Here is a 135,457-nt window from a genome sequence, read left to right as displayed (position 1 = left end):
GGGGTCTTCCGAAGTATCTTGGGATGTGGTAGATTCTGTCCAGGCAGATACGAAAAAGAAGGCGCGCATCTCGAAGATTCTTATCTTGAATCCGTCGCACCATGCTGGTGACAATCATTCGGCCTCATTTAAGCTTCTTGGTGATCACATCCGCATCGGAGTTATGGCCTGGAATGGTACCATGTCTACTGCTGGAGAGGCCATTTTTGATGAGTTTTATTGGGAATGGCTCGAAGATGTCTTAAGCTGATCTAAGGATGTGCTTACTAAGGTGGGCTTTTACCACGCTGTGTACGCATCTTTATTTAGTTATGATTGCCATCCTCCCGTTATTCGTGCGTTCTTAGAGCGTTGGTGTTCAGCGACCAACACACTTCACACAGCGCAAGGGGAAATGTCAAATTTCACTTTGGGATCTTCACAGGATAGGAGGCTTGCCGATCCAAGGCAAGTTTTACAACGAGGTCGTTCCCAGTGCGGATGAGCTTTCTCTTTGTAATAGCCGAGGATTGCCCGCAAGCTGCCGCTATTTGTTTTGGGCGTATCACAGGCTTTTCCAGGATGCTCAAGGTAGATCAGGAGTAAGGATTTCCTCATGGATCCAATTCTAGAATTGGGAGGCCATGAGGTATAAGAAGCCTTTAAAGAAAGTTGGTCGTAACAAGACCACTAGGCCAAAGGGAGACTCAGACCCATCTGGTGTTATCGGCTCAACCAGGCGTCGCTCTTCTGACGAGTTGAAAGCATTTGAGGATCTTGGCATAGCATCAGAGCATGTGGAGGAGTCTTACCTGGCTGCTTTCTTAGCTTGTTGGCTTTGTAAGTTTGTTTTCCCAGCAGGCGATGTCAACTTAGTTCGTCCTGGAGTTTTCAAAGTTGCTAGCAAGATGGCCGCGGGTGAGTCTTTTAGCCTTGCTATCCCGGTATTAGCCAACATTTACAATGGCTTGAGCATTGTTTCAGACTCGGCAGCACTGAGATCGTTGCTGCGGTGCTTCCTTACCACTATGTGTATGGTTGGTTGGGTGAATATTTTAGCACTCACTTTTCTTTGTCAACTCTAGATAAGTCAAGGCCTTCTTCATCGACCGGAGCCAAGCTAGGGCCTTTAATGACGAAGTATTCTGGTGTGCTCTCCGCGAAGAGTTTTGATGATTTGCAAGCGCGAGCACTATTTAAAAGTTGTGCAGTTTTGAAGATGGACCCCTTAGCGAGGGTTGGCTCGGTGCGGCGAGGCATCGTAGACAATTCGCATATCCGCTCCTCAGACTTGTCTTATCTTCTAAGTCTTCGCTCGGGGTTTGTTTCTCTGCGGCAAGAAGACCGATGCATTGTTCAATCATATAGTCCCCACCGTTTCAGTAGGCAATTTGGTTTTGTCCAAAACGTGCCAGGCAGGTTGAAGGAAAAGAGCCCATCGGCATCCTTGCAAGCCGTGTACATGCATTGGGAGTCTTGTACCCGTTCATGCACAAATGTTGTTATCACGCTGCCGACCAAGGATGAGTTCAAGAGTAATCAAGTGACCCGTGTTTACGCACGTTGGTGGTTAAAGACACATTATACGCACTTGGGGATGACAAGTGGTACCAATTCTTCTCTCTTAGGCGATGGTATGTCGAGAGAGGGTTGTCCTGTGGTTTCTATGCGACTGGTACCCCTTGATTGCGCGAGTGCAGCTCCCTTACCAGATAGACCTGTAGCTTTAGCTCATCAACGCCCGCACTCGTCTCCTCGACATCCGGATGCTTCTGAAGAGGTGGGAGATGAAGTTGACTCGCATGAAGACGGATTTATTCTACAGCAGCGTCAACAAGTTTCAAACAAGCGACCACTTGAGGATGCTCAGGTCGACAGGGATGTCAATTTTCGCCATAGGAGGAAGGAAGTCTTTAGATCTCCTCAATTTGATGACCGCGCGCCATTTGAGAGAGATGTATGTACTTTCCCTTTTTTTTCTTTTTTTTTTCTTTTTTTTTTATTCCTTCTGCTTTCATTGTTTTGGCTTTCGTTTCTAACGCCTTCCTTTGTCTCCTTTAGGTTGGGCCTTCTTGTCATCCTGATTTGGCAACTGCAGATATCTATTCCTACACGGAGATGCTATTTGCAGGTGACCTACCTACAGATAGGGAGATCGGGGATCCGCCTGGTACAGAGCTTGTTCCGAATCTGCCAAACTTCCCGAGTTTGCCATGTGTAGGTGAAGGTATGCCAGAACTTGTCATGCACCCAACACCTTTGCCAACTAGCTCTGAGATCTCTTTGAAAGGGCCGAACTTTAGCGGTACTGAGCGACTTATCCACCGCATCAGTCTTGGTGCGGCGATGGAGATCAAGGGTCATATCGAGGAGAGGATTTCTAAGTGACCGCTGGAAGACCTTATGTTGCTCAATGAGGATTTGTCGAGGTTTGTTTCCGTGATCGACAACCTTAACGTTGATTCCTCATCCTTGAAGATCAAGATTGCCGAACTTATGGCTGCCTCGACTGAGTATTCTTCCTTGCGTGCTATTTCCTTGGAGAAGCTGAGTCCAGATGTTAGAGCTCATCAGCTAGCAGCGGTAAACTCGTCACTGGCTCAAGTCCGGTCTTTTCAGCAAGCTACTTCAGGAGATTATCAAGTCACGAAGGTTGCTTTAACTTCTGTCCAGGGGCGTCTATATGCATTGACGCGAGAGCGGGAGCAGTTGGTAATCAAAGCATCGCAACTTGAAAGTGTTCTTGCGGAGCAGGGAACTGCACTTTCTCAGTACTAAGAGGAGATTTCGCGCCTAGAACGAGAGGAAGGCATGACTATGGAGTTACCCATCTTGTCCCCCGCCGAGGTAGAGACTCTGAAGACTTTGGAAGGCTCGCTTGAAGATCGCCTTCGTAGTTTTAGGGACATAGTTTTCAAGTAGTATCTTCTTGTAATAAGGCCTTGGAGCCAACTTCTTCTTTCAAAGAAATAAAGCATTTATGTTCTTGAATTTGCTCTTCAATCTTCAAAGTGTTATTTGTTATTATTATTATTATTTCTTTTAGATGGTGTGACTGTACTTGAAGTTTTGACACTTCGAGTTGCCTACGTACCCTTTGTCGAGGAGGGATCAAGTCATAACGTAGTTCAAAATACATTTTTTTTTTTTGGTGCCATACGCAGTTTATGCTCTTGCGGGCCAAGAGCTTTAGTTCATGCAGTTTAGGCTCGTGCGAATAAAGAGCGGGAATTTGTTGCCTTTCAGGGGTAGTAGCGCTTCAAGAATCTGCCGTTGATAGGGCCGATCTTCAAGCCGTCTTCCGCCATGATTAAGTAGGCGCCATTGGTGTAGACTTCTTGTACTACGTATGGTCTATCCCATTTTGATGTGAACTTGCTCTTTGTCTTGTGAGTTGTGATGATAGGCCTACGCAATGAAAGGACGAGATCTCCCATTTGAAAAGACCGAGGGAGAACTTTCTTGTTGAAGGCTTTAGAAAGTCGCGCTTGATAACACTCCAAGTGTTGCTGGGCTTCGAGTCTTTTCTCATCCAGCGCTTCCAGTTCTTGAAGACGCAACTTTGCATTCTCTTCGTCAGTCAAGCCTTCTTGTATAGCCATCCTTAGCGAGGGGATTTGACTTTCGAGCGGTAGAACAGCTTCCACGCCATATACAAGAGAATAAGGTGTGGCTTGGGTAGGCGTTCTATATGTTGTCCTTTATGCCCACAGTGCTTCGCCTATTCTTTCATGCCAGTCTTTCTTTGTTCTACCGATTACCTTCTTCAGGAGGTTGCACAATGTCTTGTTGAATGCTTCTGCAAGACCATTGGCCGGAGCATGATACATGGAGGATTTGTGCTGCTTGAACTTGTATTTCTCGCAGAGCTCGTCCATGAGTCGGTTTGAGAACTGCTTTCCGTTATCGGTGACAATGTAGCGAGGCACCCCATATCGGTGGATGATATGTCCCTTGATGAAACGGACGACAGTTTCCTTCTTGACTTCCTTCAGGGGTATGGCCTCAGCCCACTTAGAGAAGTAATCTGTTGCAGCCAGGATGTAAGCCTCTCCTGTAGATGACTTTGGCGCAATTGGTCCTACGACATCCAATCCCCATGCATCGAACGGCCATGAAGTAGCTGTGGGGTGTAATGGTTCAGGCGGTTGATGTATGAAGTTGGCGTGAAATTGGTAGGCTTGGCACCTTTTGGCGTATTCTAGGCAGTCCTTTACCATGCTTGGCCAGTAATAACCCATTCTTTTGAGCTGGAAATGAAGCTTTGGTCCGGACTGGTGCGCTCCACATATTCCTGAGTGTGCTTCTTCCATGGCTTGATTGGCTTCTTCCTCGCCTAGACATCTCAGAAGTACTCATTCAAAAGATCGCCGGTAGAGTGTCCCTTTGTAATAAAGGAAGCGATGTGCTCGTCGACGTACTTCAGAGCGGTGTTTTGGATCATCTGGAAGTATTCCATGCTCCAAGTAGTTGATCAGAGGCTGTCTCCATTCTTCAACGTTGACCGAAAGTATTGAAATAACGTTTGTATCACTTAGCACTATTTCAGTGACAAGCGGGATTACCCATCTTTGGCAGACTGGCACGTTTGTAGCTTCGTCTTCTCCTAATGTCATGCTCAAGGCTAGGTTGGCGAGAGCGTCTGCCATTTGATTCTCTTTTCTTGGCACGTGTTTTAGTGTTACGGCCTCAAACCTTTGTAGCAACTGCGTTGCCAGCCGGAAGTATGGGACGAGGTCATCTTTCCTCACCTCATATTCAGTCAGGAGTTGATTGATTATGAGCTTGGAGTCGCCGTATATCTCAAGGGCTGCGATTTCCATGTTGATTGCCATCTGGAGCCCGAGGATCAGTGCTTGGTACTTAGCGACGTTGTTGGAGCATAATTCGCTAAGCTGGAATGAATAAGGTAGTATTTACCTTTGTGGCGACATGAATATTATTCCTGCCCCCGCTCCGTCTGCTCGTGCAGATCCGTCGAAGAACATCGTCCATGTCGGGAATATGTCGATGTAGAACACCTCTTCGTCAGGCAAGTCGTCTGAGATTTTCCAATCGGCTGGGATTGGATGGTCGGCAAGGAAGTCTGCTAGCGCTTGTCCTTTGACGGCTTTAGCTAGGACGTAGATGATCTCGTATTGATTGAGAAGTAATGCCCATTTAGCTAGTCGCCCTGTCAAAACTGGCTTAGACATGACGTATTTGACCGGGTCAGCTTTAGCAACCAAGTGGATGGTGTAAGCATGCATGTAATGTCTGAGCTTCTGGATGGCAAACATCAAGGCCATGCACATTTTTTCTATTGGGGAGTAGTTCAATTCAGCGCCGGTAAGCGTTCGACTAAGGTAGTAGAGCGCTCCTTCTTTCTGGGACTCGTTTTCCTGTGCCAAGAGTGCTCCAACTGAACTTTCCTGAGCAGCAATGTACAATATGAGCGGTTTCCCTGGTACAAGTGCCCCCAGGACAGGTGGACTTGATAAATACTTCTTTATGCTTTCAAAAGCATTGTTGCATGCTTTGTCCCATACGAACGGAACATCTTTCTTCATGAGTCGACTGAACGGTTGACAACTCCCTGCAAGGTTGGAGATGAAGCGTCTGATGAAGGCTAGCCGTCCTTGTAGACTTTTCAACTCGTGCAGGTTTCTTGGCTCGGGCATGCTTTGAATGGCCTTGATCTTTGATTGGTCTACTTCAATGCCACGATGCTTGACAATGAAGCCAAGGAACTTTCCAGATGTGACGCCAAATGCACACTTTAACGGGTTCATCTTGAGGTTGTATTTTCGCAACCTTTCGAACACTACTCGCAAATCCTTCAAGTGATTTGATCTTTTCTTTGTCTTGACCACCACATCGTCTACATAGCATTCTACGTTCTTGTGTAGCATGTCATTGAAGATCTTCTGCATTGCGCGTTGATATGTAGCTCCAGCATTCTTCAGACCAAAGGGCATCACCTTGTAGCAGTAAATACCTTTTGGGGTGCGGAAGGCTGTTAGTTCCTCATCTTCAAGAGCCATACGAATTTGATTGTATCCAGAAGAGCCGTCCATGAATGATAGTGCCTCATGGCCAGTGGTTGCGTCCACCATGATTTCAATGATTGGCAATGGGAAGTCATCCTTTGGGCAAGCATTATTGAGGTCTCGGAAGTCCACGCAAACACGTATTTGTCCAGATTTCTTAAGGACTATGACGATGTTGGAGATCCATTTGGGGTATTGCACCTCTCGAATGAAGCCTGCTTCGATCAACTTGTCAATCTCGGCCTCGATTTGTGGGATGAGCTCGGATCGATAGCGTCTTTGAGTTTGCTTTATTGGTCGCGTTCCAGGCTTGACTGCAAGATGATGCACAGCAATGATAGGGTCGAGGCCGGGCATTTCCTTGTAGGTCCAAACAAAGACGTCATTGTACTCTAATAGCAGCTGGTAATACTTCTCTATCTCATCTGCACTTAGTAATGCACTCACGAAGATAGGTTTTGGTTCCTCACTTGTGCCTAAGTTGAGTTCTTTGAGATTGTCAACTGTGGCTTGCCCCCCATCTTCGAGTTGTGACGGTGCTGCAATGATATCTTCCTCGAGGGTTTCATCTTCTTCACCTTCTTGGATTGTGATGTGGAAGACGTCTTGGGCTTCTTCTTCGGTGTTAACCTCTCGAGCTTGTTGGCATGAAGATTGTCCAATGTGAATGATGGTGCGCCTTTTCACTTTCAGTGATCCAACTGTGTTAACCTCCAAAATTGCTTGGCGCCTCATTCTTGAAGGAACGGAACTTCGAACGTCATCCTTTTCTGCCAGGCGATCGATCTCTTCTGCTTCTGGTGTCATCTTTCTCCTTTTGGAAGGCTCTTTGGCTTCTCCAAGTCTTTCCATAACTGACTGTCGTGGAGGGAAGCTAGTCGTATTGCTTTGCTTCTTAGGTTTCGATAACCTTTTGAAAACAGAGCCTCGAGATACTAACGTGTTAAGCCTTTTGAAGACGGAAGTTTTGTTTTGACCGCCAATGAGTTTAGGTGCCGAAACTCTGGGCTTTGAACAATTCATTCTATCGAATACTGATGTCCGGGGGGCAAGTTGAGGCTCCTCTTTATCTTGTATAATGCTTACGCTGATGTGTTGAGCGCTAGCATTTTTTGCCTTGCTGGAGATCTTCACCGGTGCATTTGGTGTGAAGCCAAGTCCAGCTTTGTTGTTGCTAACCCCGTAACCATGCTTCTCCAACTTCTTCTGAGTTTTAGTGAGATCACGTTCATTGTCTTTGACGGTGTTCAAATCATTCTTTCCCAAATTTACATAGGAGGTGAAGTTGTACCCAGCTTTCGACATAAGTTTGTAGGCGTTTGGATCAAAACCTTCTTCGGTCCTTTTGGTTGGGAGAAAGCTTGGTTCTACTCCCTTTGGCAAGCCTTTTATGAAGCCTTGTGATGGTTTTGCAACCTTAGTGTCGCCTAGCTGTGTCAGAGGCAAAACCGCTTTCGTTTTGAGCAACTTTACGTTATCTATGTGCCGCCGTGCATCGGCCTCGCTTGCTGCAGTTTCGAACGGGGATTGACCATTCTTTCTTCTCGACGTCGGGATGTATCGGAAGACGGGTATGCTTGGTCCATTTGAGGCCGTCCTACTTCCTCTGGGTATTGCAGGTTTAGAAAGCTCATCGTCGTTTTTGCTTGAAGATGGCATAGCTTCTTCTTCTTGCTTCTTGGGCATAGCTTGCCACTCCTGTTTTTTAGGTGCTGCTTTGCTCATGGATTTAATCTCTTTTGGAAGAGTTTCGGGCACCATGTCTTCATCCATGTAGAACTTGGCGTCTGCGAAATGTGATTCGGCTTCAGTGAATGGCTTGGTGTCGCCATAGATCACCTTCATTCGTTCTCGGTAAAATTTTAAACATTGGTGAAGGGTGGACGGTACTACTCCATTTGCATGGATCCAAGGCCTTTCTAAGAGCAAACCGTAGGAAGTTCTTGCATCAATCACGTGGAACATTACGCTTGACTTGAGTTCACCAATGGTCATCTCCACTCGGATCATGCCCATCGCTCTTTTTCCTCCTTGGTTAAAACCATGGATTAGTAGACGGCTTAGGGATAGTTCATCCACCTTGATGCCGATTGCGGTCATTGTTGACTTTGGCATGATATTTATGGCTGACCCGCCGTCCACAAGCATGCGGCTGACTTTGTGCTCCCTTACGTACCCAGAGACGAAGAGAGGTCGGTTGTGAGGCTTGGATCCTAGCAACAAGTCTTCGTCGGCGAAATGGATTGTGTCCTCGGCTGCACAGCATGTGGCACACTCGTGTGGCCGAGGCCTCAAGCCTTCGTTCTTGCTTTCTTGCACTTCGTGGTCGTTTGGACTCGCTAAAACCGTTGCCAATGCCCTTCGTATCTTCTTTGGCAATTGTAGCGCTTCCTCGATGCTAAAGTGTATTGGCAAACCTTCTTCAGGTGTCAGAGTATTTTCTCCCTCAGCGGTGACAATTTTGTCTTTTGAGGGTTCTTCCATTTCTACTTCGACCATGTGACATGCGGTGATAGTGCAATGTTGGAAGAAGTCCTCCGGGAAGTACTCGTGCAAGGAGACGGGAATGCGTGGCTTTTGCTCCGCAGGTTCCCCAACATATATTGGCTTAGCAGCTCTTATGTTTCTTTTAGGCTTTCTATTGCCGCGACGGCGGTGCTTTCTCCCTTGTTCCCCCTTTGGCTTTATAGTTTGCGGTTTCGGTTTCCTCGTCTTCTTATAGGTCACCAATGTCCATCCTTTGTCATCATTAGTAGGTGCGTCCTGGTTGCTTGCCTCCAGTGACGGTGGTGCAGAATGTGCAGTGTGGTTTAAACATTACTGAGCATGGTCAGGCATTTCTTGAAGAAACACGGGATCAAAGGATCCGAACACGACCGTAGTGGTGTGCGTCGCAGCTGTGTCTTCTAGGTCGAGCTCAATCCGTCCTTGTTGTGCCAACTTCATGATGAGTTCTTTTAGGATGAAACACTTGCCCACATGATGGCCCACGATGCAATGGTACTTGCAGTACTTGGGATCATTGATGCGATTCATTTCTTCAGGGCGTTTGCATTCGGGTAACTCAATCACCTTCTTCTCCAGCAGGTCGTCCAGCATTGCGTCCATGTCGTAGTCCGAAAAAGGGTATACCTTCTGCTCCAATTCCCTCAAGGTGTTTTTGTACCTATCTTGGGTGTGGGAAGGCTCACTTCTTTTCATCTCCCTTGCTTTATTGAAAGAGATTTTGACGGGCGCGGACGAGGTATTGATAGGGGCGGTATTGGTGGTAAAAGCTTCATTGGCGGGCTTTTTTCCATGATTGTCTGCTCTTCAAGTAAACACCTTATCCCTTTTGAAATCGGTGATTGGCTCCTTCTTTCCATGGTGGGCGATGCTTAACTCCATGTCGTGGGCACGGGTGGCTAATTCTTCAAAAGTTCGTGGCTTGATACCTTGAAGGATGTATTGTAAACCCCATTGCATGCCCTGGATGCACATCTCAATTGAAGAAATCTCGGAGAGTCTGTCCTTACAGTCGAGGCTTAGATTACGCCATCGGTTGATGTAGTCCATAACTGGTTCTTCCTTCCATTGCTTCATGCTCGTCAGCTCTAGCATGCTCACAGTGCGGCGGGTACTGTAGAAGCGGTTGAGGAATTCCCTTTCCAACTGTTCCCAACTGTTGATGGACTCGGGCTCCAGGTCCGTGTACCACTCAAAGGCGTTTCCTTTTAACGATCGCACAAACTGCTTAGCGAGGTAATCTCCCTCCGTCCCTGCATTGTTGCAGGTTTCGACGAAATGTGCAACATGTTGCTTTGGGTTTCCCTTTCCGTCAAATTGCATAAACTTTGGCGGTTGATAGCCCATCGGCATCCTTAAGGCGTCGATCTTCCTGGAGTAAGGCTTTGAGTACAACGTGGAGGCATGGGAGCTCCCTTCGTACCGTGCCTTGATGGTGTTGGTGATCATCTCTTGCAGCTGCTGGATAGAGAGAGATCCCATGAGCGCCGGTGCTTGGTCTGGTTTCGGCTTCCCATCGATTTTCTTCACCGGAGGTTCTTCATCTCCGACAGCTCCTCCCTTTAGTGGATCATCCTCTGGGTCGGGTTTCTCGCTGTCCTGCGTCTCCAATCGGTTGACTAATGCTGCGATTTGCAAGTCTTTTTCTTCCACAGTTCGAGTTAGCCTTGCGATTGCTTCATTCATTTGAGCAAGTTGTTCATCGATTGAAGTTGCTCCAGTGGTCATGACTTGCATGGCTGAACTGCCACTTGAATCGGCATCGGAGAGCATGGATTCGGAGTATTCCCTTGGTCTTTCCCCCCTTGGTGCCCTTAGTGAGGCTAAGGTGACCACATGCTCGTGCCTTGGGTACTCTCGTTCCCTTGGCAGAGTTGATGCAGAGGTGAAAGAGGTGGCAGAAGTAGCTTTTGCTTTGCTTCGAGTCATGATGCCCAAAGTGACACCACTTGCGACGAGGGCGCCTTTGTTCTTTGCGCCGGTTATGGGAACAGCTTGAGCCTTCCTTGATGTCATTGATTTTGGAAGTGTGCTTATATTTCTTGAACGGAGGAAGAAATGAGAGGTAGAGACGGTCCCACTGGGCGTGCCAATTTGTGAACACGAAAAATTCCTGAAACGAAAGAGACAAGAACAACGTGCACAAACAAATATTTGTATTTGATGATTTTGGGTTACAATCTCTCTTAAATTTGATCCTCTGATTCAATCTCCGTAAGGTGTTGATTTGTGGATGTGCGATTGATCCAAAGGGCCGTTGGGCTTGATCTAAGGATGAACGTTCTTCAAGAGCCGTGGACTTGATCTTGAAGGTGGATTTGAGCGGATCTTCAAAGGGGCTTTTGGGCTTGATCTTTGAAAAATAGTGATGAACGGATCTCCAAGGGCTTTTGGGCTTGATCTTGAAGAACGGTTGGACGTGTGGATTTGTTGATGTTGTTGATCCAAGGGGCCGTCGGGGCTTGATCTTAGAATAACAGTGATGAACGGATCTCCAAGGGCTTTTGGGCTTGATCTTGAAGAACGGTTGGACGTGTGGATTTGTTGATGTTGTTGATCCAAGGGGGCCGTCGGGGCTTGATCTTAGAAGAACGATGAACGAAGAACGAAGAACACTTTCTTCAAGGGCCGTCGGGGCTTGATCTTGAAGGAGGATTTGATGAAGAACGAAAAAGGGCTTTCTTGATCCTTCGGGATTTGCTTAAGAGCTTCGGAGTTTCAGAGCTTCAGAGCTTCCAGGTGTAATATGAATTCCCCCCTTAAATGAATGAATTAGCCTTCTATTTATAGAATTTTCCGAGGCCTAATTTTGAATATAATATTCCAGATGAAATAAGTCGTTTCTGCTAGGTGTTGACACGTGTCCTGTTTGATGACTTTTCCAACTTATTTCGATTTTTTGTTTAGACACACGCTACGTGTAAAATTTATGTAATACATGAGCGTTGAAACTTTGATTTATCGGTCAACATTTATTTACCGAAATTTCGATGTCTACACTGTGCCACAAATTTTAATTAAAAACCAAGCTGATCAATGAAAAATGTCCAAATTCAAAGACAACATATAATAACAATCGCACAAAACTGATGTGTATTTAATCCGAGATGAAGGGATTACTGAAAACAACAAAAGAAAGAACACATGAAAGTAAAATGTCGGTTTCTTGAAATGCTAACTTTTATGTGTTATATTGATATATTCTACGGCCAAAAATATTTGTAAAGAAATTATACTTTTATACAATATGATATCTGAATGTCTATGCATATAGTAGCCCACCATATTTGAATAATGGTCAGCCAACCACAGTGGACCATTTTAAAGAACAGTTGGACTGTAACCTGGTCATCAATTAAATTATATTGAAAAATCATATATTTTTCTCTATAATCTCCTCCAGGGACCATGGTTTGACTAGTGAGATATGTATAAGTTGAATTTTTGTTTTTTTAGAAGGTTTCAAAATTATTATAATAATAGAAGAGAAAAAAGAGTTTCGAACCCGATAGAAATATAACACCATATTTATTAAAATATTAGATTAAATACGAATAATTTTTCGATTTTTGAGGATAACACGTATAAATCAATAAACAATTCGCATTTAGATATATTCACTTAGTGTTAATTAAACCAATGATAACTGCTCTAATTTATATTAGAGAACCTGAATTACACATGTTATGCACCCTCCTCTCCTGGTTTCTGCTATGCAGATGTTTGAGCTGCTGTTAAATCAATTTTAACATAAACTCGCGTCGTTAACAAAAATAGGAAAGCTATTATGACAAAAATATGAATATGAGAATATACACTAGAAAAAGAAAAGGAATATATTGTTAACAATGTACGAGTAGACGTTGACGTCGTGTTAGAAGATGAACAAGGAAGCCCAATCAACTGTACACCTCGGGTGTCCAGACTCACAGCATTTGACATTATTCAGTGAAACTGAGATAAAACTAAATTCGAGGTGAGGTAAGAATCTTCTGAAAATCATTATCAATTTTTTTTTTAATAAACGATATTATTTATACTAAGAGAGGAGAGTGAGCATAATCTCACAATGAGTTAGCAATAATGTGATTCAAATTCGCCTTTGACGAGAATCAAACCTAAAACAACTCATTTACAAGTGAAGAGGAGTACCACTAGACTATAATACTAAGTGACAATTCCATTTAATCTTTAAATAAAGTTAAAACTACATGTAAGTATTCTATTTTTAGGGGTGATTTCAAATTAGTCGCAAGATTTTAAAGCAAGGATCTAAATAACTACTCGTACTGGATGTTTTGAAAATTAGAAATACGTTAAGTCACCATTATTAAGTGATGATGTAGACAAGTGTTGAAGTTGTCTTCATTATCACATCATCTATGTGACATGAATTCCAAAATTGACTCTTTTCGGTTAAGTAAATTTAAAATTTAACTTGGCTAAGAGGAGTCAATTTGGAGATTCATTACTTTATAGACGACCAACTTTTGGTATTTAAAACTAATGACGTCATCATTAGAGTGACATAAAATGTCTAATTTTTAACACGTTAGGTAGCTATTTAAAATGCATTAAAAGTATACTAGAATTAATTAGAATCACCCTTCAAAGTCGAATGGTTATTCTTACTGAACTATAAAAATATTTAGTTCGTAAATTATATGAGCTGCAGAGATTATACAAGGTTTGAAAAGATACCCTGTTAGTTTGAATTCTAAAATGACAGAGGTGGGTGGAAAAGCGTGGCCTCCACATGGACGGACGACGAGGGTAGTGTGCGCAGGTCGGTAAACTATTTGTCAACCCATAGAGAGAAGGAGTGAGGAGACTGGGGACTCACAAGGCAGCCAATATTCGTTTCATTTGTTTGACTCCTTAAACACGACTTGCACGGGTTAAATGTCATTTGAAGCTTTCATAGTGCCTTCCGCTTGCCCCGAATATATTATAATCATTCACCTCTAATAATATAGTAATTATTAGCCGGCCTAATAGAATGACTATTTATTGGCGTGCACTTTTTTTTATTTTGTCAGTATAAACATCAAAAATCAAGAGCGTGTAACACACTTGCATGCGAAATTAGGAAACAAATAAATTAAGAGTAATTTGCCAAAATCTTCCCTAAACTTGTAACTCGTTGCTAATTTGTTCCTTAAACTTTGATTTTACCTAATTACACCCCAAACTTTACTTATGGCTAAATTCCCATGTCTTTAAAGAACAGAGAAAATATTGCGATTTTATTTTGAAAATTACGATTTTGCCCACTGAACCATCGATGTAGACTACAAATTTAGGAGGGAATTTATCATATGACTCATAAGGTATAAGGTCGGTACAGTTGTACTCAAACATACATGAAACAACAAACCCTAGCATAGGTATACCTATATTGATTCTCTGACTTGTTTGGTATATAAAACAAAAAAGATAGAAAATAGGATAAAACATGTTGACACATTAAATTAGGAAATATATACGCTCCCTACGGAACTTTTAATTTAATTTATATTTGTATTTCAGATGATATATTTGTTGATGATTAGATTATTACTTAATATTTATCATGCTTATTTCTTATTAGTTACACATCACATAATTTACTAATATGATCTAAAAACTGATCTGCATAACATTACTTGTACACATTCATATAGGTGTGCAATTGGGACTGGACTTGTTCTTGTTCCTGTTGGCACATAACAAAACAAATTTATAATAATAATTGGCGGTGTGACTTCACATTCATCGTCATGCGCCAATACCCTTTACCCAGCTCACCAAAATATAATTCAACAAGTAAGAGCCAGCTTAATTTGACTTTGATATAGTCACTCCCCCACACTCTCTCTCCTCTCTCCCTCCACCCCATTTACACATTACAGAAAATCTGCCTATATAAACGGCTCACAACACATCCACCTCCATCAAACAAACAAACTCAAAGCACGTCAACAAAATGGAGCACTTCTATCTGACCCTCCTTTTAGGGTTTGTCTCCTTCATCACTCTTTCTCTCTCCGTACTCTTTTACCGGCACAGAGCGCAGTTCGTCGGCACCAACCTGCCGCCTGGCAAAGTTGGCTACCCGGTGATCGGTGAGACCTACCAGTTCCTGGCCACAGGATGGAAAGGTCACCCAGAGAAGTTCATCTTCGACCGCATGACCAAGTACTCTTCCGAAGTGTTCAAGACCTCCCTCATGGGCGAGAAGGCCGCCATCTTCTGCGGCGCAGCCTGCAACAAGTTCTTGTTCTCCAACGAGAACAAGCTCGTCACTGCATGGTGGCCCAGCTCCGTCAACAAGGTCTTCCCTTCTTCTATGGAGACTTCCGCCAAGGAGGAGGCCAAGAAGATGAGAAAGATGCTTCCCAACTTCATGAAGCCCGAAGCTCTCCAGCGATACATCGGCATCATGGACACCGTCGCCCGACGCCACTTCGCCGACGGCTGGGAAAACAAGAAGGAAGTTGAAGTTTTCCCCCTCGCCAAGAAGTAAGTCTTCGTCTAGTATTTTATTATTAGAAAGTGATTTATGTTAACAATCTGATAACATAACAATAACATAATGTATCACTATGTAATATTAATATCTGATCATGGATGTTATGCATGTTTGAACAAACAGCTACACCTTTTGGCTTGCTGCACGGTTGTTTGTGAGCCTGGACGACTCGGTTGAAATCGCCAAGCTAGGCGACCCGTTCGCAGTTTTGGCCTCTGGAATCATATCGATGCCTCTGGATTTCCCGGGAACTCCGTTTTACAAAGCGATCAAGGCATCCAACTTCATCAGGGAGGAGCTGACGAAGATCATCAAGCAGAGGAAGATAGACTTGGCGGAGGGCAAGGCGTCGCCGACGCAAGACATATTGTCACACATGTTGTTGTTGTGCGACGAGCACGGAAGTCACATGAAGGAACACGATATCGCCGATAAGATTTTGGGGCTGCTGATTGGTGGGCATGACACAGCCAGCGCTACCTGCACTTTTATTGTCAAGTATCTTGCCGAACTTCCTCATATTTATGACGAAGTCTACAAGGGTGGGAAATAGATCCTTTTAAACTATATTTTATAAATTATATGATGTACTCTCTCTCTCTCTCTCTCTCCCTCTCTATACATATACATATACATATATATATATATATATATTCTATTTTCTTTGAACTTTGGTTGAGTCGGCACGGCAGGTAGGCAGGCAGAGGCTAATACACTTGGTAGTAAAAAAAGATCAGCCGGGCTGGCCTTGCTGATTCTTCTCCTGCAATTACATATTTAACTTTATCTGGCACTGATTGATTACTTACGATAATATTAATTAATATAATGAACAGAGCAAATGGAGGTCCTAAGCGCAAAAGCTCCAGGGGAGTTGTTGAATTGGGATGACCTACAGAAGATGAAATACTCATGGAACGTAGCTCAGGAAGTTCTCAGATTGGCTCCACCTCTTCAAGGAGCTTTCAGGGAAGCCTTGTCTGACTTCGTCTTCAATGGTTTCACCATTCCAAAGGGCTGGAAGGTACATATACACACAACACACATATATACCATATAATAACCTCTCTTTTTTTTTTCTTTTTTTCTAATTCAACAACTTTCGTATGTGAGATTTGAGCTGGAATTTAATATTTAATTTTGTGTGGTATATTGCAGTTATATTGGAGCGCAAACTCAACACACAAGAACGCAGCTTACTTCCCGGAACCATTCAAATTCGACCCTTCAAGATTCGAAGGAAAAGGTCCAGCACCATACACGTTTGTGCCCTTTGGAGGAGGTCCTAGGATGTGCCCCGGCAAAGAGTACGCCCGATTGGAGATCCTAGTGTTCATGCACAACTTGGTGAAGAGGTTCAAATGGGAGAAAGTCCTTCCCAACGAGCAGATCGTAGTTGACCCACTCCCCATGCCCGCCAAGGGACTCCCTGTCCGCCTTTTTCCTCACCCTAAGACCGCCGCAGCTTAATTATCTAGCTAAGCTTATACTTGAAAGTAAAAAACCATCAAACGTTCTTCAAGTTCTCTGTACGTCCTTTTTTTTTTTTAATGCAATCACTTCTTCTGTAACAAAATCTTGTACCGTTGTACGTGGCCACTTGATGATCATGTTTCAAGAAATGAAAATGTATAATGGAAATCTCAATCAAATAATATATTGTTAGCGCAGCTTCCTAATGCCTCTTCCTTGATATTTCACTGTACGCTTGGATATTATATATGGTCACTTCGTCCCCTCAGTACATATTATACCATGAGATATTTTTTATATATATCTGAAACACAAGCAGATACATCACGTGTTATAATTTAAATAAAAAGAATTTTTATTTGTTAGAATTAAATTTGTGCATATTCGCAGACTAAGGTAGTATTGATCAAAATCAAGATGATCTCCGGTGAGGGATGAATGGGGTTGATTGAGGAGTGTGATTAAATCCATGATCAGGCTCAGTGGCAAAGCCACATGAGGGCGAGGAGTGGCAGCAGCCACTCCCCTCGCCGGAAATGAAGCCCTGTTTTTTGTTGCAGCTGCACAAACGCTGCACGCACAGTGGCAAGCCACAGAGACGCAAGTAGGTGTGGTCGCACCTCCAGTCATCGGAAATAGACTCTAAGAGCGATAAGCCGCCCCTCTGGACTGGACGTCATTTCTCTAAACTTGCACTAAAACAGTGAAATTTTCACACATCTTCTCGCGAGGAAGAAGAACTGTAGCATATTTCAGTTTATTGGCTTTAAGAGGAACAGTGCCGTTACGTTTATTGGCTTTAAGAGGAACTGTGCTATTATGTTTATTGGCTTTAATGGAACGGTGTTGTTATGAGTATAAGCTTTTGACTTAGTTTTATCTACAACCCACATGAAACTGGTTCGGCCCAATTTTTGGGCTCTTTTTCATTTTTTTTATTTCATTTAATATTTTATTTAAAATGAAGGCATTTTGGTGCCGTGATTATCCCTTGATTCATTTTTTTAGTTGTTTTAATTTTGTCAAGTTGCCACTTAGTACTATGGTCTAATGGTATTCCTCTTCACTTGTAAGTGATAGATCTTAGGTTAAATTCACACCAATGGTGAATTTGAACCATATTATTGCAAACTCATTGTGAGGCTTAGTCCACTCCCCCACCCCTTAATGATAATATTGTTTGTTCAAAAAAAAATTGTCAAGTTGGTTATTGTGTCTTTTGTTAGACATCTCTAATCTACTTTATGAATTTAATGATAGTATATAATTCATTTAAGAACCATAATTTTGAGAATGTTAATCAAATGAATATATTAATTAGTACTCACATCGTCGATATACATTCCACTAAAAGTGTACATGTTAACTTTTTATCAAAATACCACACTTAACAAAAATGATATTCTTTTCATCTACTTGTACCATCTCTTTAATAGAGATGAGACTCACATGTATTGGTGGACTCTACCTCTATTAAAGAGTTTCCCTTAAACACCAACACACTGCCCCTATCAACTCGCATGACCAACACCACACCGCAACTAACATGGCCACCATCACTCACAAACGGATCGCCTGCTAGGACACATCTAAAATTGGCTAATTGCATTCATATTCATATTTGGATGAGAATTTTCTAAGTTCCAAGGGAATGATGCCAAATTATTAGGGAAAGTACCACAAAATATGAACGACATTGTAACTTGTTTATATTGACAAATTATGAACGACATTAATATTATTTACTATCTAAAATGATGTGGGTGTCGATATTTTTTTGGACCCTTTACCTTTTGAAATTTCGCCCCTCCCCCCGAAAATTCCTAGCTTCGCCACTAATCAGGCTGCCTACATATCTCTGAATTTGGAAAATCAAGTCACATGTGTAGTTCTAGAGAATGAGTGATGTGATAACATCATGAACCATCCATGTCTACTCGTAGACGGTGTGTAGAGAATATATGTGTTGATTAGATGATCTAAGAGAAGTAATCGGAGATCCCATAGATATTTGTCCCGAGATAAATACCCATACTAGAGTTAGTAGTCCACATTTAATTGGAAACTATCTAGAAGGGAATCCAGAATAAGATATTCAATTCTCATATGATTATGATTACGTTGTCTAATCTCCAAGAGATCTTAATTTCACATGAATTAGAGTTTCCTTATTTGGTAGACAAGTAATATTGTTTAAGCCTAGCTTGTCGGACTATGGTTGTCTGATCATGCATTTCGGCTAGTCAGTCCATCAGAATAACTTATTCAAATTATAACTGGGAAACCTGACTAGTTCAATCGCCTAAGCACTATTGGCTATAGACATTTCGATCATTCTCGCAGCTCAAAGTGCCACGTATTTGTTGACCCTAAAAACTACCAAACCTACGTGGTGCGCATGCCAAGTAACTAATGAGCTAACTACGTCATTCGGTTGATGCGGGGCGTGCTAACTCGTCGGCCGAGCTCGACCGAGGAGTAAAATGTGTTGATGTTACATTGAGCGCGCGGCTGACTTCTTGATCTTGCGACTACGGCCGAGGAAGGAACACGTCTCGGCCTTTGGGTTCTAGAGCCTAAAGACAAGGCTGCTAATTCTGCGAAGTTCATAAATCGTCGGCACCAGATTTGGTCACAGTGATTATATTTATAAGGGTATAAGCACGCCGAATCGACGCTAGAGTATAGGGGAACAGATACTTAAAACATATATATGTCTTGATGGTAAATGTGGTTCGGTCGTCAGAATGCCGAACTCTAAATCCAACATGTGAGTATCTAATCATAAAACAACTCGGCGTTCAATGTGCCGAGCCCTAATAAACTGTAACACCTCACTTCGCTAAAAAAGCTAATGAGATGACATCTGCTAATAAAGACCCGAAAGTTTTTCTCGACCGAGATTTGGATAGATAACTAGTCGGCCTCGACGCAGTGCTGTTTATCCAAACTGAAGGTGTTCCGCGGTCGGCTGGTTCTACGACGATAATGTTGTTTATCCAAACTAAATGTATCACTGGTTGCCTTCACAGTGCTATTTATCCAAACTGAAGATGTGTTGGCAGAAAAAGAAAATAAAAATCTCAAGGTTGTTGAGAGAGTTTGTTCAAGGCAATTTGTGTGTTGAATTGGAGGGAGCTTTGAATGATGTACCCCTCCCTCTATTTATTGTAGCAAACCTTCTTCTGATCGAATCAAACCTATACTCGGATTAGGACTCCTTACCCCGATCCAATCTTATCTCGGCCAGTTCTACTCCTATTAAGACTTTGAACTCAACCCCTTATCAGACCGTATTCATTCCCAAGTTTCAGCATCCTCATCCTGCCGAGACTCCTTATTGTATCAGGATTCAACTACCCCATTCTGATAGGACAAGGCCTGCCCCTGAGCAACGCTTCCGGGCCGAGAACGATTCTAAACTCGGCCCAAACCAGCATTTTAGGCCCAAACAATATCAGAAGTCCAAAATCTATTTAATCAACTTGTGTTTCGAATCAATTAAAAAACTTCTCATTATATAAAAATGTGCACGACTAATCAATCCTAAAATTAAACATAACATTTCAATGAATTAAATATGATAAACAATTCAACAAACGAATTACGTCAATCGTTTTCATATAGTGTGCTACATAACCAATTTGGAGGTAATCAAAAGATATGTCAAATCATCAACATATATATATTATATACACATGGTGGTAGGTGTACTCGCTTAACGTGAGCGTAACCAGGTCAAAGTCGGTGTGCTGCGGAATACAATAATCAATCGATAATATTTAGGCAGTGGTAAGTGAATATTTTACAGGTAGCTTTAATAAGAAATTTCTGATTTTATTTATTTTAACGAAAAATTATATTTTTATATTAAAAAATTAATTATGATACTATTCACGTTACCATTTACTTTGTTTTTATCATTAAAACTCAAATTTTTTAAGCTATTTTCATTAGTTTTCCTTATTTTATAAACTCACATTCAAACCATTTAAAAGATGTCACATATTTATTACTTTTTAAAGTCTAAAAAAATTAATTGACATGCTTATTTTTTTTTAAACAAAAATATATGTGTTAAAATCTTATTGAGTCAAAATAAAAAGTGTATATATATATATATAATACTTAGTAATAAGTACTTAAGTATTATTCATAATAAATCATTGTTAAGGACAAGTTAAAAGATCAAGGAGAAAATGGTAACGTAAATGTCCTAAATCACGAGGGGAAGAAGGCTATACCTCTTTGGAGCCTCAAAACTTTCGAAAATCACGTCGGGAAACTTCACCAAAACCGGCCACCTTTGAACTAGGGTGTCCCGACGTCCAAAACTTCCAAACGAACGTCCCCGAGCTTCGTGGGAACTTCCTAGAGTTCACTATGAGCTTGGATTGTCCTAAAAACCAACCATTACAAAGTTCATGAATAGTACTCAATTCGGACCTTGAGTTTTCAACGTGAAAACGAAGGGTTTCTTACCTGAAAATGGTACCTTTGAGTTCGTAGGGCACTCACAAACACAATGGTGCTAATCTCCACTTCGATCCATGAAGTTTCAAGGGTTTTTGGGTCAGTCCGTACAGTTTCGAGAGGGAGAGAGTGAGAGTGACAGAGAAGGAGGAGAGAGAGAGAGGGCACGGGGTGAGGGTATCCCGTGTGTGTGTGTGGTCCATCCCAAAACAAGTTCAACTTCTTTCCCTAACCGTACAAAACACATACAACCTTTAATCAAAATTCAAACTTTCCAAAACTTAGGGAAAATGCATTGATCAATAATATATCACACACCTACCTTAGCACCCGTCAAGGATAATTTCGTCATTTCACAACCTCGATAAAAAGAATCACGGGACGGGCTGTGATAAGTAACGTATTGATAACATGTTTATTTATAAAGAAATAAATGTACAAAGATAGACTAGATAGTGCATCATTTTTATTTCATTACAAAAAAAATAAAAATAAAAAAATAAAAAAATAAAAACACAAATTGCTATTATTATTAAGGAGAAATTAGGTTCACATCCTTCTTTTTGCTACTCCATTTATTAACATCCTATTCATTTTCAATTTTTGATCAAGGTTCTTGGATATTAATAACATCATTAATTATTTCAATAATAAAATATTTTTATTTTTAAATATATTCCTCTAGTGTTAAAAATGTTACAATTAGTATATTTATATTTATGGCTAAATTTTTTATCATATATTTTTATTTTTAGTTTGTACCAATTTTTTTTTCATTTTTAATTTGTACCCGTATATTAGTTTCTTTTTGTGCCCATATTTTTTAAAGTTTGATTTGTGTTTGTACCCATATGTATACCGTCACGTGACATTGTATATTTAATCAATGATAGAAAAATTACATATGGTATATTTATGTTTTATGCCTAAACTTTGTATCATATATTTATATTTTTAGTTTGTACCCACTTTTAATTTGCAACATTTTTTTAAATTTGTAGTATTTTCTTTTTAGTTTTATTTTGTACCCATGTATTAATTTCTTTTAGTGCCTATATTTTTTAAAAATTCATTTGTACTCATAATTTTTTAATCTTTTATTTGTATCCTAATTTATTTATAATGTACCAATTCTTTTTTATTAATGTACCACTTTGTTATATGTAAAATGTATCGATTTTTTTAACACTTTTAACACTATGGATACATTCTTTTGCCATTTATTATTTCTTATTTTTACATAGTTTTTATCCATTTTTTTATTGTAACTGTTTCTAATAGTATTATAATGAGGGATTTAAAATTTATAGGATTATAAATCTCATAAAATATCAAACAATTAATGTCAAAACTATAAAAATATAAGTATTAATTGTAATATAATGAGGTGTACAAAGTCAAGGAACTTTGATCAAACTTTGAATAGCATTAAGGTTTTAGTCAAATAATGTTAAGGATTAGAGACCTCATCCAAAGTATCAATAATGTACAAATTGAGATGAACAAAGTTCTATCGGTAGCTACAACTAATGTGAGTAGAATTCTCTCATCTCCTATTACCATCCACTTCCATCCCCTCCTCTAACACTCTTCTTTTTATTTTATTCTCTATATAAAAAATTCAAAACAAGATGTAAACGTGACGTAATCGCAACCGTTTGAATAGGAAGGGATGAAAGGGGAGAAAATTCTACTCTAACTAATGACGCACTGATAAGACTTCACCTCACTTCGTTTTGTATAATATTTATAACTTGTCAACTTTTTTTTTGCAATGTATCATCCGTTTGCTAACGAATGAATTAAAAATTAAGTAGATCGCATATTAGAATACCTGAAAACAAAACTCATGAATGAAAGAGAATTTTTTATTTCATATTATTCATTTTCGTCCTCACTGTTAATGCACGGTCCTTTTTAACCCTCAAAATAGCACAAGGCTGGAATAAAGATCGAGAAATGCCCAAAGAGGGGAAGGAAATCCCGGGCCCAGTAGAAATGGAGAGGAGCATTTTCGAGCGCTGAGGCCGATTGCCCACTAATCGAGTTCAATTGAGCAACATAAAGTACTCTTCGACGCCAAGGACACGTGAGGAGATCAAGAACTTTATGGCACGAGAATTTATGAGCTGGCATGCTCAGACACCAATTAGGCCACGTATCAATCACCATTCAAAAGCAGGAGTCTAACATGGGACATAAAGATAGTCGGGCAATTGTTCGGGAGTGACATCATTGACTAATCAGGGCTGAGCCGATTGCTCAGCACACATTAATCTTGAAGGACATGCAATTCTGACTGAGAAAATGTCACTTTATCGTCAAATACCAACTAATGATGAAAAAGATTTTCAACACGCTAGTCTAAGTAAGTGACGCATTAAATGCCAGAAAAGTAAAAGCAGGCGAGCCTTAGGATTGTTGTGTTCACTGAGTGCCTAAATAAAGAGGTGGGAACCCCTCTTTAGGGGGTTGGATGACTGGAACAAGAGTGAATTCTTATTTTAGCTGAGCTTTATGTGTAACATTTGAAATCAATATATTCCGAGCAACACATTGGATGTAGTCCAATACTGATGAGTGAACCGCTTAAATCCTGAGTCTATTTTATTATAGTTTCAATTCCAAGCCCCTAAAGGGCTAATTGTTTTAGTTTGTTAACCTGCAAATTTTGAGCGTTTATACTCATTTCCTTTCATATTCATTCATGACTTTCTGATCTAATTTTTTTTCCTTAGAAATAATTAGTGTGGTAAATTTAACTAAAGGTACCTTCGCAAATCCAATTCAATTTCTATTCTAAGAGCATTTCCAAGAGATGGTTTAAAACAACCAAAACTCTATTTTAAAAAGTCAGAACTCAAAAAATTCATCTCCAAGAGATGCAGTAAGAGAAGTCTCTACTATAGCAAAATGAACAGTCATTTTAAATTTAGAGAGCAACTATTCACTTGCTAAACATTAAACAAATAATTAAACTCAACCTTAGAACCTTGAGCAAGGAGAAAAGGAAGAGAGAGAAGGTTATTCTAAAAAATAAGTGGGTTGGATTTGAATTGTTAATAATAAAATATTCAAAATTTGTTAATATAGTGAGTGCTGTTGAAAATGAAAAACTAAACTAAGTAACCAAAATAATTTTTTGATATTGTTTACTTGCTGCTTAAGCAAAAATTTAGAGTGTCTCTTGGAGATACTCAATAGCATTTGTTCCTTACAATCTTTCAGTCAAAACAAGTTTTGCATGGACTTCAAAACTAGCCTGAGCATTCACTTAAGAAGTGATTAGAACATCTCTGGGAGACTCCTTAAATCTCTTGAAATGCTAGTTTAAAGGGAGCTAAATATTAAAAAACTATTAAAACTCACACTCTATCCCTTAAAAGACGGGTTGAATAATAAATATTCAAAGAGATTGAATGGTTAAAGAAAAAAAATACTTAAAGATCGTTAAAATATGGAGTGTTGTTGGAAATAAATTAAATGGGCTAGCTAAAATAACTTTTTGATGCTGTTCACTAGCTAAACTAATTTTTTTTTTTAAAGTAACTCTTAGAGATGCTATTAGAGCTTAACGTACGTGAAACAAAGTTCATTATTTGGGGTATACAATAACTCCTTAACTTAGATTTTGGGATCCCAAATTTAAGTCTTAAAATCTACGATCTAAGCAATTAACGGATTCGTGACTTAGAACTCTCAATGTGACGAGCTGTCTCTAATTTTTTATGTAATTTTCTTCCCGAGTGTTTAAAATGACGTTTATGCTCTTTTTGGCAGAAGTGGAACCTGACGTGGATGTAGTTATTCGGCTTTTAAATTATTTTTTTCGATATTGTAATTAATTAGTACTCGTTGTTACGAATGCATGAGCGCGAGTTAGATCCGAATCAGATTTGTAACGAAGAAATTACGCTTAGTTAAAGTGTGTTAACAACGGGTAGAATTGTACGCGCGTGTGCTAATTATTCAGTGTTGGAAACACTGTTTTAGATGGGGTGAGTTAGATTTTTCAGATTCTATGTACATTTTATATTGTACAAAATCTGAACCCTTTTGTCTTTAAAAATCGGTCCCATGACCTTTACTCACTCACCAATCAACTTTAGCCCTCATTTCCCTCACCAATTAGACAGTCCCTCCCTCTCTCTAGTCCAATCAAACTCATTATCTCTCTTTTTTTCTTCTTCTTCTCTCCCTCACCTGTATCTCTCTCCTCTCTGCAACAACCATACACCATCATCAACACTCATAGATCGAACCTCCAACCTCCAACCTCCACCATCACACTCTTCTCAAACCCACGAACCCATCCGTATGAACCGATCATGAAATGATCAAGTTTTGAACCTCCAACTTAGAGCTCCAACTCGGGTGTGGATTCTCCGACGATTTCCAGTTCGAGTTACAAGTTTTTGGGAAGCTTAGAAGCCACTACACAACTCCCCGTGGCCACTAACCTAAGTTGGGAGATGAGCCAACGTTGAAACACGCAGTTTTAAGGAGTTGAAAATAGGTCCGAGACTTTCGAGCTTTTTCAGTCTAATTCCGTCCACTTTTTGGACTTTTAAAAGGTATAGGCTTGTTATACTCTTTATAAGGTTCATTTTCATATAAAGTGCGTCAAAAATGGTTGAGAAATGAAGAAGATATGAAGTTTTAAATTTTTTCCAGAATTCGGTGAAAATTCTCCAGTTTCCGGCAAACCAGATGGCGAACGGTGGCGACAGCTGTGAAGGTCCACCCGAGAAGAAGATAGAATATTCCGTTAAAGTTAACGGAATATTCTGACACCGTTAAAGGTAATTGAAGTCGTTACTGTTTAGCGGAATATTCTGTCAAATCTAATGGAATATTCCCTAGGGTTTTTGTCAGTTTGTCAGTTGCGTGGCCTACACGTGTTGCCACGACCTGGAGACACATGGCGGCGCGTGAAGGTGTGTCCGGCCTCCGGGCGGCGCATGTTTGACGTGTACGGGTCTATGACATCGAGTAGAATGTTTTCGTATACTTAAACCATCCGTTTGAGCAAACTATTGGGGATTTTCCTAACCTTTTAGCGTATGTCCTAATTAATTAATTAGTAAAGTTATTTCACATATAGGTGATACTTACCCCGAGGAGGTACGAGGACAAACAACGCTAGGAGGCTACGATCCATCGACGTATCAGTAAGTGGGCATTTGTGTGTGTATATATATATTATAAAGATTTATAATATAAATATATACATTTATAATATATAAATATAAATATATATATATATATATATATTATAAAGCTTTATAGTTTCCACAAATGCTTTAAGATTTATATTATGCTGATATGCCATGATTTATTTAATTTAAAAAAAAATGCTATTATGACGTTGAGATTTATATATTGTCATGGCATGTTCACATACATTATACTTGCTCATCATGCATGCTTGCATCGGTGTAGTACTCGCCCGTGCTAGGGCCAGGCTTGACGTGTATGTTCACATTGCACCGCACGTTCACCTTGGATCCACTGTAGGTGCCAGTCCTGTCGTACAGGTTGCAATAGGCAACTCCAACTCATATGTGATGCGCCTAGTGCTAGTCTTCACGTGATTGTAGTACTAGAGCGTATATTATGATTACACCATGTCTTGTTCATGGCAAAACTTATCTGCATGAGCTCATGTGTTAGCATAGGTTGATGAGCACTTGATTTTACTTATGCTACGATTGAGATATTATGATTGGCGTATTTCTGGATTTATTGTTGATTTACAGTTGATTACATACTTATATGTAGTATGATTTTTTGGAAACTATACATGTTTTACGGCGAGGGGTTAGTATGTTCAGAAATAAATGTGTTTTATAAACCTTTGTTTTTTGCCCACTCACCCTTATGTTTTTCACCCTTCCATGACTTACATAGTTGAACTCGCTATGGCATACGAGGAATCTCCGGTTATTCTGACATTTCCATAGATAAATGTAGGGGCTTTTTTTTTCCTGGTTGTGTATTAAGTACTTTAATTAGTTTCGACTGCACTACTTTTGTCGTACTATCATCTATGCTCTGAACATTTGTGTTTTATAGGTTCTTCCCACTACCGTGCACTTGCTACTTTAGATTAAATAAATGTTAGTTTTGGTTTAAATTTATCCATATTTTTATGCTTCACTTTCCTTTTTGGTTACGTCACCTTCGAGTGTCGACCAGCATACCTTGACTCTGATTGGGGTGTGTCACTCAATTTGAAAATGACGATTCTACACCGTAAATAATCAACAATGTCAATAAATAATTAAATTAAAGAGTAAACTTGATATAAGTCCAATTTGTGAGTCATTATTCTGTTTAGTTGACTTTGTTGGGTTAAGTCTATCTACTGATTATCCACATAAGCTTTTTTATTATTTATTTTATTAAATTGTGATAACTGTCATATCTTATTTATAGGTTATCTTTTACTCAATTTTAGGATTAAATATAAGAATTAAATATTGTTTCTCCTTTTTCCCACTCCTAATTAGCATCTTAAATTTTCATGGGAAATTTTATTTGAACCCATGTAACCTTACTCTACACCCAACTTAAACTTTAAATGTGAATTGTCATCCTTGCCCTAATGTATAATTACCATCAAGTACAAAATAAAATTAACAATAAAACTAAAATTTATTAATAAACCCACACTAATAATTGAATTCTTACCATTACGCAATCTTTCCCTTATGTTTTGTTCTAGCTAAAACCCTAAGACACTCACATAGACAGAACCAAGCTATTTTTTTCGGATGGACAAGGATTTTGAAGTTTTAGAACCTTCAACTAAGGTATGAATCGATTTATGTGAGTTTTTTGTTTGATTTTAATTATTTTTGTTTAGGATTTACAAGTGTATTGCTTGCAAAAAGTTCAATCACATTCATATATAAATCTACAGCTCGAATATAAAATCATCACTAGCATCAACTTTTCTTACGCCATCTTCTTTGCATTGTGGACATGTTTTATTTTTAACAAGGTGACTAGTACTACTTGCACTTAGTGCACCTGCATCATTGCCCGGTTACCCTGCACCCCTGGGACAATCCTTTCAGAAAGGAATCATCAGGCCACTAGCTAAATTTTCTCAAAGGCACCAGCAACTTTGGGATGCTCAACCGTGTTGGATTTCTAAGATTTCATTCCATCAATCAAATAAACACTTCACATGAAGTGATTGTTGGCTTTGTCTTCTTGGTCAGGTCCAGTATATGTACACTCATCCTCATATACTTCACATTGGCTATTAATAGAAAAGTTTGACAAACCATGGACGGAATAGAGCATAGAATAGTGTAGACAGGCATATGATCGAAACGAAACGTATTCACTCTCTTCGATTTTATTTTTCTTGATAGTTGTACTGCTGGGGATAACTACTCAATTTATGATCCTCCATGTTGCACTCTCAATCTTCGTATAACAGGTTTTCATTTAATCAATTTAGTTTTGTTTTGAATGAGTGTAAAGAAATTTATATTTTGAATTAGGGTAGTTCAGGTAGTAAATTTGGGTTTAAAAAGATTTTGATAGTTTAATTATTTTTAATATGGGTGTGAAAAGTAAGTTGGGTGTAGAAAGAGGGTTATATGAGCATATACAATAATATGAATTTATCTATGTTAACTGTGTTAACTTATCTATGCTATAGGTACTATATATATATATATATATATATATATATATATATATATATTAGCATATACAATAATATGAATTTATAATTGTGGAAGATCAAATTTCTTTGAATTATTTTTATGCAGTAACCTCCATCTTTCGATCCGTCTTAGCCTTTATATGTCTGCAAATTAAATTAGTCTCTCTATGGCTTGAAACAAGCCCCTAGAGCATGTTATGACAAGCTATTTCATATTTTACTCTCACTTGGTTCTTAAACTCTCAATCTGATTGCTCATTGCTTGTGAAATCTGAACCATCTCTTGTGATAGTATTGGTATATGTTAATGATATATTGGTTATTGATCATAATGCTTCTTTTTGCCAAGATTTTATCAAAACACTCAGTGAATTGTTTCCTGTCAACGATTTAGGTCCTCTACATTATTTCCTTAGCTTAGAATTTCAAAGAACCACATATGGCATTTTCCTATCTCAGAGTATATATGCACTGGATCTTTTTGTTAAAATCCACATGGAAGGCTGTTAACCTTGCGTCACTCATCTTGTTACTTAGAAGTTAGATCACACATGAACCTTGTTGTCCAATCCAAAGGAATACAAGTCCATAGTAGGAACTCTTCAATTTCTTACATGGACTAGACCAAATATCTATTTTGCTGCCAATCAAGTCTATCAATTCCTACATTGTCCTAGGGATACCCATTTTCAAGCTGTGAAGAGAATTTTAAGATTTTTGAAAGGTTATGTGGATCAAGGCTTATGGTTCAAACAAGGCCCTCTACATCTCACTGCCTTTTTTTTATGTAGATTGAACAGACTGTGTTTTTTTATATAAGGTTCACCAGTGGATATTGTGTATATTTAGGCACAAATCTTATCAGTTGTAGTGCCAACACATTGTTGCTCGTTTATCCACAAAGGCTGAATATAGGTCTCTTGCCCACACTACTATAGAACTAACACGGATATGCAAGATTTTCATAGACATTGCTTTCCCACTTAATCAAATTCCTAAGCTATGGTGTGACAATGTTTCTGCAATATCATTGGCATCTAATCCAGTGTTTCATGCTAGGACCATTATTGATGCACAAAACCGGAGGTCTTGGAACAACGTAAATCCGATCGTGAATATGCAAGAAATGTAAATAACACAAGATGTATCGTGGTTCACCCCAAGGTTTGGGCTACATCCACATTGATATTGTATTTTTGAGAGATGTTGAAGAGGGAGAGAGGGAGACAGAGCTTCCTTCTATGAGGAAGAGCTTCTCTCAATATGAGAGGGGATGTGAGACCTCCCTAATTGTGAGGGTGAGGGGTCCTTTTATAGAATAAAGGCTCCTCACTTATTACATATTTGCCCCTTCCTTTATTACATAATTACATTTGAGTCCCCCAAGTATTTATACGAGATCTAAATACGGAGGCCCTAAGTATGGTACAAATAGTAGTCCCCCAAGTCTTCAGTCAAGAAAGTCTTTTGGCTGGAGACTTGAAATTCAATCCATGTGTGGGTCGAAGTAACTAGATGTCGTCTAGAACTGATACTCGATATGAGGTGGTGCCCAAAGTGAAATGATGCTCAACTAAAAGTAGCACATGTTGCGAGGCTGCTTTGCTTGTGGCTTATGTTACCTTGGTTGGCTCGGCTTATGGCGTTGATGGTGAGGGAGTCCCTTTTATAGAATAAGGGATCGCTCCTCAATACATAGGTGATGGGTTAAGAGTGATGCTCACAATGAGGCGGTTGCTCAGTAGACGGCGATGCTATCTAATGATGGTGAGGGAGTCTCTTTTATAGAATAAGGGCTCGCTCATCAATACAAAAAATGATGGGCTAGAGTTGATGCTCGCGGCTAGGCAGTTGCTCAACTGGCGGCGATACTCTCTAATGAATGTGAGAGAGTCCATTTTATAAAATAAGGGCTTGCTCCTCAGTACATGAATAATGGGTGCTCTCTAATGAAAGTGATGGAGTCCCTTTTATAGAATAAGGGCTCGTTCATTAGTACATAAATAATGGGCTAAGTCCCCCAAGTATTTTTCATGAGGCCCAGTTGAGGCCCAATATATGGTACATAATGTAGTCCCCCAAGTCTTCGGTCAATAGAGTCTGTTGGCTAAAGACTTTAAATTGAATCCATGTATGGGCCGAAGTGGCGGTTGTTCGGATGTGGTATTTGTATATCCTGTACTGAAGCTTTGTAGGTGAAACTTTGAAGCTAGAGTTCTGTAAATGAAGCTTTTGAAGCTAGAGCGCTATAAATGAAGCTTTTGAAGCTAGAGCTCTGTAAATGAAGCTTTCGAAGCTGGAGTTCTATAAATGAAACTTTCGAAGCTAGAACTCTGTAAATGAAGCTTTCGAAGCTAGAACTCTGTAAATGAAGCTTTCGAAGCTAGAACTCTGTAAATGAAGCTTTCGAAGCTGATTGACATGAGTGATGCTCATGAATGTTTATGTTGATTAACATGAGTGATGCTCATGGATGTTGACATGAGTGATGCTTATGAATGTTAACATGAGTGATGTTCATGAATGTTTATGTATGATTGATATGAGTGATGCTCATGAATGTTTATGTATGATTGACATGAGTAGTGCTCATGTATAATTTTGAGTACTGGGCGTACTTTTGATCACCTGGTTAGTGGTAATAGCGGCAGGTTACCGAATAATTTTGGAGTATTGGGCGTACTTTTGGTTACCTGGTTAGTGCTATTTTGGGCTTATGGGCCTTTGCCCTCCACATAACATTCTAGCCCATTTATTTTGGGCTTTGCCTTTTTTATTTTTTTTAATTTTTATTACCCTCTGATGGGGTTTACACAGATGTCTCAAAAAGATAAGAAAAATAAATTACATTATTCTGGTGGGGTGTTTATTCCTTACTTTTGCTTTCTGCTTTTTCTTTTCCACCACACCTCTCTGTCTGTCTCTGTCTTTGCGCTGCTGTCATGCATGTGCTCAGTCAAATCCTAATCTCTTATATTTTATTCTCTTCTCTACTTTTGCTTTCTGCTTTGCATGTTTATAGCATGGGTGAGCAGTGACTGTAAACCCATTTTCTCCTCGGCTTTTCTCATCTCCAGACATCATTTTTTAGAAGTGGAATCTTATCTTGTTCTGTGCTTGCCATTTCTGTATGCTGGTATACCAAATCCACTGCTCTGGGACATGTCATAGATCTCACCCTTGATAGCCATGAGTCTTGTACTGGACCAGAGTCTTGGTGACGGAGGATGAGCTTCTACTGCAGCAGCTGGAAATGCTCTTCCTTTTCTTCCTCACCTCAGATTTCTTGAGTATGGGACAGAACGTTGCCACGAGAGTGTGAGCGAGAGCGGCGCCGGTGACACCTGCACCGACGATGACTTCTTGCCCTTGGTCCCCCCTGTAATTACCTCAAATTCCATGGCGGTGGTTTTAAAGACCTTGTAATTACAATGAACGATAACTTTATCTGGAAGTGTTTTAACAAATTGCTCCACCCCAAACTTCCAATCTGCAACAGTTCTCATAATTTCATGGACCATGATGACAAGATGATCAGCGGAGGAAGATTCAGACTCTTTCGAGCTCCAGACGTCGCGATTCCCATTAGCCGACTCCGAGAGGCAGACTACGTTCTCTGTGATGCCGTTTTTCATAAATGCTACTGACCGCCGTTCGGCTACGGGCATTGACTGAGACGAATGGTGGCGGGAAGTAGAAAACGGGAAACGATTTGGGGAGATTGGATAAGACCAACCCAACAAACGGCACATGCTCAGGATAAAGCTAACTCAATAAACTACACACTCCCTGCAGCTGGACAACAACAAAAAAGAGGGGCGTTTTATCCTTTTTAGGTTCAATATGAACAAGGTGGTAAGCATGGTGAGCGGGGCGAAAAGAGAAGAGAGCTCGGTTAGCAAATATGTGGCGCCACTTTTTTAAGAGGGTGAACGAGACAGTTACGTAATAAAGATGACGAGGAAGAATCTTATCTGGGATTTAGCTGGTTCTTAAGAGAGAGATAGAGAGTAGCGAGTCAGAGATTAGAAGAAAAGAAAGTACTTCATTCTTCCTCTTAAGTTCGCGGTTGGACCCACAAGTGATCTGACTGAAGCAGCAGAAGAAGTCTGGGGAACGGATACTGAAGCAACAACAACATCTGGGTTTGTTCTTGCTTTTCGCCTTGAACTTTCGTAAGGCCCCGTGCTACTAACAGTCATATTCTTCCATTTTCCCGACAAGAAGATGACCGACAAGCGGAGGACCGACATTTTTTACTCCTTCAATAACATTTTCTCTCGCCATTGTCAGCGGCGTGTGGACGCGGTTCCTTGATCTCGGCGATCTCCTTGGAGACTGGGGGGATTGAGCCGGAGCTGTGCTTCACGCACATCTTGCGTTTTCGGGAGACTCGAGTTATGCGAAGGCAGAGGAAGATGAGAAGGGTGGCTGTGATGAGGCAGAGGACTAGGATGGCGAAAACAATGTAGAGTTTGAGGTTGAATAATAGGGTTTTGGTGGTGATTTTGTGGGAGATGGAGTGTCTTGAGAGATTTAGTGGGTTTGTTTCTCATACTTCAGTTCTCTGAATTTCTGCCAAAAAGTAGAGATTGAGAGAGAGAGAGTTGAGAAGTGTTTGAGATTTGGATATTTTCTGTCTCTAGGTATTTTGTGATTTTGCAGATTCACGGTGGAGGTGAAAAAATGAAAGAGAACTGACATAGTTTTGCATGTCGTTTTCCACATACGGCGCTAAATGTTGATGCACAAAACCAGAGGTCTTGGAACAACGTAAATCCGACCGTGAATCTGCAAGAAATGTAAATAACACAAGATGTATCGTGGTTCACCCCAAGGTTTGGGCTACGTCCACACTGATATTGTATTTCTGAGAGATGTTGAAGAAGGAAAGAGGGAGAGAGAGCTTCTTTCTATGAGGATGAGCTTCTCTCAATATGAGAGGGGATGTGAGGCCTTCCTAATTGTGAGGGTGAGGGTGAAGGGTCCTTTTATAGAATAAGGGTTCCTTACTTATTACATATTTGCCCATTCCTTTATTACATAATTACATTTGAGTCCTCTGAGTATTTATACGAGATCTAAATACGGAGGCCCTAAGTATGGTACAAACAACCATAATATATTTTGAAATAGATTACCACTACATCATAGAGCTTGTCCTTTCTAATTTACTCAAGGTTCAATATGTCAACACTCAGCTTCAACTGGCAAACATTCATACAAAGTCACTGTCCAAAGCTAGATTTCAGTATCTTCAATCCAGGCTGTCACTTAGTCCTTCACCGTTCAACTAGAGAGGTGTAAAGGAACAACTCATACTTAGATGTTTAATAGTTTGTTTGTGCAATTGTAGGTTTATTATAACAATTTTGTAACTAATCCTAGTTTAGTGAGTTCATTAGGTTTCATTAGTCATTAAGCTTTATTTTGACAAGTGTATAAATACTGTTTTGTAGTTTCTTATTCATTAATTAAGAAAGAAATACAACTGTTTCTTCCTTTTAGTTAAATGATTTTAATATATGGTCTATATCACAGCCTGTTTTGGGATAATTTTATCGATGGTGTGAAAAGACAGTTTTACCCTTAAACGTGGGTAGTAGTGTGCGTACATAACTTAGGTTTAGGTCCAAGTTATTTTCCTAAGTATGTGGAACTAATTGGAATTAAGTTGTTTTGTTGTTTTGGTTGGTTGGAGTGGGCAACTTTGTACGAACGAATGCCAAACTCACATTTCACGCACAAATCGATGTCAAGAAGGTAAGATTCGAACTCCTTGCAAATCCCTGAGTTCATATATGCCATTTTTTAAATCGTGAAACCCTAAAAAACCTGAGAAACCATCACCCCCGATTTGAGTATTGTTCATGTGGTCGTAATTATAGATGTTTTAGGGGATTTTAAGCTCATAGGAAGCTTTAGGACGTTTGTATGAAGCTCAGAGAAGAAAAACCAAGCAAATTGGACGTCGGGAAGTCGAGTTTGGAGAGTTTGAAATTTGGCAGGAATTATCGAGCTCTCTCCAACGAGTTTTCGTGGATTTCAAGCCTTGAAATTGTTAAGGATGTGTTCTTCTAGTTATAAGCTTTAAATTGAGACCAATTTCATAAGTTTTGGTTAAGAAACGACAGAGATATAAGGATTCTAAGATTTTCCCAGTTTTTGGCGACGGCGACGGTTGCCGGAGTTTGAAGGTAGGGGATGACGGAATATTCCTAACGGTGTTGGTTAGTTTAATGGATTCCGTTACTATTGAACGGAATATTCCTAACGGGGTTAAGGGATTCCGTTAGGGTCCCTGTGCATGGCCGTGCGTAGGGCCGTGCCCTTGCCGGTGCGTGAAGGCTCCAAAAATTATTTAAAAATATAAGGATGTTCGTGGGGTTGTGTAGGTCACGATGGTATATTCATATACCTCAATTGAGCAATGTATGAGAAGTTATTAGCTAGTGTTGGTTATGTGCTTTAAATTAACGTTTTTATAGTTGTTTCGCAAATATGGAGACTTATCCCGATGACGAGTGCAGTCAAGGGCGACTCGGGGGTTACGACCGTTCGACATACCAGTGAGTGAGCTTTTGGTTTTCAGTATATATTCATATACTTGATATTTTCCCAGAAAATGCGTTTAAATGAAAGTATGCTTTGAAATGCCATGCATATAAATTTATATTCAAAATATGAAATAGTATATGATGCATAATATATAATTGTGGTGCTGTGGACGCTCAGGTAAGCCCAGGTGAGTTTATGAATTGTGAATGTGATCAATGGTTGTGATTAATTGAGAAGCATAGAGCTCGTAAACCTGCACCTCAAGTGATTGTGAATTACTAAAGATAGAGTACATGCCTGTTTATAATGTCACCTCTCGCACCATATGCTCACATTGGATCCAATTTAGGTGCACAGTCTTGTCGTACAGACCATCATAGGTGGTTCTGACTCGTAAGTGACTAGCGATTTATCGCCCAGCTATCATGAGAGCATAGCATTGAGCATAATTATATTACACCCAATCTTGTCGTACAGACCCTTTTAGTGGTTCCGACTTGTGTGCAGTGTAGTGCCGTATAGGTCATTTGCAGTGACTCTGGCTAGATTGACTAATGAGCTATGATTTCAGCCGTACAGACTTCTGCAGGGGTTCCGACTAATATGTTATTTTCTATGAATTTATTCTCACCTGAGTTACTTATTCTATTTTATGTTTTGGCATGGCATACTTATGAATATAGTTATGTGAAGCATGATTTGATTTTAGATATATATATATATATATTCATTTATGCATATGTTTATATTCTATTTATGGAAAAATTATACATGTTTTACGGCGAGGGGTTAGAGCGTTTGATAAATGAAATGGTTTTGAAAAGCTTTGTTTTTGCCCACTCACATTTTCTGTTTTGCGCCCTTCCAGGTTTTAGGTAGACTTGCTGTTGGTGGCGTACGAGGATCTCGGCGATTCTGACAGAATAAAATATTTGTAGAACATCTTCTGGTACTGTATAACTAGTACTTGTCCTACTGAACTGCACCTAAACTTTCTATGCTCTGATTATGAGTATTTACACTTGTATCTCACTCCTAGCACTTCCTGTTTATTAGTGCACATTGGTAGCTTTTGGTTTTTATTTATTCGTATATTTCTTTTTCTTATTGCTTCCGCACTGTGCACATGGCTACGTCATCCTCACGTGACGGCCATCATGCCTCGATCTCGGTCGAGGTGTGTCAGTCTAAGTATCATATATGATGACATATAAATTTTCTTTTAACTATTTTTCAATAAAGTGGTTAGATTTTCATATTTAAATATTCAAGTTAAAAATTTAAGTAAAAATGTACAAACCAAGAAATTTAATTAAAGTTGAAAAATAAGAAAACTGGATGAAATCAACAATAGCTCAAATTTTTAGACCTCGATCAAAATACCGGTAAATTAAATTAATGAGATTAGAGCTAAACAAAGTCGAACATAAGTCATGTCTTTTCAACTCTTAATCCTAAACCCTAAAATAGGAGAGATTTTTCAGTGGGTTGCCTGCTATATCAAGTGTAATAATAAAATTGTTTGGAAATTTAAAAAAAAAAATTCTAACCAATTATATTATGACACTTAGTGTACCATGTTCCCGGCATACTATAAAATTTCTCCTAAAATAGATGTAAAGCAATTTTTTTACACATGCAGAATAATGCATCGGCAACGAAACCACGTCTATGATGTGCATATCTATACGCGCAAAGGGACTCAAGGCTTGAGTTCAATTTTCAAGCCTGGTGACTCGTTTAAAATTACAAATAATAATAATTTACATAATATGGGTACATTGTTAATAACATTCCGTGCCAAAATACATGTAAATTTTTTTTGTTCAAATATCCTTATTTATTTATATAAAACGCCACATAACGATGTAGTTATATTATATAAGTAGTTCTCCTCACAAACAATCAGTAGCAATCGTAATTAAATGCACACCTCCTTCACCGGTGGATATGTATACAGTTGGTATGCAACACAGAGCAGTACGAGTGACCGTCTAACAAACAGGTCATTCTTGCCCCTTTTAGCTGGAGGCCTTGAGCTTCCCGTTTGCTTTTGATCGATCCATCTGTTTTTAAGGGTCAATTATTTATTGAACCGCGTACGGTCCATTAATTATATCACTTTTATTATGAGATTAGTAGGCATCAACTTCATGCCAGGCAGGCAAGTTGTGACTTGCAACTCCTAAATTAAATACCATGCACCTGATTAACTGTTAAGAACAATACTGCATCTGCACGCATCATCCAGAAATTGATGGGTTATCTAATCTGTATGAAAATAGCTCTCTTTGTGTACTATTATCATCAAGAAATCAATGGAAGATTTTCCTCATAATTCCCACATTTAAAACTGTCGTTTAAATCACAATGCATTAATCATCCGGCCGGCCGGGCCGGCCACGTGCTCGAGCTCACTACCCAACTTTGTAGGCTTTCGATGATCGACTCTTTAATAACTGCTAGTACTACTAGACAATCATGCCAAGGAAATTCAGAATAAGGCTGAACAATTCGGTTAACCAAATGCAGACATTGTTGGTGTGCAAAAATTTACCCAACGGGGCCCTCTTATTTATTTCCTTATTTACCACTAAAGAAAAATGGATGCTTTGTCCACCTATTATTTTATTTGTCTTATTTTGATCATATTTTCTATTTTGTAAACACAGATTGTAAAGTTTTAAACGACTATACGTAAAGTCAATTGGTTTTTTTTGTTGATACTTGCATTCTAATAGGTGAAAGTCCTGTATATAATATTGCTTAATTAGAAGATGTTGTATATGTCTCCACTCAATTGCCAATCAAACACGAGCTAAATGCTCAAATTTTAACATGGTATCAAAATATATATGTTGCTCATCAGACTTAATGACTACATGCGGTCTCGCTTTGCCTAACAAAAAGTTGAATATATATATATATATATATATATATATATATATATAAAAAAAAATATATATATGCCACGAGAAGGCTTCTTAAGAGTATCACACATTCAAGTGTTTTAAGTGCTTAAAATCATGGGTCTTACCACCTATTTTAATTTGTTGGGATTGGATGCTTACATTTCCACAAGAAAAGTTAGCCACGTTAGAAATTCAATCACATGGGTTCCGTAGTCTTGCTTTTGCCTTTGTCATGTTTTAGTGATCTCATAAAACAGAACCTCCCCTTATTTGGAACCACTTGAACTTTTTTAGTTTATTTATCTCATTAGAGATCTGAAATCGTTTTCAACTACATTAGATTAATTAATTAATTAATCAGTACCCAATTAGATTAATTCAGTTTGGAATCATCATTTCCCTTGGATGTGTGGCAAGTTTATTTTTCTTTTGGAACAATAACAACGAGATGGTGATGAAAGATTGAGACCATCCCCAATATGATAGGAAGATGCAAAGTTGAGATGCAAAGATCATATTTATATCTCATTTTATATTTTTGTGAGATGTAAATGGAGGTTCTACTCCAATACGAGATATCTAAATTTAATATTTATTTATTTATCTTTCGATTGGTAGGACCCACCACTAAATGATGCCAAAAAATATGTAAATTTAGTTTTATTTTTAAATTCTTCGGCCAAGATGCCTCTCTCAATTGTAGATTTTTTTGGCCAACCAAAAAATGTAAAATACACATTTGAAGGTATTTTGAATGGTAGTTAGATCCTAGACCTATATAGTTGCCCACTCTCCTATTGCATAAAGCAAAAATAAGGAACCTAACCTCGAATAGATCGAGAATCCATCCCTAGCCCAAACACTAATTGCAGTCAAATTTTACTTAAAAAGAAAAGAAAAGTATATATACAAAGAAGAGAGACATGAATCAAACCCTAATTAAAAAGAATACTTGCTAACAAACAAATAAAAGGTGTAGTGTGAGCAGACTTAAGTTGACTTTGATACCTTCCCCCCTAGCCCAAACTTAACGACCCCTTGGATGACCACCTCCCCCACCCCAATCGACTGACTCAGGGTCCACATCCTCGGTTGTCAACAGTATACATACATATACCAACACAGACGAAAACTATTGAACACGTACATCAATAACATTACGCAATCAGGTTATTTCATCACACAAAATATTGAACAAGTACATCAATATCAAACCAGTTCATCAATATCATCACGCAATCAGGTTATTTCAAAACAACGAGTTTTATCTTAATATTTTTGCAACCCTGATGGCATGAACATTTACCATAATGCATGACCCAACTTTACGTTTTTCGAATTTTAGATTCTACATAAATTGTGTATGCATTATATCTATATTGTTGAATTATGTGAATTGATATTGACATGAATTGCATTATATATGCTCATGCATTAAATTATATGTTGAATTAATCTGAAAAAAGAAGAAAAAAAGGGTTTCGTAAAACCCTAACATCGCCAGCTCCATGCTACGCCACCGTGCAAGCTGCCAGCACCAAGCCAGTAGCCTGCGTCGGCTTGGCGAGCCCAGCCCAACCACAAATTTCAAGGCAGCAAGCCTAGAACCAAACAGTGCATTTTAGGCACCATTGTCCCCATCTGAAACCCTCGGCTTGAAGCACAGGCACCCCTCCTCGGTCGATTTTCTGACGAAAACACGACCAACAGTCGTGTGATTTGGACAAAACTCATCGTTTTCACCAACGATCTTCGAAATTCCTGAAGAATTTAGTGAGTTTTTCGTAGGATTCACGCGAATCCTTTTGGTTCTCACCACCCCTGATGTTGAGGTTCACCCTCCGTCGTCAAATCTTGATTCTCCAATGAACCACGGCTTGCACCGACCAAGGAACACCGCCTGAAGCGACGCTGTTAACCATCTCTGGCGGATCCCCACACCCAGCGCCGCTGGGGTGGCCTGAAGATCCAAACCCGAGCCTTAACGGGCCTTGGATTCCTTTGGTCCATCTCACACAACACCCTTTTATTGGGCCTGCTTGTGCCTATCGCCTTGATCCACATTACCAGCCCTTTGGGCTTTGGTGATAACTCGGCCCAAGAACTAATTGAACTCTTCTAGGCTCCTGCCGTCTCTCCTATGCATCGCGTCACACACAATCACAGTTTTTGCTGGTGTATCTGTCTGTGCCGCACTGGATCCCAACCTTGTTGGGGTATTCGTGCTCCCCATCGCACCTAATTAGCGCTCTATTTGGGCCTACGCTTTGGACCCTGCTTTTTTGCAGCCCGTTTTTTCTGCCTTGGGCCTGTAGCCCAGATTTATTTTGAGGACTGATCAGCACATGCCTAACCCCAACCCAGTTTTTGGGCTTGGACCTCATGGTCCTTAATTTACTCAGCCCACCCGTGGGCTTTGGCCTATTATTTTGGGCCCCAAGTTTAAATGCCGATTTTTTTAGGCCCTATGGGTTTTATAATTTTTTCACCCACACTTTAATTTTTGGCCCGAAGTCCAAATAATTAATTCCATTATAATTATAGACCTGGAGTTCTATTTGCATATTTTATTGTTGCATGTTTTTGTATATATATTTGTGTTTGTTTGCAGGATCATATGAACCTGAAGTTCATAATTATTTCGAAACCTGAAGTTTCTAGAAACATGCCTTGTTTAAAAACCTGAAGTTTTCCTTCAAAACATCACCTATGAAAACCCGAAGCTTTTTCATGTAAATTTAAACTAATACATGTCTATTAGAACTTGAATGTTCTACTCCTATATGAATGAATTGATTTTTTTTCTCGATTACACTAACCACATATTGTCCATTTATTTTGTGATAGGAACATGTCGAATTTGAACAAACTCAACTTTACCGCTTTGGAGGTCTCTGGAAGAAACTACCTCAAATGGGTCCAAGATGTGAAGCTCCACCTCACCTCAAAGAATTTGCGTCCCGCCATTGAAGATGAGACGGACAACCTGGTTGGTGAAGCTGAGAAAGTCACTGCCATGATCTTTATCTGAAGACATATTCATGACACACTACAAACCGAGTACCTTGCTGAGGAGGATCCACGAGCACCATGAGTCGCTTTGGTTGATCACTTTGATCACCAAAATGACATAGACATGACTAGCAGCATTTGCGCTTCCAAGACTTTAAGTATGTGAATGAATATAATTCTGAAGTTTGTCAAATCCGATTACTTCTCAAGTTCTGTAACGAGACCTTGACCGAAGAAGATCTCCTGGAGAAGACATATTCGACCTTCTCTGCAACTAATATTGTCATGTAGCAACATATAGGGCTCAGAAGTTCACTAAGTTTTCGGATTTGATCTCTGTTTTACTTCTCTCTGAAAAGCATAATCAGTTGTTGATGAAAAATCATCAAGTTTGACCTACTGGGGCGACTGTTGTGCCTGAAGCATAGGGGTGGCTAAAAGCCATCCCGTCAAGGTCAACAGAGCCAAGGCCCATCTAAGAGAGGAAACCAAGCCTAGAAGCGCACTAACCTCGCTCCTAAAGCCTTAAACTTCAAGAATAAGGGTAAAGTACTTGAAACCATGGATGCCGACATGTGTTATCGTTATGGTTCAAATGACTATTGGCCCCGTGTTTGCCGAGCTCTCCAGAAGGTTGTAGCTGAATATCATTCTTGTTGTAAGAAGTTTGAATCAAACTTTGTACAAGTGGATGAACATGAGAGTACCAAGATAGAGGTTTCTGATTTTCAGAAGGATACCACCTCTACAGGGCCGGCGGCCCTGTGCAAAATTGAAATGGAGGCCCTTCATTTTTTTAATGTTATATTTTTTTTTTCTTTAGTTTTATCATCTATAAAATTAAAATATTACAAGTTATTACAACAAAAATAAGTTGTTTGATCAGCCAGGTTTTTTTCCTTACCTTCAAAGGTCCTGAGTTCGATAAATGGGATGCGTTTTTGTTATCTCATTTTCAAGTTTACAAATTTGCAAAAACTTAAAATAGCAAAACAATATCACAAGGATTCAAACCCAGCACATGAGCTATGAGGAAGAAGAGTTATACTGCTAGGACTAGAACCACATATATGATTGTCTTTTGCTTTTAATCTATTTTATATGCACTTGTATACATGTAATGAAAATTTGGGGGCCCTTCTAAATCGGGGGCCCTGTGTGGTGACACCTTTTGCACACTCTCAGGGCCGGCTCTGCACCTCTATGGAAGATCAGAATATTAGACATAAACTATTTTCTAGTTGAAATTTAGATAATGGGGCCGAATTCCACCTAGTGGCCAAACCCCCTTGTTTTTTGGTTTAATTTTGCACAAGTTTCCTTTATGTTTGGATTATTTGTTGGTGATTTGTTTTTGGATATTAAGTTTTTTATTAATTACTACCCTTGAATACTTAAATTATTTTGAATGGATATTTATTTTAAGAACTTTTATGCATGTGACCAATTCAAATTAATTTTATTTCTAGGTATGACTAGTGGGAAAGTTAGTTGCCTGGCAGATAGTGCAACCACGCACACCGTTTTGCATGAACGCATCTATTTCACTAACTTCATACCTAAGAATGCACATCTGACAACAATCTCATGCTCATCCAACTTGATCGAAGGATACGTTAAGACACATATAATGTTGTCCAATGGTACAATTTTGACCATTGATGAGGCACTCTATTCTCCGCGTTTCGGAAAAACATTTCAAGGACATTAGAGATAATAATTACCACGCTGAAACCTATGTAGAAAATTGAGTTGAACTTTTGTGCATCACTTCCTAAGAATATGGCCAGAAGCGTAGTCTAGAAAGGATGAAGCATATCCCAAGTGGTCTGTATACTACGACCATACGCCCTATAGAAAGCCACTATATAGCCGGCCCTACCTCTAGGACAGTGCACAAAATTACACTTTAGCATGATCGTTTGGAACACCCTGGACGAACAGCAATGCGTTGTATCCTCAAATCTTCATACAAACATCCACTAATTCGATTCAAGGAATCGTATGTCAAACCTGCTAAATGGGAAAGCTTATTATTAAGCCTTCTTATGACAAGATTCGTTTGAATCCTCCTATTTTTCTACAAAGGATTCAGGGGAACATTTGTGGACTGATTCACCCTCTATGCAGACCATTTAGATATTTTATGGTTTTGATTGATGTTTCCACACGTTGGTTACACCTGTGCTTGTTGTCCATAAGGAACGTTGTATTCTCTAAACTGTTGGCTCAGGTTATCAAGCTAATGGCTCACCATCCTGATTATCCGATCAAATATATTCGATTGGATAATGCTGGAGAATTCACATCTAAAACTTTTAATGACTATTGCATGTCGGTTGAGGTTGAAGTTGAAGTTGAGCATCCAATACCCCATGTTTACACCTAGAATGGCCTAGCAAAGGCATTCATTAAGCGCTTACAAATGATTGCTCGATCCTTTGTTATACGTACCAAGTTCCCGATCGCTGCTTAGGGCTATGCAATATTGCACGCAGCTATATTGGTTCGTCTAAGGCCTGTTGCGACCCAACCATATAGCGTCATTTAGTTGGTTACCGGATACGAACCCGACATATTGCATCTGTGCGTTTTTGGTTGTGCTGTCTGTGTGCCAATTTCGCCGCCTTTACGTATAAAAATAAGGCCTCAGCGAAGTATGAGAATCTATGTAGGATATGATTTGATTATTCGTTACTTAGAACTTTGACATGTGATATTTTTACCCTCATTTTGTAGATTGTCACTTCTATGAGGCAGTCTTCCCTTTGTTAGGAGGAGATAAGAATGTCGATGTTTCTGAAGAACGACGCGAATTATCGTGGACGACTCTCACTTTGTCTCATTTAGATCCCTGTACCGCTTAATCTGAGACTGAAGTGCAATGCATATTAGATCTTCAGAGCATGGCTCAGAGTATGCCAGATACTTTCACCAATCTAACACGAGTGACAAGATCACATATTACAGATGTGAATGTGCTTGCAAAGATGGATGTACCAAATGTACGACGGACTTCCCTCCTGGAAGCCCGGGACGTTATTTTGGCCGATCCACATACATTAGTGGCTAGCCAATCCTCTGCCCCTACACAAAAGCGTGGCAGACTACTTAGTTTAAAAGATTCACACACTCGGAAGAGGAAACCCATGACACAGGCACCTAAAGAGCCTACCGTGAATTCTATTGTCGCCTACTCATTCTATCCAACTCATGAGGAAATTCTAGATTACGGAAACGTCCTTGAAGAGACAATCCACCTGCCGAGAATCGTGAGATTTCGGTCTATTATGCTAGCTTGGATGATGATGCAGGGCGTAGCGGACATAAATGAATTAAATGATAGATATAATGGATAGGTAGGGTCCACTATCTCCTAGTGCGAGGAGAGACCTGAAAACCCTATAAACTTTGGTTTTAGTACCAGCCTACAACGTAGACACTAGAAAGAACAAAGTAGCAGACTCTTACAAAGAGGAAGGCACATTAAAACGAGTTTACAACTCAAATATCAATATGATAATTCAAACAACTTCTCCCCTTCTTCTTTACAAATACAAATATTTATAGGCTTACAACTTAAAGTGAAAAATATGAAAAGACATAAAAAAATAAAGGCTTACAATATAACTCATAAAAAAACTAAATGATTTCATAAAATGTCATTAACCTAGGAATTTCATAAGCCACAAATTCAAAGCTAGATACATGCATTATAACTCTAAAAATACATGTATTATATTATATAACTTATATCTCAGCTGCCAGTGATTTTATGTAATAATGCCTTTAGTCCTTAGCCTGCATCATTCTTGTGGGGTTGAGAGAATTCGTCATCGAATTAGGATCATCATTTGATTTGGGGCGATAAAATTGAACTCTGCCAGTCCAAACAAATAGATATTTGGAACATTTAATATTGACTGTTGAAGTGTGAAAAAGCATCCTTAATAGCATACCTCACAACCTTGACATTCTCTTTCATTTTATTTATAATGTCAACCAAAACTTTGGAAATTCTGAAGTAGAAAAATCAACCCCAATTAAATCAACATATCCAGAAGTTTCCAATGAACTCATTAAATCATGAAACTTCAACTTCAAAAATTCTTTGTAATCAGCATTTTTAATAATTAGACATGATCCCATATCAACATTTCGTTGAACCACACAAGAACTTTGATAGCAAACGTGATAAGTACCACATGGAGAACGATCAAACTCAGGAGGAAGATCAAGATTTACGAGACAATCACCTGAATAATTTTCATAACATATTGGACATGAACTATCCAAGTAACGATTAAATATTTGAGGAAGGTCCAGATTAAGATCTTCATCTACATGCTGAATATAGCGTCACCCTTGGATTGAGCTGACGCTCTAATACTAACTGATGCAAGGCGTAGTGGACAGAAACGAATTAAAATGATATATAGAATGGATAGGTATGGTCCACTATCTCCTAGTGCGAGAAGAGGCCTGAAAACCCTATAAACTTTGGTTCTAGTACTAGCCTACAATGTAGACATTAGAAAGAACAAAGTCGCAGACTCTTAAAAAGAGAAAGGCACATAAAAACGAGTTTAAAACTCAAATATCAATGTGATAATTCAAACAATTTCTCCCCTTCTTTACAAATACAAATATTTATAGGCTTACAACTTAAAGTGAAAAATATGAAAAGACATAAAAAAAATAAAGGCTTACAATATAACTCCTAAAAAACTAAATGATTTCATAAAATGTCATTAACCTAGGAATTCCATGAGCCACAAATTTAAAGCTAGATACATGCATTATAACTCTAAAAATGCATGTATTATATTATGAAACTTAAATCCTAGTTGCCAGTAATTTTATGTAATAACGTCTTTAGTCATTGGCCTGCATCAGATGATGTTTGGTGTAAAAATAAGATGATCGTTGACGATGCATTAGCATGTGCAGTAGCTACTGAGATCATGTTGAACGATGACATTGAACCCCGTTTCATTGATGAATGTCGACATAGAACCGATTGGTCAAACTGGAAATAAGCAATCCAAGTCGAACTCGATTCGCTTGCGAAACATAAGGTGTTTGGACCTGTAGCTCCTACTCATCCACATGTGAAACCCGTTGGCTATAAGTGGGTTTTTCGTTCGGAAGCATAATGAGAAGATCTAAATTGTGCGTTACAAAGCTCGTCTTGTTGCTTAAGGCTTCTCACAACGCCCCGAAATTGACTATGACGAAACTTATTCACCTATTATAAATGTGATTACTTTTCGCTACTTGATCAGTTTGATAGTTTCCGAAAAACTGAGTATGTAGCTTATGGACGTAGTAACTGTGTATCTCTATGGGGATCATGATATGAAAATTTATAAGAAAGTTCCCGAATGACTTACATTGACTGGATCAAATATTTTCAAACCCCGGAACACACTCCCAATTCGGTTGAGGCGTTCACTCTACAGTTTGAAGCAATTTGGAAGACTGTGGTATAACTGTCTGAGTGAGTATTTGACAAGTCAGGGATATGTGAACAACGAACTATGCTCTTATGTCTTCATTAAGAAGTCACATTTCAGTTTTGTGATCGTTGCAGTATATGTCGATAACATGAATCTCATCAGAACTCTTAAAGAGCTTGCAAAACTGCCGCGTACCTAAAGTCGGAATTTGAGATGAAAGATCTAGGAAAGATTCGATATTGTCTCGGTCTCGAGATAGAGCACTGTTCGGATGAAATTTTAGTACATCAATAGAACTACACTTAGAAAGTGTTGCGCCTCTTTAACGAGGATAAAGCAAAGCATTTGAGTACTCATATGGTTGTTCGATCGCTAGATGCAAAACGAGATTCCTTCCATCCAAATGAGGATGATGAAGAGATTTTGGAGCCTAAAGTTCCTTATCTAAGTACGATAGGCGCTTTATTGTACTTAGCTCAATGCACTAGACCCGACATCTCCTTTGTTGTTAATTTTGTGGTAAAATACAGTAATGCACCAACATGCAAACACTGGACTGGTGTTAAAGACATTTTCTGCTACCTTAAGGGTACTACAGATCTGGGCTTGTTCTATCCATACGGATCCTCGAGTGTTGCCGCAACCCCCTTATCTCGAGTCGATTCTCGCTTTGTTGGTTACGCCGACATAAAATACTTATTTGATCCGCACAAGACGCGTTCCCAAATAGGTTATGTCTTTACCGTTGGAGGCACTGCAATCTCTTGGAGGTCAACTAAAGAGACCTTAGTTGCCACTTTGTCTAACCATGCTGAAATTCTCACCTTACACGAAGTAACTCGAGAATGCTTTTGGTTGAGAGTAGTTGTGGACCATATTCGAAGCTCCTGCGATCTTTACCCTATTGTTGATGTCCTGACGATGATTTATGAAGACAACGTAACATGTATCGAACAGCTCAAGAAGGGTTACATTAAAGGAGACAACACCAAGCACATTGCGTCGAAATTCTTCTTCTCACATCAATAACAAGATCATCAGAAGATTGAAGTCACATAAATCCGTTCATAAGACAATCTGGCCGACCTATTCACCAAATCACTACCGAAGGCAACGTTTCAGAAGCTTGTTTAAGGAATTGGTATGCGTAAATTTTCTAAGTTGTAACATTGCTAGTTCTCTTTGGAAGTGTGTCAAACTTAGGGGAAGTATCTTGAAGTGTACTTGATCTTAAATGTACTCTTTTTCCCACTGAGTTTTTGCTACCTAACAAGGTTTTGATGAGGCACCCACCTTGGGTTGATCATATATATAATGACGTCTCGTAGATGTTTCATTTGACTTTGCATTACTCACACATTTTTTCTTAAACTATGGATTTTGTCCTTGCTCAAGTTTTTACCATAACCTTAGGGTTTTTTGTGAGACTTAGTTCCTTATGCAAGTTCCTACCTTATTGAGAATAGCACATTCTCGGAATCAGTGTCGACGAGTCAACTTCATCAACCTCTACATGATGCAAAATCTACTTGAATATTTACATACTCAAGAGGAAGTGTTATGAACTTCTTATTTAAGTGTGATTGTGTAAATCTTAGATTAGATTTTATTTTAGTTATTCTATCTTATTAGGACTTGTATTCCTTGGAGGAGAATGATTTATTCTCTCTCTTATTACGATAAGTAAGGGCACTGCGTACGGGGAATAACACATCATCTACACAACCGTACAAACACATCTCTCTCTATTCTTTTTCTGTGTCGTCGACCCTCTCTTTACCTGTCAGTCAAATATAGGCCACAACACTATATATGCCTTTTCTACTTCTTTTTTTTGTCAAAGGTAAAATTCAAAGGATACCAACATAACAAATTTACACAAATGGAGGTCCAATCACAAATGAAGCACAAAGCAAAATAATGGACCCCAAATCAACACAAAAAAGAGCCCAACGCAAGGTTTGAAGCCTAAAACAGAGAAACCCTAGTAGATTACTGACTATGCGGCCACTGAAGCACCAACCATCCAATGTGAACAAGAACTCATTGCTGATGCTTGAGATCATACCAAAAACCCTATAATCGAAGAAGAAGAAAAATACTCCAACTTCCCCCAACAAGCCACATAAAGATTGTTGATACAGCCACAGAGGAAAGAAAGCTAGCAAGACGAGACATCCCACAAGCAACAATGTCAAATATGGCAAATATAGGGAAGATGATGGTGTAAACATCCTAGCCTGAGCTCTATAAATCATTTGATGTAGCAGCTAAAGCTCTACAAAACCTTTCGATAGAGCCACAATAAATCGCGGCAGTTAGAAATGGATGCATATCAAAAAAAGTTGTGAGATCGAGGGAGGATTCAACCAATTGCACTATATAGAAAAATGATTAATAAGAAACATGGACGTTAAATAACTACAGGGATCAGAAGATTGAGGGATGAAGGAAATGAGGGTTTCTTGATCGAGGGCTAAATATGGTTAAATTGAAGGTAAAAAGGGATTGGAGGATAAGGAGAATCAGGCTGAAGAGCAGAGGAGAAAACAGACTGATAAAAAGGGAGAGAGAGGAAAACGAAAAGAAAGAGAACTGCCACCGACCCTGACTACAACTAGGGCCGACCGCTAAACGAAACAATGAAACAGAGAATACTCACACAAAGTGAGAATGACTCTTAGAGCAAGAGAAAGACTTTAACCGAACAGAAGATAAGTGAACTTTTATTTTGTATGATCAAATGACTACATTTAAACTTTCATTTTTCTCACTATTGATTATCAATCTTTAGTGATTATTTGGTATCCTTCTTGGATTCAAACTTTTATGGTAATAAATATTAAGTAATCTCGCAACCTTCATCATTAAAAAAAAGGATCCAAGATGGATACCAAACATGTTTATGTACGATTTTGAGATTCATGCTACAAGCTTTGAAATACATATAATTTTGAGCGATAAAAATTAGATTTATATTTTTCGTTTTGTTGGTAAATTTGATTATGCTTGAATGTTGTGAGTTTGGGCCGAGACCGGTAGCGTGAACTTGTAACTAAGCAACATGATAATTGCTCAAAAATGCATGTCTAATGTGCTTTGTTTATACCTGTTAAATGTTTTTCTCTAGTAATTTCTCGACTTAGCGTTTTATTATGTATAATTGGTCAAGTAGGTTTTATATCTAATTTGTTTGTTAATTTTGACTTGAGTTATGTTAATTTTAATGTGCAATACCATAAGAATGATGCAAGGCAATTAAAGGATGAGGCACTAGACAATAAATTGGTGATTAAGCTTTTGTCAGTTACGGAAATGAAATGAAGCCCACACAAGAAGACAAAGAACAAGGAACGACTAAGTTATAATTGCCATTGACATTTATATATTAATAATGGGTTGATGAATGACCATTATTCAAGAAGAATATGATGGGAGGATGGCTGCGACAGCAGCTCTATATAATCTCCATTTGATTGTTTTCCATGGTGTGGCTCTTTCATAATTTTTAGAGTTTTCTTATTTTTCCATTTTGTTATACAGAGAACTAATCTCCCTAGCTAAGGCTAGGGGAGAAACCTATATTACGATTATGTAGTTTTATTGTTTTTATTCTATTTCGGAGTTTCAATGTCAATTTTACATTGTAGATGTTCAATGGAATTTTTGATTTATACTATTTTCGGATTAGTGAATGTTGGTTATGATGCATAGGTTTAATCATGTTTTTCATATAGTTTTGTTTCACATTCATGTTTTTAGTGAATTGAATAAATTAGTAGTTGGTACGATTTCGACGGAGTAATTTCTTAATATTTTGTTGCCGTAGGTACAAATTATATTTGCTATTATTTCTATAAGGAATTGAATGGGTGTTTTGTTTTAAATATCTACAATGAAAATAACTTTCAAGTAGTTTTATATGAGGAAAACTTAATTGCTATATTTTCCGGTTGAGAGCACTCGTTGTTGGTAACTCAGTTGAGTTATGAAAAGGAATCGAAATAGTGAAATTTCATAGTTGTATGTGGGTGGAATCCTGATGCTTTAGTGTTTTTAATTATTGAATTTTTCTTCTGTAAGTTACATTTCATTCGATATTGTTCTTGTTTCAGTTTCGATAAATTCTGCATTCTTTTTCAACGCTCTATGAGGAATCCGACACTCGAACTTCGAGTTTATATTATTACGCGACACCTGCACTTGGGTTTATAGCAAGCACAACAATCAAGGTAAGAGGGAGATAAATGACAAAATCATTTTCAAAGAAGAGGGAGAGAAATGAGGAGGCTTCGATGGAGGTGAAAATTGGAGGGGGTTGTCGTCGATGAAATTGGGTGGTTGGGAGGGAGGTCGTTGGAGTTGGTGCAGTTAGGCTCCTTTGTTGGGGTTGTCGTTTTTTATATATTTGTTTTGTTTATGGGTAATATTATGTGACTAAATTTGTAGATTAAATTTTGTAATCTAAATGATATGGAAATTGATGATTGAATTATTACTTAAGTGTTATTAAAATAAATACTAAATTTGGTGTAAGGTGGAAGATAATGGTTAGGCATTTATTTAAAAAAAAATTATAATTTTTTATTTTATTTGAATGTATTTTTTAACATTTTTTATTAACTCAATTAATTTGGACCGTTGAATTTCAAAAAGATTAAAATCCAACATCCCAAATTTGGACACATGGCTAACAGTGACAATTTTGACTTTTTCTTGTTTTGTAAGGTTAAACCTGGACCGTTGATCTAGAAATCAAAGGGTCCAGATTGTGCCACGTCAATACTTGTTGGGGTTCAAATTCAATTCTTTTTACTGTTGGAAATCCAACAGTCCAGAAAACTAGCTATTGGAAATCCAACGACCGAGATTATGCCATGTCACCGCTCTACCGAAGCCCTTGAGTGCTCCTATCAGAAAGGCCCCCGCTTTGCATCTGTCAGGAACGCGCGCCCACTCGCGGTGTTTCCTACGCTCTTGGTGCCAAAAAAAAGCTGGATATTGGGTCAGTGGATAATTGCTGGTTTAGAAACTGGGCTCCCTCGTAGCCCAGTGGATTGGGTGGACTGGGTTTTGGGTGGGGGAGGGGATTTTAATTGGACCATCTCCTAGGGGATTCACATGGGGTGGAGTTGCTAGAGGTGGGCATTTGTTTTCTCGCAATTGTCCGCTACAGAAGATCTGAAGCCGAAGCTAAAACCGGAAGCCATCCCTCTGAGTCTCTCACTCTCCCTCTCTCTCTGTCTGCGATTGCAATAGCTTTAGCTATGGCGGTAAGTCCTGATCCCGAGATCCATTCTCACTTCCAGATTTTCATAATTTCGTAATTTTGATTCTATCAATTTGAAAACGTATGGCGCTTTTTCTTCAGGACTCGTCAGGGATGACGCTGATGGATCTGATCACGGCGGACCCATCCACAGTATCAGCCTCCGCCTCCACAACGACTTCGTCGTCGGCGTCGACTCAGCCGGCTCAGTCCTCTGGTTATGCGGCTTCGCCACCGAAAAGCAGCAGCTCCTCCGGTCTTCCGACGGCTTTGGGGAAGCCAGCCGGCGAGAAAAGGTCGAAGAGGGCGTCGCTGATGCAGATCCAAAACGACACCATATCTGCCGCTAAAGCTGCGCTGAATCCCGTACGCACCAACATCAACATGAACAGCATCATGCCCCAGAAGCACAAGCAGAAGCAGAAGAAGGTCCAAACCAATCCCCCCCTCCCCCCCCCCCCCCCACCCCCTTTTTATCGTTCTCAAATTGGTTAGTAATGGTAATGTGGAATTGCAGCCTGTTTCGTATGCGCAACTGACGAGGAGCATTCACGAATTAGCTGCTGCATCCGATCAAGTAAACCATTTCCCATATTTTCAGTTTTCACTTAACTCTTGTTCAATAATTTTTCAAAACATGTTTGATTATTCATTTGTATACCTTGTTCATTGTTAATAGAAAAGCTCCCAGAAGCAGTTAGTGAATCACGTCTTTCCCAAGCTTGCCGTGTACAATTCTGTTGACCCTTCGGTCGCACCTTCCCTTCTCATGGTATGTTTCTCTCTTTTACATGCTATTTGCGAAAACTTTCCTTCTACATATGGTATGCTATTTTCAATTGGGATTCTTTTGAGTTTTGATTACTCTATCATGTCCAATAGCACATATTTATGTACACAAAATACTCAGCACATCAATTCGTTTGGCCAGACATTGTGAATTCTCAATGTTGGAACTTAATCTTAGTTTCCGTGTGTGAGCGGCAGTTTGTGGGATAGTTCTAAATGTTGTGTAAGGTTTCTGAGATTGTGCGCCACTGGGAGGATATGTCTTCTAGAGCTAAAGTTATAGACAGGGAACATGATGGAGAGGGTTGGAGGTTCCTGAAAGATAAAAAGTGTGACTTTACAGTTTACAGTTTATTACCATGCCTTGATATGAGCCCTGCATATCTGTTCGAAAAATATTCTGTCTGCTAGAGTGCCTCCAGAGGTCTCTTTATTTTCTGGATAGCTTCTTTGAGAACAATCCTTAAGAGTGTAGAAAAATCTATTGCATGGTTCTAAGAAATGTTGTTGATAAGTCTTCGTTCTTTCTGCAGCTTAATCAGCAGTGTGAGGATAAGACTGTTTTGCGATATGTCTATTATTACCTGGCCAGAATTTTATCAGATAATGGCGCACAAGGTGTAAGCACTGGTGGTGGGATCCCAACTCCAAACTGGGATGCACTAGCTGACATTGATGCTGGTGGAGGGGTGACTAGAGCTGATGTTGTACCAAGAATAGTAAATCAGCTAACAACAGAGGCTTCAAATGCTGATCCAGAATGTAGAGTTATTTCTTACACCATTCTTGTTTAATAAGAGCATATCTGATGCATGCAAACTAGAAGGAAAAAGTATTATCTAGCCGCAAATGACAAAACTCAATTTTTAGCCCTAGGGCTCTTCAAGGGGCCAGTCTAGCCCCTGCTCTTGCTCAAGGCTCTTGAAGGGTCAACTTAGGAAGAAATTGGTAGCCAATGAAAACTAGCCATTGAACATTTTTAGCCCCTAGCCTCTCACACCATTAGAACAATTTTTTTTTTTTTGAGAGGGCTATATTTCATGAATAATGACATTTTGAGAGGCCACCCTGGCCCTTGCCCTTTCCACTAGACATGCTCTAATGCTTTGAGCTTCTTTTTATCACTGCATGTCATGGTTGCCCCATTTTTGGAGTAGTTTAGAGTTGTATGTTTTCTTCTAAAAGAACTCACTGCACAAAGGTCCATGTTCCAGCATACAAAGGGCACACTAGATCTATTTGAAGTCTGTATACAGTATTTGAAACAGATGTGAAATGGACTAGGTTAACCAACCTAAAAATTCTGAGGGGTTAACTTGAAGTAGGCCTATTATTGTATTTTATTAAAGAAAGAAACTTTATTAAACTATAGGTACAGAAGTTAGTGAATGTGTATGGGTTTGAAATAAGTATGCAAATAATGTCATTCAAATGAAACCTTATATATTTAATTTAGAGTATGGTGCTTTGTTTAATTTAACTATTCTTAACTAACTTTTAGACGTCTTGCTGTTCTTTATTAGTCTTAGTATAGTCATCATTTGAGAATGGTGGGAATGACAGCTTTTTCTGGTGGCTGGCACTTTTTTGTAATTAAGGTTTTGAGAGGTTAATTGATTTTACTTTCATTTTGGAGGAAATTGGAGCAATGATCCTTGAACTTTAACCCCGAGCTTTGGTCCCTGAACTAAAAATCAATGACCATTGGTCCTTGAACTTGTCAGAACATGGAGCAATGGTCCTTTTCTTCAACTCCATTACATATTCCGTTGCGTGTCACATGAGGCTGATTTAAGGGGAAAATAAGGAAGTGCAGCCAATTATTTGAAGCCAAAGTCTAATTTGCAGTCCTCCTGCACTCCCTACTGAGGACATTCTTAACTCCACCTATATATGGCTTTCTCTGCTATGGAAAAGTCAACCAAGCTACCTCCAATAAAGACATTTTTTTGGTGGAAAAAAAATTGCTGGGTGTGGTAATGATTGTCAAAGGGAAGAAAGTGATGGCTGAAAGGATAGAGAATTAGAAAAAGAGGGGTGGGGGGTTTGGGGTGTTAATTGGGATCAGATCTGATGTGGTGGTGGAGCAGGTGGTTTATTTTCCTTATTTGCCTCTCAAATCAGTTAATTTGCACGGAATATTTAACAGGGTTGACGAAACGGACCAATGCTCCTCGTTTTGACAAGTTTAGGGACCAATGGTTATGGATATTCAGTTTTGGGACCAAAGCTCCAATTGGCTTAAAATTCAGGGACCGTTGCTCCAATTCTATCTTAATTTTGAAAATGTGAGCCAGCGTCGGTGTTCTCACATTGTGGATAGTGGGTTTGACATATGAATTTGAAAGTTTCTTTACTTTTGGTACATTAATTGTGTGGGTTATGGTTTTAAAAAGTTTATACTTTTGAGTAGTCAATCTTGATTTCTCTGTTTATTTTTTATTTTTTATTTTTAATTAGGAACTCTGACATAAGGGAGAGAATTCGGTAATAGATTCTTAAAAGGGAAAAAGTAATTGCCAAAAGCTCTTCATGTATTGTATTCTTTAAAAAGGTGGGAAAAAGTAATAGATTGTTAAAAAGGGAAAAGTAATTGCCAATATCTCTAAAGTGTCAATATAGGCTCTGTTTATTTTTTTTGGTCAATAGGCTCTGTTTATTAATGTAAACTATTTTTTTGTTGAAGTTCATGCACGAAGACTGCAAGCTTTGAAGGCCCTTACATATGCTCCTTCAACCAATTCAGAAATATTGTCCAAATTGTATGAAATTGTCTTTGGCATTCTTGATAAGGTATGCATTTGTGTCTCTTATATAAACTCGAATGTTTCTTACTACAGGCTGATGTGTGAATTGTCTGTGGATTGTTGTTCTTTTTGGTAAAGAAGAGTAATTTAGTATCTACAAAAATTGACCATCCAACCAAATAAAGCCGAACAAAAGGATCATATATAAGAGGGAACTCCAAGTTTATGATGCTCTGTTGTGATGATGACTATTACTTTTACCTGTGTTTATGCATTCAGGAAATTCCAATATCAAAATGTGGTTGTGAGGCTGAACATCTTATGTGGTTTGACTGGTGGATTTGTATTTCAAAAGAAAATTGAGAGGGCTTGTCTTTTTGTTCATCGTGAACAGTTTGTTCATGAATGCTACCCGCAGCATTTAATGTTGCAATATATAGGTTGATATCTCGCAGATTGAAATGGCCTTGGATAAGATTTAACTTTTAAGAATAATAATAAAGTATTGTTTGGTAGATATGCAAAATTTTTCTGTAGAGAATATTTATCAAGATATTGTGTAACGCCCTTTTTTTCTGATTTCATGATTTCTTCTTATTTGGCAGTTCTATAATGCTTTTAAGTTTCAAATTGTAATGCCTGTTTTATATGGATATTAAATATTAGGTTGCTGATGGCCCACAAAAACGCAAGAAAGGTGTATTTGGGACTAAAGGTGGCGATAAGGAGGTAAAACACATCTAGTCAATTTTTATTTTTTATTTTCTGCTGGCAGGCCTGTAGTTGTATTTGTTGTTGATTCCCCTACTTGGTGGTATTAGCGTTGTTTCTTATGAAATTATTGAAAATTGTGTACACACTTCACACCTCATTGCTAAAAGAATGCATTGAGAAAATAAGCAAATAGACGAAACACATGAGAAGTCCATATAATGAAGCAAACTAGGCAAAAATTCTCAAGAACCACTCGAAATATCACCCCCTAACAAATCAGAGTGAATCAAACTAAGTGGAGTAACTTTGAAATTATTTGACTAAGAAGCTACAAGAAGAAATATAGCAAAGCCTTATTGGGTAAGTGGTTATGTAAAAACTAACCTACAGCAGCTCCCTGATCTATTAAGGCTGTATAACTTGATTGGCTGGAGACAGAGGAGCCCACGAGGATGCTCAGATCCTGACTTTTCTCCAAGAGATCTCTTCATCCCCACTATACAACAACAACAACAACAACAAAGCCTTTTCCCACTAAGTGGGGTCGGCTATATGAATCCTAGAACGCCATTGCGCTCGGTTTTGTGTCATGTCCTCCGTTAGATCCAAGTAATCAAGTCTTTTCTTAGGGTCTCTTTCAAAGTTTTCCTAGGTCTTCCTCTACCCCTTCGGCCCTGAACTTCTGTCCCGTAGTCACATTTTCGAACCGGAGTGTCAGTAGGCCTTCTTTGCACATGTCCAAACCACCGGAACCGATTTTCTCTCATATTTCCTTCAATTTTGGCTACTCCTACTTTACCTTGGATATCCTCATTCCCAATCTTATCCTTTCTCGTGTGCCCATACATCCCACGAATCATCCTCATCTCCGCTACACCCATTTTGTGTACGTGTTGATGCTTCACCGCCCAACATTCTGTGCCATACAACATCGTTGGCCTTATTGCCGTCCTATAAAATTTTCCCTTGAGCTTCAGTGGCCTACGACGATCACACAACACGCCGGATACACTCTTACACTTCATCCATCCAGCTTGTATTCTATGGTTGAGATCTCCATCTAATTCTCCGTTCTCTTGCAAGATAGATCCTAGGTAGCGAAAACGGTCACTTTTTGTGATCTTCGCCATATTGCTCCGGTCATTAGTGTGGATAAGTATATAAATGGATATAGATAGGAAAGCTAACACAAGATGTACGTGGTTCACCCAGATTGGCTACGTCCACGGAATAGAGGAGTTCTCATTAATTGTGAAAGGTTTACACAAGTACATAGGTTCAAGCTCTCCTTTAGGGAGTACAAGTGAATGATTTAGTACAAATGACATTAGGAAATATTAGGGGTGGAATTTTTTCCCGAAAATCCCGAACCGTCCCGATCCCGTCCCGAAATTAGCCCGAAAAATTCCCGAACCAAATTTCCCGAAACGTTCGGTACCCGAAACCGATCCCGAACCGAAAGTTTCGGTTTGGGAATTGGCCACAGATTTGAAAGCTTTCGAGAATCCCGAACCGAACCGAATATTATATATATATATATTTATTTATTTTTAATTTTTAATTAGCATTTACTTGAACCGTTGGATTTGTTAAAATCAAATCCAACCGTCCATAGTTAGGTCCTTTGTTTGTTAGGTTATTTCAGACTCTCAGTCGCTCTCGCTCTCTCACCTCACTGGCGCCGCTCACCTCACTCACTCTCACAGTCCCCCCGCTCCACTCCTCCGTCAAATCCACGCCGCTCCTCATCGTCCACCCCGCTTCTCTCGGATGACGATGAGAATCCACGCCGCTCCTCATCGTCATCCGCTAATCCTCATCGTCGAATCCACGCCGCTCCTCATCGTCATCCGTCCCGAAAAACCGAAAATATGGCAACCGCTCCATCTCCATCGTCATCCGCATCGTCAAAATCGTCAAAGGGATGGATAAACAGCATCTCAGCGATCGCCTCTCGTGTCTACTTCTTCCTCATCATTCTTCAGATCCCGCTTTTCAGGTACTCCAGTTCTCACTCCATTAATCCCTACACTCTCTGTATCCAAATCTGTGTACTTTTTTTCTAATTTTGATATAATCCCTAGTTGTTCAACTTGTTTGGCTATCTGGGTTTGCTTATTTTTGCTAATTTCCATGTTTTTGTATCTGGGTATTTGGTAATTTTTCGGTTTGTCGAATCTCGGTTGGTTAAAGTTTGAAACCCTCTGTGGGTTTATCTGGAATTTGGATGCACATTTTGAAGCTATTGGGACCGTATTGTTGATTTGGACTTCGATTTTACTGAAGGATTAAGTATATTATTTGTTTTAGATTGGTCGATTGAAATTTGTGATACACGGAGTTTGGCTTTTGGATCTGCAAAAAGGGATTTAGTTTAGCAGTTGAATTGATACACTTTCGGGAATCCCGAAGTTTCCCGAAAATCCCGAAACACTTTCGGGAATCCCGAATTTCGGGATTCCAATAGTTTTGGTTCGGTTTCGGGATATAAAATCCCATCCCGAAATGTTTTGGTTTGGGAATCGGGTTCGGGGTTTCGGTTCGGGATCCCGACCCGAACCAGCCCTAGGAAATATTGTGGGAGAATGATCTCGTAACCACGAAACTTCTAAGTACCGGAGTGTGGTATCGTCTTGACTTTCCTTATCTGTCTCATAGGTAGATGTGGAATCTTCTCTGGAAGTACTCTTCCTCCATCCAGGGGTGGTATCTGTAACTGGTGGAGATGCACAAGGTAATGTATCAATGTCACTTGAAGCTTACTTGTAGTTTCAGGCTTGGTCAAGCGCGATACAAACCATATAGTAGGAGTCCCCCAAGTCGCCGAGCTAGGGGATCTGCTGAAAGAGGTAACAGACAAGGTAAGCAATCAGAGCTCCGGCTGATTGTTCACATTCTCCCTATCTTGCAGGGCAGCATGAAGGATAAAGAGAAGAAAAATGAGAAGAGATGATATGGGATACTTTTGCTTTTGAAGAAGTAACTTTCCACAGGCTTATTCTTGAACTGGGCTGGAGGGTTTTCTGGTTTCCTCCAAAGTATAAGGCCGACTGAAGAATTTGAGGGTCAAAACAAGTCCATCAAATCTAGAGTACGTTCGACCCTGCTGATATGGGATACTTTTGCTTTTGACAGAGTAGTGGATGTATCGGCACGTGTGCTGTTACGCTTGTCTCCACATGCTTCCTTGTATCCTTCTCACTTGCCCTATCTGTTCCTCAGGCAGATGCGGTATCTTCCCTGGAAGCATAAGATGTTGAAGATGAGTACTCGAGAGCAATGCCAGGGTAGGGGGTTCCAGGCAGTCAGTTCCTGGCTGGAAGCTTGATTCCAAGTGCTGACTGATTGCTCTCTTTCTCCTTGTCTTGCAGGTAAGAACAAGGCCAAAGGAAAAGACAGGGAAAAAGCATGATATGGGATACTCTTGCTTTTAACCCTGATGATATGAGATATTCTTGCTCTAGTATAGCTTGTTTACAGAGGTATTATCGGGGGGAAAGAAAGCTGAATATTTCGAAAGGCTTCGTTGGGAGTGCCCTCTCAGATAAGAGGAAGGGTTGAGCATTTTTGCAGGTCTGCCTGTCCGTTGGGGATGGAGGTCGACATATATAGGAGTCTCCCTAACATCAAGTAATAATGCTATTCCTTTACCCTGCTTGGTCATAGCACGGTAGTGGGAGCTGCCAGCTTCACAAGTTTTAACTCTGTCAGAGCACTTTGAAAAAGTGGTCTGTGGTATCTGGAAAGCTGATGTTGCGTGTGAAGATTACAGACAAGCTTTATCCAAGGAGATCCGGCTCTTGAAGTTGGGAAAGTGGTGCCTCTTCGGTTTTCGAACAAGCAATCATGTCGGGGATCTGGCTCTCGAGATTCGGAGAACGATGCCTCTTCGATTTTTGAGAAAGCAATCATGCTGGGGGTGTGGCTCTCGAGATTCGGAGAGCGGTGTCTTCGATTTTTGAGAAAGTAATCATGTTGGGAGTCTGGCTCTCGAGATTCAGAGGGCGGTGCCTCTTCGATTTTGGAGCAAGCAATCTTGTTGGGAGTGTTTTCTCGAATATGAGTAAAGGTTGGGCATGTTTGCTAGTCTACCTTGCCACGAAGCACAGAGGTTGACACACAGGGACTTTCCAATTATCCAACAGTGGTACTGTTCCTTTACCCTCTCTTCGATTTTTGAGAAAGTAATCATGTTAGGAGTCTGGCTCTCGAGATTCGGAGGGCGGTGCCTCTTCGATTTTGGAGCAAGCAATCTTGTTGGGGGTGTTTTCTCGAATGTGAGTAAAGGTTGGGCATGTTTGCTAGTCTACCTTGCCACGAAGCACAGAGGTTGACACACAGGGACTTTCAAATTATCCAGCAGTGGTACTGTTCCTTTACCCTCTCTTCGATTTTTGAGAAAGTAATCATGTTGGGAGTCTGGCTCTCGAGATTCGGAGGGCGATGCCTCTTCGATTTTGGGGCAAGCAATCTTGTTGGGAGTGTTTTCTCGAATGTGAGTAAAGGTTGGGCATGTTTGCTAGTCTACCTTGCCATGAAGCACAGAGGTTGACACACCGAGACTTTCCAATTATCCAGCAGTGGTACTGTTCCTTTACCCTTGTGGGTAATAATATGGTAGCTAGGCCTTCAAAATTTATGTGTCTAAACTTTGTTAGTGTTGTTTCTTTGCTATTCTTTTACCCTTCTTGGTCAGAGCGATGTAGTGAGAGTTGCAAGCTTCACGTGTCTCGACTTTGTCAGAGAACTTTGGCAAAGTTATATGTGGTACCCATGAGCTACTGTTGCGTGTGGGAAGTGGGTGATTGAACAGTACGATTCATGTGCTTTCTACTTCGCCAGAAATCTTCGACAGAATGCCCATAATTTCCGCAAAGCTGAGTGTGCGTGTGACAGGTGCTGACAAGGCTGGAAAAGTAGTCTCAACTTTGTCAGAGAACTTTGGCAAAGTTATATGTGGTACCCATGAGCTACTGTTGCGTGTGGGAAGTGGATGATTGAACAGTACGATTCATGTGCTTTCTACTTCGCCAGAAATCTTCGACAGAATGCCCATAATTTCCGCAAAGCTGAATGTGCGTGTGACAGGTGCTGACAAGGCTGGAAAAGTTGGTGCCTCTTCGATTTCTGAGATCGGCCCTCGTGGTCTCTGAGCAGCCCAGCTTTTGAGAAACCAAACCTTTTCGATTTCTGAGATCGGCCCTCGTGGTCTCTGGGCAGCCCAGCTTTTGAGAAAGCAAACCTCTTCGATTTCTGAGATCGACCTTCGTGGTCTTTGAGCAACCCAGCTTTTGAGAAAGCAAACGCCTCTTCGATTTCTGAGATCGACCCTCGTGGTCTCTGAGCAGCCCAGCTTTTGAGAAAGCAAACGCCTCTTCGATTTCTGAAGCTTCGTCGAGTGCAGATTTTTATAGAGGCTGACATTAAGTTCCAAAGCACACTTGAATATCCACCAGTAGAAGCTCCATTCTTGCACTTCTAAGATCTTGATTTGTCCGACCTCTTCTCTCTTCTACACCTTTGAAAATGTCTGGCCCCTCCGACCGTCGTTTTGACTTGAACCTTGTTGAAGAGGCAGCCCTGCCTTCTCCAGACAACATATGGCGCCCATCCTTCGTCTCCCCTACTGGTCCTCTTACCGTTGGGGATTCCGTGATGAAGAATGATATGACCGCTGCAGTAGTGGCCAGGAACCTTCTCACTCCTAAAGATAACAGACTACTTTCCAAACGGTCTGATGAGTTGGCTGTTAAGGATTCTCTGGCTCTTAGTGTTCAGTGTGCAGGTTCTGTGTCTAATATGGCCCAACGCCTATTTGCTCGAACCCGCCAAGTTGAATCATTGGCGGCTGAAGTGATGAGTCTCAAACAGGAGATTAGAGGGCTCAAGCATGAGAATAAACAGTTGCACCGGCTCGCACATGACTATGCTACAAACATGAAGAGGAAGCTTGACCAGATGAAGGAATCTGATGGTCAGGTTTTACTTGATCATCAAAGATTTGTGGGTTTGTTCCAAAGGCATTTATTGCCTTCGTCTTCTGGGGCTGTGCCGCGTAATGAAGCTCCAAATGATCAACCTTTGATGCCTCATTCTTCTAGGGTTCTGTCCAGTACTGAGGCTCCGAATGATCCCCCTCCGGTGCCTTCTCTTTCTGGGGCTCTACCGATTGCCGAGACTTCTCCTAAGCAACCTTTGTGAAGGCTCCCTCTTGTTTGTTTATTTTGACTTAAGTATATGTACATATTTGTAATTTATCGGGGATATCAATAAATAAGCTTTCCTTCATTTCAACGTATTGTGTTAAATCACCAAAGCCTTCTTCGCCAAGTTCTTTGAATTTTCTTTTGTTGAAGCTTGTATGTTGGAGCTTTGTGAGTGGAGCATGTAGGTTGAGGTAGTGTTCCCTTAATTTCCCAAGCGAGGACAACTTCTCGGTTGGAGACTTGGAAAATCCAAGTCACTGAGTGGGATCGGCTATATGAATCTTAGAACGCCATTGTGTTCTGTCCTGTGTCATGTCCTCCGTTAGATCCAAGTACTCTAAGTCTTTTCTTAGGGTCTCTCTCAAAGTTTTCCTGGGTCTTCCTCTACCCCTTCGGCCCTGAACCTCTGTCCCATAGTCGCATCTTCTAATCGGAGCGTCAGTAGGCCTTCTTTGCACATGTCCAAACCACCGTAACCGATTTTCTCTCATCTTTCCTTCAATTTCGGCTACTCCTACTTTACCCCGAATATCCTCATTCCTAATCTTATCCTTTCTCGTGTGCCCACACATCCAACGAAGCATCCTCATCTCCGCTACACCCATTTTGTGTACGTGTTGATGCTTCACCGCCCAACATTCTGTGCCATACAGCATCGCCGGCCTTATTGCCGTCCTATAAAATTTTCCCTTGAGCTTCATTGGTATACGGCGGTCACACAACACGCTGGATGCACTCTTCCACTTCATCCATCCAGCTTGTATTCTATGGTTGAGATCTCCATCTAATTCTCCGTTCTTTTGCAAGATAGATCCTAGGTAACGAAAACGGTCGCTCTTTGGTATTTCTTGATCTCCGATCCTCACCCCTAACTCGTTTTGGCCTCCATTTGCACTGAACTTGCACTCCATATATTCTGTCTTTGATCGGCTTAGGCGAAAACCTTTAGATTCCAACACTTCTCTCCAAAGGTTAAGCTTTGCATTTACCCCTTCTTGAGTTTCATCTATCAACACTATATCGTCTGCGAAAAGCATACACCAAGGAATATCATCTTGAATATGTCCTGTTAACTCATCCATTACCAACGCAAAAAGGTAAGGACTTAAGGATGAGCCTTGATGTAATCCTACAGTTATGGGAAAGCTTTCGGTTTGTCGTTCATGAGTTCTTACGGCAGTCTTTGCTCCTTCATACATATCTTGTATAGCTTGGATATATGCTACTCGTACTCCTTTCTTCTCTAAAATCCTCCAAAGAATGTCTCTTGGGACCCTATCATACGCTTTTTCCAAATCTATAAAGACCATGTGTAAATCCTTTTTCCCATCTCTATATCTTTCCATCAATCTTCGTAAGAGATAGATTGCCTCCATGGTTGAGCGCCCTGGCATGAACCCGAATTGGTTGTCCGAAACCCGTGTCTCTTGCCTCAATCTATGCTCAATGACTCTCTCCCAGAGCTTCATTGTATGACTCATTAGCTTAATACCCCTATAGTTCATGCAATTTTGTACATCGCCCTTATTCTTGTAGATAGGCACCAAAGTGCTCGTTCGCCACTCATTTGGCATCTTCTTCGTTTTCAAAATCCTATTGAAAAGGTCAGTGAGCCATGTTATACCTGTCTCTCCCAAAACTTTCCACACTTCGATTGGTGTATCGTCTGGGCCTACTGCTTTTCTATGCTTCATCTTCTTCAAAGCTACAACCACTTCTTCCTTCCGGATTCTACGATAAAAAGAGTAGTTTCTACACTCTTCTGAGTTACTCAACTCCCCTAAAGAAGCACTCCTTTCATGTCCTTCATTGAAAAGATTATGAAAATAACCTTTCCATCTGTCTTTAACCGCGTTCTCTGTAGCAAGAACCTTTCCATCCTCATCCTTGATGCACCTCACTTGCTTGAGGTCTCTTGTCTTCTTTTCCCTTGCTCTAGCTAGTTTATAGATATCCAACTCTCCTTCTTTGGTATCTAGTCGTTTATACATATCGTCATAAGCCGCTAACTTAGCTTCTCTCACAGCTTTCTTCGCCTCTTGCTTCGCTTTTCTATACCTTTCACCATTTTCATCGGTCCTATCCTTGTATAAGGCTTTACAACATTCCTTCTTAGCCTTCACCTTTGTTTGTACCTCCTCATTCCACCACCAAGATTCCTTTTGGTGTGGGGCAAAGCCCTTGGACTCTCCTAATACCTCTTTTGCTACTTTTCGGATACAACTAGCCATGGAATCCCACATTTGGTTAGCTTCCCCCTCTCTATCCCACACACACTGGGTGATTATTTTCTCTTTGAAAATGGCTTGTTTTTCTTCTTTTAGATTCCACCATCTAGTCCTTGGGCACTTCCAAGTCTTGTTCTTTTTTCTCACTCTTTTGATATGTACATCCATCACCAACAAGCGATGTTGATTAGCCACGCTCTCTCCTGGTATAACTTTGCAATACTTACAAGTTATACGATCCCTTTTCCTCATTAGAAGAAAATCTATTTGTGTTTTTGACGACCCACTCTTGTAGGTGATCACATGTTCTTCCCGCTTCTTAAAGAAGGTGTTGGCTAAGAAGAGATCATATGCCATTGCAAAATCCAAGATAGCTTCCCCATCCTCGTTTCTCTCCCCAAAACCATGGCCACCATGAAAACCTCCATAGTTGCCTGTCTCCCTGCCCACGTGTCCATTTAAATCTCCTCCTATAAATAACTTCTCCGTCTGAGCAATTCCTTGCACCAAGTCTCCAAGGTCTTCCCAAAATTTCTCCTTCGAACTCGTATCCAACCCTACTTGAGGTGCGTACGCACTAATCACATTGATAAGTTCTTGTCCTATTACAATCTTGATTGCCATGATTCTATCTCCTACCCTCTTGACATCTACAACATCTTGTGTCAAGGTCTTGTCCACGATGATGCCAACACCGTTTCTCGTTCTATTTGTGCCCGAATACCATAGTTTAAACCCTGAGTTTTCTAGATCCTTTGCCTTACGCCCAACCCACTTAGTTTCTTGTAGGCACATAATATTTATCCTTCTCCTCACCATAACTTCTACTACTTCCATAGATTTTCCCGTCAAGGTTCCTATATTCCACGTTCCTAAACGCATTTTGCTCTCTTGAACTCTACCCTTCTGTCCTAGCTTCTTCACCCTTCCCCGTCTAATAGGATCAAAGTACTTCTTGTGTGTCCCGTGTAAAGTTGATAGGAGCATATGCTCCCAAACAACTTTGAGTGGAGTCGTTCGAAAAGAAGTTTCTATAGCCCCCTTGCTCATTTAACACTGCATCCGGGTGCCGATGGAGATACAGCGACCCTTGCTCACTTATCACTGTGCTCGGGCCACACAGCGCGCCACTTACGGGTGACGCCCTAGCTTTAGCGCGATTTCGTTCTGGATTCATTTTCATAAGGATTCGACGTGATCATGGAGTGCCGGCTGTCGACTACCTGACGCCCTCCCCCTCCTCCTTTATCCGGGCTTGGGACCGGCAATGTAAGATAAACTTACACGGCGGAGTTTCTTCATCCCCACTATAATTCTAAAAAATGCTTCAATTATGCACCTGCATTTTTCTTGTTCCTTAGTTGGTAGTCGATGAGTTTCTCCAAAGCTAAGCTGATTACTTGTTGCATGTAAGCTAAAATAATTTTTGATTTCCACTTCAGTTCATCATCCGGAGTAACTTGCAATATGGCGCCCTAAGTGCTTTGAGAAGACTTCCGTTGGATCCAGGAAACCCAGCATTTCTATATCGTGCTGTTCAAGGGTATGTTTTCGTTCAATATCTTGGTTAATTTTTTATTTCTTAAAGTTTTTCTTGGGAATATTTTTCTAAATCAATTTTCTTATAAACTCCACGCGGAACATATCCATGTTGTCTGGAATTTTTGTTGTCATATATGTATTTTCACAATCCAGGAGTTTGAGTTGGATAACTTTGTTACGATCGAACGATTTATCTTTATATTTTCAGTTTCTGTTTTTCTCATGTCCTTTTTATGCTTTGAATCTGTTTTACTTATCCTTAAACTGGCAACATTGATTTGATTTTGTTACCTACTTCATGATTACAGTGGTATCTTTAGAAATTGCGCCTGTGTTATGAAATTGGTTCTCTAAGTAAAAAAAATTGTGTTTCACTTCAGGGTTTCCTTTGCTGATCCTGTTGCCGTAAGGCATGCCTTGGAAATTCTATCTGAGCTATCTACAAAAGATCCTTATGCAGTTGCAATGGGCTTAGGTTATTGAAAAGTTTAACCTTTCAAAGCTTTGTCTTTACTTGTGATCACAGTGTAATTATATAACTAACCATTGGTAGTGTTTATGCTTCTAATGCTTTGCAAATTATTACCTTTATGCAGGGAAACATGCAGAGCCTGGAGGTATTCTTCCTAATTTTGTTGTCTCATTCTCTTATTGTTTTATTAATGAAGAGTTTGTTGTTCAAAGGGGCATGTATGATATTTACGTAAAAAAGTTTAGTTTTAACATTTCTAGTTTGATGCCAAATTTGAGAGCAAAACGTTTTGAAAATCTTGGCTTTGTTCCTAGTTCAGAGTACAGGGTTTGCACTTAAATATTCCATCTGATTTGTTGACTCGTGTGTCTGTGTGTGTCTAATTATTATTATGGCAAAAGAAAATGCTTTTAGTTTGAGACGGTGTGTGTGTGTCTAATTATTATCATGGCAAAAGGCAATGCTTATAGTTTGAGACGGTCAGTCCTAGCAACTAGAGCTGAGTTAATATAAGTGATTAGATATCTGATATTTATGTTTTGGCACCTTATTTTTATTCTGTTTTACTATGAAAATGAAGAAAAATAAGACTTGTTCTATTCCAATGAAGCCCTCTCTCGAGCCCTGAAGAAACCCCCTCTCCTCTTCTATATGTTTTTACTGTTTACTATGAATTTTGTGAATAAAATGGTTTCTGGACATATCTGGTTTAATGCCAATCGGATAGCTTTTCTGTCTACGAAGTCAAATTATAATGTTAGTTTGTTATCTTAATATGCCAAATCATTTCTCTTACTGCATTTTGTGGCGTCTTGCTTGTTTCTATATATCAGGGGCTTTGCAGGATGTCCTCCATTTGCATGATGTTCTTGCTAGAGTTGCTCTAGCGAGGTTGTGCTATACAATTTCTAGAGCACGAGCTTTGGATGGTAACTCTACATGATGATTCTTCATTTTTTTCTCTATTTGATGCATTTGTTTTCTGACAAGTTGTATGATTTATGCTATATGTTTTTTTTTTAATGTTACGTCTACAGAGAGGCCTGATATTAGATCTCAGTTCAATTCTGTGCTTTATCAACTTCTCCTGGATCCCAGTGAAAGAGTCTGTTTTGAGGCAATCTTATGTATATTAGGAAAACACGATAACGCAGAGAGGTGTTTATACCTTCCTTTTATATTTTGTTACTTCATAGTTATAGTGGATGGTAGGTGGTTGTATAACTAGTGCTCTACCCACCTCCTCATTTACTTGGATATCAGTTTTCTTACATTTGTTTATATATAAATTTTTTAGCTTACCCTTCCATAATGTAGTTCTGAAGAGCGAGCCGCTGGATGGTACCGATTAACTAGGGAAATTCTCAAGTTGCCAGAAGCACCTTCCGTAAAAGATTCCTCTAAAGATAAATCTCAGAAGACAAGGCGTCCACAACCGCTTATTAAACTTGTAATGAGAAGGTTTAAGGATTTTTTTATCTCTGTCTGTCTGTCTCGTTCATTTTGATATCAAAAGGAGCTGAAAATTAAGGTTGTTTTCGAAGCAGATTTTCATATACAGGAGTCTGGTTTCTCAGGTTTTCAAATGAGATTGTTTTAATCCATCTGGTCTTTTCAGGTTGGAGAGTTCTTTCCGCAGTTTCTCTAGGCCAGTACTCCATGCCGCAGCAAGAGTTGTGCAGGAGATGGGGAAAAGTCGGGCTGCTGCATTTTCTGTCGGCATACAGGATATAGATGAAACGGTGCATGTTAATACATTTTCCGAGACTCTCGATTCACAGGATTCGGATAGCAATGAAACCTCACATCCTGAAAGTAATTCTTTTTACATTTTATTTTTGACAAGAATCCTTCAACCTTTTAGTTGCTGCTTCATGTCTTCCATAGCATCTTTATTAATTCTTGGCAGCACAAAAAATGAATGGTCTTTTGAGATATGTATGTGGTGTTGATTATGCAGCTTTATTTGTCACTGGAAATATTTCATTTTTGTTGCAATACATTTGAGCTGAAATTATCATTAATGGAAAACTAAGGTGTGGGTTCTTTTTGGAGTGACTAGTAAGACTTTTTGGTGTTGGACTTTTTCTTTTGTTTTATTATTGAACAAATGTACAGAGGCAGTGGAGAACTGATAAAGTTATGTTGTCTCTTTGCTGTGGTTGTTGAGGAACAAACAGCAAGTTAAATATTATATATTTGTGTTGTGGATTGCCAATACAAATGCTCAAAGAAAAAAAAAAATAAAGCAAATCCACTGAATGCGATGTCCTAAAACCTGTTAATGTTTTCTTTTTAAAGGATAAGAAACCCGTAGAAGTTACTTATCTGTTCTTTTTCTTTTTCTTTTCACATAGGTATTCGCAGAACTTCTTTATCTGCTGGAGTAGGTGGAAAGGATACAATTGCTAGTTTGTTAGCTTCGTTGATGGAAGTTGTGAGGACAACTGTGGCGTGTGAGTGTGTTTATGTTCGGGCAATGGTAATTAAGGCACTGATCTGGATGCAAAGCCCCCATGATTCGTTTGATCAACTAGAATCTATTATTGCATCAGAGCTTTCTGATCCATCTTGGCCAGCTACTCTTTTGAATGACATTTTACTCACTTTGCATGCTCGTTTTAAGGTATGTAGTTGACAAGAAAGTATTTGATTGTAAATGGCATTTGTTTGGAAGTCGATATGTGTAGGAGAAACAATGTGCATGTATATATAAATCCAAACACTAAAGATAATTCTCACCCAATTCTAGCCAACTGCTGCTCCCCAATCAGACGATAATAGGAGGAAAGGTATATGGCCAAAATCTGATTTTAACGTATATAAACCTGCATATTTTAACTTATTTCATCTTGTTTCCTGCTGCTTATCATGGTAGTTTGCGTCTAAAGAGTAAAAAGCTTTTGTTTTAATTGTAATGTTTTTGGTTGTACATTACTGTATCTTGTTCTTTTGATGATGAGAACTGGACCCTTGGTTGGGAAGGTTGGGGCGGACCACTTAAAAAGTTGGATCTTTTCTACAAAATAAAGAAAATAGACGTTAGTTTTTGGAAAATTTATTGAAAAAGGTACAAGGCTGTGTTAAGAATATCATTTTGATGTGTTAATTTTAAACAAGAAAAAATCAAAGAGAACAAAAGCTGAAATCAAAGGAGATCAGAAGAACATCAGGTCCATACATGACCACGAAATCATCAAATTTATCTGTCTGTTGGATTTTGCATTTTAGACTATATTTTGTTTTACTCAACTTTGAAAATAAAAGTATGGAGCACTTGGATGGGATGTTGGGAAGGGGGGTTAACCATACCATGTCCAATTAATCTTACTGGCAGTAGAATCGATAATGGACAAAGATCTCTATGATGACTATTGCCAAATTTCCCACGTTAGGGTTTTGTTTAATTTCTTTAGTGTTGTGCATGCCAGTTACCAAGTCTAAAAAAGTTCTTAATTTGTTCTCTTAGGCAACTCCAGATATGGCTGTAACTCTTCTTGAAATCGCAAGGATCTTTGCAACTAAAGTTCCAGGCAAGATTGATGCTGATGTATTACAGCTACTGTGGAAGGTAAATTCCTTTAAACCTCACCATATGTAGTTCTTATCTTTCTAAAATGTAATTCTCTATGTCTTGTCCTTTTCTTGCATTCCTTATTGTAAAGTCTATAGTTCCGCATGTTTGTCCGTTGCTTGCTTATGTGACTAGTCAGTCGGTTATATTCCGTACTTTTTTATTTTCATGTTTGTTTTTACTTTTATGGGCTTGAGTGGCGTATGATGATATGGTGGGTACCTTCTTTTTTTCTTTTAATAAATGACTCCTTCAGGGAAATTGCAGATTATATACCCCCTGCATTGTCTATTAGCCTTAAATTTGTGATGGAGTTGTGTAGAGAGGTAAACTGAGCTGGATTATTCAAGTAGGCGGTTACATCAGAATATAAGGACCTTTCTTTCTATAACATATGTAGTGAGATTGAAAGTCTACTGTGTGCTAATTTCAGTTAAGAACTTGGAATACTCTGTTTTTTCTTCTTTGTTTCGAGGTTTTTCTTTTAAGTAGTTTAACAGATACTTCAAATATTAAAATGGACTTCTGGTGCAACCCCACTCTTTGGACAGATTGTTCTTTATAAAGTTTGTGTTTCATCTCAAAAAAATTGAACCTAAGTGAGAGGCATACCATTCAGTCCATTCTTACAGTTACAGACTTGTTAAGTGAGGATTATCTTTCTATTTTCCTTTCTTAATGATTTAGTCTGGTAACCTGGTAACCACCGTAGCAATGATATTGCAGTGCAAGGTAGCATGTGGCGGAGTTAGTTTAACATATACTTCAAATATTAAAATGGACTTCTGGTGCAACCCCACTCTTTGTACAGATTGTTCTTAATAAAGTTTGTGTTTCATCTCAAAAAAATTGAACCTAAGTGAGAGGCATACCATTCAGTCCATTCTTACAGTTACAGACTTGTTAAGTGAGGATTTTCTTTCTATTTTCCTTTCTTAATGATTTAGTCTGATAACCTGGTAACCACCGTAGCAATGATATTGCAGTGCAAGGTAGCATGTGGCGGAGTTAGTTATTATAGCCAGGGCCCATTATTATTAAATGGGTTATAGCTAGTGTTCTTTGTTATTTTTTTTTTATGAAAAAATAGATGGGGTCCATGAACTGGAACTGGGCATCTGTGTGAGGTGCTTTTAGCTGTGTAAATCTTTAATCTGTTTTGTTGGATTGAAAGGCAGTTGGTTAGGTGTTTAGGTAGTGAGAATGGTTGGCATGCTCTGGTGGTTGTTTTTTGTACTTAAGACTGGACTCTTGTCCACCACTTGTAACATCAGAGTTTGTGCCGAAAAATGTTTCTTCTCAAGAAAGAAGTGGAGTGGAACTGAACCTTGTTTATGTTGTTCATATTGTAAACCTGAATGTTATTCTTTCCCTTTCCCTTTATTTTTCTGTATTTTATACTTTGCTAGGTCTTGTACTTTTTCTCTAGCCCAGTTCTGTTTCTCTGTTTTCAGTCAACCTTTTGGATTTAGTACCCTCTTCTACCTCTTGAATAGTTGAAAGACTGTCTCCATTTTACACTAGTTATCCTTGGTATCCTTTTCCTTTAACAACTTGCTTATACTGAAATCTTCAGTAGAAGCACTGTTTATTAGGTCATTGACATCCTTGTATATGTGATTGTTTTGATTGATTGTTACTATGGACCATTTGCAATTTCAGACCTGTCTTGTTGGAGCTGGTCCGGATGGGAAACACACTGCATTAGAAGCGGTTACCATAGTTCTTGATTTACCACCACCACAACCTGGGTCAATGTTGGGCCTCACATCGGTAGATATGGTATCTGCATCCGATCCAAAGTCAGCTCTTGCATTACAGAGATTAGTACAAGCAGCAGTAAGCATTTGTTTAATCAGTTGGTTCTTTATTATTTCCTTTTCTCTTTATTGCTGAGTAATTGCATTGTTAGGTATGGTTTCTTGGAGAAAATGCAAATTATGCTGCTTCTGAATATGCTTGGGAATCTGCAACCCCTCCTGGTACTGCATTGATGATGTTAGATGCAGATAAAATGGTTGCTGCTGCCAGTTCTCGTAATCCTACTCTTGCTGGTGCATTGACGAGGCTTCAGAGGTGTGCGTTCAGCGGCAGCTGGGAGGTATTAACCTCCAACTCAGTGTCAACCATTTGTCGTTTGTTATTGGCTCTTAGAATGATAAGAGGGTGAATTAAATACAAGTTTTGGTCAACCTGCCCTTACTAGCATGGGTCTGGCAATCACAGTTAAGGATTGTACTGATCTGTGTAGGGATGATTTCGAAAGCATTGGAACGATGGGAATGGTAGTTAAAACATTGTTATGGATGCAGGAGTAAAACAGTTTTCTGCGGGATCTTGTTTCTTAATTCTACAATATTTTTAAACTTCTTTCACATTAGTATTTGTGTACAAACAAATTTGTTGACATGTGAACTCACCAGCTGCTTGTTTGATTCTTACATATTGTTGGTCCTGTTGGATTCTTCAGGTTCGAATTATTGCTGCTCAAGCTCTTACAACCATGGCAATAAGGTCTGGTGAGCCGTTTAGGCTACAGATTTATGAACTTTTGCACACGTTAGCACAGGGGGGAGTTCAGTCCCAATTTTCTGAGATGCATCTCAGTAATGGGGAAGATCAAGGAGCTAGTGGCACAGGTCTTGGAGTTTTAATTAGTCCCATGATAAACGTTCTTGATGAGATGTATAGAGCACAAGATGATTTGATTAAGTAAGTGATACAAAATTTACCCGAAGAAAAGAAAAGTAATAAAAGAAATTTCTTCCTAACATGTTTCAAATTTTTAGTATTCACGTTAGTTTGTTGTTGCGCAATCAGGGAAATACGCAACCATGACAATGCTAATAAGGAGTGGACAGATGAAGAACTTAAGAAATTATATGAAACTCATGAAAGGTTGCTTGATCTTGTTTCACTGTTTTGTTATGTTCCTAGAGCGAAGTATCTGCCTTTGGGGCCCGTGAGGTACAGAGTCACTTACTGTGCTTTGATGATTAGTTTGTGTTGTATTTGAAAGAATAAGAGGAGTAAGAAGTCTTCTTTTTTTATACATAAAGTTTGGTTCCAAAATTGGAGATGCAATTGTCATTTAGAAAATTCCCAGAAGAATAATGTCTGCCTTTTGGATCAGTGCTTTACTCAAACATGAAACATGGTTCACTTGAGTTTTCTCTTTTTTGTCTCGTCTCTTTGTTTCATTATGCACAATTTTGGTTAACTTTTAAAACAGCCAATATCATTTTTGGCACAATTTTGCAGCAAGTAGACCCTTTATTGAGCTTTTGTTCTTCCCATTACTCCCATGCCCTTTCTTCTCATGCAAAACTGGCATGCCAATTAACCGAGCTTGTTGTCGATGTTGGTGGAAATATTTGTAGTCCAAGTTTTGAAGAATTGGTGGAAGCATCAGAAAAAAATGTATACATGCAAAAAAATTCCGTTGTGAAACCTTTTAATCTTGAATAAAATATTTAGCATGATACAATTAGGATATAATTATTTATATAGTTAAGTAACTATGAAACTAGTTATCCATATACCTATGAGGTGAATATAGAAGAAAATTTTATTATGATCCTTGACTAAGCATTCTAAGGAGTGTAAGCATTATTCAAGAGTGAGGGTAATTTACAACTATTTTCTCTTCACAAATCATTTCTTTGTGTTAATGACTCAATAATTGTTTGATCTAAAATTTGATGAGAGGATTCATGTATATATGAGTGTGATTACTTGTCCATATGGTTTCACCTTATTTCTACCCTTATTTCTTATTTAATTCCCGTTTGCAATCTTATGACAGTGCAAAACTGATTGACATATACCGCACGCGGCACAATATCAGTGCATCAGCTGGTTTAAGCGATCCAGCGGTTGCTACCGGGATTTCTGATCTTATGTACGATTCCAAACCAACAGCTGAAGAACCTGATGTGCTTGATGATGACCTTGTAAATGCTTGGGCAGCTAACCTTGCTGATGACGGACTGCTAGGAAACAATGCACCGGCAATGAGCAGGGTAATAGATTTAATTGCTTTAACATTAAAGTTAAACATTTGGTTTATCTTTAGAATACTATCACGCTGAAATTGTTTCTTAAGTGCATTGGTCGTAATGAAAGTGGGACATTTATTGGCATTTTACTCTTATGCCACTTACCAATGTTTTAAAAGGCTCGCCTCAGGGCGCACCTAGGCGCCCTATGAGGCTGGACTTGAGGGTTGCCGCCTCTGTTTTGAGAAAGTGGGCGGAAGGCGTCGCCGGAGCTGCCGAAGCGGCCTAGACGCGCCGTAGGGGATTTATTTTATTTTATTTTTACTCCCAAACCTAAATTTTGGGTAGGTTTTTAACTCCCTCATACCTCTTCCTTGCACTATCATCTCTTTGCCTTTTTTTCTGATTTTTATTTATTTTTATATAATGGATGTGTGTGTTGTCTGCGTGCATTGTTATATGTGTGCTCATTGTGCTTTTCATCCTCTATTTTATATATATATATATAATATAATATATGTATATATATGTGTGTATATGTATTTATAATATATGTATATGCTTAGGGTGATTATTGATTAATAATCTTTTTTTTAATGTAATGTATATGTGTACGCTCAGTGTATATATTAAAAAATTTAGGTCCCGTGAGGCAAAGCCTCACGCCTAGGCTAGACTATCCCTCGGACGCCTTGCCCACACCTCACGCTTTTAATACATTGCGCTTTACACGCGGAATTCGAAACTACCAGTATTTATATAATTTAGATTTGCGAGGTCTCTAGATTATTTGTTCTAAAAATCCTCGCCTAGCGTCGCCTAGGCCTGCCTAGGCGCTAGGCGGCGGGCCACCGCCCCGCTTAGGCACCCGCCAAGTTTGCAACTCTCACTTAGACAGGAAATATTATTTAGCACTTTGTTTTTTAGTTAATAGTAAGTGACTTGTTGAATACTTGGATGAACTCTCATTATATGCTTGTGTCCCATGTTTTCAATATATTCTAATACTTCATAATCTATATTTAATTCTATTTTGCAATTTATGTATCCCAATACAATTATGTATTTTTTTAAGTAAGTAGACATTTATTTATATGTGATTGTGATATAAGAAAGGCTTTTTAGCCAAAATGGTCCCTGAGATTTGCATAACACATCACTTTGGTCCCTAAGATTTGAAATCAATATAAGTGGTCCATGAGATTGTCTATCATCAATCATTTTGGTCTTTCCGTGCAAAATTATGTTAAATAAGGACCAAAATGACAAATGTTCCCTCAATTTAATAAACAATGGGCCAAAATGATATGACAAAAACTAAGGGTATTTTGATCATTTTATTCTTATTTAATGGAGATTTTTCACGGAATGACCAAAATGATTGATGGTGGACAAACTCAGGGACCAAAGTGAGGAGTTATGCAAATCTCAGAGACCATTTTGGCTAAAAAGCCTATAATTAAAATTTAAAAAAAACCTCCTAGACACCTAGGCACTAGGCCCTTGCCCGTCGCCCGACTAGTGCCTAGTGCCTTTCATAACTTAGACAAGATTATTCAGTGACATGAGGCATTTTCTTAAGACTTTAATTATTCAGCGACATGAGGCATTTTCTTGTACGTCTTTTTGGTTAATTGCTAATCCAAACTTTCCCACCTTTGTTCTCTACAAAGTAATTTGAAAGTTTTGGGTGCCTAGTAAAATTTCAATTTCTTGCTTATCTGTTTGATGGTAAAATCAATACCTGTGATATGGCTCGAAAGAGAAAGGTCCTAAGCTTCATTATCTCTTCAGTGGTGCGTCTGTGCAGTCGTGTCGATGAATCTTCCAACTGTATATTCTTCTTTTACATTTCTTCTTCACTTCCGAAATGTATGGTTTGTTACTTCTGACTTCTTGTTTGGAGTGGGTACTTCCAGTTCTTGCGGAATGGTTTTTCTTAGGGAAGGAGTTTAGAAGAGCTGCTGTATTGACCTCTATTTGGGTGTTGTGGTGGAAAGGAATAAAAAAATCTTTGATGATAGAAAGAAGAGTTGGCTTCATTGTGGCTCATAATTTTATTCCCAGCTTTTCTGGGCATCCCTGTCTAAGCTTTATACGGATATCCCTTTTCCTGTAGTACGGTCCATGTGTATTTGTCAGCTAAATGATATTTTTCAGAGCTTTTAAGTATTGATTCAAGCTCTTCATATAGAAAATAGGAATTTGGGCTCTATTATCATTAATTTTGTATTTAACTTGCATGCACCGTTGGCTTACAGTATAACTATAACCTGATCCATTTTGAATGGATGATCATTTCTCTTCTACTTCCTGTTAGGTTAATGAATTTCTTGCTGGTGCTGGAACTGATGCTCCTGATGTTGATGAAGAAAACATAATCTCGAGGCCTTCAGTTAGTTATGATGATTTGTGGGCAAAGACCCTTTTAGAGAGTTCAGAGCTGGAGGTGTGTGTTTTACATAACGTTCCTCAGATGGCATTGCATGAAATGTAATAGAGGTGGAGTTTTCATGTATAGAATGAGGAGGTTGTTGCTGATTATTCTTTTGACATGTAGGAGGATGATGCGAGGTCATCTGGGACATCTTCCCCAGAATCAACAGGATCAGTTGAAACTTCGATATCATCTCACTTTGGTGGAATGAACTACCCTTCACTTTTCAGTTCGCGACCGGTATGAGATGCATTGGTCAAGTTAAAGTTTTATTTTGGTTTCTTTTATAAACTTCTACTTCTTTGTTTGCATTTGCCAAGGTTCTAGTACAATTGTACTAGGATTGGTTTCTTAGGCTCTAGAAGTTTAATGAAGTGCCTAGTTCTTAAGTTTTAAACAATAAAAACTGGGCAAATAAAAGGGTGGCAAGATGCTTTAAGCAATCTTGCAGTAATCACCATATGCTAAGAAGGGTCATTAGTAAATTTATGCTAAATTTATCGTTCTGTTTTTTGTTGGTACTGACTATATACATACCATGAAATTGTTACAATCCTGACTCCATGGAAGTGTAGCCCTTGTCTTTAAGATTTAATTTTTGAATCAGGCTGGGGGAGTGTAATATTGAATTATTCACTTTTCACATTTACCTGTCTGCCTCATAAACTGTGTTTGAGCAATTCTTGATAATCTTGGTGACCTAATCTGATAGACAGTTCTTTTTGTCTTGGAAACTAATGGACGAGGGGGAGAGAAATGGATTAGGGAGAGTCTGGACCAATTAGCTTTTTTAATTTGTAAAATTTCTTTTGCTTGACAATTTTGTCAAATTCTACTAAAATTTATTAGTTCGCGGTGTTTTGGTGGAGTATGATGGACCACAGCTAGTGCACATAGTATGAAATGGTAATTGGAGCTCATGAAGAATTGATATAAATATTGTCTAGATATGAGGCATGTAAGAAATCCTAGATATGTGGTTAAAATGTGTACATGAACGTTTGATCAGTTGTATAATGTTATAATCTGTACAAAAATGTGCTTTTGATTTTTCAAGAACAAAACAAAAGAAGCACCTGAGTTCTAAATTTGTACTTTTTGTGTCTGAAAAATCAAAACTGAGGATTAGTGATTAGGGTCATTCTCTGACGTAGTGTGTCTCTCAAAGGGTTGATTGACAATTCTGATTTATAAGAACTGAGATCAAATATGTTCTTTACCCAAACTAACATATTGCCTGATTGATGTCCTGAAAATTACTGGGTGATTATATATTTGTACTTAAACATACTCTATATCTCCTAGTATTTCGGATTTAGTTTTTTGTTGAATTAATCATTTGTAACAGGAGAGGTCTGGAGGGAGCAGATTTAGCAATCCATCTACAGGGGGTCCCTCATTCAGTGAGGGTTTAGGATCTCCAGTTAGTGCTCGTGGCCTCTCTTCTAGCTATTTTTTTCCCCTTATGATTCTGTCAGAATTGTAATTCTCCTATTTCTTTCCAGATTAGAGAAGAGCCTCCGCCATACACATCACCTGCCACGCAAAGATATGAGTCATTCGAGAATCCATTAGCTGGGCGTGGATCCCAGAGTTTTGGATCTGAAGATGACGAACGTACTTCTTCTGGAAATCCTCAAAATGGAACGGCACTTTATGACTTCACTGCTGGTGGAGATGATGAGGTAAGTGAACTCGTAGTGATTTAGTCTTGGCCTTAACGTTGTGTTTTATGACCTAAGGGTGTATCACTCCTAACGTTACAGCAAGCATTTTGTGTGAAATGATACATAAGTTTACTAGATTAAGTTTCTTGTTTTTGATGTATCTACTATTGCCGTCTTTTCAGTAAGACATTTTGAGCAGTTTCAAAGGAAATATGGAGGTGATTGACATGAGTTTTCTGTCCATGCAGCTAAATTTAACAGCAGGAGAAGAGGTTGTAATAGAGTACGAAGTGGATGGCTGGTTTTATGTAAGTGTACAGAGAGAATAGGATTAAATAAAGACAAAAAGAAAAAGGAAAATTCGTTTTCGTGCTTCAGTACTCCTATATCTAGGAAGCAAGTAATTCACTCTTTTCTGTCCCAGACAAAAAAAAAAAAAAGAAAAACAATTTGCTTCATCACATTTTCATTGGAGCAATTTTTCTAGTTACTCTTTGAAGGGATGTTGGCTTGCTGGTGAGGCAAGATATTGTATTCATGGCTGTTGCTAATGTGCATTTTCACTCATTACAGGTGAAGAAGAAACGCCCTGGGAGGGATGGAAAAATGGCTGGGCTGGTCCCCGTCCTTTACGTTAATCAGTCTTGAATTACAGATTGTACAAGCAAGTCTGGTCCTCTTTTGTTGTTCTTCACAGACTTATTACATGGCTGTCTGGTTATGAGAAGTCACAGTGCTGCTCGAATATTGGAAGTTTCAGCGTCTAGTTTCTTGAGTGTCCAAATACATTAATAGTTTGAGCTGTGGCTGTGGGGGAGTTCCCTGGAGAATCAATAGTGTATTAACTTGTGTAGGTTCTCCTTGACCTTTTCTCGGCTTTGTGGTTTTAATGTTGTAACTAAAAGAAACAGAGCCAGTATTTGGTCGAATATCACCGAGTGTGTTGTTTGTACCGGTTGCTTGTCTACTTGTGTACGTACGTATGTATGTATAATAGTATAGGGGTTGAATGAATCAATATATTATACAGGAGGGAGAGGTTGTTCGTTTGGCTGTAACCAGAAGAATAGAATGGCTATTGTATTCACCCTTTTTATGGATGTAATTTTTGTTACCAGATGCTGCTATAGATTTTACTAGCAAAGATGCCCGTGCGATGCTGCGGGACTTGAATGCACCAACCTTAACCACATGAATTAAGACATTTAACCTAAAAAAAAAAAATATTCAACATAATCAAGAACGAACAAAATGGACAGATGAGTAAAAGGTGTCGGTAAGATAAGCAGTTCGACTTTTATATACATTCAATCAAGCTGATTACAAAAGGTATGGTTGCAAAAAAATGCTATGTTTCCTTGAGAAACAGAAGTAACATGCATTTAACACTTATATTGGCCTTCAAGTTAAGACGGCAAAATATATGTCCTACAGGCCAGACACGTGTTTTAACAGCTAAACAAAAAAACAAAAAAAGTGTGTTGTTCTTGTTTCAACAGCTAATCTTTCAAGCACTAATGTTCAGCAAAAAAGATGCAGGATGCCTGTTTCCATAAGTTACAGAAGAAACAGAAGGAAGATGAGGGGTTCAAACCTGTAAAAACTCACCTCTCGACAATATGACGACACACATAAAAATACATACACTAAATTATTTTTTGTATCTATACACTGATAATTTGACATTCAATACGGAAAACAAATCTATAATTCAGGCTTTAAAATACATTGTAAACTCAATTAATATAAACAAAGAAAAAGCATCAAACTAAACAATTTCATCAACCCCAGACGTGAACAGAGTCACACCCTAAAATGAACCAATGCAGATAAACACATTTCACCAGACTAAATCCAACAAAATCACAAATCAAAACAGGCATCTCTAGAGAATTCAAATAACCAAGAGATAGGTGAGATGATAAGATAAGAGTTTGGATTTCATTTACATTCAATTAAGCTGACATCAAGAGCTAGTGTACAATCAAAAGGATGAACTCCAAGCAACAGATTGTTAGCTGGGTAGAAAAAAAAGGAAACATGCACAAATTAAATTCAAATTTCCCACACCTAAATTGTAATTAAAAAAAATACACATCTTAATCACAGAAGGACCTTCAAATGCCACAATGTTTAACAACTACTGTTCTATCAATTCCTAATCTTATAAATCATTTTGTGACGGTTGGGAAAGTTTACTAAATAACAGAGAAAAAAGAGTAAACATAATCAATCTTTGGGTTTGAAATAGAATCAGAGTTGAGCTTATGTACCAATATGAAAGTTTTGAGGAACAATGGAAAGATAGCTGAGGTCCTGGTGGTAGCGGTGGCTGAAACTTGGAAGGGATCTGGTTTAATCTTATTTGCAGTGAAGCGGTGAGCGACATAAAAGGTGGAGGAAACTGGCGATCCCACTCATCAAAATGAGAAATTTCATAAATGCATTGTGCTGCAGAGAAAATAAAGAAGAGATTGCACAATAAATACATGAAAACCAGTAAAATCATAAATTAAGAAAACCAAACGATCAAGGATAAAATTTAGAAACCCTACCACACAAAATCGCAAGAACATAAAAATTACCAATAAAAGTTAGCAAAATACACACACGGTGCGACAATAAACGCCTTAACGCCAATGATGGCCTCAAACCCAAACAAAATCCCAAATCAGTTAAAAAAATAGTGAAAATGAACTGAACCCATTCCTCTATCATATTCTTTTCCTCTGTTTCCCTATCCCTAATCCCAAATCTCTTTTCCATGCTTTCTCCCCCGTTTTTCCCTCACCCTCAATCCCATTTTCTTCCAAGTCTATAATCAAAACCACATGCATAAACACGCTAGAAATTTGCCAAAACCCACAACATAGCCTAACTAAAAATCTCACCGATTAAAACTTTCACAAAAAAAAACACACTATCTCTCTAATCAAACGAAAACTCCAAAACCAATTCAATGGTTGATTAACAACCCATAACAGAATCTTATTTAAAATTGAATCCAGAAAAATTAAAAGCTTCTTACATTTAAATTGTGAAGAAAACACCATACCAAATCAAGCATTAATGTATTGTTTCATACTGACAATCTTGGAAATTCATATACCATGTTCACTTTGCTTGATTTGTTTGATGAGAGAAATTACTTTCTAAAAACAATCTTGACAAATGATAATCTTGATTTGCTTGATTGTCCAACAACAATCTTGGAATATGTATCGTTCAATGTATGTCTTTAGAATCGAATGACAATCTTGGAAATTTATACTGACAAAGTGAACATGGAAATTCATATACAATTTGACAATACCAAATCAAGCGATATCTAAAGACCAAAAACAGATCCTACAAAGCAGAAACCCTATCTCATATGCATTAAAATGATTGACTAAGGGGGGTGTATTCAATTAGGATTCTTAGAGAGTTTCAAGGAATTTAAATCTATAGAATTTGAGAAAGTTTGAGAGAAAAAAAAATGAATTCCTAGAGATTTTGAGTGAATTAATTATAACTTCCAGAGAATTCACATGAATTGTGAGAGAATTCTTTACATGAATTGTGAGAGAATTGAAGAGAATTTGATCAACAATTTCCTTCTCTTTAGAAGCCAAATTTTCATCCTACTAATACCAAATTGCAATACCAAGTTTAGAGAATTGAAGAGAATTTGATCAACAATTTCCTTCTCTTTAGAAGCCAAATTTTCATCCTACTAATACCAAATTGCAATACCAAGTTCATATGCAATGTTTTCAACTAGCTATCAAAATGAAAGAGAAACCGATCGATTAGTGTCAAAATAAACTAGTTATCAAAGTTTTTTAAAAAAACCCAACAATTTTATATAAACATAACTACTCAAAGCAAAAAGATTTATCTAGCGTTCAACCATGTTTGAATACTCTCCAGGTTATATTGCTGCTCTCCAGGTGTTTGCAAACTCCAATATGTAAAAACAATTAATTCTCTATTTCTCATCTTTGAATGCTATCATTCACAGCATCTGTCCACATATTTGTAGCTATGCCAGCTCTCCATGCATTAGCAATCTGTCGTTGTTGCTCTTGAGTTTGATTACCTAGTTCATCATCATTATCTTCATCTTCAGATTCATCATCTTCTGGTTCGATTGGAAATTCATCAGAACAACACTCCTTGCGAAGAAAGTTGTGCAACCCTGCACAAGCTAACACCAACTCTGCTTGTGTTTTAATTGGAAATGGAGGTGCAAACTTAAAAATTGTGAAACGAGATTTAAATACACCAAATATCCTCTCCACTACGTTTCTCAAGGAAGCATGTCGAAGATTAAACAATTCATTCGCATTTACGGGGTCACGACCGTTACCAACAAAATCTTGGAGATGATATCGAATACCTCGAAATAGAGCTAAAAAGGACTATAAAAGCATAACATGATAATAGAGATTACAAGTATAAATGACTATAAAAAGGATTGGGACAACAGATTGACATATTATTAATAGGGATTATGCAACAAGTATAATGACTATAACAACAAACGAGCAGGTCGTTTTTTCCCTTTGTTTCTTCGCTTCAATTAGGGTTTTAAACCTGCTTGGTTTCTGTAGTTAGATTTTTGTTTTATTAACCCTAACATAGAAAGACTTGGCACTGGAAGACTTGGCAGTGGACTAACTATATTATATAAATTTCCACTAATCTAGAAAGAACAACATAAAAATATTCAATTTTCCTTAGCATGACATGGATGATAAAATATTCAGGGTAAATTTTCCTCATGCCTAACCAAAAAATAACCAAAAATAAATAAAAAAAATTGGAGACTGGACAAGTAAGCTTTGAATTTATATTTGTCTGTTGGTTCGGTTTCTGCATATCCCAGATTTGTAAGATATCTAAGGCATATGGGAATTTTCATTGGCCGTAGTTGTTTGGTAAAAGAAACAAATTCGCAGCCTTCACAACAAGGACAAAATGGAAGCAGACGAATAATGGGAAGAAGTTGCAGAGATTGTACCTTCGCTCGAACGGAGACTAGAGAGGAGAGAGCAGCACACTCAAAATCTCTCAAAGTTTCTAGGGTTGAGGTGAGATTTGCCAAGCTCTTTGGTATTTATACATATCACCTTGAAATCCTCCAAAATCCACCAAATCACAAATCCGTTAAAATCCAATTCCTTTTTCAATACACCTAAACTTTTAGAGACTTTCAATAAGTTATGATTGAATACACCTAAATTTATAGGGAATTGTAAGAAGTCTTTAAGAATCTCAATTGAATACACCAAGATTTTTATAAAATCTTTTAAATTCCTAATTGAATACCCCTGGAATTATTAATTCCCTGAAACTCTCTGAGAATCCTAATTGAATACACCCCCCTAATTCTTGGTGAATCATCATAAAATTAACCCAATTTCTCAATTCCAAAAACATGAAAGTTTAAGAAAGGGTTCTGAGTTCTCACCATAACGAAAATAATCATATCGTTTCAGTTTGAACTCGGGGTCAATTTCCATCATCTGCATTAACAAAAACAATAACTTATGTCAGTGCATTCAAACCAAACCCATAAATCAATTCCTAAAATCAACTGCAAATCACAAAGTTACCCAAAGAAAATCCAGCAAAGAACCAAAATACCTGAAAATTACTATATTAGCACTCCCTCCACCCAAAATCAGAAAATTTGAAATTAGAGTTTGATAACATTGTACATAGAAAGTAAGGAATCGATAATTTAGGTGGTTTCCCAGGACAATAATGAGCTTGCAGAGATCATGTTCATACAGGGATGCACAAATACACAGAAACTATAGAGACCGTTTGATGAAAAAAAAAATAGAGATGCTCAGAGATTCAACACACACTATACATAGATCCATGGCTTAGAATTTCTCAGATCCGGTTGAAATTAATAAAAAAAAAATTAAGGATGTGAATTTATACCTCTGACAGTCTCAGCTCCGTTCCCCTGATTCCTTCGCTGGCTTGGTGCAAACTTGAGGAGATCGGCGATTAGGGATAAGAAAACTGGCGGCCGTGGTTTAGTTTTTTGAGAGAGAATTCAAGAGAAAAGAAAAAGGAGAAGAAGAAGGGGATGCCCCTTCCCTTCTGAGATCGTCAATAACATCTGAAGTACTTAACACCCATACACTATATTTACACACATAAACTAATCAGCACTCATAACATGTCAATGGTCCAATGATTATGGAGCTCAAAATTTATATAAGAAAGGGCCAATCAAATCATAAATTAAAATGAAAACATGTAAGTAATTAAGAATTATTACTTGCTTAGTCAGTTCCTTCTTGTCACTTCAAGGATTATTCAATTCAACCCGATTTGATCAAACTGCATCACCCAACAAAACAAAATATAAATGAATTAAAAAGAAAATTAGGGGAACTAAATTAAATATAAACTGACTGACTTTTCGGCTAGAAAACCCAAAAAGAGCAATTAAATAGCAGCGCATAATGACGGAAGTTCTATGAAAAAATATGAATGAGTATTCAATTAATAATTGAGGCCGAAATAAAGAAGGCCTTTCTCACCTTTGATGCAAGGCGGACAACAAATTCATTATGGATTAATGTATAATATCTAAGATCCTTTTTTTTTTTATTGACTGATGCTTCAACATCATCCACCTAATTCATATCACACATCCATACATAGCTGAGAACGCTTATTCCCACCACCATTGCATTGTTACTTTAGTATGTTTTTTCACTAAGAAGAAAAGGAAAGAGCATCACGAAAAATTTAGTTCCAATATAGCCGAGAACAATTATAATAGCAAAGATAAAAAAAGGCACTATCAAAGAAATCAAATGTTGTTTTAATAGAAAGGAAAAAAGCAGTAATGAGAAAAATTCACATGTTATTACCTTAAACTGGAGTTAAAATTACTCACCCTTTTTTTTTCATTGCACCAAGACAAAAATAAAGAAAGACTTCTAATCCCATAAATAGCAAATACTCTACTATCCTAAATTCCTAATCCCACTTGACTTCGCTGCCTCACACCTTTGTCCCCTGTCTCCCATTAACTAAAAACACTCCCAAATTACACCAGCCAACCATACAAAGCCACTGACCACATCAAATATTAGGCACGATTCAGGTAACCAAATTCAAAGAATAGAGTTCAGATAACAAAATGCAAAGAACAAAATACATATAGTAAAATTCAAGAACATGATTAAGAGGATTTGAACTATACTGTGTTGAAAACTTACCGAAGAGCGACGATTCCAGGGCGGTAGCAGTCAGGCTTCTTGACTTCTCTAGTTGTGGGTGCTGATTTTATTGAAGCCTCAAAATTAAAACAATTAGCAACTCAGATCCAATAATCTGATTGTTTCTCGGAAAAAATAGCTTGCAATAAAGATTTTGCAGCACTAATTAAGAAAGAATTAAATCCAGGTATGAAAAATTGAATGAATCAATTACATTATATATCATATATTGTCAGCAACAATAATTAACCGATTCAAATGTATATAGCTAGTATGGATTGAATAGCCACTTCAATTGGGAAAGAGAAGATGCAAAATCGAGCAGCCACTTGGATGATCAATGGATTATTCCATCTAGAAAATGATAAATATATACATATAGAGAGGCAGAGAGAAGAGAGGGAAGCATTATTACCATTTGGCGGCATTGATAGGTGCAGAGCAATTGATTCTTGTTTGATCCTCCATGTCTTCTCTATGCCTTCAGTCTCCAAATAGCCTCCCTCACTTGGTAGAAGCCACTGATAATTCTGATAAAAAACAAAACAAACATTCAAATCAATTGTTATCAGTATTACATGAACTAAAAGAACAGAAGAAGCAATATTTCATGTAGAAGATCGCTTGTATAAACTAAATCCAGTAAATTAGAGAAAAATGTAATACAACAGTACACGACTGGAAACGAGAGAGTACAAAATCCAGTCTACTGCTTAAGCATGACTCTATGTAAGATTCTTTTTCCTTCCATTAAAGTTTGAACAGACCAACATATCACATTATGGAAAACAAATCACCTTCTCAGCCTTGGCAGCAGCTTGTGCAGATTTTCCATACAATTCTTCTCTAACAGCAAGTTCACCCTTCAATTTCTTATCTTTCAAGCCTTGAAAACACAAAATCCAAGATGCAGTAACAAATAAACATGTATACGTTTCATGAAAACTCAAAATTTCTAGGCCATACCTCCAAATTTGCTTCTGCTCCTCTAAGAAACTTCTTCGCTCTCTTATCTAACTCATCAGAAATCTTCTCCTGCAAATTAAGGTACTGCCCATTTTATTTTCTCATTCCCTTTTTAAGAAAATTATGTGCATGTAAAAGCCTAAAGTTCAGCTCTCACGTTGGTGAGTTAAATAGTGCAATGTACAAAAGGTGAGAGCTTAATTCAGAGCTAACATAACTAAAATACCAAAATATCATGCAATCCGACTAAACATGTAAAGCAACCATCAGAGAATTGAAAATTTACTAATAAAATGAACCAAAGACCAATTTTGAATAATCAGGAACGATGACGTTTTAACATTGACATAGTGTGTTTGTGTGTGAGAGAGATGCAAATAGAGTTGGAGTTCGACAAATGCAGAAATCAACCTTAAGATTCCCTCTGGTTCAAATGGTGCAAGCACCATTGAGGAGAATTAGACGGCAGAGGTCGATAGTCCGAAGAATTAAAAGTTGAAGCTTCTACTTTCCAACTCGGGAAGAAATAACTGTGAAAATGCACAAAATAAAAGGCTTGATTTCTAAACCATTAAAAGGAAATTAAGAAATTAATTTATATATTTAATTTGGGTGAGGGATTTGAACAGAAAACCCATTTGTTCCATCTCCAGATTCATGCTTTTTTTCCAAACCATTAAAGAACGAAAAGAAATGGTGCGCAATTTACTCAAACCCACAAAATTAAAATTAATTACACCATAATCAGGCAAAAGATTCAAAATTCACAATGTAAAAACCCAAATTAAACATAAAATTCAAAATGAACGACGCAACAACCCGAACCTAGATATGAACATTTCAGCAAAACCTAAACCCTAGACAGGCACAAATGTTCATTTCTTCATAGAAAATTTACAAAAATTTAAAGAATGACAACCCCAACAAAACAAAATCCAAACATATCCAAAATTAGCAAGATAGACACAAATCCAAAAGCAAATCAGCCTCTCACACTAAGCAAACACGGTAGCAGCCATTTAATCATTTTTTATTAAATTATTATTTTTGGTAAACCCACTCAGCCTCCAGAGTCTAGATTAAGGCTTGAAGCACAACTTTGAAAATTCGAGACTACCTACAACTGAAAATAAATCAAGAATGTAGAAAAAAATGAAAATTTCAAACTGAATGAAAGAAGCATCCTTCAAGTGATAATAGGTATGGTGGTTTCCCTTCACCTTTTTCTTCTAACACCCTTATCACACAAATACAGAAGCAACAAAACATGGAGAAACAACCTAGCAACAGAAAGATACTCAAAGGATGTAAAGCAGAAAAGGAACCTCAATTCGATTTGTTGAGAAGGAAACAGCAGCAAAGCATGAAGAAACACAGAAATGCACACAGTGCAACCCTCTAATTTAAAAAGACACAAACCTGACTATAACAGTGTACGAAACAGTGCACTAAACAGACCTATCTTCCTAACACCCAACTAAACAGGCTATAAACATCCATTACAATTTTATTGACACAAAAAAAATGTCAATCACAGTTTTACAAACAAAGCAAATGGAAAACCAAACAATAAACAATGATTTCTGAACAGCGTTTTACCTGTTGAATCAGAGGACAAAACTAAAAACCCTCTCCTCTCCCATACCTCCCTCAGACATCCTCTGCTCAGCAACCCCGTGGGGTAACCCGTTAACCCCAAAAAACGCAGGGCATGCTCTCTGCCCTCTCTCTCTCCCTGCCCATCCGTCCCTCAAGGAGGGTCAGGTAGAGGAGAGGGGAGGCGGAATCGAAGATCAGTAAATCCAAAACCTGCAGTCTCATCAGGAAAAAAAATCACTAAAAAGAAAAAGGCAGATATATATCACCAGGAAACAAAAAAAAAAAGGCAAGCATTAGCCAAAATTTGTAAATCAAACACAGAAGTGTCAACTCATTCTCCTCTGTTAGTCTGCTATCACCTCACATGTCACACTTTTTGAGATTGGATCAATTCGATCACAACCAAACTACCAGTATTAAATTTAACTAACTAACGATCAAATGATTTAAACATTGTGTATTACAAATTCAAATCAATGGTGGTAATAAATAAGATAATTTCAGCTACCATTTGTGATTAAAAACGAACAATGCTTACTCCTAAGGAATATCTGACAATTTGGGTCTACTTCTGAATTTCGTCCTCATTAAACTGTTTATTACCTGGTTTTAGAAGTCTTTACGTATCAATCTATTTTTTTTAGAATGAAGTTAGAAGATGTTCTAGCACCAGAGGCTATTAGAAGTTGGTAAGATATATCGATACAGCGGTTTGAGAACAGTTTGGGAAACTTTGGGTAGAAAATATGCTCGCAAGGAAAACCGACAATGGGTGAGTATCACTCTCAAAGCTGGTTTATGTTTAAATTAGTGAATTACCATAATCTTTACTAGTCGGTTTTCACTTTTGGCCTACTTCAGTGTGTAAATACTGAATGTATTACCCATTTTGCTTGATCCTAGGCAACTCTTACACCCTTACTACATTGTCACCTTTCTGATTTTTGAAGAATGAAGACTCTCAAAATTTGTAGAAATACGAAAATGAGAAAATGATACATCTTTCTCAACCAATATGCTATAAATGTTCACCACCAGTATATAATAAAAAAAAAAACAAAATGCTAACTTCATCACATAGCACAAACTTTAAACGCATCACCTTCCGAAATTAAATTAAGAATTCATATGGCACTCATTGAGAAATTGAGACAAACTGAAGTTGTATATTGTAAAATGCAACTGCTTTTAGAATTCCTAAGTCACGCCAGTTAGCAAGAAACCCATTCTAACTCAAGTTGTACAGTGTAATAATGCAACCACAAAAAGACCAAACTTCTGCTGCTAAAAAGCTTTTACAAAATAATAAAACCCTTAACAGTTTGAACCCTACCAGAAAGTTTACATGAGTTGAAGAACAGCTGCACTTAAGTGCAGCAAGATCATAACCTCTTACAGCTTCTCCTTCGCGTCAGAACCACCTGCGGTCCAAATTAAGAAAGATTCAATGGCAGATCAAGAACAAATAAATAATAATTTAAACTAAAATCGCTAATTATTGTTGCAGAGAGAATTCATATCAAGATTAACTACATTATTTAATTCGAATGGAATCAAAAAGCAGAATAAATATGAAGGGTAAATAAATTAATAGCAAAAGTCACATTTCAGTAGCAATCAATAGTAGAAATCAGAGTTGAGTAGCAAGGACCAAAACAATTTCAGTAAAAAGATCAGAATCCCAACAAATGTAAGTAAATATATGAAGCCTATAAGATTTTGAAGCGAGGAAAAATGCTGTAAAAGCAAAAGAAAAAAACATGAAATTATCCTATGTTACCAATATTGATGAAACCATCATAGGTGAAGAAAGAGGCAAATAAAGCTTAACAAAATAAATGAAGCAATCAGTATGGGAAAATTTGATGGGTTTTGACACCATTCCTCCAAAGCCTCAGTAGTGGTAGTTTCACTTAGCACGCCAACAAAATTTCAAACAGCATTCTTGTTCTAGTACCAGATCAAACACAATTATTCACGAAAAAATATGTAACTTATTTAATAAGGTATACAAAGGAACTTATCACAGGTCAAGTACTTTTACAAACTTTGAAAAATATAAATCCCAAGTATAAATCATGTCAAAAATATCAAAACATTTACGAAATTTTTATCTTTCCATTCCAAAGACGGACCAAATTGAGGGCAGAATAAAAGATAGACCTCCTCAAGCACACAACAAATTTGAAATAATACTTCCGTAAGACAAACCAGTATAGATAAACATTGAACAATAGTTTAGAGCCCAGCCTCTGCCTTTAACAGTTTGTCAATTTGTAACTAAATTGAATCTCATCATACTCTCATTTACTTTTTCAGGATGCTCAAAATGCTATAAATGACTTAACTGGTAAGGATGATGTTTTTCCTATCTAAACTTTGTTTTTCGACAGCTTCTTAAAAACGAAATCATTACCAAGATTCAGTTTAATTAGTTTTCTCATCATATCCAAATTTTATGCAATTTATATAATATCCAGAAATAATTCATAACAAAATGGCAGAAATGATAACAATCTATGCGAACAGTAGAGAAGCGAATTAAAAATTGAACTTAGCTCAAAAACACATACCTTTCAAGGATCGGAGCCTCAGAAAAATTTATGAAGTTCACGCAAATATTTTTAGGTCTCAATGCACCTATACTGCAAACCAACGAAAATGCAAATGCATTAATACAATTGTCAATACCAATTTCTAAGATTTTAGCATTATCTTTACCCTTGCAACTGAAAACCAAAAATCCCAGAAAAATGAGCAAGAAGCTTAAGTAGAAAAAAAACATATTTTAAACCACCAAAACCCAATACCCATTTAACCTGAGATTTTAGTGTTCTCTTTACCCTTGCAACCGAAAACCAAAAATCCCAGGAAAATGAGCAAGAAGCTTAAGCAGAAAAAAAAACATATTTTCAACCACCAAAACCCAATACCCATTTAATAATTCACGAATGAAAAATCTAAAGGATCAACAAACTGAAAACCCCCCAAAAAAAAGCCACAAAAAAAGAAGAAGAAAACTGACCTTAAAACAGAAGACAATGCACAGAACAGAGAGATGCATCCCCAAAATGAGAGAAAATGAGAGAAAACGAAACAAAGGAACCCCCAAAACCTAACCCAACAGTTCACATCTATGCTAACAACAAAGATTGGAATAAAAAATGGAACTTAGCTTTCAAAATCCAGCCATTGATCCGACATGCAAAAGGGAATGGATGATCCAGAGTGATTCATGAACTGAGGGGACCTTACTCGGCTCTGTTCACCATCCAACCCCTCCCTCTCTCTTTCTCTCACTGTCTCCCTTCCACTCACCCATGCCAGGATCCCCCTCCCTCTCTCTCTTGCTCTGTCTCTCTCTCTCTCCCTCTCTATCGGAGGCATGGCTTCCCATCCCCGAAACCCTCACTAAATGACAGCAAACGTAAACCCACCCCAATCCGTCTCAAACAAACAGGACAAAATTGCCCTTCCAACCCAGCCCCAATATCAACCCAAACCTGACGGCTTTGTTGTAAATAGTGTGAAATCGAGTGGCTCCCTGATAAGCCATATGGACAAAATTACCCTCTAAAATTTTGAGAATTACCCTCCCAACCCACTCCTATTCGGCTGGTATTGTTGTAAATAAAGCAAAATCAAAACAAATGTGAATAGTGCCTGCCCTCCCCCCTACTTTAGTGAAATTTTGAGAATTACCCTTCCAACCCACTCCTATTCGGCTGGTATTGTTGTAAATAAAGCAAAATCAAAACAAACGTGAATAGTGCCTGCCCTCCCCCTACTTTAGTATAGATAATTTTGAGAATTACCCTCCCAACCCACTCATATTCGGCTGGTATTGTTGTAAATAAAGCAAAATCAAAACAAACGTGAATAGTGCCTGCCCTCCCCCCTACTTTAGTATAGATAATAGCTTATTCTCCCTGTTTAAGGGCTGGTTTGGTATTGATGTGCTTTGGAAAAAAACTGTTTCTGCTGTGTTGTGAGAATAAGCTTATTTTTGTTGCTTCATGTTTTTAGTTTTTTTTTCATCCAAAACTGTAAAAATAAGTTGTTTTTAAGTGTTTACCAAACATCTTTTTTAGCTCAGTTTTTTTTATATCTATTTTATATAAAAGCACCTCAATACTGAACCAGCACTAACTCACCCGTTTGAGAACTGTTCATTTGCTACTGATTTGGTGGGTTTTGAGTCTCCACTTAGGAGAACATTCTGTCTCAATGAAATAAAGATGTGTAAGAAGTTTTTGTCCACATCTTTATTTTATTAGCATAGGATGCCACATGGCGGCAGATACCAGTGTCAAATAAGTTGTTCTCCTTAAGTACACCTAGTGGGATTCTAATTTCTTCAACTTGTCTTCGTGGTGGGACCCATGAGTCATTTTACTCGAGTCTAGTTAGTACGACTGAGCGAGTGCCTTGGAAATCCCATTTGGGCAAATAATGTCTTTTGCATGAATTTGTCAGGAGTATGGTTTGCTTGGCAGGAAACAAATGTAACCCATGGAGTTAGTTTTCTTTGCATGAATTCGTGCATAATTGTTACTTGCTGCATATTATCAAACATGTTCAGTATGTTACCAGATCACCAAAGCCAAACCATTAAATCCCACAAGAGTTTGTTTTAAGCATTCCACACACACACACACACACACACACGAGACATGGGTCAGATAATGAAAAACGAAATCTTGTGTAAAAGTAAATGCATTTTCTGAATTCATTCATTCTTTTATCGATTGATCAACCTCCCAATCCCAAATCGAAATGGAGGGGTAACACGACAGATTCTTCTTCCTCCGTTACCCAGTTGAGCCGCCAGCAGAAAACCAGTAAGACAACCCTAAAATTACAACCACTAGAAGGCATCTCAGACAGGCGGACAATAGTATACAGATACAACCTGCATTGCATTCACCACATCGCCAAAACCAAGAACCTAATTCTAACCCTACAACGAGGAGAAACACAAAATGAGCATCAAATACAAAATCAAACAGCCTTCCTGCCCGGCACACCCTCTCGGAGTACCGCCTAATTTCTCTGGAAAAGAAAAAGAGGTTAGAAACGGAGTCAGCTTGCATCCTGACTGCTTGAGATGACAAAATTACCACCTCATACTTTGTCAGCGAGTGAACTACTCTTAAACATCACAAAAGTACATTCTGTTGTCGCCGCATGCATGCCTAAAATGCCTAAGCACTAGTAGTTGATACAACTGTTGCCTTCCTGTCAACCGACTCGCTGTCGTCTCCACCTTTACTGCTTTCAGATGACGGAGCTAATTCTTTGTCACCCTCTTCCAACTGCAATACTTGAGATAAGTTATCAGATATTTGGTCCACGGATGAATCATGTTCAAGTATAACTGACGCAGCATCTGTTTTTGAGCTAATGTCATGTTCAGTTTTTGCCACTTCTTTGCTACTACTTCCTTTCAACTGCAGGGCTTGATCCAAACTATTGGAAATTTCCTTAACAGAATCAACGGCAACTGAATCAGAAGCATCTGTAGTCGAACTAGCTTGTTGTTTAACTTTCCTTTCCTTCAAGGAATTTTCCCGCTCATCATAAAATTCAAAATCATCTATAATAGATGTTCGTGCATCAAAATCGTTGAAAATTTTCAACAGCTCAATACCTTGTTTGAGATTCACCTAAGAATATTTCACCATCAAGAAATAAAATGTAAGGCAGATGTAAGCTTTGAATCTGCATAAGAGCCGAACTTTTTTTATTTGAAAGCAACGTAAGAGCCAAACTTAAACTAAGACAATAAGGTAAAAGCAAATAGATTGAATGCAATGCATGTGAACTGTCTACTACACAAGATTAATGTTTCGATCACTTCATACAAGAGTGATTTTAGACCACATGTAACCCATAGAGAAATAATGGATAAACAAAAAAATAGTTTGGAAAGCGATTTTTTATGGTTGACCCATTAGTTAAGACTTAAGAGCGCTCAATTACATCTAGATTCTAAATGGGTTCAAATAAGCCTTCTCAACTCCAATTCAAACTTGGCATGTTTATTATTTGGACAAGATAAACCCAACATGGCCCACCCACTTAATAGGTTTTGAGAGGACAAGGTAACTCCTAAATAAAACTCAAGAAAACGTCATGCAATACATCACGCTTTCAGAATGAACATGAAGTATACAAAATTCCAGTATAGTGATCTAATCTTAAAATCACAAATAAAATAACAAATAACAAATCACAAATCCAGTATCCGGTATCCTAGGGCTTCTCTAGGGTCATAGTGGCCACAAAAACGAAATAATTACTGACCATGCATAATTGAACACCAAGTCTAAACTGTTTTAGTTTGTAAATGAAAATGGAATTTTAATGAAAGTGACAAAGATGGAGAGAGATATGCTACCTCCTGACAATCTCGGCTGTGCGTGACAGGCTTATTATCATTATTTTCAAGTAGAATGTGACGGAACCGAATGTTAGGAACATCCTTTACAATATGCCACTGAACCGGAAATTGCCCACTCCACCTATCTTGCTGCCAGTAATCAGCATCCTTCTCAAAATCTACAGGTCCCACCATTTCCGCTACTCCACAAAACTGTCCGCTAGCATTAACCTGTAGTGAGTTGTAACCAACAAAATCTATGAGGACTTTCAAAACTAAAAAGCATATAGTTTAGATCATATCACCAACAAATATAGAATAACTTTATCACAGGCAACAAATTTCTTGTAAGCACCTATAGGGTTTCTGCAGAAAAGAACATGAAAGTCAGTTTATTCCCTTCGTCTAGTAGGAATACATACAATATTCTGTAGCAGGTTTAGTTGACTACACCTAAAAGAAAAAAGGTGAACAAAGAAAAATGACCACTTGAAACCACAAAAGCATTTTAGCAAACAGTTATTGGGTCCAAGGAATGATATATACGGAAATTTGCATGGCTTATATTACTGAATGAATCTCAAAGAGAGATTGCCACATTAAAACTTTTAGTTATCACCTGGATCTTATGGGCACCAACACCCAATCATTCTACCTAATGCTTTGTGATGCCGATACCAATCATATACTCACCCACTTTCAACTAGGACCCCCTCAGCCCAGTTGCTCCAACAGGTAGGAAGATAAGGACAGATTCTAAAAGTTATAAAAGAAGCATACCGAAAAGAATAGGAAGACTGCGCAGCTGCCTTTTATCTTCTTTGCCTCATGATAAGCAGCATCAAGTTTCTTGTTTCCATGAGGCGTGCTAGCCCAAACATTGTATTTAATACTTTTGTGAACGTTGTCCTCACTGAAAGACTTAATGATAAAGAATTTTGCATCCTCATATTCTGTGACAAAATCTAGCCGGTTCAATGAATCAAGGTTAATTCCAGAAGCAGATAGATCCATTATCCTAACACTACATGAAGAACTCTGGTCGGAAGTACTCTTTCCCTTCATCTTCAAAGCCCTTGGTCCGTGAATGCGGTTATTGAAGATATCATGTGAATTATTATAAATGGAAACTGAATCCCAGTCCCTCTCTCTTCTTCTGGCTTTGTCAACATTTGGTCGGTTCTGGTCATTACCAAATGAATATGAAGCACCACCAGAGTTTGAGCTCTGATAAGAACTACCAGGAGGATAGCGTCCACCAAAGGAACTTGAAACCAATCCGTATCCATGCATTGGTCTCTGTTGATGAGAAATCTGAAAGTAAATCATAGATCATCTCTTAGTCATTCCCATAAAAAGTGCATCAAGTTGGCATGGCAATGGTTCAAGTTTAAAAAGGAAATTCAACACTTGATATGCATAAACATTAGAGTAAATAAAAAATAATCAACAGAGTCCATAGATTTCATTTTAGTTATAAAACCCAAACTGAGATACAATTATAGATAATATGCCAAATCTTATGAGCCTTAAATGAGATGATAGTAGGAATGACCCCCAAGTATGGTTAGCATTTCAAATATTCAAGAATTGACTCATGGAAGGGCAGCACTGTCTTATCCGACTAGTAGCATGAGTAACTAAGACCCTATCAAAAACAGTCATACACCAATTGCAATGCCTTTGACCCATAATCTTTTTTCGTACCATGACATGTTTCAACCTCTACCACATTTCTAGGAAGAAAGAGTCCAAATGATGTCCGAGGATGACAAAAAACTACCAAAATTCCCACCCCAAAAGAGAAGGGGAAAAACATGACTAAAAGAATGTAATATAATTAACATGACATATCTCTGAAATCTTGAATTACACCAAGAACATGTAAATGTGTACCACCAATGTGGGTGCAATAATACTATATTCCTTTTATAAATACAAAAGTAGTATTGTGATCACCAAGCACATGGAAATAACTATGGTGCTGACCATAACATAAAAACATGCCTCCTATACTTAATTAACATATAAGTATGACCAAAGTTGTATGTGTTTTTAGATTTCTAACAACAGTACTAGTAGCACTATAGCAATTCTTCCAGTCTACGAACATCTCTTTATCAAGGAATTAATATAGTGAAGTTAAAAAGAAAACAAACCTGCCCAGCATTGTGTTCGTATGACCCAAAAATGCCCGTTGGTGGAGAATAAATTGTTGCCGATGCTAAAGGACTAGAACCAAGATGTCCAGACAGATCTCCACTAAATGATCTATAATTTACCATGTAACCTGATCCTGGCCCATAGCCCATGTTGTCAGTGCTACTACTTTCTGATGTCATCAACTCAGATGGCTGGGGGTAGTAAGATGGAGAAAAAGGGACCTGCTGTGTAGAATAAAGTTGGCCATCTACCATTACAGGCAAAGGAGTAGCGACTGGTGAATACTGTCCATATGCAATTTCGGGATTAAAGCCATAACCAGAGTGAAACAGAAGAGAGGGATTATCATTGTAGATGACCTGAAATGACAACAGAAAAATAAACCACAGGTAAGTTTGGCTCAAAAGGAAATCATCAGAAGAATTGCACAAGTGAAGATATACTCACTGGTGATAAAACATGCATTCCATCAGCATTATATGGAGAATATCCATCCCAAGTACCTGTGTTATTGCCATAATCTGAAAACAAATGGAACTTTAAAATCTGAATCCTTACAACTTTAATTATATGCTATGAGAAGAGTAGCAGAACATTGTCAATATTACCAAAAGCTTTTATTTCTTATGGGGAACACCGAAAAGAATCATGACATTTAAAACATAGTTCATGAAATCCCACAGAGAAAGAAGCAACGCTAAGAGTTCACATGAATCAAACTACAGTTAACATCAAACCACTACATCATGAACTCCTGGAGAAAGAAACAAAAGTTCAGAACTTGACTTAACGTGCAAGTGCAATGTCTGTCACAACACTTGAGAGTTTATGGGAATCAGACTATAGCTAACGTCAAACCACTACTATTTAGCCAATCCTGATGTTCTTAAAGCAAAGACAGCAGAAAAGGGTGAACAAACTAACCACCATAAATGTTCCGTTCATGAGATGAATACAAATTAAGCAGATGGGGGGTGCTTCGTGCTCCACTAACATCTGAAGACTTGGGTTGTTCTGTAACATCATCTGAAGGCCCTATGATGACTACAGCTGGAGAAGGATTCGCTGAAACTATTCTTTCATCTTCGGGCAAAAGTGGCTGAATATAAATTACAAAATCAATAAAATACAGCTACCAAAGCCTTTGAATACATAGGAATAAAAAAACAGATACAACATTCTTAATAAATATACAACCAACTACCTGCTCTTTCAAGATATGTGACTTAACAGGTCTCTCTCCTGCACCCAGAATTGCAGATGTTCAGTATAACAGATGAACAATAGAAGCACAGACACAACAAAAACATCACCATGGAACAAAACAACCCTATCTTCGGGTTTGGGGATCAAGAATTCAACTAAAACACAGGAAACAACATAAATTTTTCGAGAATAATGACCTGAAACATAATGCATTCCGCAAACTATACTTGGCAGCGGACCAACAAAGAATTCTCATTAAATCAACCGACAAAGAATTCTCATTAAATCAACCAACAAAGAATTCTCATTAAATCAACCAACAAAGAATTCTCATTAAATCAAACTAATTGGAAAATACCAAAATCAACGTGAATGACAGAAAATAACACCGACCCACAAATTCTTATTGAATATCAACAAACAAGCAAACACAGTAGACACAGAACATCAAACATTTCCGCCCAAAAAACAAAAAACTGGAAAAAAGAAGAGATACCAGTGGAGACGATCCGATCTTGGTCGCCTTGATGCTTGTCCATATATCTAAGATAGGGATCTATGAGAAGAGAAGCAGCTACGACGAAAGGAAAATTTCAAAACAATGAGAAAATGTTGGAGGGGAGAGAGAAACAGAGAGGGGTTTTTGGTGTTTTGAAAGAGGGAAAAATAATAAAAGAGGGTTTTAGGTTTTGTAACAGGAGAGAGAGAGGACTGGACGATTTCATTTGGGTGCTTTTATATTAATTTGGCTTTCTGATTAAGGCGGTCCTTTTGAATTTTGGTGGGATAATTGGTTTAGGCTCGTTTAGTTTATCATTTAATCACGGGCTAATTATATTTAGAAAGTAATTTCCACTTACTATTTTTCTTTTCCACATAATTGTGGTTCGTTATTCAGGTCTAAAATGCAATTAAATAAATAAGCGTATAGAATAAGAAAAATGTCTGTGAAAATTATTTCCGATATATTTACTCCCTTTTACTTTTCACAAACTTACAATGTTGTATGATACTTCTCATATGATTATTTATGTTGTAAATGTTATTTATATTTCAATCACATAATAATTTACTTGAAGGGAATCCAAACTTAATTTAAGAGGGCAAACTTACAAATGAGTGAGCAAAACTGCATTAGCGAAAATATAGAAAGAACATGATATCTTATTGTACATACTATCGTTTGTTAAAAATAAAAAAATAAGAATATGATCTCTTATTTTAACTAATCATTAGCCAAACATTTGAAATATTTGGACATGTTGTATACATTGGTTTGTCACGAATGAGAAAGTCTTACATACAATCAAGCGAATGCGTCATTCTCTCTCAAAAAATGGGGGGATACGTGGTGGGTAGGGTAATGCTAAAAAAATGTAATTTTTCATTAAAATAAACAGTACTAAAAGTTTTTCATTAAAATTCACATATATAAAACTTGTGGGGCGATGGGTAGGTAGGGCTTGGAGATGTATTGCTCGTGTGCGTGTGGTTTCATGGGGGGCACGTGATCCGCACTTGGGAGTCTACTAGTTGACATGCTGGGCGCAAATATACATCCATCAACAACCGTACTCAGTTGTTTGGGCAAGGAATCGGCAGCTCCTTGGTTATGGATAAGAGTTTACTTGCCGAGATAGAAGGCTCTCTTTCTTTCCTTCAATTTATTTCTTGTTCCTGTCCCTTTGAGTACCTTACATCTGCCCACTCCGAGCGGACGGATGAATTCCTCTTCACGAAGGTTCTTCAACAATGAGTGCAAAAGCAAGGCAGCATCCCTGCCGGACATTTGACGTGGTTTGGTGAATGGCCTTGAGTAAGCATGCCATTTTAGTCAGTGAAGGCCCAGCTGGCTTCCTGAACTGACCTGACCTGACCCAGTGAGAGTGAGGAGTCTCGAAAACGAAATAATAAAGCTTTATTTTCATAGAGGTCAAATGGTCCTTCCCTTACAGGATGGAAGTAAAGGTATTGAAAGCAAAATCCTGGTCTGTTTCACAACAATCCCAAAATTCAAGAATTGCTTTTGTATTCGTTGAATTCAATCTACAAGCAATTCCTTCCTTGTAGATTGAAGTAGACAACTGTTGAGTTGAATTCTCTCCTGTTCAGCTTGGCCCGAGCCTTGCTCCGCATGCCAGGTACTAACATATACAAATTTCAAAACTTAAGCATATATGTAGATTTGATCGTACGTACTATGTATCAACATCTTCTGCTGTTTTTATACCACATTTATCATTTATGGGTATGAATGAATGAATGATATCCCAACAACTACGATGTCCTAAACCTGTATATATGATAAATCAAGGACAGAAAAAAAAAAAAAAAAAAAGTAATCTTCCTGGTACATGCTACCTTGCTCCAAATTCTCTTAGATGCCAGAGAAAATCCAGATGAAGAATTTTACTAGTGACGCTTCATTTCCCGGAATATGTTTGTCACCTTTGGGGATAATCTTGGAAGGAATTTAAACAGCTGCACAGAAATACAATGGTAGACGAACATTTAACAATGCTATCAAATTGCAAAGATATACAAGCAGTAAAGCGTGTACGAAAATGAATATCACTGTGTATGTTCATAAATATTTCAAACACATCCGTATATATGAGGCACAGCCAGAGTGAAATGAACAAAGCATTGCAGCTTGGAGAACTAGTTTTGGTACTTATAAATTGGACTTTAGTAAGTAAGCATGTAGATAGCTTTGAGTGGAAAGACAATAGAGGGGATCCAAGTCTATACCATTTCGCAAGTCTTGGTAAGCATAACCATGAAAATTGTAACTTTTGCGGAAACTGAAATTACTAGACAGTAGAGTAAAACATACCCATAGTTTGACACATGCATCCATGATGACTGGAATCAGGCAAATGAAAAAGGTTACGGCTGACTGATCAACCTCAAGCCCATAATGCTCAACAAAAATTTCTAACAATGTTTGCCAACCAGACTCAGAATGATACCTGCAGGTATGCAGTTGTATATCGCAATCAGAAAGGTTTGATATGCACACATTTTGGTCACACAAGGATGAGTAAGATGGCGATCACAGAAATGAAACTGAAGAAATTGGAACTAAAAGATGGCATTCAAATATGAAATTATATATACCATCATCCCGAAAGCTTCCCTAAGGGACACTGTGCATCCTTGACATGCAATAATACACACACACACACACACACACACACACACACACACATATATATATATATATAATGTGTGTGTGTGCCTGTCTGTATATATACATTTATGGGGTGATATCCTCTTACCACATAACTGGATAACTTAGGTCATGAGACTGTGAATCTGGACTACACTGTATCCCAAGAGCCCGCCAAATCAGTGGTCCATATTAACAGTCTAGCAATATAACATACTAAGCTATCTGGCAAGAGAAAATTCCATATATGTGTATGTGTCTTTAATATTATAGCTTTCCATAGTAGTAAGCAAATATGAATAGCCACTGTCTTGTATACTAATTATGGTAACAGAAAAAAACACAGTACCGAACAAAAGAGCAGTTTATTACCCTAAAAAAATATCTGTGATAAGTATAATTAGAAATGCCTTCCCGGTATCTGAAATATTATTTATTATCTTATAACCAGTAAACTTCACCAATGCTACCTGCAAAAGAAAGATAACAAATAAAAAACGGAATACAATCGATTTAACAAGACTTAGTGCAGAGTTCTTAGGCTAAAGTTCATACCTGTGCAGACATCTTAAATAAGAAACAAAATTGTCTCCATGAAAACAAGTAAGCTCCTTGTGACAGTAACTACAAAGTATATCTTCATGGTTACTCCATGAAGTTAAGCTATAATTTCATTGCCGAACTGATAATCAAACAACATGATCTCCAACAAATAGCCAGGAAAATTCTCTCTTACTTTTACATAACAAATATTGATGACTGGAATTTATGTCTATACAAAGCAAGACTATTATTGAGATTATAGTATAGGACTTGATGAGAATGAAGTAATGAACCAACGTGAACTCCAAATCTATGAATATTAATCATAAACTCTTAAAGCTCACCTCTGATAGGAAATGATATAGCTTTCGTACTTTTGTAACTTTATCTGCTTCATTCCAATTACTTAGACCTAATATGTGTTGCTTCTTATGTCACCACTCCAATCTCGACATCAAATGTTTTATAGTCTTGACCTACTATAGATTTATTTCTGGCAATATTTACTTTGATATTGATAGCATAATCCTGATCAGATAAAAGGCATCACAATTTCACTATTTTGTTGACGAGTATTCTGAAAGCAATGAGGGCGCATATTCATCATTCTAACCAAATAGATGATAAATAGACCAAAAAAGACCGCATGGATCACAAATTGACAATTAAGAAAAGGCTAAGAAAAAAAAACACTCATACCTAATAATGCAATAACCGATCATACTACTATTTATGCAAGACAAATGGGGTTGTTAACTGTAACATTCCAAGGACATTCAATTTTAGGCAATGCTATTAGGATCATAATGCACCACATAAACAAAGTAATAGTAACTCACTTTATTCTGATTGCTGTATAAAAGAATGAATAATGAGATCCCGAATATCATATCTGACCATATGTTGGCAAATGCTTTACGATTCTCTAATCTCCATTCATCTCTCAGCTCTAATCTGTTGAAGCCATAAGAAAAGTAATTTGGATGACATTCGTCACTGAAACTAAAGTCCAAAATCTAGCTTAAGAAGATTAAATCATAAAGGGAACTTTCCAATATTATCTCAAGAAATAATACTCACTTTCAACATTTCTGGCACATTACACTGTAATTAAAAATATGAAATCATTCACATAGGAAAATTTATTAGCCAACAACCACAACAACAACAACAACAAAGCCTTATTCCACTAAGTGAGTTCGGCTGTATGAATCCTAAAACGCCACTGCGCTCGGTTTTGGGCCAAGTCTTCCGTTATAGTTATACCCGTACTTTTTGAATACTTGATAACCTTTTAGAGTTACGGATCTCTGAAATGTGAGATATTTTGTTATGAAGATCCAAATGTCCAAGTGTGCAATGAGAAAAAAGCCCAGCTATAAATTTACACCATAGCATCATAATCATATTAATGAAAAAAATTCCAGCTAAAAGAAAATCTGTTTTCTAATGACAGGTGCCATGTGTTTATAGGTTCAAAGAGTTAGCTGGTTATGTTTTGGATTACTTACACATTAGTTGTACAATGATAACGCATTCATTTTAATAAAAAATGCCTTTCTTTCTTTCTTCCTTCTTGGTACGATTCTCCCTGTCTTGTCACTCTATGTTACAAGAGTTCAGATTTTCTTCCTTCTTTTTTTCTGCAAGCATATATCCATATCTTTCCCAGCCCTCTAATTTGAACTTCTAAAGTTCCAGTTTTGGTCATACTCTGTACAGTTCTTCCAATGTTAGTGTGTCACCTCCTCTACCTTGTACCTTATTGTAAACCCCACTCCGATTGCAGGTACAGTTTCTCTGAAGGATAGTGGTGCTGCTATCCTAGAACTCATGTAGTGGCATTACTTAGCCTACATGTTGAATTCCCAACTACCTTTTTATCTTAAGATATATTATAACTGTCCTGGGTTAAATCTTCACTCTTAACTTTTTATCCGATTTAAAGGCTTTCAGCATGTTATAACTTATGGAGGTTTACACATTGGAACTAGTCATTGATGTAATGATCTAACTAATAAGTTCTACATGTTTGACTGTTTATGTGGTGATATGTTCTAGGGTCACAAGTCATAAACTATACTGCTCAAGTCTTGGCATGTGTGACTATTTTTAGCTCATTTATAGAATAATTCATTGTAATTTACCCACTCTACTCAATAGTGATTTTGTGAACCTAATGAAAAATTGGATAGATATTAAGGACCAAAACAATAATGTTATGGAGGCTCTTTCCAGAGGAGAACCAAAGAGTGGCAATCTTACGCTTTATGCCGCAACTCCCACCAAACCTCGTCATCAGAAAGCGGTGGAGATTTACCAATCTCCATCTCAAGATGAAATCTTGCTCTCTCCATTTTTAATTCATCAATCATTTGGAGCTTTTGATTTCTTCTGACATCAAGCAACTGTGCTGCAAGTGGTACGGTCTTCACATATCTGTTCCCAAGCAAGTGGGTGCTCGATCCATTAGTTCATAATTTTAGAGGTAAAAGTAATGGTTAAAAATGAAGTTAATACCAGGTCCAATGCAAAAAAGACTATGTATGTATTTCTGCACGTATGTACGCATATTACAACACAAACAGCCTAACCATAGTGGTTCAAAACTAACTCAATTTTTTGACATGATTACTGAAATTTAAAGCTTGCAAAATAGAACCAACCTAACTCCAGAGGCATCAAATGGTTCCTTAGGAAATTGACCTACCCAACAGGAAAGTTCCAAGTTAAGGAGGTCCAGGAGGAGTAGAGAAGTTACATTTAGAGAAGTATGTGAAATTCTGTAGTCTACACCACTCAATTGCACTATGCACACATGCCCTTCTTTAAAAGAAGAAAATTTATGGCAGCCACTTATTTAAAAATACGTTTCTGATGCAGTCTTCTTTTCTGGCATCAATATACCCTGGAAGTTTGTTGAATAATTTCCTTAAGCTATCCCTTAGGAATGGTGGAACGAAGGAAATGCATAATGAAGTTAATATATATATATATATATATGGAAAGTAGTTTTAAATTCCAAAGACACAGGATTGGATATTGATATTTAAAGGCATTCACTTGGAAATTTATCAAGGCAACATTCACACACCGTAAACCACCCTCTTTTGAAATGTGTGTGTGTGTTAATTTATATATCTGATAAGCAAAGAGATAATGGTTACCTGTCTAAAAAGGGCATCAGAACATAGTCGTGAACCACAAAATCCAAGGCCCAGGGTATGATTATTAATACTGCTAAAAATTTAGCCTGTAAAAAGGATGAATGTGGCTTATAATTAGCGCAATTAGTCCTTTAACAATAGAAGAAGATCGAAACATGAATTAGCACAAGATTAGTATTTCTAAGGGGAAAAATGCAGGCTGGCTGACAGAAAATAACAACTCAAGCCATGTAATGTAACTCTGCTGCGTGTCGTAATAACATCCAAAACAGAAACAATTATTGAATGCGGCTTAACAGTTAACACAATCACATAAACAAAACCACACACTCAACTCAAAGCAAAGAAAATGTACATTGTTTTTGTACTAGTTCTAGTTACCGAATTGAGTGAGGCATAGCGAAAAACACGGTCTTCATAGAGCATGTCCTCATCATCATCTTCTTCCCTTCCGAGGACGAAATTGCTGAGAGAGTAAAGCAATCCCCTTTCTTGAGCAGGATCCGACTGTACAGATGCTTCCCAGAAGGAAGTAGATTTAGAATTAGAATCCACAAACCAATCCTCCCACTTGCGGTTCTCCTCGTTGGTCAAATCCTGCTGCGCTTCCCTCAGCTCCACGATTGCTTCTGCCCTCGTCTTCCACGCCTCAAATTTCTCAGCTTCTTCACCTTTTTCCGTGGAGGCAGCTGCGGAGGATCCATCCAAGTCCTCCTCCTCCGTCGCCAGCATGTCGTCCTCCTTCAAACCAAGCCAATTCCCGTCGTCGTCGAAAAAGAATGTTTGCCACCAAGTCCTTTTCCTTTTCCTTTTGCCACCAGCATTTGGAATGTGCCCCGCAGCGGCAGACCTCCACCGCCTTGTATCAACCACCAGTGCAGTCGACCAATTTCTGTGCAGAATGAAGGTGTTGCGGCTGAGCAGCCTGAGCTTGGGGTTAACAAAGATAAAGGTTTTGCAGAAGACGGCGGGGGAGGACATGATTAACATAGTAAGCCCACATTTTTCAGCTTCTCAAAGCAAAAAATGAAAATTCAAACATGAACATCAAAACTACTTGGTGGATAAAGAGCTTCTTCACTCTTCACACATCAGGGAAGGAAAGAGGATAACGGTTGGTTTAGTTATTCTTTATTTTATTGGGCTAATATCATAATAATAAATATTTTGGGTTATGGTTATTATATATTTGCCCTCTCAACTTTTTGCCTTATCCTCTTTGCTTCTTATTATTATTTGTTTTCCAAATCAGTCCTTAAACTTTACAAGTTACAAGTGTGTTGAGTAAGGATTCAATTTTAAGCAAATTAGCAAGGTGATGCATTATAAGTTATAACTAGGGGTGGTTCGGTATGGGATACCGAACCAAAACATTTGTCCCGATTCCCAAACCAAAATTTTCGGGAATCCCAATTTCAATACCGATCCCAAACCAATTTTTCGGGAATCCCAATTTTCGAGAATCCCAAAATATTTTCGGGATTTTGGGAAAAATTGGGAATCCCGAAATAGTTTTGGGCTTTTGAAGTTTTGGACTAAATTTAACATATTATGCTTTTGGGCTAAAATCCAACCTTTTATATTGAAAATTTGGGCTTTTGGGCAGGCTGCCAATTTGCCCAATTTGTTGTTACACTAAAATTTGAATCTACACAAATTAGCCAATCTGAAATCTGTGCACAAATGGCTGAAATCTGTGCACAATAGCATCCTTAATCTGCCTATTCAATTTCTAATACACATGCATGCAATAAAAATAAATTAAGTGACAAATCCAAAAGCAAAAAAAATTAGTTACAAGCCAAGGTTTTATAATAAATAAAGTAACAAACCCAAAAGCAAAAAAATTAGTTATGAGACAAAGTTTCAAAATAATTAAGTTACAAACCAAAAGCAAAAAAAGCAAAACTTAAAGTTTATGAAGATTGTTGGCCTCTTCGGCCCCTTGCTTCTTGTCTGGCTATCTCTGCCTGCAACAAAACAATGTTTGATAAGGCTAAAAAAACAAAACATCAGTGCATCATGTCCAAAATTTAGCAAATGTAAGCACACATTTTGCTAAAAACTAGTTATTACAGGGATGATTGCTCACAAAACAAATAGTTCTCTGCAGAATTTCCCAAGAACCAGTGTAGACTAGAAATAAACATACAACACGCTACACAGAGGATCACAGAGAAACCTAGTCTTCGTTTTCTAATACCCACATAGCACTGCAATCAGTTAAACTTAAAAGTAAGAGAAGTTCCCAGATATTGTTTTAAAAACTAAAAATAAAAATTAGGCGTGTAAGAATGAAAAGAACCCAGTTAGATGTGAACTAGTAATGAAAGGAACCCAGTTAGATGTGAACTAGTAATGAAAAGAACCCAGTTAGATGTGAACTAGTAAAGGTTGCAATAACAATTAAAAAAAAGAAAAAAATGCAGATGATTGGGCATATTTGTGCTCTGCTTAACTAATCAGAGCAATTCAGTCTAAACTTCAAGTCTGTTATTCTGCATTTCAGATGCAACAAAAATTAAACCTCCAATTGGGTTCATAGATATAAACAAAAAAAAGTAGTAAAATTGATGGTGCAAACAAACAAAAAAGAATCTCATAACAACAAAATTGAATTCAAACCAGAAAATGAAATTGAACCCGAGGTGTCTGACGGAAAGACTGAGCGAACAATGTTCACTTAACCATTTTTCCCTTTGGTGCTTACAACCATTGAGTTAACCTTTGATAGTTCAGAAATGTGATAACAAAATTGAAAATTTATGCACTGAAATCAATCCGTTCAGATTCACACCCACAGGGCCACACCACATACAGATTCAAACTCAAATTCGAACTCGCATATACAGATTCACACCCACATACAGATACCCAAATGGCAATACACAATGATTCGAACTCCCAAATGCCGTAAATTCGAACTCACATACTCAAATAATGAACTTTATCGAACAAAAACGTACCTTTTGATAAAAAGCTCATGAATTCGAGAACCCAGTTGGAAATTGAATCTTCCGCTGAATAATACAGAAAAACTGAAGAAAACAAATGGGGGAATAATACACAATGAATTCCAAACCCTAAGTTAAATTTCAAAAGGAAGACAGAAATTAGATTTCAAAACACTAAATTAAATTAATTACCTAATTTGGGATGACAGAGATTCGAACTCAGTGCTGGATGGAGAGTTCCCCAGAGAGAGATCGTCGCGACAGAGAAAGGTGGCGTACAAGTGGCTGTGTGGTGAAGGAAGGCTGGAGAGTCAGATGTGGCGGTGGCCGGTGGCTAGCCGGAATTCGTCACAGAGAGAGAAAGGGAGAGAGAGAGAGAGGGAGAGAGAGGGAGAGAGAAATGAGCTGAGGGCTCGCCGACTTGGTAATGGAGAGATCAGAGATGAGATGAGGAGGGCTCGGCCGCTCGGCTATTCGATAGAAATGGAAGGGAAGTGGACTGTGAAAGTGAAATGGTATACCGTATGCAGCATGCTGACCTAAAAACAAACCAACGGCATAGATTAAATCCAAAACAATCAACGGTTCATATAATTCTTTTATAATTAAAAAATATTTATATATAAAATATTTATTTTTGGTTCGGTATGGGAATACCGAAAAAATGAAGATGCAAAACCGATTCTCGTACCGAAAATATCGGTTTGGTTCGGGATAACATACCGAAAATTTCGAGAATTTTGGTTTGGGATCGGGATTTTTTCGGTTTGGTTTGGGATTTTTGGGATTTTTTTCCAGCCCTAGTTATAACCCGAGCCAACTAGCACAACGTCTCTACGAGTGAGTAAGCACTTGACCACTTTTAAATTGAAAGACCAAGGTGAAAGAACCCAAAAGTTGAAGGGGCAAATGTTTATAAAATCCATAGTATTTAAATTGGAAAAAGAATTAAAGAGGTCGGGTGGACCCGATTATTATATAGGTCTGATTTGACCCGATTTTGAAGTACGATACTTTGTCTCTCTGAGTCTAGACTAGTCTAGGTGACGTTGAATTGAGGAGGGAAAGAGAGATGGAGACGGTGGCGGGTATGGTGGTTTCGAATAACCTGCAGAAGTGGGTGGTGGTGGCTGGCGGTGGACACTGCAACATCCATCGATAACCACCTCAACTGAATCACCGCAACATGCATCGGCTTGGGCGACCACCGAGTATGCCTGTATAAAGTGAGCTCGTTTTCTTTCTTTGCTTTCCTCTTTGCTGTTATTCTTCGTATCAATGTCCTAGTGTGATTGTTTCGGATTCATTTAAGCCGTATAATCAAACGATCGTCATAGCCATTTTCCAAATCTTGATTCTTTTCTAACAGATTCCTTATTATTGATTAATACAGGCAAGGCAACAAATTGATGTTTTGGCTGTAATTGTATCTGAAATTAGATTGGATACGATGCACTTCTCTTGGAAATTCGTTAAAGATGTCTGCTCCCATTAAGACTTGGCGCGCGTGTGTATAATTGTATTGCTTCTCATAGCTGGACGGAATAGGTAAACAAAATCTTGCCTCTCAAATGCAAGCTTCTACGAGCCTTGCAATTTATCTGCTTATTTGTATTGCATTTTTCGTTTTATTTTTTCCTCGTTGTTGGGATTTTATGTTCATCAATATTGTTTGTATGCGTTTATTGTCATCTCCAACCACAAGACTCCTAACCTTAATCGTCTAGTGTAACACCGCTAACTCCTACGTTTTCCAGACAATTTAACTGAACACGACATTAGCCCAACCAAATGCAAGTTGTATAATTGTGATTTCACTTTCTTCTGGCAGGTGAAGCTTTTACACAGGGCATCTGAGAGGCTGACATGACGTTAGGCTTAGCGAGAGCAATTTCTTGTAATTTCTTCAAAATACGTTGCTTGTATGGCCAAATGCACTTTTTATACTTTAAAACCTAATTAGGAGAGATTTATATGTCCAATTCTCTACTGAATTTTCTCATCAGATACTTTGAATAAAGCCTATAGTTTCAGTGTTTCATTAACTAAGGTATCTATATTGCTTACTCATGGATATCATTTTGATCATTGAGCTTTGTATTATTTTGGAGATGTTTTGTTGATTCCTACAAAGTCTATTTACATATGTATTTATGTATGTGTGTAATGTGCGTGTGTCTATACATATACGTACCTATGTATGAGTGTAGGTGTGCATATGCGTTGATGCATGTATATCTCCTTTAGAAAAGTGGCTTAAACCTAACAAGTGCTTTGTTTCGTGTCTTGCCAACTGCGGTTCTATGCATTTGGAAGCTTCATGTCTATAGCAAACTCGCCCACGTGACGGTATCTCTTCCGCCACGTACATCTTGTTATATCACGTGCCACCATCATGGTATTTCCACCTGCACTCAATGCATGCTCCTCATTTTGGATCTTATTCACATCCATTATCTTCCTTCCATAAATGGCTTCCTACAGTAGTTCTTTGCATATCCTACTCTTCCACTATCTTGAGACTTTCTCTTTGTGAGTCACCTTTCCAATGGATATGGGGAGAACCTCTACTTTGAAAAAGGTTTGGCGACAGAGAGCCCCAGGACACTATAAGGGTGTTCAAATGAGGGCTTGGGGTAGATGGGTTTCCGAAATCAGGCTTCCAAAATCCGGGATCAAGATATGGTTGGGCACTTATGATGCCCCAGACCAGGCAGCTCGAGCCTACGATGCTGCTGTGTATTCCCTTCCCCTTTCCCCATTCCTAAGAAAGGATATTTGCTTGTTTTTTGAACTGTTGTGTGTTTTTAACGACTTGGCTTTTCTTTTCAAGTGTTGGTACATGAATAAACGATATGATGCTTGAGATGATATTTGTTTTGGATAAGGAATTGCTTGAGATGTGCGTTTGTCCTTCTAGCTGACACTAAATGGAATGTTTTCGGGAAGTAATTCTCCTCATAACCACTTTTGATAGAACCACGCTGAAATTCTTTTTAAAATCCATACGCTAATTGCTGGAAATGCTTTTGTTTGTTGTATGCCCGAACGCTACTGGAAACATTTTTGGATATCAGAAAGTTCTTAGACTTTCTGAAAGCATCGCCAAATATGCATTAAATTTGACCAAAAGGAGCTGTTGGAGATGCTTGTCTAATCTATAGATAATCCGCTTACTCTCTACCCTTTTGCGTTTGGTAGAAGCATACAATTGTTTTGATTTGACGAATGGAGCACTAGTTTTTGGCTCTTGCATTTAGCATTGGTTTACAACAAGTGTTTATCAACTCATTGAAATCCACATAAGACATAAGAATTCGCTCTCGCAAAGAAGCCAGAGGCTAGAAAAACTAAACTCATGGAGTCTACAACCTTTTCTTTCTTCTTTCCCATTACGAGTCTACAACCCTTGAGTTGATAATTGAGCGTTTGCGTGGTCGATGATGAGTAATACGGCACAACCCTTTTTGTTTTCTGGCTAAATTCGGCTGAATCCGTAGCCTTTCCTTAATCCTTGTATTCTCATGGCTCTCCTTGCCTCTTCCACGCCAAGCCAGTTTCCGGTTTCAGCATGAACCGTGCTCAGTAAGGTATAGTGGGCAGCATTCTCAGGCTCCAAGGTAACAAGCTCATGTGCTAAAAATTCTGCCTTGTCTAATTTTCCATGAATCTTGCAAGCTGTAACCAAAGAAGTCCAAATTCTAGTACTTGGTGTCATGGGCATTGATCTCACTAGCTCATAAGCATCTTCAAGCTTGCCCGTCCTTCCAAGAAGATCGATAAAGCAAGCGTAGTGCTCCGTGCTTAATTCTATTTTATTACCTTCTGTCAGACGCTTAAAGATCTTACTTCCTTCTTCCACTAGGCCGGCATGGGTGCAAGCAGATAAAACAGAGAGGAAAGTAACTGCATCAGGCTCTACCCCTCTCTCTTGCATCTCACCAAAGAGTTGCAGAGCTTTCTCGGAATCCCCATGAAGGCCATAACTGCCAATCAGTGCGCTCCATGAAACAGAATCTTTGCTCGGCATCTCCTTGAAAACCTGATGTGAATCCTTGAGACAACCACACTTTGCATACATATTGATGAGTGCATTCCCAATGAAAATGTCAAAACTTAACCCAGATTTTAAGACATAGCCATGGACTCCACAGCCAAGGATTAGTGAAGACAGGGAAGCGCAGACAGAAATGATCGCCAATACAGTTACAGAGTTGGGTTCAATTCCTTCAGCTCGCATTTGGCTGAAGAGTTTCAGAGATTTCGTGTAATCCCCGCATTGAGAATAGCTCCCAATAATCGAGCTCCATATCACAACATCTTTAACAGCTTCCCTCTCGAAAATTAACTTGGCAGAACGCAAAGCTTTCCCACATTTGCAATACATGTGTATGAGAGCTGCTGAGCAATGATTATCTGAATCGAACCCATGACGAAAGATATATGCATGAATCTCTTTCCCATGTTCTACAAGTCCCAACTCGGCACAAGCTGGTAAAATGGCAAGCACAGTCACCCTGTTGGGTTTCAGGCCTTCAACCTGCATTGACCGGAAGCAATCCAGGGCCGTGCCATAATTGTGATTAGCAATGCATCCCGAAACTAAGGCAGTCCAAGAAACTTCATTTTTAACTTCCATATGATAAAATACATGTAAAGCCATCGACGAGTCGCGAAACCTCATATACAAATCAACCAGAGCCGTCGACAAGAACCCCGACTCCTTAATCATTCCATGAACAACAACGAGCCCGTGAATCTCTCTGCCCAGTCGTCTCAACTCTCCTGACCTCGCGCAAACTGACATGATGCCGGCAATCAACTCTGCTTTCGGTACAAAACCATAAAAATGCATTTGCTTAAGCACTTGCAGACCTTTTTCAAGATGCCCATTTTGCAAATAGCAATTTATCATGGAATTCCAGGTGATGGTGTCTCGTTCAGGCATTTCATCAAACATCTGACGTGCTGCTTCAACAGTTGTAAATTTGGCGTACATGGAGATGAGAGAATTGGATACGACCAGGTCTGAGTCGGAGCCTGACTTGAGAGCGACGCAGTGAAGTTGAAGGCCGACGTGGCAGGACATTGCGTAGGAGCAAGCTTTAATGATTGAAGGAAGAATGGAGGTCTTTGCATGAAGGCCATGGGGATGGAGTTGTAGTTTGTATAGATGAAGGGTTTGGTCATATAATCCCTTGGAAACCAAGTCTTTGATTTTAAAGTTAAGGGCTGAGATCGTGTCTGCGGGGCTTGGAGTTGACGGGAACCGCCTGATCACAGTCACATGGTGATGCATGATATTATTGATTGGTTTTATAAAGGATTGAATGTTTTCAGGTTATATCTTCAGGTGTATCCCTGCATGCCTGCATGGCAACAATTGAGTTCATACATAAATATTAGACAGACAGTGGCTATACCTATACTATTTTTAGACCATTTTTTTGTAGAACGCTGAACACATGATAGTTGAACACTTTTTTCAAATCATTCAAAAATAGCTCTATCATCAACCGCCACATCATATAGATATAAAAGATGGTTTAAAAATTTGATCTACCTAGCATTTTCTATACTATTATTCAAAAAAGATCGATTGCTTGTAAACCTTTTTAGTAAAGAGTGCGTGAAGCTTTTGTAGTTGAAGTTCTAGGCTCTGACCTTAACATTAAAATTATGGGAAATGATTTTTACACTACTTTTAACTCTTCATACTCTTTTTATTTGGATAATAAATCAAATGTAAACAAGTGACCAAGATTAAATACGGGAGTGTGAGAGACTAAAAAAAGGGGTGTTTATCATTTTCCTATATTATGTTTATGCCATTAGATCCTTTAAAGTGATTTGCTACCCAGCTATTGAAGGTGGAGTGTGTCCTACTAATGTAAGGGCTTTGCGTGCGTGTAATTAGACTTCAACACAAATTGATAATGAATCATCTATCCACTTGACTCATAAATCATTCAGCCAATCACTTTAATTCTTAGTTTAGTTACAAGTCTACCCTACCAGGCTCGGTGGCAATCACAGTTCGTATAATTACTCCCCCTCAAAGAACAACCTTGTCCTCAAGGTCTATTTTAAAACTTGAAATCTGAGAATTTGGCAATGAATTCATCATAATCTTCCCAAGCAACTTCCTCCACACTGTTTTCCCCCCGGTGTACCAGCAATTGAACTCCAGTTGCATTTTACTTTTTGTACATCCTTCTCTGAAAAACTGACAGAGGATTTTGCTGCATTAATCCATTTTCTGTAACCATTGGCAGAATTGATGATGGTGTAGCATTTGAACCCAGATGCAATATCATTACCAACAAGAATTGGCAACTTGTTCTTGAATTTTCTCCACTATCCATTCACCCGGTTCATTGTGTCTTCTAAGTTCATCCAACCATCCAAAATAAGGATAAGAAACGGATGTGCACTCCATTTTGAGACAAGAAGTTTCAAGTAGTTTTTCAGGTGGTTGACTTGATCATGATACCCTAGACAATGCATCCATGTTTGTATTGACTCTCATAGTCGTACCCCAATAGTTTTGCCACCTATTTTTGCTGAGTGTGTGCCCTGTGATTGAGCAAATACTGGAAACTGTTATGGTCGGTTTAATCACAAAATGGCGCCCTTGCAAATAATTTTGCCATTTCTTGACTACGTGCACAATAGCAACGAGTTCTCTTTCATAAGACAATGATTGATTCCTAGGACCCAAATCTTGACTGGTAAAAGCAATTGGCCTTCTCTTCTGTTGTAATACTGCAACAATTCCATTGCCTGAGGCATCACACTCAAGCTCAAATCGTAATGTAAAATCTGGCAGAGCCAAGACTTGTGGTGATGTCATGACTTGTTTGAGCTGCTGGAAAGCTTCTTTAGCACCCTGAGACCACTGAAACCCATCTTTCTTAGTCAACTTGTAGGTTGACATATTTTGCCATAGCCAAGAACAACTTCATGTAATATCTAGTGAGTCCCAAGAATCTTTTCAAAACCTTCACATTAGCAGGTGTAGACCAATCAATTATAGCTTGAAGCTTTGATGGATCAGCAACTACTCCCTTCCTGGAAACAGTATGTCCCAGATAATTCACTTTACTTTGGCCATTTCTTTTTCACAAATAATTGATTACCTTTCAGCAGCTCAAATGTTATATATAAGTGAGACAAATGATTTTCCCAAGACTTGCTATATACCAAGATATCATCAAAGAATACCAGAATAAACTACCTCAAGGTAAAGCCTAAAAATGTCATCATTCATCAAATTCTGGAATGTAGCCTGTGCATTTGTGAGTCCACAGGGCCTAACTAGGAACACATAATGCCCTTCATGTCTCCTGAATGCAATCTTCTCCACATCTGATCGATCCATCCTGATTTGGTGGTGACCATATCTTAAACCAAGCTTGGAAAGAATTTTACACCAAATAATTCATCCAATAAATCATCAATCAAAGATTTTGGATACTAGTATTTAATAGTAAGTTGAATCCAATTCCCAGTAATACATACACAATCTCTACGCCTCTTCTTTCTTTTTGACAAGTAACACAGGAAATAAGAAAGGAATATGACTTGGTCGAATAAAACCTGACTACAATAACTCCTGTACAGCTTTTTCAATGTCAGTTTTTTGCCAAGATCCATAGTGATAATGCCTGATGCTACGTTTAGGTTGAAACATGATGGGCAATGTTGTTTTTGGAAGCTCCAATACATATAACAAATTGCACATATATCGCCTAGCATATGACATCAAGTTAGATCTTCACTTGATTACATTTTAGTGCAAATAGGAGATTGTTGGATGATTGCCTTAAAAGCAATCAAGATTAGTGGTTTTGCTTAAGGTTATACAGTAGGCAAGATCACTGTAGGCAGATTACCAATGTAATCTCATTAGTGAGTCCATGGTACAGTTATATGCATATGTAAGAAGTAACTTTTGAGATAATGTTAAGGAGATCTTTTTCATATGTGTTTATCCTAAACTTGTTCCTAGTCATTGGATTCTTTGAGTGGTTATCTTAGGCCATCTCCAACCAAAGGCTGGCTAGAATGCTCGTTTTGGCCCTCTGGCCCTTCAAGAATTAATATTTTAATAAACAGTGCATGGCCATGTTTCTTATTATCTCCAACCGAGGGCCAAAGGGCCGTAGGACCAAACATAATTTATTATTTAAATTTAAAAACTACAACTACAACAAATTAAATGTAATATAATTAAATATTTAAAATAAATTGTGAAAGGAACATGCTTATGAAAGGAACTACAACTATAACTACACCCATTATAATTGTCCCACATCGTCCGTGGGAGATGAATGAGCAAGGAAACATGCTTATAAAATGAACACCCCAACTTTGACCAAATCACCTTTCTCGGCCCAAAAAATCTAAACCCATAATTAAATATTTTTTAGAAAATTTTGGCCAAAAAAAAAAAAAACTGTAAAAAAAATATAAAATATGACGTCAGCATGTAGCCTCGCCAGGGGTTGGCTGGTTTGGGCCAGCCGGTTGGCCCTTTGGCTCTTTTTTGTCCAGTGGGGCCCACAAGCCCTTTGGCCTGACCCTTGGTTGGAGACGGTTTTCGGGCTATTTTCCGCCGTTTGACCCCCTAGACCCTTCGGTTGGAGATGGACTTATAATCCGATCTTTGCACAATTGTAGGATGGGATGCATGGCTAGTTTCAAGTCATTAGCAAGAGTCGATAAGATAAGTGTGTAAATGCTTAATAATGATTAAATTCACTAAATGGGATCAAGTCTCGAGATCTTATGTGTATATACTAGATACATGCTCATGTCAATAAGAACTCAGTTGTTGCAATAATGCAAATTGGTCCTTGGACCTGAGGCATTGCAATTGTCTTGTGATTATGTATTTGATCTTAGATTATGTTAACGGTACTCTGATACGATAGGGTATCCATGACATTGTTGAGATTAGACTGCCTAATCATGGAGGCAAGTGAATGTACAAAAAACAATCTCTAACCTTCATAATTGAAGGAGAATGCTCATCGACAACATTTAGAATTTCTTTGGTCAAAACATTGTGATTTGGAATAATGTTTCAAATTTATCAAGTTGTTCACTTAGGTACTTTACATAATATAGCCTAATCAATGTGATTGAGAGCATTGTATTAGAGAATAACCGTATTGCATTGTAATTGCAACGAAATAGGTTCTCTCGTAAATACTACATTGACTCAGGGACCATAACATGCAACTAGGTGTCCTCTATAGTCTGAAATCCTATAAGACGATAATTTTTATCTTCATAAAGAGATGGATTAAAAGAAGTTTCAAATCCGTCAAAATATTAGAGGAGTCTAATTCATCTCACAACCTCGTCAACGAGAACTTAATAAGATTGCACACCCTATGCTAGAAAACTAGACCAAGTTATCACAATGTGATGAAATAATCAATTGGATTGATTAAGATGGAGGAAATAATATTCTATTTATTTAATTAATTATTATGATGGTTGTAAGTCTAAAATGGTCCTTGAAAGAGTTTCGGGAGTTGCGGAGATTCATAGGGCCCAAACTCATTGTCATCTTAGTTCTAAAGATGAACTACGACAGTTTGATCTTAGTTGGAGACCAAGTACGTAGGCAACCTATGCAAGCGATGAATAGGTACAACCGAAAGTTTTGTACTAAGGGTGCTCAATGGGTGCTCAATGGGTCTTGAACATGAAGCATGCAAAGGAAGGATGATGGCCCTCCTTTAGGGTGAACAACCTTGATAAAAATCAAGGTAGTGATATAAGAGGTATAAACTAAATTTCCTTGAAATTGCATGTGGTAATCTATCAAAGCAATAAGTTTCAAACATCCATTATTTTCAAGCTTTGGAGTGCTTGCAATGCTTCCACTTTTAGTTTCTAATTTTTAATTTGCATGCACTTTGTTGGCCAAAACTTGATTAGGATCCAAACTCAGTTCCTAACATGGGTTAATATATTTTTGGGTTAATCTTAGTTTACTATCCTGAAATTTCTTGGTTTTTAACGTTTGATACATCTAAGTTTTTTTATCCCAGAACGGTACCTGAAGTCATAATTTTTGGGACATTCTCATACATTCGTTAAGGTTGATGTTAAATCAGCCGTTAACTGGTAACGTGACACCCACGTAGACAATAATTGGGTGCCATGTGTACATATGGAGCCCACGTGGACATTGAAAAAAATTAAAAAATCAATAAAAAATTTACAAAATAAAAATAAATTTGGCCATCGCATACCTCCCCCCGACCCTCCCTCCCTTTGTTCTCTTCTCTATACCCACCCACCGAACCCTCATTTCCTCTTCTACTCCCCACACATCTACCCTTCCCCTTCCCTATTTGACTCCACCTACCCACTCCCTCCCTCCATTTCTTATCTTCTCTACACCCACCCACCCAACCCTTATTTCCTCTTCTACTCCCCGCACATCCACCTTTCTCCTTCCCTTTTCAACTCCATCCACTCAACCTTTCTCTCCTCTTCGACGACCCCACCTACTAGATTTGACCCAAAACCTAAATTTGACTCTATCTCATTGCCATCATCAGGACCCCCAATTTCCAATTCGATCGCAATCAGAGCCGACAGTGGACCCAAATTGATGACCCGTTTGGTCTTAAGCTGCTACTCCGATCTAATTTATGGTTAGGGTACTCTTTTCACTTTGGGGCAATGACTTTTTTTGCAGTGGAAGCAACGGCGGTTGTTTGGCTGCTGGAGATTAGAGTTTTTGCTGTTGCTTTTTTATCGTTGCTTGCGGGCCTAAAGTTGTATGGACCTCTCTTTGCGTCTTGGGTTGTAGCTCTACTTTGTTTGGGTTTGTTTTATCTTTTATGTCTTACTTCATTTTATGTAAGGTTGTGTTTTGTTTGGACCTAGACCCATCTTTCACAAATTGTAATTTCTCTTACATTAATGAAGTTCTATTTCGACCAAAAAAGAATAAAAATTGTGATGGGTTGTAAACTAAGATATTCCGTATGAAGGGTTTTTATCACAAATGGTTCCTGAAATTGACCATCACCATCAAGACCCTAAAATTAAAAATCAATCAACATAGTCCCTGAAAATAAGTGTCGCAAATCAATGTGGTCATTTCGTCACAATTCTGTTAAAAGTTCCGTTAAGTGCTGATGTGGCACATAAATGGGCCCCATAAGATTTATGGATTTTTATTACAAATGGTCCCTAAAATTGACCCACATCATCAAGATAGTCCCTAGAATTGACCCACATCATCAATATGGTCCTTGAAATTGAAAATCAATCAATGTAGTCCTTGAAAATAAGTGTCGCAAATCAATATGATCATTCCGCTACAATTTTGTAAAAAACATTGTTATGTGCTGATCTAGGTTTAATAATTAATTAAAATCGAAAATATTGTTGTGAAGATGTTGATCGCCTAAATGTTAACTGTAATACCCTGAAAATTTAAATATATGATTATGTGGAGAAAAATCGAAAATAAATCAATTTATGGTTATGAAAAATTGAATTGAGAACTTTTAAAGTTTTTGTTTGTACCATACTCGACCAATCCCGAAACTACTGAGCACCGGTCAATGTTATACCGTCAAGAATCTAGAAGAGTTTCCTTCCAACCAGGAGGCCAATCACAGCGTGACACGTGTTGATATCAGAAACCAATCATAGCGCGACACGTGTTAACATCAGAAGCCAATCACAACACGACACGTGTTAATGTCAGAATGAAACTAGAAACTCTCTTCTATAAATAGAAATCATTCTCTCACAATATTTCCCAATGTCATTTGTACTAAATCATTCACTAGTACTCACTAAAGGAGAGCTTGAACCTATGTACTTGTGTGAACCCTTCACAATTAATGAGAACTCCTCTACTCCGTGGACGTAGCCAATCTGGGTGAACCACGTACATCTTGTGTTTGTTTCCCTGTCTCTATCCATTTACATACTTATCCACACTAGTAACCGGAGCAATCTAGCGAAGGTCACAAACTTAACACTTTCTGTTGTACCAAAGTCCTCACTGATTTTGTGCATCAACATTTGGTGCCATCTGTGGGAAACGACACTTATTCCCACTCTCTTCAGTTTTGTTAAGGTGGTTTCCACCATTCGTACACTCTCTTTTGACCAGGCATCCATCTCCAACATGGGGAGCGAAGGAAGCCACAACACACAGAATGACACCTCTCTTGCACCTAGTGCGAAGCAACGAAAGAAGTAAGGAAATAAGGTTGCTCTTCAAGCTAAAGTCGATGAGCTAGAAGCTCAGAACAATAAGGTAGCAATGAAGAATGAGGTCCTCTAGGAGCAGTATGAGAAGCTTTTTGAGACGCTTCACAAAACTAGGCGTACTCAAACACGCGAGCTCGTTGCCCCTGTGGACATCAACCATCATCTGGGTGCCCCCCAACACGATCACCTCCCTTCGACATGGGTATCCCTGATGAAGAGCGAGCTAATCATCAAAACATTGATCAACATGAGACTTCTCTCAACCCAGATGCTTTGACCCGAAGCAGGAGAAGTGGAGGACGACACCTCCTTGCAGAAGGGTTGGAAGGATCGAAAGCTGTTTATCGCGACTGCCAAGGCTTCCTAAAGCAACGTCGAGAGAATTCCTTCCACATATGCTCGAAAATCAATGACCCAAAGGTTTATGAAAGACTCAGTCCCATCCCACGACCCAAGCCAGCTGCCAATCTAGAGAAAGAACGACAGGTCCCAGCGGAACATGAAGGTACATGGGACTTTGAGGTATTCCGACAGACTCGCCCTAGAAGTCAGTATGGCGAGTCCAAGGAAAAACCACACGCTCTTGCTCAAACTTTCCTGCTTCCAAGAGGTGATGGAGACTTACGAAAGAAAATTCCAGTGGTACATGACTCCACTCAGGACTCTATTGTCCTATAGCTCATTGAGGAAGTAAACAAGTTGAAGGTCGAACGTCAGGCTGAAATACCTAACTGGAACCAACCCAGGCCTGGCCCTCTCACAAGGAGGATCCTCGACACCCCCTTCAAGCGAAGACAAAACAAAAGCTTGGTTTACAACTCTATACTGGAAGGGAGGACCCAATTGAACACCTTAACCTCTTTGAGTCCACTATGGCATATTGGATGCACACCGACGAAGAGCGATGTCTTCTCTTCCCCTCCACCCTCTGTGGCGGAGCTCTAAATTGGTATTTTCGTCTTCCACCTGAGACATTAGACTTATTTGAGGAACTGAGGAAACTGTTTGTCTCTCAACACATCTTCCAGACCGATCACTTGCATTTTGCAGATGACTTGTATACTATTCGCCAGAAGCCGGACGAGTCACTATGAAAGTATGCCGGTCACTTCAGCCATGAGTATTCTCGCTGCGCTGAGGCAGATGACAGACCGCCCTCAAGGCCTTCACGGCAGGCCTACGTGATTGTTTCTTCAAGTACATGATCAATGCCAACACTTGGAAGACTTACTCTGAGGTGATGGCACATGCTTACAACCACGCCTCCGCCGAAACAAGGACATACCAAAGGAACCCTCATATGGTTAACCCTTATCAATAAGTGGGACGTGGAAGTCAAGTTCTACCAAGTGAGGAGATCTTGGCCATTCAGACACCCATTGCATCATCTCCTGCCTCATTTAGCTACTCGCTAAGTCACCAAACGTATCTGTCTCTTGGTAAGAGTAATGATTTTTACTCTCAGCAAGCCCATTACAACAAGAGGGATACAAGTTCGTATCAAGACAACCAGGGGTGAACGTATCGTCGACTATTATAAGAAGGCATACACATTACAAATGTTTTAACTCTCAACCGCTTAAGATCTTTTGTCACACAAGCCATTCAGTAAATATTTAAAGAAAAGGGAATTCAAACAACTTCTTCTGAGTCTTTTGTGTTCCTAGCACTGGAACATTTGGTCTACGCTGACCTACCCTTATACTCCAACTCAGAGCTTTAACATGCGTACTTTGACACAAAGTATGTGATACTAAGGGTTACAACCAACATGGTTCACATATCAAAAACATGGATCCCTTCATGCATAGCAAAACATTCATAAGCATCACTTATATCAATCAACATAAACATCATACATTCCAACACATTTATACATAAACATCATACATTCCAACACATCCATACATAAGCCAACTGTGCTTCGAAATGGTTCAACATACTTTGTGTCATTCGACACTTGCTACAATGTGCCTAGACACCTTGCCCTTATTCTCACCAACCAGTGATGAAATGTAAAGAAGGAACTCATCTTCATGCCACCAACCAGGTGATTAAATGCACAACCCGTACTCTCCTTCATGCCACCAACCAGGTGATGAAATGTACAACCCATACTCTAATATCATTTGGCAACTTGCCACTCATGCCACCAACCAGGTGAAGAATGAACTCATCTTCATGCCACCAACCAGGTGATGAAATGTACAACCCGTACTCTCCTTCATGCCACCAACCAGGTGAAGAAGGAACTCATCCTTGTGCCACCAACCAGCTGATGAAATGTACAACCCGTACTCTAATATCATTTTGCAACTTGCCACTCATGCCACCAACCAGGTGAAGAAGGAACTCATCTTCATGCCACCAACCAGGTGATGAAATGTACAACCTATACTCTCCTTCATGCCACCAACTAGGTGATGAAATGTACAACCCGTACTGTAATATCATTTGGCAACTTGCCATTCATGCCACCAACCAGGTGAAGAAGGAACTCATCCTCGTGCCACCAACCAGGTGATGAAATGTGATGAAAGGTGATGAAGGAACTCACATTCGTACCACCAACCAAGTGATGAAAGCAACTCACCATTCATTCCACCTACCAGAAAACGAGTGTTACAACTTGTACATGTGAACTCCTAGCATTCACAAATAATAAAAAACCCTCAAGCTTGACAACTCAACTAGGAGAGCACTTATGCCCAACAAGAGTAATTGTCACCAACAAAGTCTTATTGCAAGCCAACAACAACGTTAGTGCATGACATACGAAGATCAAGCTATTCAGCCTTCTTGCATCTGCTTCAGACATTTCCCCTTTGTAACAATGCAAACACTACAACTCGTAGAAAGCTTCACACACTCTTGATCAAGACAGTATGAAGCAAAACCAATTTATGGTGCCAACAAAAGCTTCATCAATAGAAGGCAACCATAATTCTCAAAAGCTTCACACACTTTTGATCAAAACAGTGTGAAGCAAAACCAATTTATGGTGCCAACAAGAGCTTCATCAAAGGAGTTCAACCACAATTTTCAAAAGCTTCACACACTCTTGATCAAGACAGTGTGAAGCAAAACCAATTTATGGTGCCAACAAAAGCTTCATCAATGGAGGGCAACTACAATTCTCAAACCTTCGAAGCAAATTCAAGACTGTTCGAAGCAAATTCAATTTATATGGGTTCATCCAAACCTTCGACTACTACAAGGTGTGGCTTACATCACAATCTCTTGCTCAACAGTGTGGAAGCAAAATTTATATATGTTGTCTCTCCCACATTTTCAAATTTCTAGTTTCCCAAAAAAAAAAGAAAAAAAAAAGGAAATTCAACAAAGCTTCATCAATGGAGGACAACTACAAATTCTCAAAAGCTTCACACTATCTTGATCAAGATAGTGTGAAGCAAAATCAATTCATGGTACCCAACAAAAGCTTCAACTCCAAAGCTTCACCAACAAAAGCTTCATCAATGGAGGACAACTACAAATTCTCAAAAGCTTCACACTATCTTGATCAAGATAGTTTGAAGCAAAATCAATTCATGGTACCCAACAAAAGCTTCACCCATAAAAGCTTCACCAGCAAAAACTTCAACTCCAAAGCTTCACCTACAAAAGCTTGACCCACAAAAGCTTCACTCACAAAAGCTTGACCCATAAAAGCTTCACCTACAAAAGCTTCACCTACAAAGCTTCACCTACAAAAGCTTCACCTACAAAGCTTCAACACAAAAGCTTCACCTACAAAAGCTTCACCTACAAAAGCTTCACACTATCTTGATCAAGATAGTGTGAAGCAAAATCAATTCATGGTGCCCAACAAAGCTTCAACCTCAAAGCTTCACCTACAAAGTTTCAACACCAAAGCTTCACCTACAAAGCTTAAAAAATATATATATATATATATATTTTTTTTTTTTCTTTCTGAAATTCGAAAATTCAAAAATTTGAAAATTTGAAAAATCGAAAAAAAATAAAAATTGCTTAAGCCTCATCTTCTTTGGGCCTAACAACTTTCATAACAAATATATATGAAGGATGAGTTTTGGGCTACCACTTAGAAAGGAAATGCCTCATTCATCAACTCAATCGATCGGAGACTTGGGGGACACCTACCATATGCTACTGCACCTTGATACTCAGAAGTCTCACAACCACTCAGTGACTTGGATTTTTCAAGTCTCCAACTGAGAAGTTTTCCTCACTCGGGAAATTAAGGGAGCACTACCTCAACATACATGCTTCACTCTCAAAGCTTCAACATACAAGCTTGAACAAAAGAAAAAATTCAAAGAACTTAGTGAAGAAGGCCTTGGTGTAGTTAACACAATACGTTGAAATGAAGCAAAGCTTGTTTATTGATATCTCCGATAAGTTACAAATATGTACATATACATGAATCAAAATAAACAAACAAGAGGGAGCCTTCACAAAGGTTGCTCATGAGAAGTCTCAGCAGTCGGCAGAACCTCAAAAAGAGTAGGCACCAGAGGGTGATCATTCGGAGCCTCAGTACTAGGCAGAACCCCAGAAGGAGGAGGCACCGAAGGTTGATCATTTAGAGCTTCATTACGCGGTACAGCCCTAGAAGACGAAGGTAATAAATGCCTTTGGAACAAACCCACAAACCTCTGATGATCAAGCAAAATCTGACCATCAGATTCCTGCAGCTGGTCAAACTTCATATTCATGTTTGTAGCATAATCATGTGCGAGCATGTGCAACTGTTTATTCTCATGCTTGAGCCCTCTGATTTCCTGTTTGAGACTTATCACTTCAGCCGCCAATGATTCAACTTGGCGGGTTCGAGCAAATAGGCGTTGGGCCATATTAGACACAGAACTGGCACACTGAACACTGAGAGCCCAAAAATTCTTAACAGCCAACTCATCAGACCGTTTGGAAAGTAGTATGTTATCTTTGGAAGTGAGAATGTTCCTGGCCACCACCGCAGCGGTCATATCATTCTTCATCACAGAGTCCCTAACGGTAAGAGAACCAGTAAGGGATAAGAAGGATGAGCACCATATGTTGTCTTGAGAAGGCATGGCTACCTCTTCACCAAAGTTCAAGTCAAAACGACGGTCGGATGGGCCAGACATTCTCAGAAATGATGAAGGAGAAATGAGGTGCAATAAATCTCTGAAGTAAGGGGAAAATTCCTACAAACAATAACTCTCTGAATGTACTTCTTGCACACAATTGGTGCCCTTATAAAAGAAAGGGCAACATGGTCGTTCGTTCAAAAATCGAAGAGGCACCACTCTCCGGATTCCGAAAAGGCACCACTTTCCACACGCAACATTAGCTCCTCGGGTACCACAGATAACTTTGCCAAAAATCTCTGACAAAGTTTAGACACATAAATTTTAAAGGTACAGCTATCCTACTATTACCTACAAGGGTAAAGGAACAACACCACTGCTTGATAACTTGAAAGTCCCAATGTGTGTCAACCTACGTGCTCCGTGGCAAGGCAGACTGGTAAAAATGCCCAACCTTTACTTACATTCGAGAAAACACTCCCAACAAGATTGCTTGCTCAAAAATCGAAGAGGCACCGCTCTCCGAATCTTGAGAGCTAGACTCCCTACAGGATTACTTTATCAAAAAACGAAGAGACACTGCTCTCCAAATCACGATAGCCAGACTCCCAACAGGATTACTTTCTCAAAAATTGAAGAGACACTGCTTTCCGAATCTCAAGAGTCAGACTCCCAACATGATTGCTTTCTCAAAAATCGAAGAGGCACCGTTCTCCGAATCTCGAAAGCCAAACTCCTAACACGATTATGTGCTCAAAAATCGAAGAGGCACTGCCCTCCGAATCTCAAGAGCCAGACTCCCAACATGATTACTTTCTCAAAAATCGAAGAGACACTGCTATTTGAATCTCGAGAGCCAGACTCCCAACAAGATTGCTTTCTCAAAAATCAAAGAGGCACATTTCTCTGAATCTCGAGAGCCAGATCCCCGACAGGATTGCTTGTTCGAAAACCGAAGAGGCACCACTCTCTGAACTTCAAGAGCCCGATTTCCTTGGATAAAGCTTATCTGCAATCTTCACACGCAACATCAGCTTTCCAGATACCACATACCACTTTTTCAAAGTGCTCTGACAAAGTTAAAACACGTGAAGCTTGCAGCTCCTACTACGTTGCTATGACCAAGAAGGGTAAAGGAATAGCACTACTGCTTATTGTTAGGGAGACTCCTATATATGTCGACCTCCATCCTCCACAGCCAGGTAAACTTGCAAATAAAAAAAATGCTCAACTTTTCTTCACATCCGAGAGGGCACTTTCAGCAGAGTCTCTCGAAATACTCAGCTTTTTTTCCTCCCGATAATACCTCTGCAAACAAGCCATACCAGAGCAAGAGTATCTCATATCATCATGGTTAAAAGCAAGAGTATCCTATCTCATGCTTTTTCCCTGTCTTTTCCTTTGGCCTTGTTCTTACCTTCAAGACATGGAGAAATAGAGCAATTAGTTAGCACTTGGAATCAAGCTTCCAGTCAGGAACTGACTGCCTGTAACCCCTTGCCTAATTACATACATGACATTGCTCTCAAGTACTCATCTTCAACATTTTATGCTTCTAGAGAAGATATCACATCTGCCTGAGGAATAGATAGGGCAAGTGAGAAGGATACAAGGAAGCATATGGAGACAAGCGTAACAGAACACGTGCCGATACATCCACTACTTTGTCAACAGCAAAAGTATCCCATATCATCAGGGTCGAACATACTCTAGATTTGATGGATTTGTTTTGACCCTCAAATTCTTGAGTCGGCCTTATACTCTAGAGGAAACCAGAAAACCCTCCAGCCCAATTCAAGAATAAGCCTGTGGAAAGTTACTTCTTCAAAAGCAAAAGTATCTCATATCATCTCTTCTCCATTTGCTTCTCCTTATCCTTGGTGCTATTTACGACACAAGGAGAAGGAGAACAATCAACCGAAAGTCAAAGTTAAACCTCCGATCCAGGTTGCTTGCTTGAAAGTCTGATTGCTTACCTTGTATGTTACCTCCTTCGGTAAATCTCCTAACTCGGTGACTTGGGGGACTCCTACTATAGGGTTTGTATCGCACTTGACCAAGCCTGAAACTACAAGTAAGCTTCAAGTGAAATTGAGACATTACATTGTGCATCTTCATCGGTTAAAGATACCATCCCTGGATGGAGGAAAAGTACTTCCAGAGAAGATGCAACATCTACATATGAGACAGATAAGGCAAGTGAAAATGATACCACATTTCGGTACTTAGAAGTTTCGTGATTACTCAATGGCTTGGATCTTGCAAGTCTCCAACCGAGGAGCTTCCCTCACTCGGGAACTTAGGGGAGCACTGTTTGTACCATACTTGACCAATCCCGAAACTACTGAGCACCGGTCAACGTTATACCGTCAAGGACCCAAAAGAGTTTCCCTCCAACCAGGAGGCCAATCACAGCACGACACGTGTCGACATCAGAAGCCAATCATAGCGTGACACGTGTTAACATCAGAAGCCAATCATAACACGACACGTGTCAATGTCAGAATGAAACTAGAAACTTTCTTCTATAAATAGAGATCATTCTCTCACAATATTTCCTAATGTCATTTATACTAAATCATTCACTAGTACTCACTAAAGGAGAGCTTGAACCTATGTACTTGTGTAAACCTTTCACAATTAATGAGAATTCATCTACTCCGTGGACGTAGCCAATCTGGGTGAACCACGTACATCTTGTGTTTGCTTCCCTGTCTCTATCCATTTACATATTTATCCACACTAGTGACCGAAGCAATCTAGCGAAGGTCACAAACTTAACACTTTCTGTTGTACCAAAGTCCTCACTGATTTTGTGCATCAACAGTTTTGTTTCTAGAAATTATTGTAATTTAATGAAATAGAAACGAACAAAGGTAGGGGAAAAATGGTCATTTTGCTATGAATTTGGAAGGCTCCATATTTGTGGGAGCCTTGTCGTGAAAAAAGAAAAGAAAAGAAAAAGAGCCATGTGAGTGGCTGAAAGAGGGGGAACCAATCAAAAGGGGAGAGGGGAGGAAGAGATCAACTAAGGAGAGAAAAGAGAGGAGAGAGGAAGGAGGAGACCAATGGGGAAAGGAAGATAGGAGGGGAAGGGAGAGAGATCACTGAATCATTCATCATCCCCGCCAATTTCCTTGCGACCCGACCCGACCTGATTGGAAACAATGGAACCGTTGGTTCCTCTGCCCACATTTCGGCGATTTAAGCCATGCCATCACTTGGGAAGTACTCCACGACTATCTCTTTTCCATTTCCACCCCAAATCCGAAGAGATTGGGCTCGAAATCACAAGGAATCACACCAGTGGGTGAGACAAAGCACACCTGCAATTGGCCATTTCCGAATGCAAACATGTCGATCTTTTCCACCATTAGACTACCCTTGAGCCCTTAAACAAAGCCCAATTAGTTGTAGGGGCGGCGGAACACCGAGGAGGAAGAATTAAGGCCACCCAAATTATAGGGTTTTGGAGGGTTCAAGGGTTTTTTCAATCACTTCGCGGCCGAACTAGGCTTCGGCTTAGGTATGAAAGTTGTTCCTCTCATTAAGTTTTACTTGCCTGTAAAATTTGGTAATTTTTAGAGTTAGTTGAAAAATCGGGTTTCCGTTTGTCGAAAACCGCCTCCCACGGCGACACGTGGCCAGTGGGCTGACACTACCTTTTCATGAAAGTTTTGATATTTTAAATCCTTAATTGGTACACATTTGATGTGATTCAATTGTGAAAGCTAAATGTTGAATAATTCTGTTAATAGAATATTTTCGAAAATGGATAACATAATGGTTGGTGAACTACGAAAGGCTTGATCTCGCTCAAGAGTACGTAGGCAGTCTAACAGGGTTAGATGCAGCCTTAAATAATCTAGTTTTGACCTCTTGTTGGGAATTTGAGTGAAAAGAAGCAATTGGTGATAAATTAAAAATATAAACGTGTGTTTTTATAAGATGATTTTGGTTGTAGATTATGTGAGTAATTAAGGAATGTTAAATTAAGAATAGTGTTTAATGGTAGTAAATTAAACAAGAGTTTAATTGGGCCTATCATCGGAATTATTTCCAGAAAATAAATATTTCGGGGGCAAGGCGTTACATTAATGGTGATGTTCCATAAGTCGTTGCCAATGGGCCAAGCCGTCACCAAAGGTGATATGGATCCAGGTTCAATTCGGTGAAGGGTGTTGAAGTGTGTAAAGATGAGTGTATTGGGATTTTTTTTTTTAGAGAATAGAGAGCAAATGAGGTATAAAAATGTGGACTGGGATTGGAGGTGATTGCAAGACTGGATTTTTGGGTTGACAATTTTTTTTATTAACTATTAAATTATTAAGCCTATTGTAATTTTTTTAAATTTAATTATACTTATGTGACCCATTTATGTGTCACATTAGCACATAACATAATTTTTTACAAAATTGTGACATAATGACTACATTGATTTGAGACACTTACTTGCGGGATTACATTGATCAATTTTCAATTTCATGGACCATTAAGGTATTGCAGGCCAATTTCATGGATCATTTTGATGTCGTGTGTCAATTTCAAGGATCATTTGTGAGAAAAAAAGACTTATAGGGCCAATTTATGTGCCACATCAGTACTTAACAGAATTTAACAGAATTGTGACGGAATGACCACCTTGATTTACAACACCTATTTTCAGGGACTATATTGATTGATTTTCAATTTCAGAGACCATCTTGATGGTGAGGGTCAATTTTAGGGACTATTTATGATAAAAACCCTCTCAACATTAATCTGGTCATGAACCTTTTGTTTTGTTTGTTTGCTTTCCTAATTATGTGGGTAAATAGTGGTCTTGCAAGTTATATATTTTGGAAGAAATTTTAAAGTAACAATAACAATACTAAATTATATAATGACATGAGGTGTTCTGCTCCGTGTTCTATACTGAAAAATTTCTAGTAGAGTAGACAAAACATTTCCCAGACGCACAACTTTAATTGGCGCAAGGAACCAACCGCTCGTAAGCCATCATGCACAAAAAGCCTACTGCTTTCTGTTGCCAATCTTAAGCTAATGGATGTTGCAATGCAACGCACTTCTTTCTTCTTCTTTTTTTTTTTTTTTTGGTCAAAGCCCCAAGAGCAACATTTATTACAAACTAAAAACACAAACTTTACAAACAAACACAAACCAAAGGCCCAAAGGTAGCATATGAACAAGCAAAAAATGGGCCAAAGAAAAACAAACAAAAGCACAGCTTAAGGAACAGTTTAAGCCCAGAACTAAAACAACAGTTCGAGAAATCGACTGCAGCCACCGCTACAACATTCCAGCACGATCCGTCCAATTCCACTCCTCCGACCTCACTTCAGCTCGTCAATCGTAACATCCAACTCCAAGCACCACTAGGTACACAGCCTCAATTGAAAAAAATTGAACAACCAAATGAAGAAATCCAGATGCCAGAAGAAAGAAGCCCGTGAGAATCCACAGACAACACTGCCAGTGAAGGCAGACAAAGATGAGAAGGTGGTGGTGTTAGGAACACCCGAGCCAGTGCAAGCACCGAAGCTCTACACACCATCTCAGTAAAGCAAGATTGCATATATGAGTAAGGATGAACGAGGAAGAGGGACGCATCTGGGATGAGAAGAAAATGGCAAATCGAAATAGAGAGCAGGGGAAAACGCAGCAAAGGGTAGAAAATGAGACAACGAGAGGAAGGGGAGAACGGTTAACCGACCCCAGCCGAAGCAAGGGTCGACACCACCAGATCTATGCAAATTTGAAGCTCTCACACAGACAGTAAGAAGAATTCTCAAACTGAGAGAAAGTCTCTCACAAGGAGAGAATAGTCTCCAATACAATGCACTTCTTAACGTAACTAATTCTTCAGTCTTTATTATAATATATTATTTTTGTATCCCCGTACCCTCCGGGTGTGTGTGTTTGTGGCTATATATATATATATATATATATATATATAGGAAACCATTAAGGGAAGGAATCCCTATTTTTTTTTTTTAAAAATGAGGATTAGTTGTAGGGTTCACACCATATTGAACTTTAATGAACCGAACTGTCTATTTTTCAAGTTGCACCTCATAGATCATCATTGCAAAATATTAGTCAAATCCGAAATGTTTAAGACATCTAATTGAGTTCAAATAAATTAACGAATACTTTGTTATATAAGAAATAAAATTTTATCTTGATAATTAAATAAGTAAATGGTTTCAGATTGAATTGAATTTTTTTAAGTATGATCTATGAATCGAGACTTGCAAAATGGATGGTTCGGATCATTAAAGTTCAATGTGGAGTGGACCCCACACCTAATCTCAATTTTTTGAAAAAAATATGAGAATCCCCTTACATAAAGAGCCCGTATATATACATATACACACACACAGATATATACAAGCGTGCATGCATATGTATTATAGTTATTATCTTATATAATCCCATAATTATTACCATTAAACTTTGGAACTAACATACGGCAAGAGAGCAGGAGGAGCTGTTTTCAGCAGAGATTGAAAACTGGGGCATTGATTCGAATCCAAATTCCGCCGCTGGATCATTCTTTGTCTCCGTGAAGGTTCGGCAGGGGTTGCCGGATTTCGTTAGTTCGGTTAATCTGAAGTATGTGAAGCTTGGTTACAGTTATCTCATCAGGCATATGTTGTGCTAGAGCACCAATTGGAACAAATAAAATGAAAGAAATAACTCACAATTTATTAACTGATTAAGGTAACAAATGTACAAAGAGAATCTCACAAATTTGGCTCATAGAAATTATTTCTACGCAAGCTACAAAACAAATGGTTTCCCTTCTAGTATGTAAAGCCATAAATGTAGTTTGTGATGGAGAGAAAAACAAGGATAACCAATACAAAGTAATTGACCAAGGTTTCTATCGAGCCACATGTCAACAATCTCCACCTTGGAAAGATTCATAATCACAAACATATTCAAGCACATAGTATATGAGCTATGTTCAAACAATGCTCAAACTTGGCAAGTTCGAGCCCTTTCGTTAACATATCAGCTGGGTTATCAGCAATTGTAACTTTCTGAAAAATAATCTTTCTTTTGGACAAAATCTCATGAATAAAATGAAACCGAACATCGATATGCCTTGTCCTCGAATGATAAACTTGGTATTTAGACAAGTAAATAGCACTTTGACTATCACAATGTAGCTCCACCTGCTTTTGATAAATTCCTAGAGTCTTTATCAGTCCATGTATCCCAATGGCCTCCTTTACAATTTCTGCAATAACCATATATTCAGCCTCTGTTATTGACAAAGCGACTGTGGACTGTAGTGCGAACCTCCAACTAACTGGCCCCTTGGCCATAGTAAATAAGTAGCTAGTAGTTGATCTTCTTTTATCCAAATCTCCAGCATAGTCAAAATCAACATATCCAACCACAAAATTCTCAAAATTACTATCACTTTGCTGAAAACATAAGCCAACATCTCTAGTCTCATGTTGGTATCTTAGAATCCACTTAGCTGCTTGCCAATGTTCTTTTCCTGGATTATGTATATAGTGACTAACCAAACCAACAACATGAGCAATATCTGGTCGAGAACATACCATAGTATACATCAAGCCACCAACCAAATTAAAATATAGAATATTTTTCATCAACAGCTTCTCTTCATTGTTTTTCAGAGATAACAAAGCACTCAACTTAAAGTAAAGAGCCATTGGAGTAATTCCAGGTTTGGTGGCATCATTAACACCAAAACGTTGAAGCAATTTACAAAAATATTGTTTTTGTGTGAGATGCACCAAGCCTTTTTTCGTGGTTACGAGTAATTTCCATATCGAGTATCTTTTTCGCTTCACCAAGATCTTTCATCTCAAACTTGTTCTTCATCTGTGCTTTCAACTTAACATTCTTTGATGCAATTAACATATCATCAACATACAATAATAAATAAATGAAATACCCATCTTGCAACTTTTTGAAATAAACGTAATGATCATACTGACTTCTTAAATAGTGTTGACCTCTCATGAATTCATCAAACTTTAAATACCACTGTCTTAGAGATTGCTTCAATCCATACAAAGACTTCTTCAATTTACAAACTCATTTCTCTTTTCCAATTACGTAATACCCATCAGGCTGAGACATGTAAATTTCTTCATCAAGATCTCTATGTAAGAAAGTCGTCTTAACATCAAGTTGCACTAGTTCAAGATCAAATTGTGCAACAAAGGCCAACATAATGCGAATAGATGAATGCTTCACAACAGGAGAAAATACTTCATTATAATCAATACCTTCCTTTTGTGCATATCTTTTTGCAACCACTTGTGCTTTGAATCTCACATTGTCTTCTCCTAGACAACCTTCTTTTTTAGTATACACCCACTTGCAGCCAATAACTCTCTTACTGGGAGGCAATTGAACTAACTCACAAATGTTGTTCTTCACAAGAGAATTCATTTCTTCTTCATTTCTTCATCCATAGCCTTACCACAGTCTGTATTTTCAGAGTTGTTCATGGCTTCCTTATAACTTTTTGGGCTTTCTGCATTAATAATAGGAAGAACATAAGCAACATAATCACTATATCTTGCTGGTCTCTTTATGTTTCTCTTGCCTTTGCTTGTAGCAATGCACTCTATAACTGAAGGATGTTGGGTACGAGCCTTTTCTTCATCCTAGGAAGAGACATCTTCATCTTCTTGACCTTCATTTACTTCTTGTTCAATCAAAACAGGCAGTGGAGTAATGGTAGCAATCTTTTCAAACTCCACCTCCCGAAAACTTCTCTTAGGAACTTGAGTTGTATCAACGCTTGTCTTTGAGTTGCTTTGTAACATAGAAGTTTCATCAAAAGTCACATCTCTGCTGATTACAAGTTTCTTCAAATCTGGACACCACAAACAGTAACATTTGACACTGTTGTTAAAGCCCAAAAAAAATAGCCTTCTTGGCTCTCAGATCAAGCTTACTTTGAGTCACATGGAAATAAATAGGACAACCAAAAATATGAAAATAATAATAATTAGAAGCTCGTTTTCCAATCCACTTCTCAATAGGTGTTTTACCCTCAATTGCAGATGAAGGTAAACGATTGATAATGTGGCAAGCATATGTAATTGCCTCTGCCCAAAATGTCTTACTTAAACCAGATTGAGCCAACGTACATCTAACCTTTTCATGTAACGTTCTATTCAACCTTTCAACAACTCCATTTGTTGGGGAGTTCCACGAATAGTGAAATGCGTTATTATACTTTCTTCTCTACAAACTCTGCAAAATGGATCAAAGGTGTATTCACCACCATTATTTGACCTCAAAACTTTAATTTTCTTACCAATTTGGTTTTCAACCATTTTCTTCCAATTTAAGAAAATATTTAACACCTCATCTTTGTGCTTCATTGTATAAACCCAAGATCTTCTAGAGTAGTCATCAACAAAAGTTACAAACTAGTGCTTACCACTCAATGATGCAGTCTTGGTAGGACCCCAAACATATGAATGCAGAAAATCCAAGATTCCCTTAGTTTGATGCACAACAGTACCAAATTTAAACAGAAGTCAAGCTTGCAAGTTTTGGCTCCTTTCAGCAATCCCTGTTTCACAAGGGCTTGAAGAGCTTTTTCACCAGCATGTTCAGGTCTCATATGCCATAACTTGGTGTTGTCAGTATCTGGTTTTTCAAAAATTGTGGCTGCACAACCTAAAATTGTTTTCCTTTACAGGAAATATATATTTTTCTTTCAGATTCCCTTCATCGTAACCAAAGCACCTTTAGTAACTTTCAGAACACCATTTGACATATTCACATTAAACCCATTGCTTTCCAAGGCACCCAAAGAAATTATATTTTTTCTTCAAAGCAGGAACATACCACACATAGGCAACTCTTTAACGATGCCATCATGATGTTTCAACTTAACCATTCTTACTCCCTTTTTATCACATGCATAATCATTATCCAATAAAACAGTTCCCGCCTTTACAACTTCTAGATTAGTAAATCAATCTCAATTTGGACACATGATGAGAACAACCAGAATCTAAAATCCGTACATCAGAATCACAAGTAGAAGTAACAGCCAAAGCATAATCAGATTCATCATCACTAAGTGCAACATTAGCATTGGTGTTTCTATTATTCTTTTGCAACTTAGGGCAATCCTTTATTCAATGTCCCTTTGTATGACAAAATGCACATTCATCTTTGTCTAATATTTTTCTATTTTGTGAATAACCTTGTGGTCGAGACTGAGATCTTCTTCTGTTATTGAATCTCCATCTTTCATTCAATCTGCCTCTAACAAACAAAGCATATGATGCTGTATTCTGGACTTGCTTATCTATATGTCTAAGTTCATGGTTTATCAATGCATTAGACATATCTTCAAAATTTATGGTGTCTTTACCATAAATTAAAGTAGTAGCTAAATGATCATATGCCTCAGGTAATGAATTTAACAAAATCAAGGCTTTATCTTCATCCTTGACATCTTCATCTAAATTTAACAAATCAGCGATTAATTTGTTAAATGA

At 38.5% G+C, this 135,457-nt stretch overlaps 7 protein-coding genes and 4 long non-coding RNA genes across 16 annotated transcripts; 5 read left to right on the top strand and 6 right to left on the bottom strand.

The window, feature by feature from the left end:
• Positions 1-14,431: 14,431 nt before the first annotated feature.
• LOC126619690 (beta-amyrin 28-monooxygenase-like) lies at positions 14,432-16,694 on the top strand. The gene is made up of 4 exons (XM_050288106.1): positions 14,432-15,014; positions 15,148-15,566; positions 15,861-16,048; positions 16,183-16,694. The coding sequence occupies exons 1-4, from the start codon at positions 14,479-14,481 to the stop codon at positions 16,492-16,494; spliced, it is 1,455 nt and encodes a 484-aa protein (XP_050144063.1). The 5' UTR covers positions 14,432-14,478; the 3' UTR covers positions 16,495-16,694.
• Positions 16,695-25,052: 8,358 nt separating this feature from the next.
• Positions 25,053-36,315, top strand: LOC126619687 (uncharacterized). Of its 2 annotated transcripts, XR_007622126.1 has the most exons (5): positions 25,053-25,544; positions 25,645-25,772; positions 26,075-26,141; positions 29,714-35,223; positions 36,081-36,315. It is a non-coding gene; the product is annotated as an uncharacterized LOC126619687 (long non-coding RNA). The 2 variants fall into 2 exon arrangements; XR_007622125.1 differs by lacking the exon at positions 29,714-35,223.
• Positions 36,316-51,707: 15,392 nt separating this feature from the next.
• LOC126619684 (uncharacterized) lies at positions 51,708-79,355 on the top strand. Of its 2 annotated transcripts, XM_050288103.1 has the most exons (27): positions 51,708-51,868; positions 51,967-52,293; positions 52,382-52,441; positions 52,544-52,636; positions 53,187-53,415; positions 55,340-55,446; positions 56,067-56,129; positions 65,991-66,091; positions 66,471-66,565; positions 66,687-66,707; positions 67,396-67,491; positions 67,600-67,720; positions 67,880-68,023; positions 68,181-68,377; positions 68,920-69,188; positions 70,032-70,133; positions 71,799-71,975; positions 72,049-72,237; positions 72,607-72,848; positions 72,957-73,103; positions 73,942-74,158; positions 76,455-76,583; positions 76,695-76,811; positions 77,920-77,994; positions 78,077-78,256; positions 78,487-78,546; positions 78,812-79,355. In XM_050288103.1, the coding sequence occupies exons 1-27, from the start codon at positions 51,863-51,865 to the stop codon at positions 78,884-78,886; spliced, it is 3,639 nt and encodes a 1,212-aa protein (XP_050144060.1). In that variant the 5' UTR covers positions 51,708-51,862; the 3' UTR covers positions 78,887-79,355. The 2 variants fall into 2 exon arrangements, with proteins under 2 accessions (XP_050144060.1, XP_050144059.1); XM_050288102.1 differs by lacking the exon at positions 51,708-51,868 and having other exon boundaries at positions 51,934-52,293.
• LOC126619685 (uncharacterized) lies at positions 59,513-63,173 on the top strand. Its single transcript, XM_050288105.1, has 2 exons — positions 59,513-60,225; positions 60,662-63,173. Exon 2 carries the CDS (start codon positions 61,641-61,643, stop codon positions 62,313-62,315), a length of 675 nt encoding a protein of 224 aa, XP_050144062.1. The 5' UTR covers positions 59,513-60,225; positions 60,662-61,640; the 3' UTR covers positions 62,316-63,173.
• Positions 79,356-80,270: 915 nt separating the features above from the next.
• Positions 80,271-84,427, bottom strand: LOC126619689 (uncharacterized). The gene is made up of 3 exons (XR_007622128.1): positions 84,176-84,427; positions 83,694-83,748; positions 80,271-80,689 (listed from the first exon to the last, which is right to left on the bottom strand). It is a non-coding gene; the product is annotated as an uncharacterized LOC126619689 (long non-coding RNA).
• Positions 84,428-84,477: 50 nt separating this feature from the next.
• LOC126619688 (uncharacterized) lies at positions 84,478-86,357 on the bottom strand. The gene is made up of 4 exons (XR_007622127.1): positions 86,271-86,357; positions 85,889-86,003; positions 85,474-85,550; positions 84,478-84,583 (listed from the first exon to the last, which is right to left on the bottom strand). It is a non-coding gene; the product is annotated as an uncharacterized LOC126619688 (long non-coding RNA).
• A 6,381-nt stretch (positions 86,358-92,738) lies between these two features.
• LOC126619990 (YTH domain-containing protein ECT3) lies at positions 92,739-98,504 on the bottom strand. Its single transcript, XM_050288447.1, has 8 exons — positions 98,286-98,504; positions 97,788-97,825; positions 97,508-97,682; positions 97,031-97,104; positions 96,580-96,942; positions 95,201-95,734; positions 94,439-94,651; positions 92,739-93,704 (listed from the first exon to the last, which is right to left on the bottom strand). Exons 1-8 carry the CDS (start codon positions 98,326-98,328, stop codon positions 93,243-93,245), a joined length of 1,902 nt encoding a protein of 633 aa, XP_050144404.1. The 5' UTR covers positions 98,329-98,504; the 3' UTR covers positions 92,739-93,242.
• Positions 98,505-99,801: 1,297 nt separating this feature from the next.
• LOC126620040 (chloroplast envelope membrane protein-like) lies at positions 99,802-105,781 on the bottom strand. Of its 4 annotated transcripts, XM_050288500.1 has the most exons (8): positions 105,053-105,781; positions 104,672-104,757; positions 103,770-103,943; positions 102,344-102,458; positions 101,517-101,585; positions 101,334-101,431; positions 100,626-100,761; positions 99,802-100,270 (listed from the first exon to the last, which is right to left on the bottom strand). In XM_050288500.1, exons 1-8 carry the CDS (start codon positions 105,659-105,661, stop codon positions 100,202-100,204), a joined length of 1,356 nt encoding a protein of 451 aa, XP_050144457.1. In that variant the 5' UTR covers positions 105,662-105,781; the 3' UTR covers positions 99,802-100,201. The 4 variants fall into 4 exon arrangements, 2 of the variants coding, with proteins under 2 accessions (XP_050144457.1, XP_050144458.1); XM_050288501.1 differs by lacking the exon at positions 101,517-101,585; XR_007622229.1 differs by lacking the exon at positions 99,802-100,270 and having other exon boundaries at positions 100,711-100,761; positions 101,334-102,032.
• A 2,868-nt stretch (positions 105,782-108,649) lies between these two features.
• On the top strand, positions 108,650-109,670 carry LOC126617689 (uncharacterized). The gene is made up of 3 exons (XR_007621476.1): positions 108,650-108,851; positions 109,019-109,173; positions 109,457-109,670. It is a non-coding gene; the product is annotated as an uncharacterized LOC126617689 (long non-coding RNA).
• Positions 109,671-110,762: 1,092 nt separating this feature from the next.
• On the bottom strand, positions 110,763-113,099 carry LOC126617688 (pentatricopeptide repeat-containing protein At4g31070, mitochondrial). The gene has a single exon (XM_050285733.1). The coding sequence runs from the start codon at positions 112,922-112,924 to the stop codon at positions 111,104-111,106; it is 1,821 nt and encodes a 606-aa protein (XP_050141690.1). The 5' UTR covers positions 112,925-113,099; the 3' UTR covers positions 110,763-111,103.
• A 649-nt stretch (positions 113,100-113,748) lies between these two features.
• Positions 113,749-115,006, bottom strand: LOC126619638 (uncharacterized). Its single transcript, XM_050288054.1, has 4 exons — positions 114,863-115,006; positions 114,627-114,692; positions 114,290-114,523; positions 113,749-113,982 (listed from the first exon to the last, which is right to left on the bottom strand). Exons 1-4 carry the CDS (start codon positions 115,004-115,006, stop codon positions 113,749-113,751), a joined length of 678 nt encoding a protein of 225 aa, XP_050144011.1.
• Positions 115,007-135,457: the final 20,451 nt, after the last annotated feature.

The sequence above is a fragment of the Malus sylvestris genome, chromosome 4, assembly GCF_916048215.2.
Source record: "Malus sylvestris chromosome 4, drMalSylv7.2, whole genome shotgun sequence".
NCBI lineage: Eukaryota > Viridiplantae > Streptophyta > Magnoliopsida > Rosales > Rosaceae > Malus > Malus sylvestris.
Note: the sequence above shows the minus strand (reverse complement) of the source record. Positions and strands in the feature narration are given on the sequence as shown.

Excerpts from the sequence above, each read along its gene's own strand:
- LOC126619990 (XM_050288447.1), bottom strand. The coding sequence starts at position 98,328 with ATGGACAAGCATCAAGGCGACCAAGATCGGATCGTCTCCACTG. Across the intron at positions 97,683-97,787 it reads CACATATCTTGAAAGAGCAG|CCACTTTTGCCCGAAGATGA; the intron begins GTAGTTGGTTGT and ends ATTTATATTCAG. Across the intron at positions 96,943-97,030 it reads GAATGCATGTTTTATCACCA|GTCATCTACAATGATAATCC; the intron begins GTGAGTATATCT and ends TTGTCATTTCAG.
- LOC126619690 (XM_050288106.1), top strand. The coding sequence starts at position 14,479 with ATGGAGCACTTCTATCTGACCCTCCTTTTAGGGTTTGTCTCCTTCATC. Across the intron at positions 15,567-15,860 it reads TTATGACGAAGTCTACAAGG|AGCAAATGGAGGTCCTAAGC; the intron begins GTGGGAAATAGA and ends TATAATGAACAG. Across the intron at positions 16,049-16,182 it reads CCATTCCAAAGGGCTGGAAG|TTATATTGGAGCGCAAACTC; the intron begins GTACATATACAC and ends GGTATATTGCAG.
- LOC126619684 (XM_050288102.1), top strand. The coding sequence starts at position 51,949 with ATGGCGCTTTTTCTTCAGGACTCGTCAGGGATGACGCTGATGGATCTG. Across the intron at positions 72,849-72,956 it reads GCACAAGATGATTTGATTAA|GGAAATACGCAACCATGACA; the intron begins GTAAGTGATACA and ends TTGCGCAATCAG. Across the intron at positions 78,257-78,486 it reads CTGCTGGTGGAGATGATGAG|CTAAATTTAACAGCAGGAGA; the intron begins GTAAGTGAACTC and ends CTGTCCATGCAG.
- LOC126619685 (XM_050288105.1), top strand. The coding sequence starts at position 61,641 with ATGTCTGGCCCCTCCGACCGTCGTTTTGACTTGAACCTTGTTGAAGAG.
- LOC126620040 (XM_050288500.1), bottom strand. The coding sequence starts at position 105,661 with ATGTTAATCATGTCCTCCCCCGCCGTCTTCTGCAAAACCTTTATCTTT. Across the intron at positions 101,586-102,343 it reads TATACAGCAATCAGAATAAA|TTACTGTCACAAGGAGCTTA; the intron begins GTGAGTTACTAT and ends TATACTTTGTAG. Across the intron at positions 101,432-101,516 it reads TATTTAAGATGTCTGCACAG|GTAGCATTGGTGAAGTTTAC; the intron begins GTATGAACTTTA and ends TTTCTTTTGCAG.
- LOC126619638 (XM_050288054.1), bottom strand. The coding sequence starts at position 115,006 with ATGGATCGATCAGATGTGGAGAAGATTGCATTCAGGAGACATGAAGGG. Across the intron at positions 114,524-114,626 it reads CTACACCTGCTAATGTGAAG|TGGTCTCAGGGTGCTAAAGA; the intron begins GTTTTGAAAAGA and ends GATGGGTTTCAG. Across the intron at positions 113,983-114,289 it reads AACTCGTTGCTATTGTGCAC|TGGAGAAAATTCAAGAACAA; the intron begins GTAGTCAAGAAA and ends GTGAATGGATAG.
- LOC126617688 (XM_050285733.1), bottom strand. The coding sequence starts at position 112,924 with ATGCATCACCATGTGACTGTGATCAGGCGGTTCCCGTCAACTCCAAGC.